At 41.4% G+C, this 121,896-nt stretch overlaps 2 protein-coding genes across 2 annotated transcripts; one reads left to right on the top strand and one right to left on the bottom strand.

Moving 5' to 3' along the window:
- The first annotated feature begins 4,825 nt into the window (after positions 1-4,825).
- On the top strand, positions 4,826-8,391 carry HEY1 (hes related family bHLH transcription factor with YRPW motif 1). The gene is made up of 5 exons (XM_030971229.1): positions 4,826-5,219; positions 5,326-5,401; positions 5,475-5,558; positions 5,674-5,755; positions 6,561-8,391. The coding sequence occupies exons 1-5, from the start codon at positions 5,002-5,004 to the stop codon at positions 7,142-7,144; spliced, it is 1,044 nt and encodes a 347-aa protein (XP_030827089.1). The 5' UTR covers positions 4,826-5,001; the 3' UTR covers positions 7,145-8,391.
- A 23,395-nt stretch (positions 8,392-31,786) lies between these two features.
- On the bottom strand, positions 31,787-70,871 carry STMN2 (stathmin 2). Its single transcript, XM_030969250.1, has 5 exons — positions 70,620-70,871; positions 46,231-46,326; positions 45,426-45,598; positions 35,509-35,700; positions 31,787-33,148 (listed from the first exon to the last, which is right to left on the bottom strand). Exons 1-5 carry the CDS (start codon positions 70,636-70,638, stop codon positions 33,089-33,091), a joined length of 540 nt encoding a protein of 179 aa, XP_030825110.1. The 5' UTR covers positions 70,639-70,871; the 3' UTR covers positions 31,787-33,088.
- Between the last annotated feature and the right edge of the window lie 51,025 nt (positions 70,872-121,896).

Below are 121,896 nucleotides of genomic sequence, written 5' to 3'. Positions count from 1 at the left end.
TTTCAACAGCATGAAACCAGAGCAAGTTTCTGCATTATTATTCCTCAGTCCATTAATGAGAAGCACTGTAGGAACAGAACAAAACTATTTTGGCAAACTCCAGAGAACTTGGTTATAAAAAGTGGGCAAAAGGAAAACCTGGTTTTACTCTGTGGTATTTGGTGCCAACTGTACTGTGATAGTGAGGAGTGATCACTGGTGTAAATGAACTATCCATTTACAGTGAAATTGTCACCATGGTGGGATGGTGTCAGTAGTTGACACAATTTTGGGGCCATTGTCCCCTCTGGATTTGGCAATGCTGACAGAGGCTGTCCTGCCAATAATATGTTGCTGACTTTTTGTGTGATTTTCCACAAGGTGCACTGTTATACATATGGACAGGGTGTCACTTTCCCGTGATTAAGATCAAAGGTGGTTGCAAGTCAAACCAGAATTTCCTACACTGTGCCGTGTCAAGTTTGCCTCCTTTTGCATCTATTCTGAGACAGCCATTAATTAACATGACCTGGCACTTTTTCACTCTCGTGAAAAAGTGGTGTCATTCTTCCTGTAGGGTCTTCCTGTGTCTTGTAGTGTCTTTCCACAGGACAGCCTGTGCTGTGGAAATGGAAGAAGGGATATTTATGGAAGAAGCTGACATCTGTAAGAGCCTTAGGTCAGAGGGAACCTTGCATAAAAAGAGAAAAGAGGCAAAATTTATTGGAAAGAAAATCAGGTAATAAAATAGCCAATCTGCCTCTTCCCTCCTCAATCACAGGGCCGATGAAATATGAGGTAGCTTTGCCTGTCAGCAGCTTGAATGTGGATTCACAGATTAGCCTTTTGCACAGGTCTGGTTTTGGAGATGAGCTGAAGCCTAAGCAGGAAAATGCAGAGAGTACCTGTTGGAGCCATCCAGAACAGATATCTGTTTGCACTGCTGCTCTTACTGTGCTGACAGTGCTAGTCTTGCTTATTCATAGCTATACACTGCTTCCAAAAGATGACACTTGAAACTCATCCTGCAGCAGAAGCACTGCAGCGGGAGCATTCTGCTTACAGTAAAGACTTTGATGTAAATATCATTTATCCCTGTCCTTGGCCAGCTTGGAGACAGCAATGTCCTAATGATCTGGCTATCACTACAGATGCATGGGAATGTGTGAGGGTTATGTCCTTCTGCTGCAGCAATGGCTCCAGCACAAAGACACTCAGTGCCTGCATGGCAGAAGCTGGGGCCAGTGTGCTTAGAGAGCAGCCCAGCCTAACTTCTGAGCTGCCTGTTTGGACCTCTGGCATGTGCAGACAGCAGTGTCAGAGTTCAGCTCCTGAGGAAACATATTTATAGTCACAGTACTGCTAACAGATCATGCAAGGAGTCTAAAACCCACCTCTGTCACTCCCATTCATGTCTCCAGCACTTCCATTTGACCTGTGATAACTAGTTTTGCCTTGTGTCAGTGGCACCAACAATCAACACTCAGCCAAAACTCCGTAAAGAAAAGAACAAGATTTGGAGCAACAACCTCTTGCTTGCAGAGCTGGTGCTGCAGCTGGATACACGCAGGGAGGAGAGGTCAGGGGGGAGCACTGATGTTTTTGCCTGGCTGCAATGTGAGTGCCAGAGCCACCAGTTGAATTGGGCACAGTTACCATAGCAACAGCGAGTTTCCGGGACTTGGGGTGACAGGTTGACGGGATTACTCTTCAAAGCACTTGCTCTCTTGGGAGAGAAAACCTAAAGGAAGGGGATGGGAGTTAATTTAGCACACACACACTGGAGCAAGGGTCAGCAGTGGCAGGTCTCTGCTGGAGGGAAGCCTGCAGCAGCAATAAACAGCACAATTTCAAGCACTTTGAGTAGCACCGAAATCACTACAGGGGGGCGTCCAACAAAGAAAAATGTGGGGTGCACACAAAAACTAGCACCACTCCCTTCCAAAGGACAGTTGCCACAAGAGTTCCTGCATGTCTTAAACCTGAGTCTCTGCTTTGGTGTGAGGGCTGTCCTGCCATTCCTGCTTCCAGCACTGGGGGCCAGATGTGGCTGTAGACCCTGGATCTGGAAATGCTGAGTTGTGCCAGACCTGGAAGCAATGGGGAAATTGGGGCAGGGGGGAGTAGCAAGATGGGGCAAGTCAAGTGTGGTGGTGTGTGTGATAGGAAGGAGTGTAAGATGAAATATTTGGGTGGTGGGGTGGCTGAGGCACAGCATGGCTGCAGTAGGAGGTGGGCATGTAGAAGGTAAGAGGGCACTGCAATGTGAAACGGAAAAGGGAGGCACAGTGACAGTGTAGGGGACAAGAGGGAAGGCTGTCATCTCCTAAGGTTCATAGCCTCATTGGTGCAAAGCTATCAGTGGGGGCTGAAATTCAGTTCTATTTATTATGTACTGTTTTAATTTCCTTGGGCTTTGCTGAGCAATGGGCTGCTCTCCTGTCTGCCCTTCTGGTGAGAGAGATGTATGACAGCGCTGTCTTGGTGTGATGGTAATTGTGAGCTAATAAAATTTCTCTTTGGGCCATGGTTAACAATTAGACCAATGCTATGGATCCATGCCCAGCACCAGAAAAGCACAAGAGCAATTTAAAGCTGGTTTTGCTGTCTGCTCCTCCTAGTGCTGGATGGGGAGATTGAAACCACACACAGGCAAATGTTTCCTATCTTCCCACAGCTGCTGATAGCCAGCTACTATTGCTCACACTGTTTGGAGGCACAGCTACACTCTACCTGCCTGGTCTTGTAAATCATTTGCAGAAGTCAGTGTCTACACAAGCTCAGAAAGCTTCTCTGGAGGCTGCCTGGCCCCAGTGGTTCACAGAGCTAAAGATGGGGGCAGTTCCAGGATCCAGCTGCTGGGAACCTGGGTGGCCACACCTCTACTCCCAAGCAATCGATGCTTAATCCCAAGGAACTTCTTCTACCATGTTTGTTTTCTCCACAGTAGGAGAAGATCTATATGTGCCTGGATGGGAGAACTCAGATGCATAGTCTGCAGGCCAGAAAGGCATAAATGTCACTGTACCTTTCACTGACCTGTAAAAGCAAGTGGTGCAGGCACACAAGTTTCACCACAAAAATATAGAGGCTGGGAAGGTGGATGTAATAAAAGTGCTGACACAAACTTAATTAAAGCACTGCAGAAAGGATAGCTTTGTGAAAAAATAATGTGGGAATAGGAGGTTTCTGTCATCTTCTGTTAGCTGCTTACAGGTGGCTACCGGACTGTTTCTATCTTCTTAACTGCAGGTCTTTTACTACTTTTAGCTTGGTCCCTGCTTCCATTTCCCTCCTACTTGAGATGCTTTGCAAAAATATGGGCATTTCCATGAAATCTGAGGCAACCCTGTGCTGGTAACCTAAACCAATGGGAAGCTGAAGGTAATTATCCCAGGGCCTTAGAATGGGAAAATCTGGGTTCATCAACTCTTTGCTCTCACACGATGCTCATCTTGGTTGTCCTCCAGTCCATCTGATTGTGAAACGTGGAAGAATCAGCTTAGAAGGGAGCCTGAGTTGAAAGGCTCCATGTAAATGAAAATTTAATTGTTATGAAACCACCTCAAAGAGTGCACCCTCATTTCGCCTGTCCTATTTTGCCTGTACCTCAGCCTGAGAAAGCTGGCAGAATGAAGAGGACTTGCTGGGGGAATGCAGCATTCAGGCTGAGGGCCCTGCTGAGTGCAAGGCAGCATGTACTCACAGTAAGTGTGCCAGCCAGACTGCCACACATCCTGTATCCAGTGCTGACCTTTCCTGTCATTCCTCCCTCCTTGCCAGCATAGGCCATGTGCTTTCAGCTTCTTAAAAGCTGTTCCTGCTTCTGCCCACTGCCACAATACATGGTGGGGGTAGTAAACAAGAAAAGGATGTGGCTGGCAGATTTGCAGTTTGGAAGGGTACAGGAAAGAGGGATGCCTTGATTTCCCTTGCATTGCCAACAAACTGAAAAACCCCAAGGTTTTTTTTTTTTTTTTTTTTTTTTTTTTTTTTTTTTTTTTGAAAGAGGGCAGGCTACCTTTGCCAAGGCTTTTTCCTTTTTCTTTTAGCCTGGAAAAGAGGATCGGGATGATCTTATCATTCTCTAGAACTCCCTGAAAGGAGCTGGTAGCCAGGTGGGGATCAGCCTCTCCTCCCAGGCAACCAGCAACAGGACATTAGGACACAGTCTTAAACTGTGCCACGTGAAGTTCAGGTTGGACATGAGGAGGTATTTCTTCACAGCAAAGGTGATACCTGGAATGGGCTGCCAGGGAGGTGGTGGAGTCACCATACCTGGAGGTGTTTAGGAAAAGAGTGGATGTGGCACTTAGTGTGGCACTAGCCATTGTCTGGTTGACCAGAGGTCTCTTCTAACCTCATTTATTCTGTGATTGTACTCACTCAGCTCTCCCAGGCCCTTAGGGAAGCCCCCAGAAGCTTCATCAGCCTCTACAGGGTGCAGTGACTCTTCTGAGCTCAGGCTGCTGAGGACCCCAGCAGAAGGGGCTGGCAGAAGGACTGGTGGGAGCCCGAGGGTGCTGCCCTGTCCTGTCCATCCGCACAGGATCCACAGCACCCACACCGGCTCCCCAGATGGGGACGTGCCCATTCCCACCCCTGCCCTAACACCATCCGTCCGTCCATCCGTCCATCCATCCATCCATCCGTCCATCCATCCATCCATCCATCCGTCCATCCCCCTCCCGCCCCGGCCTCGCCCCCCGCCGCGTTCCCACGGCCGCACCTCCCCCGCGGCGGGGGCGTGGCCCCGGCAGCGATCGCCGGCGATTGGCTGGGGCGGTGACGGCGGCGGCCAATGGGGGCGGGCGGGGCCCGCGCGTGGCGGTGCTGGGCGGCGGGCGGCGGCGGGCGTGCTCTGCCGGGCTGCGTCCGTGCCCGCCACCTCCGCATCCCTCCCTCCATCCCTCCATCCATCTGTCCATCCATCCATCCATCCATTCATCCATCCCTGCTTCCCTCCGTCCCTCTCTGCCTCTGCCCGCTGCCTCCTGCCCGCCCGCCAGGCGTGGGAACTCCATGGGAGAGACGGGCGCCGGCCGAGGCGCGGGACGCGCTCTGGGCGCGCTCCTCCCGCGCCCCGCCGCCCGCCGCCTCCCCGAGGGCCGCCCGCGCCCCGCCGCCCCCGGCCCCGCCGTCGGTGCCATGAAGCGGGCGCACCCCGAGTACAGCTCGTCGGACAGCGAGGAGCTGGATGAGGCCGTCGAGGTGGAGAAGGAGAGCGCAGACGAGAATGGGTGAGCTCCGGCGGGCTGCGCCGCGCCCCCCACCTCCCCTCCTCCCCGCGGAGCCCCCGGCACCCCCGAACCCCCCGCGGTGACCGTGTCCCGCTGCTCCCCGCAGGAACCTCAGCTCGACCGCGGGCTCCATGTCTCCCTCCACCACCTCGCAGATCCTGGCCAGGAAGCGGCGCCGAGGGGTGAGTGCCCGCCGGCCGGCCGCGGTTCCCCGCAGCCCGGCACGGCCCCGCTGACCCCCGCTCTCTGCCCTAGATCATCGAGAAGCGCCGCCGCGACCGCATCAACAACAGCCTGTCCGAGCTGAGGAGGCTGGTGCCCAGCGCCTTTGAGAAGCAGGTAGCGCCCAGCGACCCTCCGCGGTGCCCCCCATCCCTGTCCGGGAGGGAGCGTCACCCCTCGGAAACGTCTCTGGTGCTGCCTGAAACGTTTCGTGCCTTCCCTTCTCTCCTAGGGATCAGCCAAGCTGGAAAAAGCAGAGATTCTGCAGATGACTGTCGATCACCTGAAAATGCTGCATACAGCAGGAGGGAAAGGTAAAGTTTTGTGCGTGACAGAGTCAGCAGCCCTGCAGGGAGGCTGCTGGGAGAGCAGCACATTCCCGAGCATTGGCAATGCCTGCAAAAAGTGAACGGCAGCTCTCTTACGTTTCATCAGGAATTAGGGACTTTCTCTACTTCGCAAGATTTGTGGCATCACTAGCACTGAAAGGTTTTGCAGTGCTAGCTCTGAGGAGAGAGTTGTTCTAGAGGAGAGTGACTATGTCTCTCTAGCAGTGTGTCAGCACTGAGAAGTGAATCAGCTTTTGGCAACTTGGAAAGCAGTTATTATTGGTGTCTAATGCTTGTTTCTCTAATTTTCTGAAAGTTCAGAACAAAACTAGGAAAAAATACAGGATGAAATAAGTGGTGAAAAGATTTAGCAAAAATGCTGAAAGGCCCTTTTAAGAAAAAAGTACTTTACCTGCTCAAGTCTCCCCTGATAAGTTAGGACTTGTGTTTCTAATGAATTTCAGTGTGCTGTGGTTTAACTTGCACAAGGGAGACAAACAGAAGGAACAAAAATACTTTCCTCCAGTGTCAGTGGGCAATTCCAGTTTAAAAATGGCAGTTTGTGCCTGGTCTTGGGACTTGCAGCATCACAGCACAGATATAAAAGAAAAGCTTGTTAAACAAAAAAGGAAGAAAAAAAAAAGGAGCTTGGCAGCTAGTCTATGGTTGGGAATACTAACCACATCCAAGTGAAATATGCTTATAGGGGAGGGTGGAGTGCGGAGGCTACTTGTAGACAATGACTAGAAAACAACATCTTAAGACTTCCCTCTCTGTTCTTTTCTCTTAGGTTATTTTGATGCTCACGCTTTGGCTATGGACTACCGGAGTCTCGGGTTTCGAGAGTGCCTGGCTGAGGTTGCTCGATACCTGAGTATCATAGAGGGTCTGGATGCCTCTGACCCCCTGCGGGTGCGACTCGTGTCTCATCTCAACAACTACGCCTCTCAGCGGGAGGCAGCGAGCAGTGCACACGCTGGCATTGGACACATTCCTTGGGGCAGCGCCTTTGGACATCACCCTCACATACCTCACCCGTTGCTGCTGGCTCAAAATGGGCATGGTAACACCAGTACTACAGCATCTCCCACAGAACCACATCACCAGACCAGAATTGCTGCCCCACATGCTGAAACTCCCTCACTCAGAGTGCCCCCAAATGGCAGCGTCGGACCAGTGCTCCCTGTGGTCACATCTACCACCAAACTGTCTCCTCCTCTTCTCTCCTCCATGGCATCTTTGTCTGCGTTCCCCTTCTCGTTTGGCTCCTTTCATCTGCTGTCCCCCAACGTGCTGAGCCCATCGACACCAACGCAGTCAGCAGCGCTCAGCAAACCCTACAGACCCTGGGGGACTGAGATTGGCGCCTTCTGAGAACTGACTCTTGAGCAAGGGTGGGAAAGCCTATAAACCTAGCTGAGCTGGGTTATGCCACCCTTACAGTTGAAGTTCTTAGTAACTGGGACAAAGGTACAGCTTCACCTTAACTGAGTTTGTCTAAAAACTGTCTCATTGGATTTTTCTTTTTATTTTCTACATTTTTGTATTAACAGGTTGGTTTTTTTTTTGATAGTTGCTGAAGTTGTCCAAAAATAAAATTACAATAGTGGTTTGTTAACAGTTGTGTTAGAGCTCTGCTGAGCATTTAAGTCACTTTTGTAAACAGTTTGTTTCAAATGTTTCATTTTTCCTGAGTACATCAGACTGGCTTTTTATGAAGAGATACCACCTATTATTGTTAGCGATGGCTTAGTTTTGTTACTAATTTTTCCAAGACCATTCTTCTCAGCATTTACAAGCTGTGTTTTTGTTAGTATTTTGACACTGAGATGTTCTATAAAGAATTACTCTTTTTGTAAACGATATTTGAGTAGTATATTTCTGAGCAAAGCGTTGACAAATCAGATGGACCTGCTTGACCAGCTTTATCTACGAGCCCAATTCCTCTTTCTTCTGAAGCCATTTGGTATATTTGGCAATCTTATTCTAGTCCCTAGTAGATATTTACTCACTTAGAACCACTATGCTATTTCTTCCATCAAAAGGAGCAGTATGAGTGGGGAGGGTGCAAAAGTCAAATTGCATGCTGTATTGGTGGTGGGTTTAGTTGCTGGGGAAGTTACGGGAATTAAAGTTGTCACCTGCAGTAATCTCCCAGCCAGAGCTGGTCACATGCATCTTCATTCCATAGGGCCAGATCCTGCTTTGAGTTACAGTGGAGTAATTGTTCTGCTAGCCTGAATTCTTGGGTATCTGAGGTCAGACTGTTCTCTGTCAGCTTCAAATTTTCAGCTGAAACAGTTGATGCTGGTATTTAAATAGCCAGTGGAATGGTACAGTGGGAACCTGTTGAGTGCACAGCCTTGTTGTTTAACAGATGCATCCTAAGTCGGTGATGTTTCCATTGCGTTTTAGGTGCATTTCAGTGCCACTCCTCATTTTTTAAGGGTTCTGCTGTGTTCTTGTGTGCCTGAGAGTGTGTGCATGTACATATATTTTGCTTGATTTCATAAGAATCTTAATCTGAACAGGTTTATTGAGTGAGTTCCACTGGAAGGGGTTTGCCTGCTCTTGTATCTGTGTTGTGGCTAAATAAAGGAGAAAGAACCAAGTATTTTAAATGACATGCTTGTCTGATATATATCAGTGGAGAATTCTGTGCCTATGGGCGTCACAGGAGATGTTGAACCATTGCTACTTAGTCCTGCTGTGGCCATTTGTATTTGCTCTTTTCTCAGATATTACAGCATGTGTAGCTTTACTAGCTGAGTACTAGCTGTGAAGAACCACAGTGCCTTGGAGTAACAGTCAAGGGAAGGAAAATGTAGGATTTCTTTTGCATATCACTTTTATGCGCCTGGCAGTGCGTGGGCAGGCAGTGAAGATAGCAGGGTTTCTGCTAAAGAAGAGGTTAAAGCTGCACTGCACTTGAATATTCTTAGTGACTTGTATTAACATTAAAAAATGATCATCTTTACAAATATGAAGTCCTTTTCTGTCTAACTCATGAACTTGTTATCTGTCCTGTAGCTCTGGAACGAAGTTTTGCACATTAGAATGAGGTTCAGATCGCATTCAGTTCATTAGTACCGAATCTACCCCAGGTCTCTGACTGATCCTGTATTTGTTTCTGAGTGGTACCACCAGTGTCTAACACCTTTGCTTGAAGTAAAAACCTGGCAGGATTACAGGCAGATAGGTTTTCTCCTGATGCAGCCTGTCCTATCTGCAAATCTGTACCTGCAGAACTTTTGGAAGTACTTCTTTCCTGCACATTTGAATTTATAGTGCACTTGTTTTGGTAAATGGCACATCCTTGTCTGGATTTAGCTGTGCCAGAATAGCAGAAAGAACTCGGCCCTGTGGGAGACGAGAGCTTTGTTTAAAGAGGGGCTCTCAGGCCAATTAAGGAGTGGCATTGATGAGAGACTTTCTCGGAAGAAGGGTTGCTGTGAGGCTGGAAAGAGCGGGAGAGCATTCAAGTGCGTAACCTTGTTTTACCTTCCTTCTGGGGCTGTAAGAGACCACTGCTAGAAATGAAATGCAAAACACTGTGGGAGCTAGAAATACATAGGTGTTATTAAGGAGAGATTATAGAGCATATTATTTCATGTAGGAACCTGAAATAAGAGGCTGTAAAATTCCAAATCCAGTTTCCTTTCACAGTGTGTATTGTCTCCTGTTTAATTATGCTCTGCCCTGTCCCTAACAGGTTTTTATAGCAAATTAACAACTCCTACCTAGAAGATTGCTATAGTGCATGCAACTATTCTTTAGATCTTTTAATAAATGGCAATGCTTCTCAGCCTTTTAATGGTTATTTCATTGACATTCAAATGACTTTGCCTCCCACTAAATAGCTGGCTCTTTTGTGTAGAAAGACCCCTATAATTATTTTTGTCCCACTGTCCTACCCTTGAATGGACTTCAGAAGCAGACTGCAATAAAAGTTTCGCTGCTGGTGTTTGTCTTTACATCCCTATATCCACTGTCTTCTCTTTCTATTACCAATGACAAAGGTATTAATGAAAAGTACTAATTCAACTTTTGCAGTAATTCTATATTCATTTTTAGGGGTTCAAAAATCTACTGATTGTTATCATAGAAAGAAATGAATGAATTCTAGCAACTCACAAAAAGTAGTAATTCAAATGGGAAATGCATGGCCCTGAAGCTGAAACACCAGGAGTGTAAGTCCAGGGCTACTGCCAACTTTGCAAATCTGTCTTAGCAATCACTTAATCTTTTGCCAGCAGTGAAACAGGTATGGTAGTGTCTGGTCTCCTTTCCTCAAGAGGCAATTGCAGTTGGAAATTTTCTATATGAATGATAAATGCTGTTATTTCTTAAAAACTACAATTCTGAGACATTCTGGTATTTTTTCTTTCCTACAGGAGGGTAGGTTTCTAAAGGGAAACTGAGAAAAGCAAAATAAGCTTGGTTCTTTAGGCAATAGATATCTTCAGAGTCCAAAAGGTTTACTTGTTGCAAAAGAGAAATTCAGGAGCACAAGCTTAACCAGAAGGTTGCTGGAAAAGAAAGGAAATGCATATGTGCCTTGATCCTATGACCCCCCAACGGTCTTCAATTGCTTTGGATGAAATGTGTCCATCTGGAAATCCTCAGGCTAAAGCTTTGTGTAGGATGTAAGATGATGTGGTACTTCATATAGGCTAATACTGTCCTCCTTTATTAAGGAAGCTGGCTTGGAGTGCAGAATAAATTTAAAAGACTGGTAAATGCTGCACAAAACCAAATACAAACCTCTGGAAATCCATTCTGTGCTTTGGCGTAAAGGAATAGCTGATGAAAGTGACATTTTTTAGCTTTTGGAAAGAAGCTGTCAGTAGTTCTTAAGACACTTTCTGTTCAGCACTCCTGTCTTAACACTAGTAGCATGACAGAGTTTATTAGGATCCTGCTGAAAACCCCATGAATCCTGCCTATTGCTCTCTTCACTCACACATCAGCATGTGAGTCCCCAGGTGACAGGAGCCTTCCTAGACTATTGCATAGTGGTGGGAAGTCTGCCAGGCTTTTTTTATTTTTTTTTCCCAAGCAACAAATAAGCCCAAGTGAACACAGATAAACTGAAATCCTTCTTCCTGTTTTATATTGTGTGCACAGTCACAAATGTTTATTGCCAGAAACTCCCAGTTTGGATTGCAACATGCTCTACATGGCGCTGGAATTCTCTAGTGAATAATGTAGAAGCCATGGGCTTTGTGCTGGAAGGCAACAAAAATTATGTACAAATCCCTTTTCTGAGGCTTCACATGAAAGGATGAAGAGATGGATTGTGGTGTTTGTGACTCAATACACCAAGGCACGAATATGTTCATGTGTTAACCAGCGTACCTGACCTTGCAGGGTCTGTGTGTGCTTTGCCTGTAACCAAATTACTCTCTCTCCCCTCACCCAGCTTATAAATAAAAATTAGAACAGTTCCTTTCTTCTGGAGCCAGGAGATCTATCTGGGCATTGACTCATGCTTGCAATATAGTAGTGTGTCTGCAGTCATAAATGTTGAAATGCCAGTGCCTTGCAAGATACAGATCCTCGAAGGTGTCTTTTGGGAGTCTGAAATGTTCATTTGGTGGAGGCTTTTATTAAGGAAGTGCTTGGGTATTATATGTTGATCTCTCTTTTTCCACCTAGTCCTGTGAAATTTTTTGTCTAGCAAATTCTGCTGATTATTCATGTAGCTTGAAGGAGTGGACCAAACAAACTACTTTGCTCTGACCCATGCAGTGTGCAGTCTGCCCAAGCCTTCCCAGCAAAGTTCTTAGACATAGGTTCCCTTGCAGCTGTTTTTTATTTTTTATCTCAACAAATCATGTAACAAAGATGTATAATGCAGGAGGGGCTTATCTAAGTGCTCAGGACAGCTTAGCAGTGGGGGCATTCTGCCCTGCTTGTAGAGCCCTAACCACATTACATTGTTTGGACCCTTTCAGAGTCTTTTACAAGGCTGCTCATTTCAGGTGAAACCTTCTGGCAAGGAAGGGAAGGAACGGCTGGAACCAGTTCTGCACACCTCCTGCTCATTGGAGCAGCTCAGCACAGGGAGACCACACTTTTCTCTGCTCAGACATTGCAGACCACACTTTTCTCTCTGCACTGAAGAGACTTCCTGGAGCTTTCCTGGTGGCTTCTCAAGGTAAGCTGTAAAGTCCAGGCACAAACATTAGTAACAGGTTAAACAGGTACGTGCATTGCTCTGGTTTGCTCTGCTTTCACAGACGGAAGGATGTTGGGAGTAGGAAGGTTGGTGAAGCAGCTCTGCAAGAGAAAGGCAGGAGAAGGAAGGAAGGCTGATCTGTAGGATCAGAGGAAAATTGAAGCTGTGAACAGATGAATGAAGAGATGCATTGTTTGCATTGCCTGTGGCAAAGATACAGAAATACCTGACGTCAGAAGAAAAAATAAGGTGCATGCCAGTATGTAGAGAATTTAGAGAAGGTAGTACTCAGTATTCATAATTTTTCTCGGTATGAGCACCATACAAGCAGTGAGGCATGTTATCTAAAACCAATAAGGTGCTGAAATGATGCATGTGAATGTTTTCATTGAATTTGATGGGTCATCCCACTGGCTAAGGAGAAGCCAGGGCTAGATGGACATCAGTGGCTGTAAGAGTGCATCATAGCATGGTTTACTGATTGCATTTGTACAATCCAGTCAGGTAAGTGTAAGGAGCTCAGGGAATTAAAGCATGAGATGGGGCTTGACCCAAGCTGACAGAGAATTTGAGACATCAGAATAACTGATAAGAGCATCTAGTGACTGGCAGCCTCTTCCACAAGCCAATCAGCCTTCATCAGCAGCTACCACCTAGCTGTTAGTGCTGCCACTTAGGTCCTGGGTTTTGATATGGTGCTTCTCAGCATGGGTTAGCCATTTATGTAGATACGAGGTCTCCTTCACAATTACATATGTATGGCAGGTGCGTGTTCTGACCAGTAGTGGTAAATGAGCCCTTCTAGTGAAGGGGAGTATGGAGCCTCTTCCTGAGTCAAGGGACATCTGGTAGAGAGAACACAGAACTTCTTTCATGTTCTATATCTGCTATATAGTGCTGATAATGACTGGGTAATCCTCTCATTGTCACCAAGCCTGCCTTCTTTAACAGCAGAGGCCATTTCAGAGGCTGGATTTCAATAGCAAAAGAAGAAAAGAGAAAAAATGTCATTTGTTGCTGTTCAGGGATGATTATGTGAAAGTTAGTGGGATTGGATAGTGATTAAAAATGTAGCAAAGGGAACTGCAGTGTGTGCTGTAGGAACTCTTTTATATGCTGCACAGCAGGTATATCTGTTTTTTACTTCATCAGGAAAACATCAATGTGATTGAACAATGTTCCCTGTATGATGTAGATGCCTAACTGTCTGTAGATTGCCCCTTTGAATTTCTCTGGGATTCATTGCGTCTTCTGTTAGGAGGAAATTATCAACAACAAGAGGAAATCCTGTACTAGTACTGAATAGTCCTTATTTTAAAGGTACTTCCCTTCTTGTGGGAATTGTATATAATCAGAACAACACTCCATAAAACAGATGAATTATTTTAGAAGGAGACAGGTCAGCCTTTTATTTAAAAGGTCTGACGTTATTGTACATAAGAAAATCAATTGTTAGAGTGGATGACATTCTTCCACTAGCTGCCTGTGCTTCCCAAAGGTGGGGCAAAGTTTAAGGCATTGGTAACAGGAAGCCTGGGCTCCTTAGAGACTTTCATGTTTTCTGGAGCACGCAATGACAGAATGACTCTTTTTCTTCCCCAAAATAGCACCAGGAATAAGAATGAATAAACTTTACCCTGTTAAGAATTGGAATAGATAAAGATGCTAATGGTGCACATACCTGTGGGCCAAACCCAAATATCCACCAGGTTGGTGTGGGCAGGGGAAGGTGCATTAGTCACTGTTGTGCTGTAAATGCCATGCAAGAAGAAAGAGAAGCTCTTTTGAAGACAAACCCTTCCAACAGACATCCAAGGTCTGGCCCTCTGTACTTCAGTTCCAGCTGCACAGACCTTTCCCACCACATAAACCAGTATGGGCTGAGCAGGGCGCAGGTGCAGCTCCCACATGAAGCCAGGGGCTGAACTACCATGTGGCTACAAATATGTTCTGGGATGTGGGGCACCAAATTAGCCAAGCACACCAAGAAGTGTGATTGCAGTTGTGAAGCTAAGTGGTTGTCATTCCCTCACCTGTTAAATCTGTGCCTGCTTCAAAGGAGACAGCTGAAATCCCACGTACTCTCCTCAGCCAGCCTTCAAGCTGTGAGAGCCCTGAATGACTAAGATACTCCATCTTAGAAACTAAAGCAAAATATGTTATGGAACTCTAGAAGTCCTTGGGTTGTTGCTGGTTTAGACAAAGTTTGTCTAATTTTTCTCTCCTCCCTGGGAGGTAGAAGGCTCCCTGCTTCTTCCTGGTGCTGACAGAGGTTTGCAGGACCCCTCAGACCCGACCTCATCCTGCCAGGAAGCAGACTGAAGAGTTATTTTCTGCCCTTGCAGCACAGCAACATCCCAGGCTGAAAGCACAGCCTCAATGGCAGGGCTGGCTGAGAGCCACAGGGGCCCGGGACTGGGAATTCCCATGGTCTGCCACCAGGGACAAAGCTGAAGGAGTGACACAACAGGTTTCCGGGTAGAAAAGTCCCTGTGGTTTTTTGTTTGTTTGTTTTTAACTGCATCAATATCCTCATAATGTGCTAGTGAGACAGTCTGACTTTATGCTTTTTTTAAATAACGAGGGAGCAATAATGAAATTATTCTTTAGCTTTCATTTTGGCTGTGTACTTTTTAATGGGAAAAAAAAGAGGTACAAAATCCCCAACTTATTGCCAGGTCTTCTCCTAGGAACTGCAGCCTTCTCTCCATACTATTTTCATTGCCTTTCATGAGATAGATACCCAGTCTGTACTAAGCAGTTGCTGAGAAAGCTGTGATTCAAGCTTTATATAATGCAATACTTTTTATACCAGAGTCTGTTGGGAAACAGCCTGTTCAACTCAGCTATCTGCATTGCATTAACTTTTATAACCTAAAACTCCCATCAGAAAGGAGATTTTCATGAGATTGCATTTGACACATCCCCAAAAATGTTCCCTTAACAGCTATGTCTGACTGACTGAAAAAAGCTGGAGAAGACTTTGCCAGGGGCTAGTGCCACCTCAGATTTAATTTTTGGCGACAGTGTCTGCTCCTCACTCATTTGTACAGTTGCAACACTGCTGTTAATCCTGTGGGACAGGGAGAGAGGATGAAGGTAATTTTGTACACTGAGCTTCTGTGCAGCACCTAGCCTGACTTTGCTCCAAGATCACAGAAGTTGCAGAATGAAGCAGAGTCCAGCTGAGTGGGTAGGGCACCAGGGAAAAGTTAAGACCCTTTTATGTTGAAGTCTAATTCTAAGGAGTAGGTTTTTATTAATAAACTCCCTGTCCCCAGGGCCTTTTCAGTCTCAACACTGCTGCATCTCTCTGTCCCCAAACTCAGGAGGTGATATTTGCAGTGTACTGTGGAGGGGTAGCACTATATTTTGGGTAAGGAATTAGGACTCAGAAAGTTGAAAAATCAAATAGTTGAGCTTTTTGGCAGAGGTGTTTTAAACTGGGCTGATTTTTTTTCTTCAGGACTTCTGCAGCAGTTCTGGATTCAAAGCACAGCTGCTCTTGATTTTCCGGAAGCCCCAGAGGGTGAATAGTTCTTCACATCAGCCTGGGTTACCTCCCATGTCAGAGTTTCAGCATAGTGAATATTTAGGAAGCCTTTTCCTAGTCTTCTACAACACTTAAGCAAATGGAAGTAAAAAAAAAAAAAAAACAAAACAAAACAAAAAAAACCCCCAAACAATCCAGTTCCCACTTTACCCTCAACTTTAAGACTGTATTTTCCACTCTAGCCTCCTAACACATTCAGCTATTTCAGCAACAACCAGATTCCTTTACTACACCCTGAAGAAAGGAAATCCAGCCAGTGTTTGGAATGAAACAGGTTTTGTAGGCAAAATTAATACTTCCTTTAGATGTGTTTTTTTTTTGGTGTTTGACTTCAAACCTCAGCACTGTGTTTCTAACACAGTCTTTCGTGTGTAATATACTAGGTGTTAAATAAATTATTTGAAGTCACAGCTTCACTTACGATGTCTCAAATCATCATGTGCATGGTTTGTCAGTAGGGCTGAAGGTCTTCAATACTCAGACCCCTTCAACAGGGAGGGATAAGTGGTGACACATATAGGTGATCTTCATGTGGACCAGATCTGGGTAAGAATGGGTTTAAGGGGAGAAAAATACCCATGTGAGGGCTCTGTGTGATCATGGGGCATGCACAGCTGAAGACTCTGCTGAGATGGCACAGATTGCCGTTGTGGCACTGGCTCATGGTGGGGACATGGCGGGGTGCCAGCTGGGATCCCAGTGGAAAATGTGCAGTAATAAAAATGTCTAGGATGTGAAAATTGGCATTTAGAGTGCAGCCTTGAGCAGAGTTAAAGGCATGAAAGGAAACTTGTTGGGACTGTGGAAAAAGGCAAGGACTGAGAAAAGGGGCCCATGTGTGAAAGGAGGGGATATTCCCCTCAATCCTCCTCATTTGCGAGAAACATCATGGTGCTTTCCTACCCTGTGTGATGTATCAGTTGCTTGGACACAAGAGATGGGATCACCATCAGATAAGGCTGAACCTTTATTCTCACTGAAATTGCCTCTGCTCATGAAATGGATGTAATTACCTGGTTGAGAAGCTGACCATAAAACATCACTCCTTTTGCACAAGGTGCCCCAGATCCTGAATTTCTGCAGACACAGCTGTGCTCCTGCAGTCTTCCCTGGGCACAAACAATGCCACAGTTTATTTTCTCCCTAACCAATTGCTTGCTTCCCTCTGTTGCCTCTCTACTTGTACTGTCTGATACCAGGAACAATGACAAATGTGCAGCACTAACAAACAGCTAGATGCTTCTGCAAGGCATTTGTGCCTACACATGGCTCAGTTGCTCAAAATGGCCAGTCTCTGACTTGGAGCGATGTATTCAGGGAACACTGAACAAGGAGACCTTCTAACCCTGGGCAAGTGGTCGTCACATGATGATGTCAGAGAAAAAAAAAAGGCAATTAGGACTTGTGAGGACTTGTTTTGCAATCCTTTGTAAGGAGAGAAAGACAAAAACTTCTTAGAGTGGTTAGGAAAACTCTTTTCTGGAGGACATGTGAAAATAGGTCAGTTGTGTCTCTTCTTGGGGAGTGTACAGAAAACACAGATTAGTGTCTCTGGAACAATTTTGGTTTATGCTCTGGCTTTCACAAGAGGAGGAAGGCTGCGAGGCAGCAGAGTGATTGCAGTATTCAGTGGCACGGCCCATGGGAGCCAAGGAGCGCCGTTTGGGGCGGGGTGTGGGCTGCACAATAGCGACAGGGCTGTTTGGGAAATGCTTTCAAACAATTTTATGAGAGAGAGAAAATAGATGCCTATAGAAATAACTTTTACAACTCTGTTGATTTAAAAGAGAATGAGAGTGCAATGAGGGTGCTTTTGTTCCCCCAAAGAACTTTATAGTATGTATTGTGCCCTGACGTCTCTGTGGCTTTCTGCATGTTGGGGTGCAGTGGGCTGATTCTCCTGGGTTTTCCTTCTTCTCCCTCTGAGGCCAGCAACTGTCAGGGCTCAGTTCTAACATTTATGGCATAAGGGAAAGAAGATTTCTTTAAAACATAAAACAAACCAAAAACCTGTGCAGAGACTTGGTACCGTGGGTAATAATTAGACGTTTCACCCTGGGGATCTTCAGGGGGATGAGATCACAGCTGCAGTCATAGATTGCTGTTTCCCTCTGGAACCTGTGGGATAAAGTCTGACGTGGTCAGAATGGACAAATAATGAATTCAGTGCCACTGAACACTGAGATATCTCTTACAGTAAGTAATCTAGTGTCAGAAAATATCTTTCTGTTCTGGAGCTGTACTGGTATCTCTATGGACCCAAAGCATTTCACTGCTGCAAATGCCTATTCCAGATGACAGGTTATAGTTATGCTCTGCTGAAATAGTCACTATTCATAAGTTTGAATTATGTGTTATTAAAAAATGAGAAAAAGGTGGAAAGCATTGGGCACACTGAACTGCCAGAGTCGTGCAGACTCACAGACAAGCACACCTAAAAAAATAACAGCACTTTCAGGCACCACAGTAAATCCTCCCTCCTGGCTTCTGAACCTCCTCCTATATTCTTGGAGATAACCCAGCCTGCACATCACGTGCAAAGGATGACACAGTGTGACCTTAACAACATGCATGTCTTTATGGTGTCCAGATGAGCAGTAAACAATCAGTGTTAGCAGGTTTTTTCCCAGCAGATTATTTTTTTTTTTCTGGACAAGTTGTTGAAGAAGTGAGATAAGGTTCAAACCATGTACTCTGCTGGTCCCAAAATTAAACCAGATCACTTTGACTTTTAAAAGTCATTGATGCCTTGACAAGAGAGGAAACCTGATGGCAAAGCGCAGTGGTGCTGGCCAGAGGGTTTGCATCTGGGCAAGAGGTATCTGTGATACCTCTTATATCAGTAAGATGCCGGAAAGAAACCCCAGGCTTCTGGGAGGAAATGTTTGCCATCTGCTTCCCTCTGTTGACTGAGATAATGAAGTACACCAAACTTGGGTAGACCGAAGGCAAACTTCACAGACAATAAAGTGGGGTGGAAAGCAGACAATAGGGCAGATTCCTGGCATTTGTGAGCTGCTGGAGCTTTGCTCACAGTACTGCAATGGCTGAGGATTGGCCCACTTTGCTCGTAGTTTAAGCAGCCCCTTTTCTGTAAGACCATGCTCTCAAATTGAAGACAATCTTTATGTGTACACACTTTCAAAGGTGCATCACCTTTCTCGTGTCTAAATAATAACCCCCCAAACCTAAGCTTTTCTTGTTTGGCAGATCAAGCTGTCAGTCACTGCTGGCACTTGGCCTACAATCAGGGAGGAAAATGAAGTAGCTTTCTTGTTCTAATGCTGTTTTTAAAACAACAGCTTTGTATTAGTCACCACAGCTACCAAATGTGGGCAGTGGTTCAGGAGAGCTTTCCAAGAGTATTGCTTTCTGCCACTGAAATGTTGGTAAACTCTCACTGGCTGTAAGACAGTTTCCAGTCCTTCATTGGGTGCTATGGAAATGTAGTGTGCATTATAGAGAGACACTTCTATTAAACCCTAACAGCTCATTTGCACTGGAGTCAAACTGCCTAATATCTATCATCCTGTCCTGCTCTGCCTTGGCCACAGAGTATTTCCCTCGTCTGGGAGGGGAGAAATGGCAGCAGTGACTCATGCTTGACACTTATGTCATTTGACATGAATGCCATTTCCACTGGAGACTCTGGCTTGCAGTTTCTTTTGTTTTCTGACTACTTCTCTGGCATCTTCCTACATGACTTTGTGTTTGAAAATGCTAGAAAGGGATGCTCTCAGTTGGCATAAGATCCACACAATTTATTTTCTGCTGGCAGAAGCATGCCACTAAAAGGGGCTTCAGCTCTCCATAAAGCACCCCCCAGATTTGGACAGATTTATGTTTGCACTGTTTGCCTGAGATGCACTGCACAGCAGCATGTCTGTGCTCAGAAACAAACTTCACCTGTGGCAAAGGCACCTTCATGGGCTTGACACAATCCTCCTCTGGGTGTACAGGTAACTTTGAGAGCTCCCCTGAGCTGGTTGGAAGAACCCTGCAAGCTCTGCTTTATCCTCTGAGAAGTAAGCTGAAGTGACAAATCACCTGCTGGACACTTTTTCTCAGCTCACCCTGTACCGAGATGCTGCTGCTTGGGTCTGAGCTTAGAAATACTGTGGACCTCTCTAAGAGAATGAATCACTTAAAGATTTTTGGCAACAAGATGTGATCATCTGCCCATCTGCAGAATGTATTGGCTGGCCACCACCTGGTAGTTGTCAAAAATAGCCATGGAAAGTTGCCTGGCTGCGGAATGTGCCAAGGAATGCTGCTGCTCTTTCTTGGTGGCCTGCGATCAGAGGCACAGGCTGATGCTTTGCTTGGCTCTGCTCAGCAGATAGATGTTTTAGGACTCTGGTTTTAGCTGTCATCGCCAGGCATCATTTGTTGTTGTCTTTACTTCAGACCTGCTCTGGTACATAACAGCTATGAGTGGATTTGCTCAAAGGTCAGCCATCTCTCAACACTAGGATGAACCAGATTCTTTTCTCATTTGGCTCCTACATGGTGCTTTGCTCACTTGGAGTATCCTGCCAGAATCTTAAATAACCTTAAACTATGTGGGATTGCTACTGAGCTCCCCTACTCCTAACAGTTTCTTGTGGTTCCCTTAAATGTTCTGGGTGATGGAACACTGGGAGCATGTAGAGTTAAAACAAGTGAGCATAAGCATTCTATTGTTTGCATCTTTCTCCAGAAGGGCTGATAAAGAAACTCCTCTTTGGGATGGGTTAAAAAAAGATAGAGGTAATCTTTGCGATTATCTTCACAGATGCCTGACTACAACTTCTACAGCTTGTCCTTGACTTTGTGTTTAGCATTAAAAGTGAAGGGAGAATTATGTAGGCTGCACAGGGCTGAGGCCTGCCTTCCTGCTTTGGGGATAGGTTGGTTTGTGGCTGGGAGTGATGGTAAAGCAGGCAAACTTCTCCATGCAGTTTTTTTTTTTGCTGCCAACATGAGCCCAGTTCCCTGCATCCATCATATGAGGGCATGCTCTAAACACATGCCATGGCTCAGGTACTTGGTTGAAATGTAGAGTCTGCTACTGTTTTTATGCCTTGGACCAACCCTTCTATTCTGATGGCTTCATTAATAGCATAACAAGGATTGATAAACTCATGAGAGCTTCTCCTGGCAAACAGGAAAGTAGGAGGGAAGCAGCTCCCTCAGAAAGTTCATCCATGTCAGAGAATGGAGAGATGCAGTTCCTAAGCTGAGCCACGCCTGAAGTCGCAAGTATTTAACCAGATCACTTTTTCTTTTTTGTTTTTTCTTTTTTTTAGGCAGTCAAGGGCAGTATTTCATTTGCTGATACTGCTTCTATCTCTGTTTGCAGTCAGATACAGGTAATGCTTGGATACATGTGATGAATGAAAGAATGATTGCCACAGTTACAGATCAACAACAATGAACCTCCCATTTTAGGCACAATTATGCTGTGGTATCTAAAAAAAAAAGAGGATATAGGTCATGGTGTGTGAATTTTCTTATTTACTCAAGTGAGTCTAAATGTTTCCTTTTTGCAATGACTCAACTATTCAGCTATGGGATTTTGAATGACCTGATTTTGTTTAGTGTCTGATTCAACATTAAATAACTCAGTGGAACAAATTTCTGTTTTTATAAGGGAATATTCACATCAGATCCTTTATTAGCCATGCAAAGATCAAATGAACAGCCATCCCTTTAAAGTGCTATTTGTTATTCTTTTTTCTTTTATGAAGTGTACAGTTAATTTTAAACTTTGTGGTTTTTAAAGTGTGATCAAAATACAATCGCTTAAATTTATATCTGAAAAGATTTTACTTTGAGGATGCATTTATAGTGACTGTTATATCACCATCAATTTTTCTTTAGAATGAGAAAAACCAAGATATTGTTTCATCACCAAAAATTCATTAAATATTCTTTCAGGGATGAAAACATGAACGGCCAAAACAATTAAATGGCATAGTACCGAATAAAATAGAATAGACAATTTCAGCTGGAAGGGACCTACAGTGATCATCTCATGCTGATCACTCGGGGCTCACCAAAAGTTAAGGCATGATTTTAAGGGCATTGTCCAAATCCCTCTTATACCCTGACAAGTTTGGAGCATTGACCACCTCCCTGTGTAGTCTGTTTCAACAGACTGAGGCGTGGTTGACCACTTGGTAAAGAAATGCTTCCAGTGCCCAGTCTAAGTCTACCCTGTTGTCCACTCCCTTTTAAGAATCCATAAAAGAGGTCCTGGCTTAAGTAAATTAAGTAAATCAGATTGTGATTAATGGGAAAGAGAGGGAAATAAACTTATCCATAAGTAATTTTGCAGATCCACAGCTGGTTTTGAGAGGCAAAGTTAATTCTTCATAAAGTAGAACATTTCAGTTTGACAAGTACTGGATTCTGTGCAATTCCTTGTGTGTGACTTAAACAAGTTTCCACAGGTCACTGTTTCAAGAAGTGCACATAAATTGATGAGGTCCTAACACCAAAAATGATGTGTAACCTTGTTATTTGTTACTTTATTCCCTCTTCCAAATCCCAAAGAATGACCTGCATTTGCCGTGAAACACTTCTACCAGCATTTGTGATATCTTATGTCATGATGGACAAAATACATAACATGGGGTAAGCTAAAACATACTTTAGAAACTCTCTGCCTTCTCCTTTATGTATTTTTCTCTACCATGGCCTCTGAGAGTTTTTTTGCCAGAAAATATTAAGCAGTTTCTAGTAAGGAGGGAGTGTCCTTCCTGAAATAGTCAATAGCACTTGAGAATTTAATGGATTCCCATTCTCTCATTCTCATGTGACTGCTGTACCTAATGAAGCCCAGTGCCAAACTCAGAGGATGAGCAGCTTGTAAGGGTACCCAGGGCAGTGGTCTGGGGACTTGGGTCATGAGAGAAGCCCACTTAACTAAGGTAGGTAGCACGTGAGTCATCTGAACTGTGAGGGAGAAGGCAAAATTAGAGAAACTTTAATTTCTGCTTCAAGTGGCTTTGGGTTTAATAATATTTTTAGGAACATTATCTGTGCTTCCAGCAACTTTCCAGAGACAGCTTAAAATCTGTTACTGGTGGTCGAGTATTTGCAGCTGCCTGAATGCAGGACATTTTCACCAGAACCACCCACCCATCTGGCTGGCTTTTGATAAGTATGTGAAAATAATTTAGGATTCCATATGAAGTTGTTGATGCTTTGTAGATTGCATGACTTCAGGGGCATATCATAGCCAGCACCTATGAAGAGATGGAGATAATGATTTATCCAGTACCCTTCCTATGGAAAGTGCCATATTTTTAATGCCATAGTAGACTCCTCACATTTAAATTTAATAAAATATCTACAGTTACTGACAGGGCTACCTCTGTTGATGTGAGCAGCTACCCCATTCAATGCCATGACTACCATGAATATTTGTACTTTTACCCACATATCCACTTGATTTTGTCTTCTAAAACCCTCTTGCTTTATTTATGACCATCTCTAGGCTTTTTCTCAGACATACCCATCAGGATGGTAACATTCATGAGTCTTACCTAATTCTGTGAAAAACTGAAGTTGTTCTGACACTTCTCTAGGCATTTGAGTATGTCAAATGTATAGTCTTTCTTCAAGACCAGTTGCTGAATAAAACTGCAACTCTATCTACTTCCACCTCTTTTTTCAGCCAGTTCTTGTCTGCCTAAGTCTAATGGAGGTAATTTTGTATTTAATTTCTATTTGCTTTCTTTTAAAGACCATAGTGGTGTTTAAAACATAGTGAACATAGTGGTAATTCGGAGAACAATACAGTCTTAATAGTGATGCAAAGATGCAAAGTCCTATTTTGAACCTTTTTCTTAGTGAGATTATATGCATTGTGAAAAAGCTTTTCTGTGATTTCAGTCAACTATATCTTCTACTACAAGGCTAGCGAGAAGAAAATAAATCATTGTTCACACCAAAATAATGAATAAATCACTGAGCAGTATAAGAAGAAAGATAATTTTTCCCATGTTAGGCAAACCAAGAAAGATTAAGTTTATGGATATGGCTATGCCAGGATTCAATATCGAAGTATTTGTGGTTGATTTTCACTGCTGGAGAGAAAGTGCAATTCCCCTTTCCACAGAAATCAAGATGTTGTTTAGAAAATGGCAGTGTTTCTGTTTTAATAATTCATTTTTCTTACACCTCAGCCCTGCACATCATCCTATGCTGGGCACAGGACTTTAGAGCTCCAAAATGCAGACAGAGTTCTTCCAGTTTCTTCAGGAAACTGAAATAAATTTGGCTGACTTCTTGCTTTTGTCCTGCCTTTAAGCCTACTGGAAAGTAGTCTGAAATGTGATGGAAAGAAAAGGGGATATACAGGTTACACCTATGTGTTCCACAGACCTGGGAAGAAATTATCTTCAGTTTAAAAACCTCTTTCCCTTTTTTTTTTTGCCTGGAAAATCCATAGAAGACTGCAGGTAAAAGAGTATCTGAGTGCAGAGTGGTCCCCCTGTGCTGCAGTACATGAGAAAGGAGCAATTCTCTTTCAGTGCAGGGAATTTTTTCCTCTAAAGTAGGAAAGATCTAATTTCTCTCAGAAAGGAGAAAAATGGGGTGATGAAAAAGCAGTTCCTATATTTTATTGGTCCAAATAAGAAGAGGGGATTTTTTCCCAGTATCAAAGCATAGAAAATATCCAGGTTTTCCATAAAATCTGTGAGAGGGCTCCATGCTTGCAGCAGAAAGCAGTAGCCTCTCCGAGTGAGCTGGAGCCTGTGTGGCTGTGCTTCAGCAGCCAAGTCCTTGCTCCCATCATCCTGGGACTCCCAGCCTGGCTGGGGAAGATCCTGGTTTCAAGCTGGCTGAGCTCAGCAGGCTTTGAGCCCAGGCCAGGAGCGTGGGGCTGTCTGAACACACCCTCACACTGTGCTGCAGGTGCCTTGGGCAATGCAGGGACTCTGTGTAGCCAGGACCTCTTGGTGCCTCTGGGAGGATGGAACACGTGATGGCACTGAGGCCAGTTGGTGTGAGCACCCAGGAATGATCCCAGGCTGCCTGGCAGGAATGTGGGAGACTCCCCAGCCCTGCCTGGGATCTGCCAGGCACAGCAGCATCTTGCACAGGCCAAAAGAGAGCCTGTCAATACTGTAAACTCTGCATGGTCCAGAGCTCTGGAAGATGATGTCCAGTTTTGCCTTCAGCTTCGATGCGGAGAAATTCTACACCTTGGATAACCATAAAACTAATGGGAAACAATGAGGAGGAATCTCTCTAATGTCAACATTGTAAATTCCAGCTTGGTTTGCTGATGAGTTGTATCAAAGCTGTGGAGGTGCACTCCCTAGGGAACAGACATGTCTGCATGCCTTCAAAAACTCATCATGAATCCTTCCATAGGAAAAAAAAATACATTTTAAAAACCAGTTCAAGCACCTGATTATTGTGCAAAAGATGAGGGTAAAAATGCACTGCAAAATGCAGAAGTAGCCTCATTTCTACTGTCAGGTCTAACATGGAGCCAACAGCTGGCCAGAGGACAAGCAGATAATGCCCAGAGCTGGTGACCTGCTGTGAGCTGGGGAGCACAGGGCACACACCCCTGCAGTGGTGTCAGTGCTGGACTGCACCTTGGATGGGTTCAGACTGCAGTTCCCAGGATGCCCTGGGACCCTGCTGTCCTGGGTTGAGCTGGGATAGAATTAATTTTCTTCCTAGGAGCTGGTACCAAGCTGTGTTTTCGTGAGAACAGTGAGGTGTTCAGGGTGAGAACAGTGTTGACAATACACTGAAGTTTTGCTGAGCAGTGCTTACTCTAAGTCAAGGACTTTTCAGCTTCTCACACCACACCACTTTGAGGAGGCTGGGAGGCACAAGGAGATAGGGGGGACACAGATGGATCAGCTGACCCCAGCTGCTGACAGGGATATTCCATGCCTTATGACATCATGCTCATTGGTCAGTGCATGGTGAGCAATTGCATTGTGCATCCCTTTTTTGGTGTAGCATTATTGCTATTATTATTATTATTATTACTATTATTATTACCTTCCCATTTCTGTCCTATAAAACTGTCAACTCACAAATTTTACCTTTTTCTCCTCATTTTTCTCCTCCATCCCATGGTGGGGGGGAATGAGCCAGCAGCTATGTTGTGTTTAGCTGCCTGCTGGATTAAACCTTGACATCCGTGTGGATTGCCTTCTCACAGGACCCCTTCTGAGGTGCCAGGGATTGGGGAAATTCAGAGCAGAAGCAGCATCCCCCAACTTCACCTTTGTCTCCCCCAGCTTGGCTGCTGCTGCCAGTTTGCTGCTGTCTCTCAGTGGCAGCCATCAGCCTCCTCCTTCTCTGTGTTTCCCAGATGACATCTTTCCCTACAGCTCTGCCGCAGGCTCTGCCTGCATGGACAGGCACCCAGGGAGATGCTGGGTGAGTCAGGCTCCCTCCAGCACTGGTAGGGTGTCCTAGGAGCATAGCACAAGGCTGACTGGCCCTTCATGGGGACATCCAAGGTCTGACAGACACTGTTAATCTGAGCACAGGCTGTGTTTTGCAAGCAAGCAGCTGTGCTGCCTCCAGACTCATCCCTGGAGGCAGATGATGTGCGCTCATCCAGTGCTGCTCCCAGCTCATACCTGTATCAGGAAAACATGCACTCTGTGCAACCAGCTCATGGACAGCTCTTCATCTGCCACTGCACTCCACCATTTATTTCATCATTTAAGTGTAAAACACAGTGCAGGAAGGGATGTTCCACTTTCCTGTGCTGTGAGCATCACCATTTTTCAGCCTGCGTGAAATCTGACTGAGGAGCAGCGATGTTTTCCTGCTTCCATCCAGCACTCAGGAGAGCTGGTTCAGACTTGCTAGGAGCAGGAATCAGCCTCTAAGCTCCAGACTAAGGAATAGATAATCTTAACCTCTTTATTCATATGGCCACCTTATCCTTTAGTTTCTTTTAAATGTCTGCCAGTGCTGTATATTTAAGGAAATGTAACAAAAGCAATGAATTTTGCCCAAGGGAAAAGTGTTATCTTTTATGTTTTATATAAACCCAAGCCCATATTTTAGGGTAAATATAGAACATCAGACTCCACATAGCAGGATTTCAGGATTCTGCAGAGGCTGAAAGGCTCTTCAAAATAAAATTTACCATCTGTAGTTGCCTATTAAATAATAAGAGATTGCCATCTTCTGGTCAGAAGTAGTTGTGCATGGGGAAATTTGTCATATTTTGTGAATATGTAGAAATTATTATCTAAATAACTTACTGGAAAGCTGTGTCTGTTAAGAGCTAATGTTTTTAAAATGTATTTTGATAGGGTGAACGTATTTTACAAAGTTTGTTTAAAAATCCATTGCAACTATAATAGCTAAAATAAATTTAAGTTGTAGCTTGGCTGTTTCCCTATATCACACTTGTCTGGGCTGTATCTGGGATAATGCCTTTCATGTCTCCACCTTCAAGAGTAGCCCAGGATCTCCTTTTTCTGTGACCCATTTCACCAAAGCCAAACTGCTGCAGCAGGAAGACATTTTCCAGCAGCTACTTACTGCCTCCCAAAAGAAGGAGAGCATGGCATTATATTGTAGACTTGAAGCAGGCAAATGTTTCCCTAAGTAAATTATCAATTGTCTGCTTTCCTATGGTCTTGGAATAGTAAAAGGAATCTCCATGAATTTCCCAGGATGAAAGCTAAAAGATCAGATGGCATCAGAGCTTCAGCACAGTGCTGGAATTACGAATGGCTAGAGCACAGGCATTTTATTGTACACGGGAGAACCCTCTAATCCATGGCATAATCCAAGCATTTTCTGGTTCCTGTTCCTCACAGAACTATGGATAACACACACACACACATATATAATGTGGGCTGGATTTTGGGCTCCTCTGTCTTGTGCCCTAGTTCCAAGAATTGGTGTGCGGTTGGAGAAAAAGTTCAGTGTTTTTCAAGGGAGACAGCTTCAAGGATGAGCATGCTCTCTTCTTCACTGGGAGATGAAAACTACTTTTCAAATGTGAGATTTGCTTCACAGTTCATTTATCCCCTAATCTGCTGTTGGTTTCTGATGTAGCTTCTTTTGCCCTTCCTCATACTTCAGACATTGCTTTTATAATTGTCTCAGTCTTTTTTCTGAGCTGGCTTCTGCACACTGTGTTGCTTTCTAGACATATTTGAAGCTTCAGTAATGCAGGAATTATCATAGTCAGGAGTGCTTCTAATGGTGGAGTTGCAATAATTCTAATTCTGGCTGCTCCATGTTCCACACAAAAAGATCAGTCCTTTCTTTGGACTTAAAGGTATCTGTGATCATTCCTCTCCTGTTCCACAGGAGTTAAACCTGAAAATGTCTGGACTCAGGCTACAGATTTCAAAATCACCATCTACCTTATATAAAGTGTAAACTGTGCAGCAGATGGGATGGATATTCTTCAGAGGAAATCCTTGCAATCAATTTCTGGTGTATTCAGAGATGCTCCCCCTTGTAAACTCTGACCGCTGCATGGCAGTATTGCACCAATGTCACTGTGCTACCAGCCCTGAGGCACAGGGAAAGTTGCCTAAAGTGTCCCAATATTTCCCTGATAATATCCCCTCTGCTGAGTGAATGTCTCCTCTTCCCACCACTGGAATATGCTCAGGACAGGGCATGTGATGCAAGATGGATGTGGGGCCTGCCTGTTCCTGTGCAATCCTTGCTTCTCTCCATCAAAACCTGATGGGAGGGTTTGATTTGACATGATGGGATCTGGCAACAGTGGGATCAGAAAGGTGTTCATGCTGCCCTAATGAGTTACTCCTTCTGGGAGAAGGGTGAGGGGTTCCTCTCTTCTCTGCATAGTTTAGGTGCTGGGAGTAGAACGTTTTCCTGTGCTGATCACAGAGCCCATCTCTCTGACAGGGCTGCTGAATGGCAGTCAGGCAGGCAGCCCTGAGGGTGTGTACAATGCTGCTGTACATCAGCCACATGTTTGGGGATTCTGGAGTGAGGCAATGGGCAAACATTGCTATTTGGCTATAGAAGGGTTAGCATTTTCTTCCAGTATTCAATAACAAAGCAACAAAAAACCCCTCCATGTGACAAGAAGCATTGTGGTATTCACATACTCTTTGAACAGAGAGAGACATAATCCTCTCTCCCAGGATTTTTCCTGAGGAAGGCAGTGAGAAAGCTCAGAGGAGAGAAGAGAAAACAATTCCTATCTCTATTTGCTGCTCCTGTTGTTTGGCACATGTGGAATGTGTTATGGAGATTGTTTACTGAAAGGGATTTGTTAATTGGATTCTGCTGATGGCTGTTTGGATTGATTGACCAATTGGGTTAAAGCTGGGTCCTGACTGTCTGATAAGGGTCATGGGTTTTTCTTCAGTGTAGTATAGTTTAGTGTATAGTATATAATGTAATATAATATAGCTCAATAAAGCAAATTTTCAGCCTTCTGAATCATGGAGTCAGAGCATGTTATTCCCTGGCTGGGGGCACCCTGACCTGATAAAGCATGATAACAAAGGGGAAAGAAAATTGTTTTCAAGTTCTGAACTGGTGGTGGATTTAAACCATACATTCAAATCTCCTGACTCTGGAAATATTTGGAGGTTTTAGCAGGGTTGGTCTATTCTCCCAGCTAACAAGTGACTGTACAAGAGGAAACAGCCTAAAGTTGTGCCAAGGGAGGTTCAGATTGGATATCAGGAAGGAATTCTTCACAGAAGGGGTAATTAGATATTGGAATAGCCTACCCAGGGATGTGCTGGAGTCCCCATCCTTGGATGTGTTTAAGGAACGACTGGACATGGACTTAGTGCCATGGTCTAGTTGACATGGTGGTGTTTGGTCATAGGTTAGACTAAATTGTCTTTTCCTACATAAATGATTCTGTGACCCTGTGACTCTGATATTAGGAAAAATTTCTTCAGCAACAGGGTCATCAAGCATTGGAACAGAAGTGGCTGAGTTGCCATTCCTGAAGGTATTTAAAAGATGTGGAGACTTGACACTTTATGGATGTGGTTTAGTGGTGCATTTGGCAGTGCCAGGTTAATGATGCCAGGACCCAATAATCCAACCTAAATATTCTAGGATTCTTTGAATTGGTTTGACCATAAGTTTTGTGGCTTTGGTAGGACCATAAGAAGTGTGACAGGTTTGAGCCATTCCTGTTTGATTACTCGGCTGTCGCCTCGTGGCAGCTTTGACACAACTGATGAGTTAACCAAGAGGAGATCCCACCTTAACCAGCCTGGAGTGGCAGTCCTTGGATCTGCGGAGGTCAGAGGCCAGAAGTGCCTCTCTAGATGTGCTGCACAGCTCTGCCCTGTTTCTGAGCCATCATACAGCCCAGTGAAAGGAGGACACATCTGTGCAGTGCAATGCCAGTGCTCCAGCCTCCCTCCTGTCCTGTGGGAGGTCTCAGGCAGTCTGTGGAAAGTGTTCTGCAGCTCAGCAGCAGCTACTCCCAGCTCATGGCATGGGCTTGGGTATCTACAGTTAATCAAAGAAGCCTAATTTTTTTGATCTAAAAGCCCTGAACCCTCTGCTTGCTGTTGAATTAAAAAAGCCTTGTCTTACCCAAATGGTAATACTTTAAAAGCAGGTGTTTTATACTTATATTTTATAACTTTTCAAGGAAATTCTTTATCTGTAGCTACACATGAAGAGACACCCATGGCCACAATGCACTTTTGCTAGCACAATCAGGGAGGAGCTAGAAAGGCAGTAGTAAAGCAAAATATAAGGAAATGTAAAGAAACAGGAGTAAAAGAAGGAAATGGCTATGCTGCAGGTCTCCAGCTATTTCTTTTTGCTATTAGAGATTAAATAGGGAGTGTATTTGCAAACAGGCTTTCAAAGCATAGTTATACATTAATAAAATGAATTGTAAACCCTCCACTGTTCAAAGAGCCAAGTGAGCAGGAGCAGAGCATGATTTGTGACCTGGGGCAGCAGCGCTCCCACTGTCTGGTTCTTCACTCTTTTCCCTGGTGCAGCCTTGGTACCTGTTGAGAAGCACTCACCAGGCCAAGCCCAGTTCTGCGGTAGAGTGAGAGGTGCTGGGGACCATCCCAGTTGGCACTTTGGGTGTGGACACCCTTTTTTGGGGAGGAAGAAAGTTGAACCCCATGGAAGTGATGCAGGTTGCCCTGCTTGGCTCAGCAGCAGAGATTTGTTCTTGGCTTGTTCTCTGAGCAGCCATAGCCAGGAAGACAAACAGGAAAAGGGCTTGAAGTACTTCCAGAATTTGTGAAATCAATGGACAGGGAAAACTGGAAGTGGCTTGCCATTGGGAAATGAAAACAGAATCCACAATCCCTCAAGCTAAGATCATGGGCCTTAAATTTAATTACAATAATGTCCTTTTTTTTTTTTTTTTTTTTTTTTTTTTTTTTTACTGGGGCTTAAAGCAATATACAAACTTTATAGGCTTGGCAACATTGAAGCTCATGTCTTCCAGACTCAACATCTGCTATCTGGCTTCCATGCCAGGTTTACTTTGGTAATTTCATGAGAAAGATAAGTAATTTAGCTGCTGTAACAAGTTGGAGTACTCATTTCATTCTGTGGTACTGAGTTCACTGCATATAGAGCTGAGCTCACAGCCTTTCTCCACGTTCAACTTCTGCTGCTTTTTGACTGCAGGCCATCTCAGACAAAATAGTCTGCTAAAATAAAAAACTGACTGTTGCAGACCTGGAGCATAAAGTCCACCTCTCTGAAAGAGCAAGTAAATGATGCGACTTTGATGACTTCAAATAATTAGTTTTGTTTTCTACTAATTCTAGAGATAATTCTTTATCACTTGTCCAGTTCAAAATGGGGTCTTATTCAATTTTACATCTCAGCTCTGTAGCTCAGCGGAAACCCAAGTGATGTTCTTCAATAAATCCTATAAATTAATGTTTTCTACCCTGAAAACCAGTGTGTTAACACCCAGAATCTTGTTGTAATTATTGATGTACATACCCAGAGATAGATTATTTACTTTTCTTTCCCCAAATTCCATTTTTCCCCCAATGTTGAGTCAGGATTGAGAAATGCATGTGCATGTGTATATAGCTAGTTCTTTTTAAATAAACTCAGTGCTAGAGGTCACATTTATAGGCTCAGTTTATATGGTAATCTTTAAAAGCAGCCAGCCTAAGCACTGGAAAATGCATAGCAGGGATTAGTCCCATATTAGCAGAGAAATAGGCTTGGTCTATTAATAATTGTTTAAGTCTCATTTCCATGCTTTTATGACTACATTAGGTTTTTCCCCTTACATGGGCACATGCCAGAGACGTAATGGAGCGAGAGAAGAAACAAGCCCTTTTTCAGTTCACAGAACCCCAATTCTTTATTAATCACAGCTTGCTCACAATGACATACAGGAAAATAGCACTAATGAAGAGTAGAATATGCAGGCAGCAACCTCCAGGGGGGGTAGGGACAACTTCAAAACTGCAGCTATTTTGGGGATGATGTTTGGGTTTGGTGATATTGTACTTGGCACAAGCACCCTGTCTAGTCATTCCTCCTGCTTCAGCCCTCTTGGTCCTAGATGTCGGTCCCTAGGTAGGATTGGCTAACACTGAAGAGTAAAGGTCATGATGAATGGAAGTCAGCAGTGTCATAAAAAAACAATAACAACTGGCTCATGGGTTCCAGGTGAAATACTCGGTAGCCTCTTGTACTATTACGCATGTAATGTGGTAGCATCAGATAAGTATCATAGATCATGGCACCTACAGATAAAGCCACTTGATGCTATCTAGTAGTTGCTCCATCAATAAATTTTCAAGTGGTGAATTAAGCTCACTTTACAATTAGCATTTGTATGGCTGTTTGGCATCATCCAAAACTTGTCATAGCTTGATGGTTACAATGTGCCTCTTTTAAATTTGTCTCAAACTGATCTTGCTTGATTTCATTCTGTTGCACAGATGTTTTTGTTGCCTCTCACCTCAAAAAGCAGAAGCAACAAACACGCTACGTGGCAATTCAACCTCAATTGTACAGCACAGTACAGAGCCCTGCAGCATTAGCTGCATTTGAAAAACCATTTTAAGAGCCTTTTGTCTTGGACAGCTGAATGTGAAGTCACAATACCTGTGATCTAGTCACTGTTTCAAGAAAGCTTATAGATGGCAAAGCAGTCTAGGTTATTCGGCAATGATTGGCCTCTAGCACCATAGAACTACTACTGACCTCATGGTGGGTTGGAATGAGAAGTCGCAGGGAATGGAATTAGACACGAGGTGCTTCAAATGAACAGACCCAGCAAATTCAACCGAGTGGAAATAGACAACATCAGAAGCCTGTTACAGGACATGTAAGATTATGAAATAACTTGCATAATGCAATAATTGTATTTTTTAACAAAAATGTAAGTATTTACAAAATAAGATCCAAGTTTTTTAAACATCAAGCAAATCATTCTGCAAAGAGACCGTATTGATTTTGTTTTTATTTTTTTTTGTTTCTTTTTAAAGTTTTTTTATTGAGTTCTTGTTTTTACCTTTTTTTTAAACCACGTCATACATTTCCCATACTTATATCGCATGATCCATAATAATATAGGCAGGGGGAGTTTACTAATGGTGGGGATGGGTCACATCCACCATTGCTGTTTTCAGCCAGACAGTTCCACCTGGAGCTCCTTGTTTCTACGGACCTCTGCAGCATGCCTCTCCTGGAAAACATCAAGAAAAGAAAAATCAAATCTTTTTCTCATTCCACCTGCCCAGGAAGGCTCATGCTGACAACCCGTTTAGGTCTTGCATTTGTGCAAAACTTGCTTCACAGTATAACCATCTTTAAAAGAAGCAACACAGGAGAGGAGTCATCCACCAGACCAGCCTGAGACACGTTTTGTGTTTGCTTTCTACTCCTGCTCTGGAGCTCAGTCTTTTATCTGATATGGCCTTATAATCCTCAGTGCCTCACAGAGTTTCATTTAAAAGGGCCACATAGAGAGGTGCTGCTTGCAGCATAAAATGCGCCACATGCTCACATTTGCCCTTTGCATTCCTGGATATTAAACTAAATATAGGGAAGGATGAGTGAGGAATTAATTGCCTGCATATTGTATGTTAGTTACTCTGTTATCTGTAGCATTTAGGAACTGTAATAAAGATCCAAGAACTTAGTTTCAATAAGATAAGTCAGTTTGAACATCCCAATAATTTCATTAGTCTGAACACTGAAGCTACCTGTCCTCTTGAGTCATTCTCTGGCTATGATGAAGAATATCATCTATTGCACTAACTTAACCTGTAAATCAGTCCTTGAAAGATCTGTAATACTGAATACTAGATTTATAAGGGATTTGTTGCTTTGTGTTCCTATTAACTGCAGCATACAGAAGTTATCTCTGCAGTAGCTTCTAGACACCAATACCTTGGGGAACCCACATCTCTGTAATTTTAGAAGACTTGGAACAGATATCTCACTTCTTTTTCTGTATATTAAGAATTCACTTTTGATGTTGGCAAATTATGTTTGTTTTTGATGCTTTGGTGTTGGCAAAACTGTATTTTTTAATTACTGGTCAGTGCAAATGTTTTCAAGTAAGTTACTGTCATCTTTCCTCAGAAGCCTTTCTTGGGTTTTTCATGCATATATGCTATCACATTCAGGGTTTAAGAGTCTGTTAACATTGACCTAGGACAGAGAGGTGCATCAGCTGTCCTTCCCACATCCTTTTGGACCTTGAGGATAACTAATTTGCTTTTCCCTTTGTTTTCATAAGATCTTGGAATTTGTGCCTGCAAATGAAGCTAATGCAAAAATGTCAAGCAATTTGGATATAGTTCTTAAACTCAAGAATTATCCTGTTTGTGTAGTTACTTGTAACATCATCCTTTGGATTCTGTTGTTTCTTTCCTACTCTCAAAGACCTTTGTCTCTATCACAGATGTAGAGGTGCTTATGAAGATCGCCTTGAAAACCTCTGAGAGCTATTTTCTTTAGCCAAATTGCTATTGAAATAGTATATCAGAGTATATTAGAAAGTTCATTACTGGGAGAAACAAGTGATCACTCATGCAGAACTAATTAATTTTTTCTTAACACTTCTAAATCTTTATTTGCATGTCTCTCTCCCTTGCGTGGAAGGTCTTTTCTTTGGAGAAGGGCATACTTCATCCTGCATCTAGGGTTTGTGATTCCCTGTTTCCTCTGGCTGTACCAAAGATCTCCATAGGAAAATTTACTCTCTTCCTTGCAAGACTTGTGGAAAGACAGACCTCTTTTGCTGTATATGAAAGAATTTTTTCCCCATAATTTTTCATCTTTCTCCTCTGAGAAACCAAGAATTACAGAATAGGGCAGTTGTTTGATTTGATCAGTGACTTTTCTTAGAAGCTAAAATCTAAACACAAGTGACTTTTTATTTGTTCCCAGATCTTCTTAAAAGCTAGAAAACCAGCCTTTCTCTAGAGACAGTCCAGCAAAGGGCCATGAGGATTAAGGAACATCTCTCAGTCTCTGCTATGAGGAAAGGCTGACAGAGCTGGATTGTTCAGTTTGGAGACAGCTCAGGGGGATATTACAAATATCTATGAATACCTGAATGAAAGGAACACAGAGCCAGGATCTTTTCAGTGGTGCCCAGTGACATGATCAGGGGCAATGGGCAAAAACTAAAACCCATGAGGTTTCCTCTGAACATCAGGGAACACTTTCGCATTGTGAGGTGACTGAGCACTGGCACAGGTTGCCCAGAGTGGAATTGGAGTCTTCATTCTTGGAGATATTAAAAAGCCACCTGGACATGGCCCTGGGCAACTGGTTCTATGTGGCCCCCCTTGAGCCCAGAGTTGGATCAGATGCTCTCCAGAGGGCCCTTCCAACCTCAACCATCCTGTGATTGTGTGACTGTACACTTCAGTCCTTTTTCAGAGTGTGTGGGGGTTTAGACAGGCATCCGTAGCTCTGACTTAAAAATAGCTCAAGTGTAGCAGCTGAGATAAGGACTGTGCACACCATCTCTACAAAATATTGATCAGCTTTTCCTCTCTAGTCTAAGGTGAGGAGTGATGGTGTGGTTACCTTCTCTTGGAGGCGTTCAATAAGAGCAGCTAAATTAGCTTCACGGTTTTCTTTGATCTGTTCCATTTTCAGTATCAGCTTTTCCTCTGCCATTTTGCTGAAGTTATTGTTCTCCTCCAAAGCTTTTTGAAGCACTTCTCGCTCATGTTCTCTCTTCTCTGCCAGATGTTTCAGCACCTGGGCCTCCTGGGACTGGAAACAGAGACACAGGCTGAGAAGAAATACTCGTGTGGAGCAAAGCATGTTGCTGGGGAGCACAGTACCTTGCCATAGGGCAACAATTCCCTGTGTGTGGAAACTGTGTAAAGTTTGCTGCTTTGTTTAGAAAGGTCATTTGTGACTGAACCAGGTTAGCCTTAGGTTTAGAAGCACTGGCTGAATGTGGGGTACACGCCTGAGGCAGCAGCAGAGAAATGTCCAAAGTGCTTCTGTTAACAAGAAATGCTGCTGTGCTGCTGCCCTGGCTCGCCTGCATTGCTGCAGTGGTTGCTCAACCTCTGACAGCTGCAGTCTCTTAGCTACAGGCCTTTTATCTTTAGAGACAGGGACCTGGGGTTGAAGAAATGTAGAGTAAAAAGGAGATTACTGATGCAGGACAGGTGCAATTTTCACCCAGGTTGGACTCTTCTTTAATGTGCTTGAATAGTTAATAACAGGCTTGGAAGTTTATTGAACTGAAAGACAGGCAGTATCAATTCAGACAATGTTTCTTCCTATTACATTTATATTCAGATTAATCTCACTGATTAGGAAGAGAAAAAAAGTATTTTATTGCATAGAAAATATAAAAAAATTTTAGTTAAAAGTTTTTATTTTTCAAGGAAGATGAAAACTGCAAGTAGGAATTAAATAGATGCAGTCTGTGCTTAATATTGTATTCTTCCTTGTAAACTCACTTCTCAGAAGCATAAGCTTTGTTATGTATATTCAATCTAATTTCCAACCGGAAACCACTAATCCTAGGAAAGAAGCCAAAAAGTTTCAGCATTGGGCCCATTCTCCAGGCAAGTCTAGTTGAAAAGGCAATTATTTGGAAAAGGTGAACAACATCATATGCTTTTGGATAAAATATATGAGAGGCAGCATGAGGAGAAACAGAAAAACAGAGAATGAAATAGGGCACTGGGAGGCTAAATGTGTATTTCAGTGCTGATCCCAAGGCACTGGTACCATTGTGATCCATAAAAATGAGTTAGTTTATGGCCTAAATTAAGGGATTTAACCATTAATTACAATTCGTGGTAATGAAACCTTTTAAATTCTATCATGTGGCTTTAAATGGACTGAAAAAGGCTGCAATTTTATATGAGCAAGACTCAACTAGGAGAAAACAAATATTTTAATGAAAGTAAGATATGCATAGAACAAAATGCACTGACAGGGCAAATAAAAGGGATTCTAGAAAAGGCTGCAAAGGCAAGGCAGAACATCTTGCAGCAAGATGTTGCAGTAAAACACATCTGGATTTGAAAGGCTGTAATGGCTTGCTTGAGATGACAGGAGAGAGCCACTTCCATCCATCCTTATCACTTAATGAGTTTCACCTCTGGCCTGGCTGCAGGTACAGGCTCATGTCTCCATTTCCCAAACTGATCTCTGGAGCACCTGCTGGCAGGAATGGTCTCCTGGAAAGGCTGGTACCTCCCTGAGACTCTTCCTGGCTCCTCTCTCCCTTACAGCATATGCTGAAGTATACAGAGTAATAGAGCAAGCATTTTTCATGTCTCTGACTCTGCTGTGCCAGATGAAAGATGTTGCAAATGGGAACAAACCCCCTCAGATAGATGAAGCCAAAAGCAGAGGGAATTTCACTGGTGGAATATAGAAGAAGGATGAGCCAAAGACAAGTAGAGCTAGGCAAAGAAGGAATTTTGTAGAGCAAATAAAAAGCCATAAAAGCCCCATAAGTTTAATAAAAATATCAATATATTTAATAATAATATAATAAAAGTAGTTTGAAACAAGGTGTTTGATTTCAGATACTTAGCGTTTAACAGTTCTTAACTGTAGATTAATTTACTAAGTAAAAAAATTATTTTAAGAGATGTGATGCAATGTAAACCTGAAATAATTAAATATTTTCATCTCTCTTTCCCACTTGTGGACAAACCTGAGTGGCCCAGTTTGACTCGTGCTTCTAAAGTTATTCTGCATTTTCTGTTTAATTTACTACTCAACAGCAATCTCTCATCTCCTTCTGGAAAAGTTATGATCATTAAATTTTGTTTGCTGATATGAGCTTTGTGAACCCTTTGCTTAAATGATCTAAAAGTAATGGATAATCTGGGAATGCATTTCTCTTCCTATTGGGAGTCTGAATAGAAGAGACACCATTAGAGTAATTGTAATGTCCTTTCCCATGAAACATTGCAGAAGTGACTTGTTAATTGAAATGAAATATTGAAATAAATGAAAGGCTAACATTTCATAGTGTTTACATATGCATATATAATGTGTTATAAAATCTGACCTCTTCAGATTTGGAAAACAGTTTTCAAGGACAGCCATGCACTAATAAAAAGCAAGATTTGGACTATGCATGTAGGAAGCATTTTTTAAAAGAGCATTTGCTTTTAATGGAGGCAGCAAAATGCCTTTGAGATTTTGAGGCACTTGCCCATTTTTAAAGATTTATTTTCTTCATTCAAACCATTTGCCTTCTAGAAAGACTTTTTATCATAAATCCTGGAGAACAGTGAAAAATTAGGGCTTCATATCAAGGTACATGCATTTCTGGATGCTGTGCTGGCAGACAGTACATTCAAAAGTAATTTGTCCTATAATTCATGATAATGAAGAAAATCCTTATCCTCTAATTCAGTATTTACTGGATGCAAATTGGGTTGGCACCAGAAAGAGACTGCTTGAAAGCTGAACCAGGCCTCAGGAAGTGACTGCAAACCCCTAATGTGATTTTCCTGTACAATATGTCTTTAAGGGAACATTGTGACGAATTTTGAGACAGGAAAATCACTGGGACTGGTTCAAAATAAAGGAACCCCCCCCTCCTTGCCATGAAACATCCACAGGGTAGAATGCCATTCAGACTGATGTCCCTTCTCTAATGGCCTTGTACCCCAGCTGTCAGTCTGCTGTTTCCCTGGTGCTCAGAGCGTTCTGAAATCCCCTTATGACAATTCTGGAAGGCGCCTGCTATGTGTTTGTACTGGATTGTCACATTATTTTCTGTTTCCAGCCCATTTGGCAAAAGAACTTGGCCACCCTGTCTGTTCAAAGTCTACTACACATCCAGAAATGGGTAAATGAATGACCATGGATACCCAGGGGATCTGGGATTAATAGACTCCCTTTGTTGTTTGTCTTGGCTTTTAAATGGCTGTGTTTGGACTCACACAGCTCCACAATGATGCAGGATTCCAACATACATAGGAGGTTTTTATTTCAAGTTTATTTTCAACACTGTTTGAAGTGCTGGAAGGGATATTTTCAAATTTTTGATAGTTCTAACACAGTTGTATACTGCTTATGGTGTTTCTTACACAGATGTGGTGAGAAAATGAAAAACAAAAGGCTGTAAACAAGATAAAATATAAGGAAAACTAAAAAGGAGAGAGAAATATGAAATGGTGGAGCAAAAAAGCAATATTCAAGGGGGAATATTCAGAACACTTCTTAAATATAACAAGACATAACCAATGCAGCTCCAGCTGCAGCATCTAGTGTTACATCATAGAATCAAAGCATCGTAGACTGTCTTGGACTGGAATGGACCTTAAAGATCATCCAGTTCTAACCCCCTGCCATAGGCAGGTACATCTTCCTCTAGACCAGGTTGTGCAAAGCCCCATCCAACCTCATGTGGGGCACTTCGAGGGATGGGGCACCCACAGCTTCTCTGAGCAACCTGTGTCACTGCCTCACTCCCCCACATTAAAGAACTTTCTCCTACCATCTAATCTATATCTCCCCTCTTTTAGTTTAAAACCATTCTTCCTTGTTCTATCACTATCTGTGCTTGGAAAAAATCACTTCCCCTCCATTTTACAAGCCTCCTTAAGGTACTAAAAGGCCACACAATAATGTGGAGAAACAAAAATATTTACTTGTTTATAATTCAATATGGAGGAATAAAAATATTGGAGAATATTCCTGGCACAGATACCTTTGCTCCAAGAAACATACTGATGCGCTAAAAGTGCAGGCAAACTCCTGTGATGTTCATGTCATATTTATTTAATGGATCATGTGCATCTTCACTTTTCAGAGATGAGTGGTTCAAAAGAAAATCCACATCTGTTACCTAGCTGGCCAGAAATAGATGCAGACTACTAACCACTCACTTCATGAGCAAAATTAGTTATGGAAACTGGTTTTGGAGATACACTGTTAAACTATTACTCACATGAAGGAAATTCTCCTTATCTGAGTAAGAGCTGCTTTATCTTCTCACATCTATCTTTATTTGACAGATATATCCAAATATTGAAGTAATTGATACGCAGATAAAATTAATCCTTTATTGCTCTTAAATAAGAAATGGGTTCAGACAACTGCCTTTAAGCTGGAAATTTCAGCTGGAATGCATTCAACCTCAGATACCAGTACCTTTAGTTACTAGGGTGTCTGAGTGCTCCTCTTTCACAACACATTTGTTCACTGACTTTTTTTTTTTTTAATAATGCAGTTGTTCAGAAGAAGCTGCAGTAATGTTGGTGTTCCTCAATACACTGTGTATCTGAGAGATACTATTAATGGACAGATTGTGAAGGCAGGAGGAAAGGCTCCTACTGCAATGTAAATGCCAAGGTGAAGCCTTGGCATGGTGACTTGAAGTACTGATGTTTCCAGGGGAAGGAACAGAGGCTGGGATTTTTCCATGTAAAAGCATGGGAATGGTCTCAAATTAGACTTCGCTCAAGAAATACCCATTTGGCAGGAGAGTCAGAGACTCAGAGACATGTGATCTGTAACTATGGGTAAAGCTCTGCTTCTAGTGAAGCTAGATAATGAAAAATTTTGCTTAAATTTAGGTGGGGATTTCTTTTTTCAATTAATTTTTGTACAGTCTGCCAAACAACCATTGGGATGTGGAGTAAAAAAAAAAAAGCCCATCCATGTTGTGATTCAAGAAAACTTTCTCTTCCTCAGCTGGCACAAAATTGCTGCTCTCATGGTTTGACCTGTGGGGGTGAACAAGGCATGTTGGGGGCACGCAAGAAGTACCACCTGTGCCTCTGCCCTCATGGTCTGCTGCAGTTTGAGGCCTGGCATTATGAAGTTAATGAAGATCAATGTCAAACTGTTGTATTGTTGTTCATTAGTGGCAGAGCCCATGGCAGAGTGGGGAGAGAATGTTTGCCAGCATTGGGATGTATGCTCATGGCTCCATGTGCTCCGAGACAGACCCTGGTGCCTAACACCAAATCCTCTCCTTGTTGGTAGCAAACATCTTCCTACAGACCCACATTCCATTGGTTAATGTGCGGTTTTGGATGAGGAACTGTGAAGTTTCTTGGAATTTTTGCTATCTTTGGTTACTTAGGAGTGAACCACTGTGTATCGACCCACTATGGTGTAAATCAAAATGTGACAGAAACATCTGTTTCTGGTGCTGATTACACCTATTACTGGGACTTTTACATGGAAAAATGCTTCATGCTGTGTTACTTCTCCACAGAAGCACAGCTGAGGGCCAGCAGCAACAGAAAGGGAGATCAAGAGGTGGGAAAGACCGGAGACATATGTCTTGGGCATTGCCTATCTTCATTCCCATCCTTCTCACCTTACAATTTGGTGGAAAAGGGCAACAGAAATGAGATGGAAGAAGAAAGGTGGACTTTTGACAGGGAAGGAGCACATCCCTTCTCTGCCTGTCTCCTGGAGCAGCAGTTCCATAGGTGCCCTGCAATGTCCAGGGAGGAACATCTGTCTCCAGCTCTGCTGCCATTCCTGCCTTCCCCCAGCAGCCTCCAGAGCAGTAAACATGGGTGGAAAAGCACAGATGGGTTAAGAACACCAAGAGCCCCCTCTGGGCAGGTGTGGGGCTGGCTCAAAGGGGCAGTGGGTTGGATGCTGAAGCCCAGCACTGAGTGTGGTCCTGATGCTGGCAGAGGTGCCCTGGGCTGGCTGCTGCTGTGGGGAGCACAGTGAGCCTGGCCCAGACCAGGGATAGCAGGCTTGTCTTGTGGCATTTCATTGCAACAGCATTGAAAACCCAGGAAGCTGGAAGTCTATATCCAAAAGCATGAAAGTAAAAAAAAATATGACTGTTTTCCTGCATTCCTTGTCACACTAAGCTCTAGGGATAAGCTTGGTTCAGTTTCATCCCAATACAAAGCCATTAAAAGGATTTAATTACATACAATTTCTCGTCTATAATACAAAGTCTAGAAAAAATGCACATCCCTTTAGTGTTTCTTTTTTATGCTACTAAGTAAATTGAACATAGACAATAAAAACAAATAATTTGATATATGCCCCTTGAAGTCTGTACACCACTAATAATAACAGCTGAACATTCAAGGTCAATGGGTAAAAATTGATAAATGTTAAATATCTGTAAGGAAAACTTCTGCTGCACACAATGTCACAGTGCTCTAATTTCTTAACTGAGAAGGATGAAAAGATCTGTCTGATTATCCACCAAGGTAGAAAAATATAGCACACATATGCAAAAAAAAAAAAAGACATGCTGTAAAGAGGATTCTATAAATGGAAAGGACTAATCTGTAACTAGCCCAAATGGGCTTTGCTGTGTAATGCAAAAAATAAAAAATGCCTCAGGTGAAACTCTCTGAGAGTATGAGGTCATGGCTATCAGGTGAGGTAGAGAAAACAGGGGAGAAAAGGAAAGGAGCCTTGTAAAAGCTTACAAGGAAATAAACAAGAATGACAGACTGGAGAAAGCCTAAGCAGGAGACTGCTGAAGTGCGTGTATTGCTCTAGATGGTCTCATGAGTTCGAAAATTTATTAATGAACACTGCCTAATTAACAGAGCAGAACCTAATTCCTAAGCAGCGTAAAATTCGTTAGCAACTTGTTTTCCAAAAAGGCAATTCTCATCCATTAGTTATACTTGATTTGAGTTAAAATCGTGCTGGAAGGACATGCCTGACAGCTTTGTACATAGATTGAAAAGTATGATAACAACAGCCATGCTGGCTTTTGGAAAAGTCTGCCTGGTTTGTCTAGCAGCAGAAAGTGGAAGAAGATGCTGAGGGAAACTCTAGATGAAGTTGGGCAAGTATCTCTAGCTTTCATCAGTCAGCAAGTTCCATATTTCCTGAGTCACAAGTTCCATTCACATAATAATTTCCTACAAGGTAGTTCTCTATCAATTTTGCTATTATATTTTTGAACTAAATAACATTTTAATAACCTCTAAACAGTCTGTGATAACAAATATATCTTAAATAAACAATACATGAAAATAAAATTCCTTTTTGAAATTTCTGTCTGATGATTTCTTTGAATGCTTTGTCCCCTCTGGATTGTGTGAAATAGAATATAATTGTTCCTATTCATCTTCTCATTACCATTCATGACTTTGGAGACTCCTATTTTATCTTTCTTCTGTTGTCTCTTTCCAATCTGAAAAGTGGACTGTTTAATTTATCTTCTTATGGAAGATTTTCTGTTCCTCTAATTGCTTTTTTTATCCTCCTTTGCACTATGCTTTTTTTGGGGCAAAAATGAAGTCAATAGCTAATATGCAAGAACACCAGGGATTTTAACAGGGATGTAAAGAAACATTTTGCTCTGTTCTTTGTTCCTTTCCCAGACATTTCTGCTGCAATGCTAATATGGAGGATCTTGTCTATTAAAATAACTCAGTTATATGTTCATTCAAAATGAATATAGTATCAAGGGGAAGAAATGGCAGGTGTCTGTATTGCTATTACTGATTGCCAATCTATTGCATGATGAGTTTTTAGGAAGAAATGAACAGTAATGAAATCAATGGAATGAAATCTCTGAAACATTCAATTTGTAATTTCCACCAAGTATATGCATAATATCAGGCCTTTTATTGCTGTCACTTCATTCTGTGTCTGTATCTCTACTCGAGCATTTGTACTCAGCACACAGGAACTTCACAGACTGAATTTTTGGGGAATATCATAACTTGGATGAGTGAGAGCTCACCCCTCTCAGCAGGTGCTAGTGCAAATGGAAATTCCTTGGATACACAGTCATGTCCTCCTACTGAAATGAATGCTCTGGCAGAAATATTTGTTTGAAAAAGCGATAGTGCTAATGAGTGTGTGCTGGAACCACAGAGTCATTGTTAGCAAGCCAGCAAAAATGACAGAAGTAGCAACACTGCAGTTACCATCTAGATGAATTGTTCAAATTAGTGAGGTCCAGAATAGTCAGGTTTCACTGCAAATCCAAACTAAGTGGCAGGTTTTAAAGCCCTGTCAGTAATCCAGATCTACTGACTGCAGCAGACACGTAAAAAACCACATCCCAGAGTAATCATTCCCTTGAGGTTCTTGGCAGTGACCCTGATCTGTTCTGACAGGAATGAAAGAGAATGGAATTGCCTTTCCTGGTTATCTGTGGCACAGATGCTGTACCTGAACTTCTTTATACGTTTTTGATGACATCAGGAAAAGTTGTGTTAACAGCAGTTTTAGCAAGAAATCACATTGTTTAAAAGATAAAAAAAAAAGGCTTAAGAGACATATAAGCCTGTTTTATTTTCAGAAACCCTCTATGAGGGACTCCATGGGCAGGTAGAAGGGGTTTCTAATGCCTATTTAACTGTGCAAGCTGATTTGCCACAAAAGAACATTGATCTCCTGGGTGAAGGACACAGAATGCCCTAAGATCCTAAAGCTTCTGTGGCTCTCCTTTTGTTCATCATCAAAAAGAGACATTAATTAACCAGGACAATATAGTACCAATTTTAATTTTTCTGTGGTCATTGCAGCCAGTCGTGACTTTTCTGAAATGGTGCAACACAGCACAAATGCTGTGTGCATAAAGAACACTGAAAATTTCCAGACTGGCAATTCAGGCTGGTTATGGTAGGTGTCTCATTGTCATCTTCTGACTTGTCTGATCTGGAGTTTGTCTTTTTCTCTTTGTGAAAAGTAAAAAGAAAAAGCAGCCTGATTTAGCTCTGACTTAGAAAAAAGGAAGACCTCTTCAACACATCAGTCATGATGAAAGGCAAATAAGTGTTAATGGGTATTTTCAGCTGCCTTTGTGCCAACCTTTGTGAAAAAGGTGTATCAACTCTTCCAAATGCCATGTGACAAATGTAGTGATTATGAAACAGAGCTTTACCATTATGGGTAGGATCATAAAGAGGGGAAGACTTAGTCTGTGCAAAACCCTAGAAAGCCAATTTCCATCACTACTGAAACTGCTAGAAATGCCCCTTAGCATCTGTGCCATTCTAGTGTCTTCATTCAAGTTTGTGTGAATGATCCCAAACTCACTCTACTCAGGGTGTTTCTCTATATTGCATAAATAAGACATTTTAGCTGCCTTATGTAGACCCTGTGAATAATTTCCACAGACACTATGAGGAGTCAAGATTTGGTAGCACTGAGAGCATCTGCTTGAACTGCAGATCTATCTCTTAAACTCAGACACAATAACTGCACTGGTTTTGAGCAACTATTACAGATGCCCTGAATGAAGCATTAGTTATGCTCACATTGTAAGCAAGTGCATTTGAGCCCGCTTGGCCCCTGTCTGAAGCTAGCTCTATTTTGTGATGCATGCTTCCCCAGCATTGAAACCAGTGAGGCTTGCTTGCAAGCTGCTGAAAGACAATGAACTCATTCATTTCCATAAACATATTGATGGTTTTTGTCCATGCAGACTACCAGGAATCAGTGATGGCAATGGAAAAACACACAAACAGACAGGAAACTCGACTGCTATTCTGTACACTAAATCATGTCTAATTACTAGCATTTTTTTTTATAAGGAAAGATACCTTTCTCCTCTCCTCTGCAGCCTCCAGCTTTTTCTGGATCTCCTCAAGAGAGAGTTCTTTCTTCTTTGGAGAAGCTAAAGTCCGTGGTGCTTCTGAGACTGGAGATGGTGGCTTTAGGATCAGTTCAAAGGCCTGGCCTGAGGCACGTTTGTTGATTTGTTTCACTTCCATGTCTGCACAATAAGGCAGGAAATTATAAGTCCTTAATACACCAGCAGTATTCAGGAGAGAAGCAGCACTGATATCAGAGTAGGATCAGAAGCACAGACAAATGATTTAGCACCTTTGCCTTGGGCATTTTAAATGCAATGGCAGATTATGGGCTGAAAACTGTTTTCAGTAGTACATTCCATTTTATTTGTAATTGCTTAATTATACCTTAATCTCATAAAGATAAAAATTTACAGCAATTTTGGATGCTTATTGGGGTTCTGTGCCATTTCAAACCCCCTGCAAGCAATGCCCAAGCTGGTTAGTTTTTTAGGCATCCTTTCATCTTTTCTTCATTTTCTTGGGAATTATGCCAGCTATGAAGAACTGTAATTCTCAAATGGGGAGTAGGGAAAGAACAGCTCAGTATGAGAGGGCTAATGTTAAAAGTTTAGTTAGCTCCTATTAGGAACAATATCCACCCTCATGGCTACTGCACACTCCACAGAAAGTAATAGCCCAAACCATCAATTAAATTGTTAAATTAGCAAAATATTCACCAACTAACACTATGGACTAGGAGGAGAGCTGAGTAGTTTTCCAGAAGTAGCACATTTTCTGACCTGCAGGATGATTTCCAGTAAACATCACTCACCATCATATTTGTAGATGTTCATGTTGCGAGGTTCCGGGTAAAAACAGGAGCAGATCAGCGAGAGCATGGACAGCTCCTTCATCTTTTCCTTGTAAGCTGAAAGGAGAGATCTTGTTAGCATGCTTCACTTCCCCAGCTCCTCCTCTGAGAATCCTGACCTGGGATGAGTGGCTGGGGACCAGAAAGCCTACTCCATCACCCACCTGGCAGATTTCTCTAGAATATTAACATTCAACTATTTCTTCTCAACCTTGAACCTTTATCAAATCACAAATGAGATCCTCAGAACTGGCTTCTGGTCCTCTACATGACCTCAGCCTTGGGCATAATGCAGGCAGTCCTCTCTGATTTATAGAAAGTGATTTTGGCTACCAGGAAATGCATTTAGCATTGGAAGAGTGCCATGACTCCACTCTCCCCTGGCAGGTGGAGAGACATGAAGCTCTTACAGTTCCTCTGACGTATCCAAATGCAATTGAGAACAGCTATGAAAAGCTGGCCATATATCACCATAGGCTAAAGACATTATTTTACAAATGAAAATGTCATCCAGAAAATTAAAAATAAAACCAGAAATGAGGATACATTTATCAAACCATTTGCATAATGTCCTTAATATGCTTAACTACCTGAAACAAAGCTTTTCATTCCCCACTTACTGGCCAAAATATGTGGCTTTCATACTCAGGTCTAGTCTATATTAGCTGATGCCATTAATACCCTTGTAATTTACCTTTATGGTGCTATGTCTGCTGACTTTATAATGCCTGTAGGCCCCAGTCATGAACTGAGGAGGCACTGGTCTAAAAATGGTCATACCAATACATAAACATTATGCAGTGAGCATTGTGCTCACCCTTTCTAATTGCCTGTAAGTAGGAAAACAGTCTCATACTTTGTCACTTGGCAAGCCAAGGGCAGAGCCCAGACTGGAGCTGGCTCTCCTGGGTCCTGGGGCAGCACCCTGCCCACTGCCCACACTCCATAATGCATGGATGTTAAGGCAGGGTGCTCCAAAATTCATCTTGGCACACACAAATCCCTGCTATAATCAAGATCATATCTACAGAGGGAGACACTCATTTGCTGCCAGCATGTGAAAACATGGCTTAAAATACATGTGACTCAAAGTATTGTATTTAACAGATTAGACCAAATTAGCCCTTGTTGTTGCTAAAGGAAAATCAGATGGTCCTTGGATCTTTAAACTGTGGATTCAAATGAAATTCTCTATCAGCCGTTCTCACCGATGCTCTTGTGGTTTTTGATTTTGCTTTTCATACTCAGAAAGAAACCTGAGATTGATGATGAGGACTTGAGAGCCTTTGGGTGCTGCTCAATATGATGGTATTTGAATAATCCACGGTTCAAGAAAAAATTTCTAGCTGCCAGTAAAGGATTAGATAATTTAATTAAGCTTTGCACAAGGGCCTCTTGTGCAATCATGTACCTTGAATAAATCACCTAAAGGAGATAGAGCTTTTCAGAAACCATTGGTAAAGGACAGAATTTGAGGTTAAGCATGTACTGAAGAGTTTGCTTTCAGTGAACTTAGGCTGTCATGGAAGCTTGGTCTTGACATGATTTTGGTTTGAAAACTAAGTACCAGCTTGCAAGGAATAACTCAAAAATCATCTGAGGAGAAAAATCTTGTCTGTCGGATGTATGCTGAATTATGAATAATGATAAACATAATAAATTGTTCACTTAGACTTCCACCCAACAAACACGGAATTGCTTGGAATTGCATTCTTCCCAGCAAGCAAGGTTGTGGAGTGGCTGCACATCAAACCCTGGCAGATTGCTAAACACAGAGAAAATGGGCACTGGACTGTGTGTTAAAGACATGGCCATTGATGATACAAGTGGAATCTTGTACAAGAGCTGCTGAATCACTGCTAAAATGTATATCTTGAAATATCTTTGTAGAAAAAGACATGCAAAGCAGCATCTTAGGAATCTTGCCTTTTGGGGTCTTTGTTAATATTTTTTATCTTTGCTTGACATTGAATATGTTTTGCTTCCTAACAGCATTTTAATGATTAGAGAAAGGTGTTGGTTTTTTTTTTTTCCCAGTTTGCCATCTGCAAAATACAGCAGGAGAAAGATAAGAACATGCCCAGTACTCTTTCCTTCACTGCAATAGCTGCACTGAAAGCATGCTGGCAAAATAATTGTCTTAGTTCTTTCTGGTCAATGGCAGAATTAAGATGACTTTCCACCCTTCACAAGAATTACTTTTTGGTTTTTTGTGGTATTGATTTAGTCTGCACTTGCCCTAGAGACTCCTTCAACTGTAGCAGGAACTTGGCTTGAATACTCACAGAGGTTCTGGAGGCTTCTGCAGCCCTGGAACCAAACAACCTTCTATGGTGGCAAACACTGGTTTCCCTGTTGTAGACTTAAGGGCTGAGGGTGTCAAAGGACCTGAAGAGGCACACACCTCCTCTGGTGTCCAGCATCAACACTGTGATGACCTGTCCCCCTTGATCAGGCTCAGCTCTGAGTAGCAGGGACCCTGCTTTGTTCAGCTCTCCTTTCCTTAAACATTTCCTTAAAACACATTAAAAAATCTGAAAGCAGTAATGTTAGCCCAGTTGGTGGTCAGTTAAAAATAGCTGAATTAAAATGGTCGGATTAAGAAACCCATGTCACACAGGTTAGACAGGGAGACAACTGTACTTTCCCAAATCCCAAGGGTTAGTGTTTTAGCAATGGAAGCCTGTTATCTCAAGAGGTTTTTCTGTTAAGAAAGCAGCACACACAGACCACACAACCAAGGGCAGAGCATTTGTGCAATCTTCACAGGACCTCTTGTGCAACATGAAAGAGGCACGAAAATTACCTGCCTCATAGTGGAGCTCTTCAAAACCCTTGAAGACCAGCAGTGATTGCAATGAAGTTTGTTTTCCAAATGTGTTTCCAATGGCTTTCTAATTATATCCCTCCTTGTGCAGTCATGTAGGCTACATATCATTCCATTAACTGTGCAAGTTAAATGAAGGAGAGTAAATGATGGCAATCGTAATACTACAAAAGCTTTGATAGGGAAATTGCTAGGCAAGAACAATGTTGACAAAAGATGGCAACAGAACCTTTTTAGTTATATGCAGCATGATCTAACTGTTTATATGCATTAAGAACACTGATTTTTGCAAAGATGAGAAGAGAATCCAGTATTAGCATTTCTTGTAGTTTTGCTGTGAATATACTAGTATTCATAGGTCTTAAATTCTGAAACAGTGTGATTATTCCAGAACTTCATCTACTCTTTAAGAATAAACTCCTCATATTCAGAGCTGCAGAGAAAACCTTAGAAATACTATCAAATGCCCCTAAATGTTTGACAGCTTCAGAAGAGAATGAACTCAGATGGCTTTGAAAATCAAAAATCATTATTTTCTTTTTTTTTTTCCTGAAAAAGTCTCAAATGTACCTTGATATTATTGTTTCAAGCCAACCTCACCCTTTTCTCAAACTTGTGGAATTATTTCCAACAGCTGTATTTAGAAACTGTGAAACTGCTCCCTCTGTGGGGTGAACATCCACGCTAAGGGCTCCAGTCCTGCAACTCCCTGAGCAAGAAGGGAAGGACAGCAGGAAACAATTCTAATGATTTCATGCCCATTTTGTATAATTTTGGAGACTTTCCTTGAGGCTAGTCTGGTCCCATGGTCTGAACAACCATTAGAGCCTGGGGCACAGTGGATATACTGCTAATACACACCTCCCAGTTTCAATGAACTTGTTTGTGCTCCAAGATTCCTCTGATGTGTGAACCAAAGCATGGTCAGCTGGGGTGTTTTGATGATCCTCTTTGAAAATGCTCTACTGATCTCAAATAATATGTTTATTCAGATATATTATATATTTTTCTGCTAATAACAGAAAAGTGCTGCAGCCATCGCTAGTCCTGCAGCTCACTTGCCCAATGAATGAAGCTGCTAAGGTGGAATGCTATGGCTGCCATTAGAAGCCAGAAACCACTTATTTACATTTACTGCTGGGAGAAATAGGAAGGTTAAGGAAAGCACTGCTAAACCCTTACTGTCTGTCCTCATCTGCTATCCCATAGCTATAAGGAATTTTTTACAGTTTACACTGTAAAATGAAAATCTGTCCTGACTGACAGGCCATGGGCAATTTGGGTCACATTTTGTTCCTTGGCAAAGCACAGCTCAGACAGATTGCTGTGTCACAGCAGAGACCATTATTCATAAGCAAGGCTATTTTTAACACATGAAGGGAAAAAGAAAAGTGTTAATGTTACTTATAATTAACATCTGATACAGGAAAATGTGTTGATTTTTGCCTTACTGAATCTGGTCCACATATAAGAAATGTATTTTATACACACATCAATATGTATAAATATTAATAACATACATTATATGTATACCTCATGTACATTAATTTGTAATGTTACTGTATTTTGACATTTCAAGTACCACTTGCCAACTCGTTCTTGATGTTCTGCACACCTGTAAGGAAAAGGAAACTGGAACATTGCCCATGGTCAGAGCATGGAACCCATAACACAGCTCAGCCCTGTGCTCCCTTGGCAGGAACCTGTGTGATAGTTGCTCTTCTGAGACTGAACTGAAATTCTGGTTAGTGTTCTCCTCTGGCAGACACTGAAGCATTAAGATGTAGGATTAACATGACATACAGATAGAGAAGACCTATCACCCCAATCCTTCATATGGACTTCTGATGGATGTTATTGACAATGTGGTTTGTTACAAATGTCATTTTGGTAATCCTCTCTCTGGGGTGCTAGACCTTTTGGTTTGCCAGGCAACGCTTTAAGTCATATGATTTTGTGAACACCAACATCCACAATCTGTTGACCAGTAATTCACAATTTTATTTTTACTAATCCATTTTAGTGATGTGCTCCATCCTTTTCTGCCAAACAAGGGGACATTATACAACCCCAGATGTGTTGTTTCCCATAGCTGGTGGGGTATTTGAAGAAAGTTACATGAGGAGTGCTGCTAAAGTGGTGGCTAGTACTGGGACAAACACATGGGACTGGGAGAATTAGAATTTAAGATGAGGCATGACTAGTACGGATTCTAGATATCATTTAGCTTTTGTCTGAGATCTATTAGCCTGGGATTCACTAGTTAATGCTGGCCATTATTTAAGAGAGCTACTTTGCAGAAATCATGAAAGCTTATTTTTCAGTCAAGGGAGAGATTAGCACTACCAGAGAATGATGGCCCCATTCAGACATCTGAAGTTAAACAAATTAGGTTGTCTCAAGACCAGCAAATCCATCTTCAGTGTCAGGAAGCCTAAGGATGTTTATAGGCTTATGGAGTCACCAGTGATGGAGAGAATGAAAGCAAAAGCCCCTGCAGTAAGTAAATCTTAACCACCCCTTATGCTCAGCCATGAGTGACATCTCATTTTGGTGGTTCACATAGGTGGGGCTCATTTTGTTACTCTCTGAATGCAAAACACTGCCCACCAGAGTACTAGATTGAGTCCATCTCACAATCTTATGTATATCTGTACTTTTCCAGTTTCCCCAACAAAAATAAAGCTGCTTTACAGCTGAGGGCCTCTAATCCCTACAGTGCTCACTCCTTCACTGTAGGGAAAGGTGGCACAGGACTCCCACTCACATGGGGCCATTCTTTGGGGACCAAGTCTTTAAAATTGTAGTCTTTATATACTGCAAGGCAGGTTAAGCTGGAGATGAGAATAGAGTTTTGGTTTTGTCCTCTGTCCCTGATTTTTTTGATATTTCTATATCTAGGCAATAGAATAAACAGATATGATGAAAAAGTGACGAGAAACAGAAATCAAGGAAAAAAGAGCTAACCAGTGACCTTCCTCTGTCAACTGTGACTCTAGAATTTCCTAAAATATGCCCAGAAAATGAGAAAGGAAAAGCTTGGGACAGCTCTTATCTGCCTTTGTGGCAACTGGGAGTTTGAAAAAATAGTTTTAAACATTAATTTTTGTAACCCTCATTAATATTCCTGGGTTTTGGCAGAAATGTCATCCATTTTATTCTCTCCAACATGAGATCCTTTTAACAAAAGTCTTTAAAATGGTTTGGGAGGGAATAGAGCATTTGTGTCATCCATAAAAGCACAGAGTGGCTGTGAAATCAGGGATCACTGTAGCATCAGTTCTTCAGAATACACAAAAAAAAATGCAAGCAACAGATCTGACCTTTAGCTTCTTATTGAGACTGTGTCAGATTGTACCAATGAACCCTGTCCTCGAGTGCAAGGCCTGGCATACCATTTCCACAGCATAATTTAGGTTACAGCATGGGATCTGTCTGGAAAACCCATCCTTTGGAGTACACAAGAAGCTGTTTGCTTACGGAGAGACTGTCCAGTAATGGTTTTCTTGAACCTCTAGCGCAGGGATACAAATGCATGCAAACATGCAGATTGGAGAGTGGCACAAGTCATATTAAAAACTGCTCCAAATTTTACAGCCTAATCTATCATTGATCATGACTATGGCTTTTTGGACTACTTCAGGTACCATGTCTTTAGTTGTTACTGCGCATGGTGAGAGTCAAATGTCTTTGCTCACTTTATGATGTCAGAATGTTAAGATGTAAAGTTACCATTTTGTCTTATTTCAATGTATGCAATTTTCACTGCTGAAACAATGAGAAAGCCCATTTACTGAACCCTGACTATTACAGTCATCTGTGACATGAGTTAATGGGATTTCTTTTTTGAGCTAATGCAAACCCATTTCCAAAATGAGATTTTGATGTAAGGGGTTTTTTGAATTTGAAAAAAAACAACAACTTTGTCATGATTACGCAAAACAAACACTGATGCAGACTCTTTGTTGTAGTCACATTGTGCTTTCCAGTCACTGAAATGAAAACACACACATTTCCTCCTCGTGTGGAAGGACCACAGCAGACATGTGCCTGTCCAGAGCCTGTTGGTGCACCTGGGGCCCCACAGCCTCACCACACAGCCTGCGGGAGGAAACATGGGCAGACAGGACAAGCAGCCATGGGCTAGCTCCTCCTTCTTCAACTCTGCAGAAACTGGTCCATGGCAGTGGCAGAGCCAGGTGCTGCAGTCTCTTCTGAGCCAGCCCTTTGCAGAGCCCATGAATCACGTTGGCAAGGAGAAGCCCTTGGCAGCTCAGTTCCAGAAAGTCCTCTGGGACTGAGGGGAAGGCCAAGGAGCCAGTACTAATATAGAGGACTGTGGCTCTCTTGAAATTTGTTTGAACTTAGGAGAACTTCAACCAAGGTGGAAACAAAAAATTCCAGAGATATTTTTTTTTTCACAGGGGGAAAGCACAACCTTCTTTAAGGCCTGCTTTGCCTTTACAAGGCATCCCTTCACCATATTTCCCTCTGTACCTTTACATCCCACCTGTCTTCTCCCAGTTTTCTTCCCACAGAGCTTTCTGTGTAGGAAAGGATGCAAGTTACTAAAACAGACTTTGAAAACAATGAGGTGGATGAAGAGTGAAGAATGAACTTAAAGGCTATAGTAGTCCTAAGACAGCTTTATTTCTTGCTGGTTAATGGAACATGACTCTTTAATTTTTGTGCAGTCAGAAGTTCAAACCCTGTTATTCAGATGATTTGGCAGGATACTGATGTTTGAGATGCTGATCTTACACCTACCTTCATAAGAGGCCATCAGAGACACAGATAATTTCTGATTATCACTTAAGTGTGAAAGTCATGCAGACATCAAAATTTGAAAATTATTAAGGCAGCCCCAGCTGGGAACCATTCTGCTATCCACTGTCTCCTGTATTCATCGGAAACAAAAAAGTCTGTGGGAATTCAGCTATGGGATGATTTGAGCCAAAGTAATTTTCCTGGATGTGGACAGGATGGAAAAAGTGAACAGGCTTTCAGCAAGAACCAGGAGGAAAGCAGCAAGACCAGGAGGAAATAACCTTCCTTATCTGGGTCACATTACTGCCTCAAGAACTGTTGTTGGTTTTGTTACATACCTGCACCTGGGGCAAACAGCTTCTTTTGACTGGCATTGTAGCAAATTTGGCTCTGTCATGCCTTACAGAAAAATCTCTTTTACTTTTAGCTGAGGACTCCTGCTACAGTAGTAGTAAGGATTCTCCATGTATTGTTCTGGGTTTGATTCTATCAATAATTTTCCTGTTCTCAAGAAAAATCCCTCTCTCCTGATCTATCACTTAGAGTCTTATATGAATGATTTAAGAAACAAAACCTTGAGCTCTGGAGTTTTTGAGTGGGTGGATTTGCCTGCCATGATTTAGTGCTCATGATGTGTAATGCATTTCCTTTGCATTGTATGCCCAAAGGGTTGTGACACACCCTTTCACTAGGACACAGACATTTATTTCTTTCACACTTCTGAGACAGGTCACATATAAAAAGGCTTAAAAAGCCAGATATTTCACTCCAAAGTTCCCAATTACATGGCTCTAAAGATCCCTTCTGGTAGGCACCACCGAACCATGATGTCCATCTACACGTAGGCTAAAAGGCAGTGTTTTCAGGAGTCCTGATGTACATGTCTGAAGGCCAGGCAAGCAGAAGGATTTTCAAAGACTCTTCTCAACAAGCCAGCCTTGCTGTATGCAGGTTATTTTGTCTCAGCATTCCTGGCACGGGGGCTACCAACTGTACTTGCCTTCCATAACATCAGCATAGTGGAGTTTGCTTCAGGACTTCCCTGCAATAGGACAACCCCAGGTTGCTGATCCCCCCTCAGAAGTGGACATGCAGTGCCCAGGAGCTCCCTGAGCCCAGCTGCTCCCTGTGGTGCTTGGCTTGGTTCTGGGGCCATGCTGGTGGCTGAAGCACAAGGAAGGACGTGCAAAGGAGCTGGAACTTCTCCAGTGACTTTCTAAGCGTGGGGTGGGGAGAAGTGAGTTACACATTGGAAGCTGCCAAGCCTGCAAGCAGCCCACATTCCCTCAGCAGCACGCAGGCTTCAGCCACCACAGCAGCACCATGTCTGCAGCTTGGTGCTGAACCCAGCACTGGTGGGAAGCGAAATTTGGAGTCCTTGTGTTGGGCACTCCAATCTCCTCTGCTGTCTCAAGCAGAGAACCCAGCAGAACATCCAGGACTGGGCTATCAGGGATGGCTGCTGCCTCCCAGTATGCCCTTAAGGTCATCTCATCATCACTTTGTGGGAGTATGCGGGGGCCCAGCTGAGATCTGCGCTACTTTCTGTAAAAATGTGTCAGATGCAAACACCCTGTGCCAAAGAGCTTATGGAGTGAAAAGGAGAGGCAAGGGATGCTGGGGGATAAAATGTCACAGACATGAAAAAAGAAATGCCTTGGGTCACAGACCTATTCTGTAGGAAAGCCCCATGGGGAACAGAGCTCTCCTGAATTCTGTATAAGTGACACCTCTTTGCAAGTGCTGCAGGCAATACAGGTGCTGTCTGCAGCCTTGAGGGAGGATGAAAATCCAATATGATGAAATAGAATGGCAATGGTTTAGTCACGCAGCCACTGTGATCAAACAGCATCCTCCCAAGGTATGAATCACAAATGGGTTCTGCTCCAGCACAGTAAGACTGGGTTACTAGAGCAGGTGTGAGAGCGCTGGCTGCCAGTATTACTTTTATTTATCTGAATGTCACTGTCATCCATGTGTGTATTTAGAACAGAGGCATTTATTTAGTTTCCCCCCGTGATGTCTTCAGAGGCTTCCACTGACTTAAATTTGCATCACCCTTATTCCTTTATGTTGGCTGGACAACACTTGCTGGTCGTGCATCACCTGGCCATGCACCACCCACTGACACTTGACACTGAGTGTCATTTTACTCCAAGCTGTCTAGTTTTTTATCATCCTTGAAGACTAATGACATCACCTTGCATACTGCCTATCTTGGCAATGGAAATCGGAGTTCTGCCACTGTTTCTTTTCATCTGGACACAGATCCTTCCTGGACTTGTACCTGGCATTACATGATGAAATCCCTCCCCTCACCTCTGTGCTGAGATTACAGTCAAATTTTGTTCATACTGAGCTTCTCCAGAAAGGAAGTTTTAGCAGAACTGCCCACATGTTTTGAAAGCAAGCCAGCATCAAGGAAAGGAATGGCCCAAAATGGTTCAGGAAAAGCAAGCAATTAGGAAAGAATGGGCAAGGAATGCAACTTTTTCTGTTTTCATCGTTCAGCTGTTGTGGATACCTCAATCAAGGGACCAGAGATAGATTAGCACAGTGACAGTTTCCATTATTGGACAGGCTGGTTCTTGCCATTTTTCTGGCTCAGATATGCACATGCTTTTAATAGAACTGTAGCTCTGATATAAAATATGACATTTTTATAACTCATATACATTTTTAAACACATCATTAAACTGTGCCATTCCAAAGTGCAGATACCTTTAATGTCTTCCAGTATTTTCAAAATTTTGCTTTGAACTGATGAAGGCCAAAATATTATTTAGCTGTGTCTTGCGGCTCAGAACAATAAGCCAAATAAATTGCAAGGTGCTTTTTTGCTCTTTTTTTTCTCTAGACAAAAAGAAAAAAAAAAGAAGCAGGGCAATCAGCTAAGTAGAAATTTTTGTTTTGTACAATATGATATAATAATTTTTGTTTTGTACAATATGATATAAATGCAATTACAACTTCTTGTAGGGTTGACTCTCAATCTTTGCATTCCAGTAACTAAATGTGTTCCTTGCTTGTTGAGTCATTGCACTGAGTGCAAAAGCTATCACAGTTATTTTCACACCACAAATAACGGAAGAATCCATTTAAGAGAAAATATACTGCTGTGAGTGCTGTAGATAATATCTTTCCAAACTAATCATTCCATATAGGCTAGAAAACACATTTTATAGGGTCTGAAAGCCAAACATATAGAATCACTAATTAGTTAGTTTATATATATGTCTCTATACATAAAAAGTATGTATGTGTGTATATGTATGTATATATGTATGCATATAAAGCTTGATTTGTGTAAGTTTATTGGTTGATTTTGAGCAATTCCCATGTATTTAATGTACTTAACCCAAAGCCAAACATGTGTAACTGCATTTTTATGCTCCACAATCATTCTTACCGGCTGCCATGGCTACCGACTAAATGTCAAAATGCAAAAGACAATGAAAGGAGGCAGTCTGGAAAATCCAATTTACTTCTGGGTTTTGAATGGAATTTTAATTTTGTGGAACATTTTAAAATAAGAATGTCTCATCAGTTTGAATGAAGGCATTTTCTTTACAGAGTTTGCTTTCTGCACGCAATTGCAAATGACATATGTAAGTAGATTACTTACAAAGGAAGAATCCCAATCTTTGCAATTACACAATGGGACACACATTATAATTGTATTAATTAACAGTAGTATTATAAATTTGAATGCCAGGACAAAATAAGCTCCTAGTAAATAACTCCTGAGTTTCCATATAAAAGTGTTTGATATTAGATTTGCCTGTTGACATACCTCATAATTATGGAAGATTTTGCTTTAAACCCAAGGAGGTGTGATAATGGAAACTGTGTTATTCTGATGCTTTATGTTGTATGACTTAGATCCCCTTTTTCATAACAAAGACTATTGGAATGTAAATGTTTTTATACAATTTTAAGTCTACTCAGTGGGGTATATGTGGGTGTAAGGGGCTGTATTTAATTATGAGATATTACAAAGGATGAAATTTCTGGGTTTAGAGAAATGTAATCCCTAATTTAAAACAGTCTCCCTGTGTAGGAAGCCTATCAAAGATATGTGTATCTTCGGAGAAATCCTTTGATTCAAAAAATAATGTCTTCAGGTTTTGAAGGACTTTGAAAGCACTGCACAGATTAAGCACAAATGACAGCAATTCCCTCACCGACCATGTTGATACAAAGAAGATTCTGTAAAATTCATCTTTCCACTTGGTGTTTTCTGCTAACAAGTGGGCAGCAGAATGACTAGAAGAAGTATCTTTTGGCAGGTCACCAAATCTAGAAACTGGGGCTAGCGTGGAAAACTATTTTTACAGCATTGAAAGGATAAGATAATTTTCTGTTAGTCTTCTCCACAGTCCAAAAAAAGTACAAATGCCCAAGTGAGGTTTCAGATTATGGGTTCCTAAACCCATAACTGTCAATGCTGAAGAATGAAGTGTAAGAACCAAAACAGGAATGGATACTGGGGAAGTGACTTTTTAAAAAAATAAGTTTGTAGAAATAAATTCAGCATGTGTAGGTTGGCATAAAAAATCTCACAAGGGAGAGTTTGTGGTTTTTGGGTTTTTTTTCTTTTTTCTTCTATTTCCTCAATCTCTTTTAAACATCCAAGTTTGGAAGACAGAGGGAAGCAGCAGAGGTGTGTGTGAATCAGCAGGAGGGGCTGGTTGGGTTCACCTTTGATTGAAGGTGTTTGGTGCTGTGGAGCTGCACCTGAGGTTCTACATCCAGTCTTGGATCCCCTAATTTCAGAGTGACACGGAGGAACACCTGAAAGTCCAGTGGAGGGCTAGCAGGGAGGTGGGGGATAACTGGGAAAATAGGTGGCTTAAGGTAGTGAGCACACCAAATGAGGTGCTCAAATTCATGAAATGACAGAAACAAACCCTTCCATATGACACACTTCTGTCACTCTGTGGCTTTCAGAGTTTTCTATGTGACCTCTACCTAAACAATCTATGCAGTTATTACTACTAATTATCAGATTTATATTTCTACTATTGTATCCTGCCATGACTTTATGCATACATGCAAACATTTGATTGCTTCCATAATGAAAATAATGATACCTCTCAACAGCATATAAACTCTATCATGGTTGGGCATAAATTATAAATATTATTGACTATGCTAACCAGAAGATGAATAAAATTAACAAGAAAATAAAAAGAAAGATAAAGAATGATGCCTCTTCTTGGAAATGACACTGATGGCGCAAAGAAATTAGTATATTATTCAGAATTGATTAAATTGGCTGAAAGGGAACATTAGCTGGTACGATATTTTTATCACAATTGATGCTGCAATAAAACTAGAACAAGAGCTACTGCTTGCAGTGAAGTGACCTTTGTTTTAAGTAGCTTTGTTCTGATTTGCATAAAAGAAGCACTTTGATTTTTGAAGACGTAAAATTAATGCATAAATGTCTATGCTACAGCAATTTATATGGACTTTTGGGAATGTGACTGCTCCCAATTATTTCTCAGTCTTTCATGACCCACCTCTCTTTTTCATCTTTCTCTTCTCCTTCCTTCTTTTTACTGTTTTTCAATTTAGTGGTATTTTTCTCATCCCAAAATATAACTGAAAATTTCTAGAGTACCTTTGCTCTGTCAGTCTATCTCTCTCTGCAGCTATCTGTCTCTGTCTGTGCCTCTCTATTTTTTCTGCAATACCAGCCTCCACTTAGAAGAAAATCTTGATGAATTCAGAGACGCTGCTGCTGCTCTGCTATTAAACTAACCACATGAGGAGCTGATCCCTGCAGAGATGCTCCACTGATTGTTGGTGTAAGGGTGTTTGTCTCATTTAGAATAAAAAAAAAAGGATCCTGCAGTAGTGAAATTTTCAAGGCACTGTGCACCAGCATCAGCAATCTGCCATTAACAGCAAATCAGAACTTTGTTTTTCAGCCTGTCCTTTACAACAGATTTATCAAACTTCCAGAACTGCATTGTCCATTGAATTTTTAATATGTTCTAAAAGCAGCAGGAGTTAGAGATCCCCAAATGTTAATTTGTAACAGCCTATTCCATCTTTTTCATTATACGATCAAGTTCTTTTTCCAGTATAAAAAGAAGTTTCTTTTTCTGAATAATAAAATTCTCCTGGTTTTTTAGTGTAGCTGGCTCTTACATGATTTTAAAAAATAATAAAGGAGATGTTTCCTCCTAAATTTATGCTTTGAGAGTTTTAAAGGGGGAAAAATAGGTTCATCAGATGTAAATCAATATGAGTCTACTTTACCCACAGACTTCCACTGGTTTAGTATTTAATTCTGTCAAAGTTGGTGCTCCCGGCCTTTGCACATCTTAGCCATTTAAACATGCAACACTGTCAGCCATTGCCATTTCCCACCTTGTACTGCTTTGTTTCTCCCACTGCATCAGAAAATATGTCCTTCCACTGAACATCACATCCTTAAACTACAATTTGGCCTACAGTTTTCTTGGCTGGAAGGCTGCTTCTTCCTGAATTCTGGAGAAGGTTTTAGCTGAAAACATTTCACTATTTCCATGATGATGACTAGGGAAAAATACATGCGTGTGAGTAAGCTAAGCTAGTGGTTACTGAAATTTGAAAGGTTCTATTGCTTTGTGCCAGGGAATCATTCTTCATTCGAAAAATTTGTCCAGGCCTGGCCTGGGAATAAGTCAGTGAAATATCAGATTTCAGCCTTCAGCTTTGTCTGAGAGACACAAATCCAACTTTACAGCCAGCTTCTCTCAAGCCACTTTGCGCTGGATTCTGATTCCATGTGGGCTAAGAGTGATGTCATGGACCAGAGGAGCACTGGAAACTGGAAAAAAAAAAGAGGATACAACTATCCTGTGGTCTCAATTCCTCCCCTTCTGACCTCATGGAAGTGTGAAGGACTACAAGAATGAAGTGGCTGTGTGAAGAGACAAGAACTGAATCTGCATTGTGGGAGTAATTGCCAAGAGCAGGCAAATAAAAAAAAAGAAAAGAAGAAGGAAAAAAAAAGAAGGAAAAAAAAAAAGAAACTGGATCAAGAATGAGGGTAACACTTGACTGACTGGATAATGAAACTAGATTGAGAAAATCAGGGAAAGGGTACCAAGGAAATGGATGAGACCGGAAATCAGTAGGTCATGGGGATGGAGTAGATGGGAAATGGATTAGGATGGTAGATTGTTCACAAGAACATTGAGAGTTTTATCAAATAGAAATTTTCCTAACTGCTATCTTAGACTCTCCCCTACATACAAATTACATTAAAAGACTATAAAAATAGTAGTCACAGTTCAGGGACAGACTGGGTTCCATCTGATAAAATGTTCTGTTTCCATGATACTTTTTCTTAATTTTTTTTTTATCTTAGAAATTTAGTTTGTGTAACTACATAGAAGTGCACTAAATATAATTTTGCAACCTTCATAGTGTAGATTACCTGTTTGCTTATCTAAATGCCTTCATTTTGCTGCATGGGTTCAGAATTTGTTCTTATTGCAATTTTTATCCTTGACAGAATTGTTACATCTTTGTGCAGAAACCAGGATGCCAGCAGAGATGAGACCTCTAGAATAGCACCGGCAAACGATGCAAACTGATAATTACAATTTTGCAGAGGACTTGAAAGTACTTCTGTCATGTTTATTCCTGTTTTTCAAGCCTCTCACGACAAGAAGATGAAATACTTTACACTGTTAATCAAATGCAGAATGGTTCCCTAAGTAAGATATTTCCCTTCTTAATATTTCACTGTGAAAAAAATAGAGTAACTTGAATTGTCAATGCAGCTTAAAAAATAACTTACTATTACTTTTCTTAAGTCATTATTGATATTTTACTTGGAAAATGATATTTAGACTTAAAACATCATTTCCCAGTAAAAGTTATTTGCCTTGAGAACAAGTGGTTTGTTGACAAATATGAAACATTTAGGTTTTTAAATCAGGAATCAGGGTTTCATTCCTACCTACAACATATAATATTGAAAGTTCCCTAACTGCAGTCTCGACAGCACCAAAAAATATCTGAGCACATAGAAGAAAATATCACCTCAGAAATAGCTTTTTGTTTTACAGCTATGTAAAAACCACCAGCGTCTGGAAACAACAAGGTATATTCAAGTGATTGATACAAACATGACTTACTTGGGTGACATAAGATACCCTTTCTTTTCACATGAATAAAGTAAGCAACAAATACATCAAAATAGTTAACAGACTAATGAAATGGGTTACAGAAATGAATTTCACTTCCAAAAATGTCTTTGAAAAATTATGGATATTGATGCATTTGCTTTAAGATTTCCTAGATATGTCCAACTTTTCTTACAGCTCCATTCAGGTAACTGGAGGATTTACAGTACAAAAATACTTGTAAACCAAAAAAGGTAATTTCTGCTGCAATTCCATATAGCAATGTTGCTAAAAACATTTTGTGCATCTTTGACATGGCTGTGGTCTCCACAATCTTTTGAAAAAGAAAAATAATAGACGTGATGATATTAGTCACTTCAGGGAACTCTACCAAATGACATCCAGAGTGATTCTACTGGAAACCAGAGGATGAATTTGAACATGTATATATCAGAAATCTTCGTCCAAAAGGACAATTTGTGCTTTTAGCAATTTTGAAAGCATCAAAAATAGCATCAAGATCAAAAGTTTTATCTACTTAGAGATAAGTGAATATATTTAAATGTAGATACTTCATCTACCTTCCAGTAGCGTATACCTTAGCTTAGGGTAAATTCTGAATTTGTAGAATTCTGTGCCTTCAGTAGCATAAAATACACACATCATTATTTTTTCTTTCCCTAAGAAATTCCCTAAGGATTATAGAAAAGTACCTCAATAGCACAGAATGCTAATACAGCTTTAGCAGGTAAGTTGCTCTGCTTCTTAATCTGATCAGTATGGATTTTGGCACTTCTATAATATCAGAGCATGGTTACACATTTTCATGCAGTATGGAACACAACCTCACATCCCAGCTCTGAGGCAAGTACCCAAGATTATCCCCATCTTAAAGAGGAGAAAGTCAGGTCATAAATGATTAACCTACAAATCCAATAAAGGAACTAGGTGCCTAAAATGATGCTTAAGAAAACTCAGGTTTCTAAATCAAGAATCTGGATCCTAGAGATTCCTACACAGATGAGGAGACGTCATGAGAATACAGAAAATCACAATCTGTGCTCTTTAAATTGGCGTGCATTGTAGGGTGCTAAAGTTTGGACAAGCAAGGATAGCTCAGACTTGAAATGTTTAAGCCACTAACATTGGGAATTGTGTGTTCCTCCAGCTCACAGCCAGTCCTCTGAAGAAATCTGCATAGCCTGTTTCCTGGGAGTGTGGGGCACACACAGGTAGCACAGGGCTCTTCATGAACACAGGAGCAAGCCACAGTTTTCTTTTAAAATGTAGCTGAGGAGAAATGCTGCTGGCTGGCTTACTCCTGCCCATTGGAGCAACTGCCTACAGTGACAACTTTGACTGGAAAATGCCAAAGCTGGGGTCAAACTCTCAAAATTTCCACTCAAGCCAAAGCATCCTGGCGCCCAAAGGAACTCAGGTTCTATTTGCGGCTTCCACAATTGTTTCTATTTTGCTATATATGCAAAATCCAGCGATGCTCCTGGGATCCCAGCTCCTAGGTGTAGGTCATCCTCCCTCCTGTGTGCTCTCTTTTCCTCTCTCTTGGGCATGATGTTCTTCCCATGGGAGAGTGGAAAGAAGACACAGCTGGTGGCTCGGGTATTCTGTGGGAAGGAGGACACACAGGGACAAGGGCCACCACACCCCAGCAGCACACCTGGAGGCCTCCCACCAGCTGTTTGGCTCAGGAGCAGGAGGGCACACATTGCCACATCTTCTCCACCCACCACAATGGAAGAGAACAAGCCAGGGCTTCCCTAAGGCTGTGTGTGAGGAGTCCAAGGGACAGTGGAAGTCTCACCATTCCTCCTGGCATTTTCCTCTGGGTCACCAAATTATGAGTACATTCACTCTGGGCAGACCTTGACCATATCCAGAGGTGCTGACCTCTCCCTGTTGCTGCAGTGGTACAGCCATGCCTGTATCTCACCACAGGTGATTTACTAACCCTATCCTCAGTCACCTCTCCTAACTACTGCTTGGGGCAAAATTGGTGAAAAACTCCCAATAATCCTGTTTTGTAGTAGTGTCTGTGAAGGATCACAATTTCACACAATAACTGCTACAACAGTGATAGGTTTTGTGCTTCAGAATGAACACATAAATCATAATTTATTTATGAACTGCTTGGATTGAAAGCTATAACTAGAAAAATAACATTTCTGAATATATTCAGCAAAGCCTAATATTTTGTGCAGATGCTGTGCACCAATTTAACTGCACATCCTGGCAGAAATAGCTTAAATTTACTTCAGTGGTTAAATTATGTATTAGAAGGCAGGAAAAAGAAAAACATAAGTGGAAGAGAAAATGAAATAATTTCAGATCAGCTTCGTATGCTGGTATTTGTCAGACAGATGATGTCATAAGTATTTAGTTCCCAGGAGCCAGCATTTATGCACCAGTCCATTTTATTTTTGACTCAGGATTCAGGTCCACGTGGATTGAGGTCTCCAAAGCCATTTTTGTCCATGTTTGAAAATTCTGAGCAACTAGAGGAACAGGAACTGTCTCCACTGTAGTCATGGGTGCCCACCACCTTGCAGGACTGAGATATCTTTTCCTGGTAGAATTGGGGACCCACCCTTCCAAGTGGGAGCAACAATCCTTTTAAAGGGAATGAAAACCAACACCACCTCAGACTGTATCCATGGAATAGTGTGAGGGTTGTGTGCAGCCTAGAAATGATTGTGAATAGCAGCCATTCCTCCAAATCAGCTGCCAGTCTCTGTGTCCCCATGGACTAAAGACCAGCTGGTTGTGCTGAGGGCAGTGGCTGTACTGCATTCCACTGGCTCCAGTGAGGCAAGACTCATTTCAAAGTTGGTTCATCTATCATCCATTTCATGGATAAATGCTGAAGAGGGCATGTTCTCTACAAGCCACCTGAGGATGGCAATAATTTTTTGTGTTTAAAGGTGACTTGCATGGAGAACTGAGAGTGGATTTTTTGAAGATAGTTACTGCAGAGGTAAGCAAGCACTGCTGCTTCATGATGTACCATTTGCTCCTCCTCTTGTGCAGAGATACTGAGAGTGCCAGGATAAAGGGTTTTGAAGCCTGATCTCTAAGCTGAAAGGCAAATTTACACTCCCTCTCTTTGCCCACTGGTCACAGGCCCAGATGCCACCCTCAGCCCCTTATTTTCAGCTTTTTTTGCTGTACTTGCTTTAGCAAAGCTTTTAGTGAGTCACTGTACCATTTATGTGGTGTGCCACCCTTTTTGGATGCCTACTTTAGGCCTCCTAATGTTTATTATTTTTCAGGAGTGCTGAGCATCTCTTTGCCTGTTTTGTCTATGAACTATTAAGGTAGTTAAATTAGACCTACATGAAAATGCTGCACAGGTGAAGTATTGCCCAGACTGATCTCTCATGGGAACCTTCTGCTCTCTGTGTTTTAGACTACAAAATAAGCTGACTTCTCACTGCAAGCAATTAGGAGAATCAATATAGTATTTGATGGCTAAAACACTACCTAAATATACTGCTGGATGTGAGTGCCCCATCTCTTTTTTGCAACGAGTGTTTTTTTTTTCTCAAATGAATGCTATTAATTTGAAAATGGAGAGTTCTTTTCTAAAGAAATTAATATGTCACCTGAGATAAATCTTACCATAAGGTTAGATTACACAATATATATAATAAAAAATCGGTGTGCAAAATGTGATCTAGAGAATTGTACTATTGTTGAACAAATACCAATAGTAAAAAAATTCCAATCTTAAATAATAAATTAAAGAAAATTCAAATTCACAACATTTATGTGAATGAATTACAGGATTACATTATTAAACAGGGAAGTTGTTTTTAGCCTAACTAGAGCTTGTATTGGGACAAAGAGGTGATGGTAATGGAGGTGGAGGTGAGAGAACATTTTGGAAGTGTTCAAGCTGCTGAAGTTTATTTTTATTTCCTCAGTGTGTTATGGGATATCTTCCATAAGAAAATGGAATAGATGATGTTCCATCCCTCCTGCCTGTACACCTCAGGGTAAGTAAAGAACTGCTATGGACTGTTTTTAAAATTATTCCTGTCTTAATTCTCAATAGTAGGAAGAGTAATCAAGTCTTTAAAAACCAAGAAAAGAATGTGAAGAGGTGTTAACCTCAGTTGTTTAGTGAATTTTACTTACCAACATTTTTATATTAGCTCAGTAATAAAAGTTCACAGAAAAAATAAACTAACTGAAACGCTACCACTTCAGTTTCCTTATCACGCCAAAATTATATTAGGAAAAGGTTTTTTTCACCCAGAGGGTGGCTGGGCACTGGAACAGGCTCCCCAGGGAAGTGGTCACAGCACCAGCCTGACAGAGTTCAAGAAATGTTTGGACAATGCTCTCAGGCACATGGTGTGACTTGGGGATGGTTCTGTGCAGGGCCAGGAGTTGGACTCAGTGACCCTGATGGGTCTCTTCCAACCCAGCATATTCTGTGATTTCTTCTCCTAGTTCTTAAAAAAATTTGGAATAGTGGTATCTCAGTCAAATCACATCTCTGCCAATATTATGCTATAATAAATAACTTTCTGATTCTTGCCTATGTTCATTCTTCTCTTAAAGTAACTTCCTATTTACAGACGTGATTTTGAGACAGTTGGAAATATTTCAGAGCTGACATATATCCATTTATTTATAAAAGAGGAAGGTTAAAACCTTCAGCTAAAAACTCAAAAATATGGAAAGAAGCGTGTTCAGTCCAAATTCAGCCTGGCACTTAGCCATATGTTGTTTAACTTGAAGCTTGTCATTGCCATTGATATTCAGATGACTACTCATGTGCAATTGTTGACAGTCAAGCAATTGTTTAAGTGTAGTGGCAGACCAGAGGCAGAACTCTTACCCCTTTGCAGTAAATAAAGGCTACTTATTAAAATAATGGAACCAGTCAACAACCATACACTTATTTATTACTTCATATGTATGTTACATACCAGATAAAACAATAATGCAGCACTCAGTTAACAGAAAAACTCAGCAGTGGCCTTGCATCCATCAAGATAAGTACTGAGGTCTGAGCTTATAACTAAAATGCAAATGACAAAGCAGAAGAGCAACTCTGAAGCACTTCTACAATGATTCAATCAGTCTCACTCAGATATGTTATATCTGAGAATATATTATTTGTTGTATCTGAGAAAGAGGGAGCATGGCACTGCCTCAATTCCTGTATCCTCATAATCCCACCCATTCATCACCTTACAGGGTTCCTGACTGTCTCAAAAGGAGTTGACATTAAAACACTTTCATAACACACTATTAACACATATCCCATGTATTTCTGTTAAACAATCTCCTATAAAATAAACCAGAACTATAATCAGGACTGAGATTTTCTATATGATGGTTGTCTGAAGATGTTAGAACAATAAATATTCTTTAAATAAAACATCACAACAAAAGAATGAAATAATGCTTTCAAACACTTTTTTAGTTCCAATGGCATCACACACTGCTTCACCTCCACACTGCCATCTATGTACCTTACACTAATAAGTTTATCAAACCAGATACATGGCCTTATTGGTGTGTAGTGACCCTGATTGAGGGCCATAAATCAGGGCAAAGACCCTGATTTATGTAACACACGTCCTGTTTGCTTGGGAGCTTAAGATGTGAAGGAGTTCCTCTATCCAATACATAATCCATATAGAAGATGGTGTCAGAGGGAGGATGAAGTTTAAAAGCCTCCAGAATTTTTGTACAGTCGTGTTACATAGAATTTCAAAAAAAGACACACTTAAGAAAAAACCCAGACAATTATGCTTGTGTGGCATGCATCATTCATATACTATGTAAACTAAACAGAAAGAAGAATCTTGTGGGCATTCAGAGTGTAATGATCTCCAGAAGTTCTTGCAGCTGTTGAAACTCCTACGTAAGTAAAATGAGCTTTCCCTGAAAACCTTTTATTTTACACAGCTTAATAGAAAAATTAGCTTAATTTTGCTTTCTATTGCAGAATATAAACACAGGCTTGTTCAAGGTGTTTAGCATCTGCCTAACCTGAGTTATGTGAAGAGTTCTGTCCAAAGGCAGTAGGACTATTCACATGCTCAGACACCTGATTAAGTGCCTTGCTGGACCAGGGCCAGAAACATAATAGTGGGCTGGGTTAAGCTGATTAGAAATGTTTTGCTGGCTCCAGTGGTGGCAGGACCCAACCTTTACTGCCACTTTGCAAAATCTGATGCTCAACGGGAAAAAAAATCAGGCACTCTGTAGTTCTTTCAGTGTTCTACAGGGTAAAGTTTGAGCACAGAACAATGCAGCTCATTTAGCCCTAACTGGAAATGTGCATTACTGAGAATGCATCTATTTTCCCACATGAAAATAAAATTTGTTGCTTTGTTGTAACTCTTGAAATAAAGTGGTTTACTATAATAGGCTGTCTAGATAAAAATGTTGTCTATTTATAATTATAACAAAGAAGAATATAGGTTAAAGAAATGGTGGGGAGAATCCTTTAAGCTTTGTGGGTTTAAAGATGGAAGATGCTTTTAATAAAGTAACTTTAATTTTCTAATTGAATGTTGTTGTAATTAGTATTTTTGGAAACTGGACCTAGGTGGCTGCACGGCTTTTTATACCTGGTAGAGGTGGCTCGTTAACTAGGGATTAACAGACAAACTGGCGCCACACAATCCCTCTGTCTCTGGCTAAACCTAATGATTCCTGGCATCACTCTTGCCGCAGAAATCTTTATATTTGTGTGATGAGAGATCATTAACACCAGGCTGAGGAACCCTTCCTTCCCTTGTGACAGAATTCCCAACAGGCCCTCTGCAGCGCTAAATCCCCGACCGAGTACAAATTATCAATACTGATTACGGGATTGCTGCAGTGGGGAGGGGACGGCGTGCTCGGCACTGCAGGGCTGGCCAGGCTCCCGCAGCCCTCACGTCCCTCCTCTGCTTGCATCTACAGCTGTCTCATGCCTTGCTCCCAAGGGTGCCACAGCCGGGTTAGAATGCTTTCAATGCACACCAATTGTTCCCTGGGAGCGGAACATCAGCATCCAGATAAACGCTCTGGTGTAATGCATCGGTTTCAGCCGGCGCCAGGAGGGTTTGGTGTAACTTCGTGCAATGCGATGAACAGTGGTAACAAGAATCTGCACAAATGGGAATGTGAACAGGATTTGCTTTTTGGGCCGGACACTAATCGTGTTGGGAGCACTTCATCCTTATTTTGCGGGATTTGCGTGTGCATGACATTAATGGTGAATGATTGCGAAAACTTGAATTTGAATGCGTCAAATGCAGGTCCAGCCTCTTTCCTCTTCAAAAAGGAAAAAAAAAAACCAACCCAAAAAACCAAATCCAAAAAACCCCCAAACCAACAAAAACCGACCCTAAGGAGCGTTAGGGTCTGCACGCTTTCAGCAGCCCGACCCCACGCCTGTTCTCCCTCTCCTTCTTCCACACCCTCACTGGGATTTTTTCTCCCACCCTACCCAGCAGCCTCCCTCGAACAAAGGGGCCAGTGCGGGGCTACCGCCCTTCGCTCCCGCCAGGAGCAGCAGGACCAGCACGGACGCGGCGGGCAGGCGCTCCCCGAGACCCGGGAGCCCCGCGGCGAGGGCGGAGGGGCCGCGCCCCGCGGGGCCGCTCCCGGGGCGGGCAGGGGCGGGGGCGCCGCGGCGGCGGCAGGGCGCGGCTCCTGCGGGGAGGGGAAGGGGATGCTCTCCGTGCCGCTGCAAAACGCGAGATAACAACAGCCCCGCCGGCTGCCCCCGGGAGAGCGCGCAGGGCGGGCGCTGCTGGCGCACACCAGCTCTCCGTGATGCAGTGACCTACTTCACCGGCCCCCGGCCCCCCGGCGGACTGCAGGTGCGGGCAGCGCCGGGGCAGCGCCGAGCGGCGGCTCCCTCTCGCCCCCTCCCGCAGCCCCGCGGTGCCGTGCAGGGCCGGGCCGGGCTGGGCGCGGCCGGCCGCAGTGCGCGCCTGGCGGGGTCCGCTCCGCCGCAGCCCCCCCGCCCGCACCGCGGGCCCGCCGGCCCGGCCCGGCCCCGCCCGCAGCCCCCGAGCCGCGCCGAGCCCCCTTCGGGCGGCCGTGCCGCTCCCCCGTTCCTCTTTTCTTCTCCCCACGCGGTTTCTGAGGCAGAGGGGAGCGCTGACTCCGGCCGGCGGGGATGGGTGGAGGCACACTGACTACAGGGATAACTTTACCGTTCGTTTTTCGTTTTATTTATTTTTTCTTTCTTTTATATATTTTTATATATATACACATATATACAGACACACACATATATAATATCTATCTATATCTGTATAATATATATGCATATATATATATAATATCTATTCACCTTTAAAATAATGAAAACTGTTTCAAAATTATGCTGTGCTCATATGCCGACCTCACCCATTATTGGTATATAATTAATCCGATCTCTGGTTAGATACTAAAACATCCCCATGTCCCACCCACCCACCCTCTCCTTTTTTCTCTGATCAATGAAATAAAAAGTACGTTCAGTGTTCTCTTGATTTGTTTTTTTCCCTAAACTTTTGGGAGAGCGAAAAGAACACCCTGGGTAGGTAGCGGACCTAGGAGACAGTGGCCGTAGTGCTGGCTGAAGGAAAAGAGAGGCATTTTCTTACCCATTGCTGTTTTAGCCATGCTGGGATGTGCAGCTCTCAGAGGCGGTGAAGGCAAAGGGGTCCAGCTACAGCAGTGGAGAGAGGGAGAGAAGACTGAATAAGGCACTGAGTCAGCAGAGTGGGGCTGTGCAAGAGAAGGAGCAAGAGGCAGGAGCCCATGAATAATTATCACTCCTCCACCCAAGCAGATTGGCTCGAGAGGTCCCCTGACATGACTCCTGCAGAGCCAGAATCTCCGGGCATTAAATATTGATCCACCAATGGTGCTGGAGTACAAAGTGCCAGAATGCAGTTTGAAATGGAAATCAGTCCTTGGATGCTTCTCCCCCCTCGGTCTGGTGTTAATAGTACATTCCATGTCAAATGTTTTATGTCTTACATGAAAAAAGCCTATTGGTGTTGAGGGCTCTGCTGTTGCTACCTGTAAAACATGCACAAATTCATTTTAACATATTTCATTCCAATGATACAAAAAGAAGAGGGACCATTGCAAGGGATTTCCTAGACCATTTCAGTAAAACAGCTGCTCAGATTATTTTTGCCTCCTGCAAGGGTAGCAGATATCCTATGCAATTGTTTTATACTGAATGTTTCTGCATTTTAGTACCTGTTTTACTGTTTTACTGTCCCCAGACCTAACCTTGGTCAGCTCAAACTTTTCTTAACCTTGGAAAATGCCAGCTGGACCTGCTTACAGTCTCAAAGGGCTCTGAAAATCCCAGAACAGGATAAATGTGTAGTAGTACAGTAGAAGTCAGTAACAACTTCACTGATGCTCTATGGTAAGAGTCACTGGGAAGATGTGAGCTTGATTCCCTTGATAAGGTGTGCAGGATGGGATCTGATGTGGTTATTACATGAAGGGGGATGGACACGTTCTAAGAATTCCCTACACTAATTTTAAGAATTCTCTATCCCTGGCAAGAGGAAAGCCAGTGGCATAACTGGCAGTCACTAAACAAATGTGGTAGAGGTTGATTGAAACATTGCTAGAAACAGGGCGGTGATGGGACCTGTTTGTACATCTCGTAGGCCTGGAAGCAGTTGCTGGCCTAGAGGAGCCAGTATCCAAGACCTTGGCACAAAGAGAAGGATGCTCCACCTTTACCTTCTCATCTCACTGTCCAGCTGGGGCTCATTTGCCTCTCCCAGGGGATAACCAGCCTTATTGTTAAGAGCTTTCAGGGATACCAGACTCCTACACTGCTTCCAGACAGACAGGGCACTGGGCAAATTTTCAGCTTGCAATTTGGAGGATGCTACTTGTAGATGTGTTTCCTGGCGTGTGTATGGGTGGGTGGGAAAAGCAGGGCATTGGCACCATTGTTCTTCCTTGTGTGAGGCTGTTTGCAGCTGCACAGCCCACACTGCATGCCATCCCTGACTGTGGTGCTCTCACTCTGTGTGTGCTTCCCTAGACCTGGTCACTCACAATTATGCTTCTCAAGCTTTCTTGAAGTCAGTGAAGAGCATCTTTGAGTGAAGCATCACCCAGAGCCTGGGCATAAGGCTAGCTTCCTCTTTGAGACAGTAATGACGACGCTAAAAACTAAACTAGGTTTTTTCTTTAAATGAGAATAGTAAAGTCTAGAAGTGAGTCTGGGGAGAGAAACATCCCCATTCACAGACACCAGCATGTGCACTGAGGCGGGGCAGACGCCGTGACGGCTCCCTGCTGAGGTGCAGGCAGAGGGGATGAGAACAGGTGTATTGGGATGCAAGGCACAGGGGATGAGAACGTGTATTCAGGTGCAAGGCACAGGGGATGAGAACAGGTGTATTGGGATGCAAGGCACAGGGGATGAGAACAGGTGTATCGGGATGCAAGGCACAGGGGGTGAGAACGGGTGTATCGGGATGCAAGGCCGACCCACCCTCCAGAGCGGCCCTGCCCTCGGGGAAAGCAGGAAGGCGGCCCCGGGACCCGGTGGCTTTCTCGGGTGTGTCACTTCTGGGCCCTCGGTTCTGTGGCTGCGTCGGGGCGTTGGTGAGCAGGGGACAGGATTGCGACTGGATGTCTGCAGTGAAGGAGCTTATTCCCGAGAGGAAACGGTGAGCACCGGCGCAGTGCTACGCATACAAGGGCGGCCTCGCCCCAGCCGCGGGACCCGCCGAAGCTCCAGGGCCCGGGCAGGGGTGGTCTGTGCCCGGGCAGGGGCGGTCCAGTGCCAGGGCAGGGGTGATCCGTGCCGGGTAGGGGTGGTCCGGGCCGGGGCAGGGGTGGTCCGTGGCCGGGGGGGGTGGTCAGTGCCCGGGCAGGGGCGGTCCAGTGCCAGGGCAGGGGTGATCCGTGCCGGGCAGGGGTGGTCCGTGCCCGGGTAGGGGTGGTCCGGGCCGGGGCGGGGTGGTCCGTGCCCGGGCAGGGGTGGTCCGTGGCCGGGCGCTCTCCGTGGTGCTGGAGGCGGCGGCGCTCCCGAGCCGGGCGCTGGGCGGGATGGGGCACGGGAGGGCACGGTGGGGCCGGGAGGGTCGGACGGGGGTGGGAAACAGGCCGGGGGCAGGGACGGACGAGGAGGGGGCAGGCAGGGATCGGTGCGGCTGACCCCGGCCCCGGGGAGCGCTGAGGCTGCCGGCCCCGCCGCTCCTCGTCGCCCTGATGCCTTCCCGGCACGGGGCGGCACCGGCGCTCGGTTCGGCTCGGCTTGGTTCGGCTCGGCTCGACTGCCCGGGGAGGGACGTGACAGGGGCGCTGCGCTGGCACAGAGCATCTCTGCTCCGCGGCTCCCCATCCCCCGCCCGGCACGCCCAGTAGGCAGCGGACCCGCCCCGGCGTCTGTCTCTTCTATTCGGTTGCTTTTCCTGTTCTCCGAGCTCAAGCAGCGGCACGGGCGGCCGGCGGAGCGGGAAGGTTCCCCCGCCCTGGCGGGAGGGAGGGATCTCGCTCCCCGCTTACCGGCTGCCGCCGCAGCCCCAGCAGCGCTGCCCCGCTCCCTTCCCCCGCCGCCGGGAACGGCGCCGCTGCCCCATCCCCAGGCCGGGGCCGGGACTCCCCGCGGTCCTGTGCGAGGGAGCAGACGCGGATTGTCAGCCCTGGGGGACGCGGGACGCCGACGATGACAGTTCGGGTGTCCCGCAGGAAGCAGCTCCTGGGGCGGAGAGTGCCGAGAAAGCGGTGCTAGAAATTGCTTGGCAATCACTGTCGTGTCAAATCTTGGCGTGTACAGGAGCAGTTATCAGACGCCTCATACATCATTTCTGTTCCACTGACTGCCACTTTTTGATGTTTTGTTCCACATAAATTTTACGGGAGCATGAATTAAACTCCAGCCTGTCCTACCAAGGCTAGGACTTATTTTCTTCCACAGTTTGTGCCTTTTCTTGACTGACATTAAAATGTGTTTGCAGGCCAGGCTACCTCCAGGTCTGTGACTCTACAGTCTGTAAGGAAGGATGTGCTACTGAACAAAACACCCCTGAATTGCTTCTAAATAGCAGTGGGGTGTAACTGTGGCTTTCATCCATTTTTTGTTGGACGTTTATCTGGCCCTGGCCGTAACACTGAAAACCTTTTGTTCATTTTTCCCAATTGTTCTTTTCTCCATTTGTTAGGAAAGATTTTACTTTTTACCCCATTGCAGACAAGGGAGAAGTGGAGGTGGTACTGGAAAGAAAAATGTTTGCACAGCACTTTGAAGACAATTGCTGCTAAGTAAATGATCTGCATTGGCACTGAAATGTGAATCACAGAGATGGGAATAGGCCATGAATCTCTTTTTCTGTGACTGCGTTATGTGGCTGACTGTGGCTTTGCCACCTTGTTTAGTTTTCTTAAATAACCTGAAAAGTCAGCTGTTTTCCTACTGAATTTTGGGAGAATTGTTTACACTTAGCCTTTGTCATTAGGAAATGTAATAGACCTTATTTAGAGGAGCTGATTTTTTTCCTATTTGTTCACTTCTACTCCTTCTTTAGGCCTTCAAGAGTGATTTCTCTTTGTGTGTATGAAATTTTAGAAAATTAGTTAGTAATTAGTTCATTATTAGTTCATTTGCATCTCTCTTACTTTCACATCCTCACCAGAACTTATGATAAAAGATATTTTTCAGATGGTATGATGAAGTCTTCAAAACTCAAAGAATGGTGCCTATACAACCTTAATTACTCTTCCAGTGCATTTATATAATGATGGAGTTTTAGATTATACACTCACACGCTATGTTTTTCTCTCTATATACATAACAAGATGGTGGTACTCCCTTTTTGAGCACCATTTGATATTTTCTTTTCATTTTGTTCTCATAAAAAAGAACCTTCACACGGTCCTCTGTGCCCTTGAAAGCATGAGTACAATAAAGATTTTCTTGCAGGAATGTTTGTCAGAATACTTTCCTACCATGGGTGAAAAAAATCTTTTGTTTTGCCTTACTCTTCACAGCAGGTTAACCACAGATTAGAAGGTGTTAGCAAAGTTCGTGTTTTAGTAAGTAGATAAGCAAGCATATTTTAGTGTGAAATTTAGAGAGAGAAGACTCCAAATATATGCATGTGTGATTTTCGTAATCTTTGTAACATTTGGGATTTTTTGGTAACTTTTTCTGAAATTTTTTTTTTCTGTAGAACTGTATAAATATATCAAGCAGATGAAAAGATTAGCTGTGTACTGAAAACATGGGGAGAAAGAAAGAGCATATATATATATGTATGTATGACTGCCTTGTATCTGAAGCATGGTGACCATTTTCTTCTTGAACTGTATCTTTCTTATCCTTTCATTTCCCTGTGTAACACTCGTGCTATGACGAATGACGCAGTGGAGTACGGTTACGTTCCCATTAGCATTTCTCTGCCTCTGAAATTGTGCTTTTTTTTGCTGAGCATAGCCTATCTAAAAATCATCTTGCAAAGAAGCTTGGTAGCAGCTTGATAAGCCAGCTGCAAACAATGTCACCATTAGTGATTTCAGTTGCTGCTTGTTCCACACACATGCTGGAGAAAGGCAGCTTTAGTGCTCGCCTGGTTTCATGCAGGCTTTTATTCTTGCATGGCTGCACGTGGTGCTCCTTTCAGCAGCATTCAGGATCACCGTGGGGAAGCTGAATAATGATATTATGGCATTTGTGGATTTTTTTTTTAATTTTCATAGAAATCTGCTGTAAGCAATGGCCTAATGCTAGCACGGGTATTGTACATAATGTGATCTCCCTCAACAGCCTTGCTCATGAGCTGTGAGCTAGAGCTGTGCAAGGCCACGTGATGGGAGTGACTTGGTTGCAGGTAGATCTGTGCTGTGCCAAAAATACATAAACCATAGACCTGGTGGGTGAAGACTGGGCAGATTGAGGTGGAAGGAAACCAGTTATGTCATTCTGAACAAGGGTAGCATGTGCACGACACCCTGAGAACTCTTGTGTGGAATTAAACCAAGGAGCCATCTATCCAGTAACCTGTAAATTGCATATCCTCCCCTTCCAAGGCCCCACCAGACAGCAGAATTTTCCAGTTAGTGACATTCTCAACTTGGATGAACCCCTCATGACCACCTCTTGGACAGGGCAGCTTGGAGGGGAATCCCAGTGCCTGTGGAACAGTTTTGGTTTTCTCATCCTGACCCATCTTTGTGTTAGCCACCACTGGGCAACCTCCCCACATCCTTGCATGCATTCAGTGTGCTCACAGAAGTGCTGTTAGAGATGCTCAACCTGATGTCTCCATGTGAATCCTTACATTTGTAATTCTTTGACTCTCCCCTGCCTTCTTGCTTCCACATCCATATTCCCTTGATTGAAAAAAATATTTATCCCCAGTTTCTTTCTTCTTCAGTTCACTCTTCACAGATAAAGTCTTATTTTTTATTTTGTAGTAGGATGAGGTTGTCTTTGAAATGGGAAAATGTGTAGGAAGAGCAGCTACAAGCACATGCCAAGGAGCAGCAGCAAAGGGCAAGCTCCTGTTATTCTCCCAGTATATGCACTTTGAGGCCCTCCTGTATTCTCTGCACATTTAGTTGCCTACCCTCCAGTAGTGCAGCTTCTCTTTATCATCACTGGCTGCAGATGAACTCTGGGGGAAGGCTGACAGTAGGAAAAGTACATGAAAAACTTCCCTAGGGATCATTCCAGCCACTGACTGCCCTCAGGAATACCTGAGCTTAATGCAATTTTCATACTCAGTAACCCTTGACTGATCTTTTTCCTTCTGTGGTATCCACAGTGTCTCATGGAAATCTGTTCCACAGGGCAGCTCCTTGCTGTGTGAAGAAGCATATTATTTTGTTTATATTGAGCATGTGTCCTACCAAGATCTGTTATGTTTACTTTGATATGGATAGTAACTATTCTTTCAGCCCTGGAATCAGAGCGTCATTATCTCGTTAAAGTAAAAGTTAAAGGAGGGAGGAATAGCAGATCCAACTATACTTTTAAAATGGGAGAAATAGATGATACAGAAGGAGTTCTATTAGGCTGATGGGGAACAACACCATCTGCTGCACCTCAGAGGTTCACAGTGAAATTTTCCTGGAAAAACAGAAGTACTGTTGTCAATGTTCAGCAGACCTAAATCACAAGTCATTCCAGGACTGGGAGGCCTAGCTGGAAAGTGTCCTCCCGGTGCTCTATCCAAATGAGGTGTATCCTGACATGGTTCTGATTTGCTTTCTTGACTGTAATTTTCTGAACAGCAAAATGCCTCATGTTACATGAAGTCAGCACCAAAATCCTGCTGGCAAGTGCCTAATTCACTTTGCTCTGTCTTCCTTACTGCTTGCTGTAAGAAAGGACTGGGCTATTTCAACTTTCTTTTGCTCTTCTTTGAATTGATTAAATTTCTTGTTACCGTAGCCTGGTTATCAGCTCTTTCATCATGGCTTTTTCTCACATGCCTTGGAGAAGACCAACAGACCTTTTGCTGCTCCAAGTGTATTTCAGACCATTTTTCTCTATGTAGTCAGGCATATTCACAGAAATATTTGTTTTAGGGGAATAAGTGTTAGTTATGTTGTTGGTTGTCAAATAATGATAAGGTTCTTGATACCAGGCACATAATCTATTCTTTCTGCAACTAAAATTTATTTTGACTGAGTGATTTAGCGTGCAAAACAACAGATGATGGTAAAGTAAAAATATGCTGAGGTTAGATAAAACAGACTTTGAAGATATTAGCTGAAATCTTAGTGTGAAATTCACACTTAAAAAGAAACAGTAGCAGAAAATCACTTTGAGAATGAAGTGTAAGAGAACTTTTTTAGTTATAGTCTTGTTCTTAGTACATTAAAATGTTTACAGGAAATTTCATTTCACAACTGTTTTTGCTTATGGCTTTGCCAGACTTCATGATCTTAATCTGATATTTTTAGTGTTGTTTGCCCCTTATTTTTTTAGCAATGTCAGCAGACTGAGAGCTGGTCAAGGAAATAGGAAAATGGGATGAACAAAATGCTAATTATGAAGAGCAGAAAGACAGGGTAACAACTGGAATAATGAGAGAAAATGGGCACTGGTGGACAAAGAAACTGCAATGAAGAAGCCTTTGGGAGAATGGGTAATTAGGGTCACAGAAGCAGACAAGGGAGAGTCAGGTTGTGAGACAGGCCTGGCGTGTGTTTGCTGAAGAGATGAAGAACAGGGATTTGTGGCATAATGTGGGGAGGTGGTTGCTTGGCAACCTTAATTTGGTCCCCTTATTATACATGGGTGATCACATACTGGTTTTATGCAGGATTTCTGTCTCTGTGCAGGATGGACCTGCTCTGGGGATGTGCTGGGGCTGTGCAGGAGAGACGAGCGAAGCCCGTGTGGCTCCTGCTTCATTTATTGCTTGAGCTGGAAAGTCAATAATGAACAATGGGAGGGGAAGGAAAGGTCATGCAACTGTAATAATGCACTGTTGCACAAAGGATACTTTTCCTATGTAGTGCTAAAAACCAGTTCTGTGTGGAACCTCTAATGGTGTAATAGTTTCTAATTATCTAATTTTTAATGACCCCTTTTAGAGCCCTAAATCCAATTTCCTCAGCAATCACACCTGCAAGTGATGTTGCAATGTGTGTTTGAAGTATTTTTAAATAATTTTAAATTATGTCTGTAATGCCTCAGAAATAAGATCTAAAATCATTGAATACCTCTGCATTTAATTATTTTGTGCCTCCTTGCCCTGTGTTTTGAACAGCAGTAGTACCTTTTCTTTGCTGCTGTGAATTTTTGTGAATTAATTTGAATTTGTGCAGCACTCAGATGTTGAAATGATGAGCAGCACTGAGAAGCTCTGGAGGAAATTAATATTTCTGGCATCATAAGGCAGTTGAATAATGAGAAGTGAACAAAGCACAGGTCACACAGTGAGTTACGAGGTGAAAGCAAAGTATTGATTAACTGTTTGGTGAATATAGCATTGTGGTCATATGCAAAAATAGCAGTTAAAGACTGTGACATTGATACAGGAAGTTATTATTACCCTTCTACTGGGTAGATTTCCAGGAGGGGGATTAAAGGTGTGCTGATGAGCCATGTGCTTCTTTCTGTCTCTACGCAGGGCTGCTTGTTTGGATAGCATGGAGCTTCAGGTTTGTGATGGGTACTTTATTGGCAATACTCCTGTTTTAAATGTGTAGGGATCATGAGTGCACTTTGTGCTGAGGGTAGAAGGTGGTGGATTTTTGAATTTTTTTTTTTTTTTGAGTTCCTGTCTCTTGTGGAAATTTATCTCACCAGAGTTGCTGCCTCTGAGTAGTGGGGTTAGGTACACTAAGAATGAAGAGTACTTAGGTAGATATTTGATTTGTGTCATGGAAAATAGTGACAATGCACTAATAGCTTGTGACTGGTCAGAGATGACCTAAACATCTTTAATGCTACTGTTTGCAAGGAAAATGGGGTTTTAGGAAGAGTTTATGCAGGTAGGGAGTTACAGGCTTAGTAACTCACGATAGACAATAAAGAATGGTTTTCTTTACGGATATTTTGTTTTGATTATTTTTCACACAAGGTGGCTTTTGTTAGGGCACTGTGGGTATGGGGGACTCAATAGGAATTTAGTTTTTGACTGGCATAAAATTTCTCCTATGTTTGTTAGTTCAGCTCTGAACTTAGAGAAGCCAGTGTACTGCCTGAGTTCCAGCTGTGTGACATGGGTGATGGTTCTGCTGTCTAGTGCATATCTGTCTGTCCCCTTTTGTCCTTTCTTATTTTTATATGCAGCCTTGCAAAGCCTGTCTGGTGCAATCCCATGTCACAATGTGCCCTGCCAGTTTTTGTCCTGTAGCAGACATGTCAAAGGTGGTAAAAAGCCTGTGTTCCCAGCAGCTTATGCTACTTGTGTTTTTTGGTTTGCGTAGTTTTCTATTTTTTCATGTCTGAAGTTGGAATATAATCACTAAGTTCAGAAGAAATGAATATTTTCCAGTAAATCTTCAGATAAAGAAATAAAAGGGAGTCTTATTAAGCCACAGAACTTGAAAAGACTGAGCTATTATTCATATGAGCTAATTCAATGGCCAATTAAAGCTGTAACTCACTTTTATCTTTTCTAGAGCTGAAAAATTCCTGACTTACATCTGATTTCCTGTTCAATCAAACGTTATTAGATTCAAGTCATGTAAGAACTTTAGACACAAAAAGAAAAAAAAAGGCAAAAAAGCTGTCCATCTTTGTCAGTGGCTCCATGGTACATGGCCATTGTAATAACCAAGCATGGAAAAACGCATAAGATGAAAACTTCCAGTTCAGCAGCTGAATTTCTCTGCCTTCTAAGTCTGCCTTCTGATTTTCTTTTTCTGTTTTAGTTTTCGGTCTCTTTTCAGTTGTTTTTCTGAAAAACCAAGATGTCTTGGTCCCTGGAGTTTCTTGCTTTAAGGCATTATCTTAAGTCTTAGCTTTGTGGTTCTTCTTATTCCATTTCTGTCCTTATTTTGTCCATTCTTAAAAAAAAAAGTGTAGTAGAAACATATTATTCCAAAATGATGTCATCAACAGACAAAAACTGCCTCTCTGTTTTTGCTCATTTCTTTTAACATGTTCAAAAATTGTATTAGCTTATCTTGTCATAATATAGATGCTTTTAAGAGTTCATGCCATTTCTCCACTGGGATCTGCAGATCCCTTTCAGACTCTGCTTTCCAGGCTGTTGTTCTCTGCTGTGTTAGACTGCCTGTTGCTGGATCTATACATTAATATGTGCATTGGCACATATTAATATTGAAATTGATATTATTTGAAAAAAAAGTATTTCCCCGCATATTCAGTGCTATAGTAATGATTTAAAGTTAAGTGATAGAGGAAACAAACCAAGTATTCTTTTACATCTGATTGTTAGCAGTGTTGTTTCATCAAGGGTCAGACCCTGCAATTTACATATCTTCTAGGTAGCTTTATATTCATGTGTAGGTGAGCACAAGGTAATTGGAGTTAAGGAGAAACACTCTGGCTTCACTAGGGCAAGCAGTCAGCTCCTCCTTAGGCCCCTCCATGAGGATGAAAGTGTTTCACTGTGGAGATGTTTGCAAAGAGCTGGGCCAGAGTGTCATCCTGCTAAGTACTGTGTTTAATTTTCTCGGCAGTTTTGTTAATTAGCCCTATGGAAAGTGCAGTAAATGCTCCAATCAATAGAGTGCCATCAGTTCATAAATTTTTAAGTCTGGAAAGGACTATTACTTTCTCTGAGTCATTCTGCAAATAATTATTTATGAAATCACAATTTTTTTTTAGTAGTTTTGTATCTACTAGCATCAGTTTAATAGTCCCACTTAGATTACTAAGAAGTGCTGCTTCAATGTGATTTAAAGAAGATTCTGCCTAGAAAATACCTGTTTGGAAAAAGTTGCTAAGCCTACTATTGCTTTCTTCAGTCTCTCTGGTTAATCAACCTTTAAACATTTAATGTACTTGTATTTATTTAGTGCATTCCAAAAATCAAGGGATCAAATTGATCCAAGTTGAAGTGTATTTTACAGAAATATACTGCATGAATATAATGAATTCTTATCCCTTGTGAGTTTTTTCATGGGATTGCTTGAATTCTAATTTCTAAGTCTAAGTAAATACCATTTAAATATTTTTTTTAAATAGGGGATTCCTGGGTACTGATATGGAACAGTGAAGTACTCATTCATTGTATTGCCAAAGCTGTTCTGATTCCAGTCATTGGTTTTTACTTGCAGTCTTTCTGCTGGTAATAGATTTTACAAATGGAAGAAATTCAATTGTCTGAAGGGATGATAAGAATCCTGAACAGCAAAAGGAATGCAGCATCCATCACTTCTGAGAAACCATGTATCCCTATCACTAAAAAGGAATAATTTCTAAAGTAAATAATGTATATTTAGAGAGCTCTTTTTTCAATTTGGTAATGCATTTAAATTGGCATTATTAAGCATCTGTTATTGCAGCAGTGTTCTAAAATGAGAATTATCAGCTAAAGTTTGCAAAATTCAGTAGGTTTGAACTAACACAATACAGCCCATGCCTTTTTTTTTTTTGTACCTCAATAAGCATCTATCTCGCCATTGTAGCACTAGGATAAAACAGATATAGGGGTTTCTTACAGATATAGGGGTTTTACAGGCTAAGAAAGTTGCTTTGAATGCCCATGGAGAAGAAAGAACTGTTTCATAAAATTATTTTTTCAAAGAATCATAGAATGGTTTGGGCTGCAATGTACCTGAAAGATGATCTAGTTCCAACCTCCCTCTTCTGGACAGGGATACCTTCCACCAGACCAGGTTGCCCAGAGCTCCATCCAGCCTGGCCTTGGATACTTCCAGCGGTGGGACATCCATTACTTCTCTGAGCACCCTCAGCACCCTCACAGTCAAGAATTTCTTCCAAAAACCGAATCTAAGTCTACCTTTCTTCAGTTTTAAGCCATTCCCCCTTGTCCTGTCATGTCATGTCATGTCCTTTTAAAAAGTCCCTCTCCTGTTCTTTTGTAGGTACTGGAAGGCTGCTGTAATGTTCCCCTGGAGAATTCTTTTCTCCAGTTTGAACAATCCCATTAATGTGGCATAATTCTTTGAAAATTTTGGTAGTGGTGAAGAACAGAATTGCTATGACAGTATTACAGCAAGCATTTTTTTCCTCTTGTGCCAGGCTTAACAAGATTTTGTTCCAATTTTATAGTTATGAAAACTGAGATCAGGTGGTAATCTGACTTTTGAAAGGCCAGGGCTTGACAGCCAACAAGTTTCACTAGGAAATTTGCTATCTCTACTCAGGAATTTCGATGCTTAACTAAACCTTTGAATATAAGAAAGTTCACTCATATAGTAACTGTCAGTCTTCTAAAATAACTTTATTTCATCCAAACAAATTCAATTTGTATGCTGCAGTCAGTGGCAGGATGCCCATTAAAAAACAGATTCCTGATAGGAGTGTGGAGATGTCTTACTTCTCTGCTGAGAAATGGAATATTGTATCCCGTTCATATTCATATTTTTAAAATGGTTCAAAGGTTTATAAGAGCAAGGGAAAGAACTACTGAAATGATTCATGAGCTGTAAGAAATACCTCATCCCATGAGAAAGAAAGAAATTGGCATGTCAGTGAATTAAAAACAAGACTCAGAGAAGACCTCATTAAAATGTGTGAGCATATTCACTATAAGAAAATTCCAAATACTACAGAAGCAATGGCTGGAAGCTGTCACCAGCCAAATTAAAATTAGAAATTCTGTGCTCGTTTTTAACAGAAAGAGTGATTAATCATTGAAAAATATGATGAAAGGAAGAGATGGGCTCCCCATCTCTCATTTTCAAATTAAGACAAGATGTCATGCTGAAAGATGTATTCAAGTCAAACACAAAGTTACTGAGCTCAGTACAAAGGTAATGGCCTGTGAAACGTAGTCCAGATTAGGCGATCACAAGTGGCAACTCTGGATTTAATCTCTGTGACTCCATGGGATCAGGTCTTTGCCAAGAGCTGGGTGAGCAGCTGGGTGGTTCTTGCATGGATCAGAAATTGTATCAATTGTAAAATGCAGGTTGCTCAGCCCCATGCAATTATTATTCAGCTGTGTAGAGTATGCTGAATTTCTTTATGATAATTAAGAATAATTTCTTTATGATAATCCTGGCAAAGTCAACTAGACCAGTTCAATGACTAGAGAAGTTACTGAAGACTGCTGATTTTAATGTATCTTGGATCAGGTAACACCATTTTTTTTTAAATTTACACAGCATAAAGTCTTCCACACCAGTTCAAATCAAATATCCATGTAACCCTCATATTTTGTGATCCCAGCCAGGATGTTAACAGTGTAAGCCAAGGGCATGGACAGAGGGATGTACCATAATTCACGTTGGAAGACTTCCCCAGGAGGTCTGTGGTCCAACCTGCTTCCCACCGTGAGGCCAAATTCTGAAGAAAGGATAGTCCATGCTGCTCAGGGCTTCCCAGCTTCCAGTGATCACTGGGCAAGAGGTTTCCTAGGCAGCACCTGGAATGCTGTGTGTAATTTCCTGTTCTCCAAGTCTGTCCAGTGCTGGTTTTGTGTTGGCTGTTGGCTGTCCTTAGGTTCAATGATAATGATTTCCATAGTGGTACATTGTACAAAAAGGTGCTGCTTCACTTTACCTTGAACCTGCTCTTTACCCACAGTTCATCCTGTGAGAAACAATGCATAATCATTTTCCTTTTCCAACAGCCCACATTTTACTAAAGATCTTGCACAGTCCCCTTTGACCCTGGTAATAAAATTCAAATACATCTTTGAGTTCTTTCCACTTTAATACATGATATTAAAATGTGATGTTGATGACATTAGAAATAATGGTGCAAACACGCACTTTTACTAATGGTTTAAGCTATAATGAGTTTTGGCTCCACTCAATAAAAATTTTTTTACAAAGCAGTGTCTATTCAAGACTGAGTAAGCTGGGGAAAATCAATTTTCCATGGCTGCTTTGGCCTTGTGCAAAACCTTAGTGTATTTTTTAGTGAACCAAGCCTTTTGTTTTATTATTTGTTCTGCTTATAAATTATGAGGGTTGAGTTACTAATTTATAAAGGCCAAACAAATCTTGTGTGACAGTTTAATCACCTAATTAATATCTTAAGTCAGAAGTTTTATTGTATGTTTTTGCATTTATGAGATTTTGCACATTAACACCTGAGTAGGAACATGTAATAAAAAGTATCATGAATTTATCAAATGTCAAAACCCATGACACAGCTTAAATCTGTAATTTTTACAATGAAGTGATATTTGAATAATTGTCACATTGTAAAACTGCCGCCCTGTGGAGGCTAATGGAAAATTACATTTCAGCATAGTTCCTGAGGACTATTCCTAATGCATTAATTACAAAAATCACCACTAGCTTTGCTGGGATGAGACTGGTCCAATTTCTCGGAATAGCAGCCTGATTCTGCCATGCACACTCTCATGTGCCAGAAATCCTCTGCACATTGGGGTGCCAACTTGCAAGCCAAAGTCTTGCACACCATGAACAAGCTTGGGCTCAGTCCTGCCAGCTGTAGACGTTGGTGGGAAGAGCCAAGGCCTGGGCAGGGAATGTGGATTATTTGCTTGGCTGGAGGAAAGCAGCTTTCTGGGCTCTCCTGAGGAGCTGGAAACAGACCTGGCCCCAACAGGAGTTCAGGCAAGGAGTAATGGGGCCAGGGAGGAGGGAGAGGCCTGGCTACCCCACAGTTCTTGCACTGCACCTGATGAGCAGAGCTGCCAACCCTCAGGACTCGATCTGATCCCCAGCAGGAGGTAGAGGAAAGAACCTCCTTGGCCAAGGCTTGCAGAGCTCATCTCTGAAGAGTTTTGTGTCAGATGGATTTTGGCAGCAGCATTCCAAAAAGCTATCTGCTGGACTTCCCAGGATGGATGCTAAGCTTATCTTTCATGGGTCTCCTGTGTTTGTTTCTCTCATCTCATTGAAGTGGAAACAATTAATTGTCATGCTCAGCAGCTCCACTGCTTTCTCAGTAGTTTTTTAAAGGCAGTTTGTTGCCTCACTAAATATCATAAAATTTATGATTTATGACAGCTCTGACCAGCTGCAGTTAGCAGATGTATTTCCATGGGTTTAGCCTGGATTTGTAAGAAAGATTGCACTTTACAGTGCTGTTTTACTTTTATGTTAGAGCATTGTCATATCTCTGTTTTAAACTGCTTTCAGTGGTTTCTGAAAGCTTCACTCAGGCTTAGGAAACTCTGGGGTTCATGCCTGAAGGTCTTTGCTTCAAAGCAAACCCTAATGAATTCAGTGCAATACCCCCTGGATATCCCTTTGAAATTTGGAGTTAATTTGAAACCTTCTGCAGATACTTCATAAATTCTATAATGTGGAAGCATTGGGAATTACACACATTCAAGTAATAGCAATCAGAGCCATCCAGGATCCTTGTAGCCTTGGGTGGGGAGTTATTACACCTTTCAGAAGTGTTGGGAGCAATCCATATTTTTCAAAATGAGGCTTTCAGGTGCCAGTCCCACTCTCACTACCACAATGGTGCATTGATTCCCTTAGTAGCATATCTCTGAGCAGCACTTGTGTGTGACTGAGAGAGACAAAGAAAAATGAGTACTGTTTAGGGGTGAAGATGTCTGCTTTTACACTACTGTAGCCCTAGACTTCTTGTGCATCACTCTTGTTACAGGATAAAACCAGATTACTTCTTTATGTGTGCATATAACCATAGCAGTGAAGCAAACAACAAGCACTTTGTTCAGTTAGTGTCTTGAATAGTTTTGAATTTTGGATGGAAGACCATGATGTGTGTTTGTACAATCATTTGCAGGTTTCTCCCTGAGATTTCCAGTAAATGTGTTCATCCCATTCACATAGTAGGGGCTGTTGCAGCACTGTCAGAGACCACAGAGGTAATTGTGGGCTGGTTTCCATGGTGTGCCTTCACCTGCTGGACTAATAAGCACAATTCAAGAGAGCTGCTATGTAAATGTCCTTGAGGAAATAGGCAGTGGTGAAAACACCAACAGCTGTAAGGACAGGACCCATTCATTAAAAAAAAAATAAGGCAAATTAATCCATTGGGTTCCCTGAGGAGGAAAAAAAAGTGACTTCAGGGTAGTTTTACATGAAGAACAGAAGTTTGACAAAAGGACCATCATTTTAGCAGATCCAGGTGTAAAAACATATTGGGACTGGAAGTTGAAAGACTCCTGTATTTCAGCCAATAAAAGGGTTGGCTTGTTTAACCGTGGAGGTTACTAATCATGTCAATTTTTTCTTAAAGTCTGTAATGTTTTTACCGTCAGTGGCATTTTTACAGGTCAGTGTAAGTTAATTTAGGGAGCATCTATAGTTATAGAGCCAGAAGTAATTACAGTCATAGAAAAAGGTTGTGTTACTTAATCCCAGCACTATTGGCTTGCTTGGCAGTTGGCAAATCCCTCACAGTTTTTGGACAACAAGAGGCACAATGGAATTTTGTGCACTGACTTGTGCAGTGTTGGCCTGAGTACTATTGTGATTTGAGTGTGGGTAGTTTGCTTAGTTAAAACCAGTCACAGAGAGAAGGGCATTTCTATATATCCACAACAGTTATTGGTTGCTGTGTAGCACTTTCTCATGCCAGGGCTGTCTCTGCTCTATCATCTATTTTGTTCTCCACCAGTGGCATCTGGCTCTGAGATCCCCACAGTTCCAGCTTGGGTGGCAGGGGAGGAGGAGGGAAAGGTGATCACAGTGTGTGTGAGCTGAGGGACTCCTTTTTCTCTGTGCTGCTGTAGTGTGGGACAAGGAGACATACCATGCTGCAGTCTTCATTCCCTCTGCTGCAGGTCTCTACCCAGTGCAGCTGGACTGGGACTTGGAAAGACCAAGTCAGAGAGAGAAGTCAGGAGGTGAAGATTTGAGCTCCTCTTTCCTACTGTTTTCTGTCTTGACCAGTCCATGCTTATGAGGGTTCTATTGCAGGTATTGTTTAAATTTAACAGAAACCCTTCTGCTGTTGTATGCTGCATAGCCCATAGCAGAACTGTGTCTTTTAAGACACTAAGATGCATACAAAAGTACCTATAACTTTATTAATTTCTTATAAATTACCTGACTCTACTTCAGTTTGTTTATTCCAGTAAACATCAGTTCACTGATGAAGTCTGGTGTGTGTCCTACGTGTACTAGTGTGCACTATGTGGAGATAGAGCTGCATCAAAGTCCTCCTCTTGGAAGAATCTAAAAAAAAGTTTTGTGTGTTGTTTTCTTCTTTTTTTTTTCATTTATTTAGTTTAAAAAGGAGAATAGAAAGCTAAGATATCTCTGTTTCCATTTTTCAATTTGAGGGAGTAATAACTCAGAAATCCTGAGTCCTTGAATTTTTTGCCCTTTTATTTTTTGCAAGGCATATGGTATTGAAAATGTATTATTGTATTTCAGGTTACACTAAAGGGTCTAGTAATGAGCTGGGCATTTGTTTGTTTAAATATCTTTATTTGGCATGCTGAAAAGACCAGAGTTAGCATTTTTTTACTTTCAGTACAGAAATGTTAAACCTTCCTGATAGATAGAAGGAAAGTATTCCTGCACAATGGGGATGTGAAACACTGTAATATTTATCTAGCAAGGTTGGTGAGTTGCTGTCCTTGTACATACTTGAAACTTTCTTGGACACAGAAGCAACTTGAACAACTTCATTCAACTGGAAGCTGGCCCTGCTCTTGGAGCTCCACCTAGATGGCCTAAATTCTTTCCAACCTAAATTATTGTACGACCCTTTAAGAAAATTAGAGGACAGAGACCGCTCTTGTTTTGGAGATATAGAATTATCACTAAGTTGCCTGTTAATAGCTCTGCTTTGTAAATTTTTTTTTCTCCAATATCTGCATCATGGACTGCATAAATAAAGGAGAAGCCCTGTAAAGATGTGTTGGTTTTCACATACAGTTCTATGAGAAATAACCATAATACCCACAATAACAAGAATGGTTATTGTGGTTCTGTTATGAAACCACAGCCCTGGCCCAGCATCCCAAATCTGTGTGTTCATACTGGGAAAGTCTGTGAGAAGGGAGAATGCCTTTCCTCACCTGGCTGATCCCTGTCCCTACTCATTGGATAGGGATTGCCGCCAGAGCATTTCCTGCTTGCTTTTTCTCAGATATGTCCTTCAATTCTACTTAAAAGAAGCAGAATTCTAGCTACAAAATGCAATGTCACATACCAAATGTAGGCACAAAGATTTTTTTCCATGTACAGGAGAAGTCATAAGGTTTCAATGCCCATTTGTTCGACCTTCAGCTAAAAAGATAACACAATAATAGTGATTGAATGTTCAGCCTGTTTAAATTAGTGACAGCAATGAGAGATGTGCATTAGTCCACAATTGGCTTGACAGGACACAGCAGAATATTCTCCCCTTACAAGTTCTCTTTCATCTGACATGATTGCTTTCCCTTTCTATTCTGCAAGGCCTCAGCTCCTGACCTGCTGGGTTTAGAATTAGTCCCATTAGTCTATTATTTTTCTTTTCAGCAATGACAACCTCTTTAAAACAGGCCCCTTTTATAGGGATTTTAAAGGTTTTCTGTGGCTTTCACCAGAGCCTGACAATTACTAAACCATCAGTAAATTAGCCCTGTTCCTCCTAAAGTCATTGTGGCATTTTCAGGATATTGCCTTCCATCCAAGGTCTTTCAGGGATAAATTCTCCCTCTCCTTTCCTCCCCAGAGCCCCTGTCCAAACCCCTTCAGGCATACCAATCATTCCTCTCCACTGACAACATATTCATATTTTCAGTGTAAATGCTTCCCATGCCCTCACAGACTCAGAGGATGTCTCCTCTCACCTCTGAGACCATTGTGGTGAGGGATCTTTATCTGCAAGTCACAAACTGCAATGTAGATATATGTTGTTATATGGGGTTTTATAGCAATAAGCCCATAAATACTAAATAAAATGGTATTGGTAAGGCAGGGATTGAGTAAAAGCTGAGTTCTCATCATGTGAGCTGGATGTTTTTATTTTGGTTTCTGCTGCACTTTTCTGTTTATTAAATATTTTATTGATTCTGCTCGTGTTCTTAGTACTTTTCATTATTTTACATGTATTATTGGAACGTTTTCCCTGTGTAATCTATGCAAATGGCTTTCAGGATTGCTTTCAAGCTTCTTATGAAACCTTTTCAAGGGCTTATCAATACTTTTGATTTTCTGGTTTTTTTTCTCCCCATTTGATGTCAATAACATTATAATTTCATATGGCTTATCTTTTTACAGGTTCAGCTTCCATCTGTCTTCAGGCTTTCTCTTACTGTTGCTACTGGATCTTGATTTTCATAGTTCTATAGAGCAACCCAGGTTCTTCTGCTTTTTGAATTTCCCTTTGCAGGGGAAGGCTGTTCTTGTGCTTCCAGGGGGCTGTTGAATCATTTTGCAGAATGGGAACATGTGGTGCTGCCAGATAGTAGGAGGTCAGGAAGCTTCTTGCTGACATAAAATTAATTTCCCTTCCTGATTTATATCCATGTATTTTAGTCAAAAATGTCTCTGTAGAAGGACTTAGGGAGTAGTCTTCATGTTTACTTGTGTAGCAATGAGTGCAGTTTCATAGCTAGGCAGGAAATCAAGGAAAAATGCTTACTTGGAAAACAACAGAGAAAATTTCTCATTTTATAGGTCATCCTTGATTTTTCATGGGATATTTCACAAGAAGGGAGGTAATAGCCCTTGGCCCTCTCTTGGACATTGGAAGAAATTTATATGGTGAATGTCAGGAAGGTGTAGCTTACAACTGAAGATTCACTAATGAATGTTTTGAAATCTTGATCCATTCATTCTCTTTTTTCTATCTTGGATTAATTTTTGATGATAAGATGAAATAAACAAAACCTCAGAGAAATGTTGTGAATATTAATTAGGGGCTGTTGATTGAACACTGACTGTTTACCATGTGGACTGATACGTAGGCGGGCACTTTTTCCACATCAACAGTAGAAGTAAACGAACAACCCAGAGGAGAAATCTGTAGTAATTTTCATGTATCAGTAAATAGGAGCAATGGATTACCAGAAAATCTTGAATGCATTTCTCCAGAACTGTTAATAACAAAGCAAAGACTTTATCTGGAGTGAAAATCTTTAATTTTAGAAAGTTTAATTTTTATTTTAGAATCAATAACTCTTGTTACTGCTGGTGGACTGAGGGATGTTATTCAGTTTATTTAGTCATTATCACTGATGGAGAAATAGAAAACAGATACAAAAATAGTCTTCTTTATCATATCCAATATAAATTTTTCCAATGAATCTGTCAGATAGAATTGGTATTTGTAGAAAATTCTGTCTTAGCATTTCCAGGGAACCAATTCCCTATTCAAGAGGAGAGAGGGGATATACGCAGCTGCTTTAATTTTACTACCAAAAATTATAAAATTATTGTATAAATTAAAACAAAGAGATATTTCTTTTTCTGCCAGTTGCAATGACATTTTTATGGTTTATGTGTTTCCACTGAGGATGATGACCCTTTGCTAAAATACAGTATGATAGGCTCTTATCTTTTTGTTCTGTAAGGCATATTTATACTTTTTCTGCAGGCTGTCTTCTGATTCAGAATAATTTGTACTGAATCATCATTTGAACTCCAATTTCATGCCAGTGCAGGGTACAAGGTGCATCTTGTAAGCATTGGTGCATCTCTGGAACATTGCCACAGCAGAACCACATGTTTTTTAATTTTGGCATGTGCTTGAAAAGCATTCTCATTTGGAGGGACAAAATGTTTCATTATTTAGATCACAGGCATCAGATCAGTGAATGCTCCAGAATCACTCTGCCTAATCAACTAATTATGTTGCCAGCTGTAGCCTAAACTAACACCCTTTGTGAGTGACATTAGAAAGCAAAAGGACATTGTGTTAGGAATTCTTTCAAAAATTATGTTTCAGAGAGCAGAACAATCGTTAGTTTGGTCATCTGATAGATAAACTGTGTGTTTTCAACTCTAGTTTGATGAAGTCTTGTATAGAGAAGTCTTTGGATATCTCCCTTTGGTGTCTCCTGAAGTTCTACAGAACCCTATTAAAAAATAAGTCTTCTCTCTAATTAAATTTTTTTTGGTGTTTTAAGTCTCAACTTTAAGGAAAAAAAAGTGGGTAAATCTCATTAGAAGTAATTCATCTTCCTCTGCATCCTCTTTGTAAAATAATCTTGTTACACCCTTTCTGCTAATTTTTGACATGGCAACTGTTTGGAAATAGGATCCAATTCCTAAATAATTTTATATGGCTCATCCCATCTGTGCTATGCTGTCCTCAGTACTTCAAGACAGAAAACATACTTCATGATAACAGCTCAAGTGGGAGACTGCTATGAAAAGATTAAGAACAAGTTTCTATTTGTAGTTGTAATGGAAACTGCAATAAAAATTGCTTTCAGAAATTGCCTGTGGAATGTTTTGCAATTGCACTCCTGTACACCATTGATTGATTGAAGTCATTGGGATGAATATTTAGTGCTTTGAAATCCGATTGCAAGATGGCTCAGACACTTAGGTGAAGCACCTGAGGGACTGCAAGGCTTTTTCTTTCTCCTGATGTGCTTTGCTAGCATGTCTACACCAGCCAGGACTGTGGTCCAGAGGGAGCAGGGTCTGCCTGGGAAACGCCACCTGATGTCCACACTGAATGTATTCCATGAGCTTTTACTTTGGACTCATTCTTATCCGGCTGGGAAATGCCCAAGGCTGGGCAAAGTGTGCCAGAGAGGGTGCAGGACTGGTGAATTTGCTGTTTTGCATGCAGCCTGAGCTGCCCTCCACACTGCTACATAACCAGGAGAGCAGTAGCAGGAAATAGGTATGGTGGTATTAGTAAAGCTCATCCTTAACATATCCATGTCTCTTGTAATAATTTTTTCTAAGTCTACTAAATGTCAAGATGTCAAATCATATACAGTGCAGTTCACAATATTGACATCTGTTTCTTGGCCAAGCCATCTGGGCTGAAATTCCAATCTCAATGAGAGTTTTGCACTCTGGTCAGGGCAAAAAGTTAATTTCTGGCATATTATTATCTTTTTTTCTGCTTATATTTTCATTTAAGCTAAGATAAAAAAAAAGGATTCTTGTACAGAGATTTTCTTACCAGATTTCAGGTCACCCCTGATTGACAGCATTTTAGGATGTTTTGTTTGTTTTTAAATAAACATAAAGCAGATCAAGTAAATCAAACAGAACACTTCAGCAAGGGATTTAGTTGTTAGCTCTTTTAAACAGAAAAAGTCTAAATGATTTCTTTTGGAAAGATTGATCAAAATACCTTAGGGAATATAAAATTATTAAATAAATTCTTAATGTGTAAATAATTCAAATGTCACTTATAAAAATCTGTATTAGTTTTCTCTTTCTTTATTCTACAGTTTTTTTTTTATATTTGGCATCTGTCATTATTGTCTTAGCCTTTGTTGGAGACTATCATAACTACAGGCTTAAAACTCATGAAAATATATTAGTCACATTTGGCTAATACAGCTTGTTCAGCATGTCACAACATTGGTATCTAAATGTATTGAGAATTAAATAAGAGAATAAGTTTGCAAAGGCTAAGGTGGCTTCTAAAGGGCACTGAAAATCTTCCAGTAAGGCTGCATTTAAACAGTTTTGGTCTAACTCAAAATATTTGAATGTTTTTCTTTATCTGCTCAGATCTGCTCCAGTAGGTAAATACCAAAGGAAATGTATTGGAAATAGCTGCAATGGTGGAACTGAGCACAGTGTCTGAATTATACTAAGAGATGAGCAGGTATAAAGGTTGGGTATTAAATAATTCAATATTACTGACACATAGGCGTTCCTAGGCAGAGACAGCCAGACAACGGGAGGATTTTTCTGTTAGAAAAATAAGCACCCAAAGCACCCTGGGGAATCCCTGCATTATACTCAGAATCTTAAGGCAAGCTGACAGTGGCCAAGTCACACAGTCATTTTTATGACATTAACTGAAAAATGTCTTGGGTTCCACAAAAAGAAAAAATAAAAATAAAACATCTTGCAGAAGGAAATTTGGATGCCTCTCTACCTAGGTGATAGCTAAGGGCAGTTCAGGTCCCCTTCAATTTCCATTTTGCAGGGGTTAATAGGAGAATGTGAGATTTTGTCCAAAACAAGGTAGGCAGCAGTGTCCTATTCTGAGGCTTTATTACACCAATCTTAATTTGTAAAACAGAGATAATAATCTCCAGTGTAAATCTTGGTTCTATTTGCTTTGAAATGAAAGGTGAGCATTGTCTTTGGGTTCAGAGTGGAAGGATCAGACTTAATAGCACTTCTGCAAGCAGTCAGCAACTACAGGGTCAGGTTGTCTCAAGGACTGACCATATGCCTGGTAAGACCTGAAACACAAATTACCACCATTCTCTAAATAGAACAACTTTCTAAGACCTTGCCCAAATAGCGCCATGAATTTTTGGCATGTGTGAGGTTTTTTGAGGAGGAGGAAGGAGGTGTGCAAACTAGTGGGAAAAAAGACAAAAACAAGCAATATTTAAATAGTGATATGAGCTTAGTAGTCCTCCCCAGAGAGTCCTCCTTTTACTTTACATATGAATGACTCTAATCACCTCTGGGATGGCTTCTTAATGCATATTTCTGTTTTGCATCAGGAAGGGAAAAACGTATAAATAAAAGGTGGAGAAAAGGCTTATTGTTTGAACTAAATAATGAAGGAAGGAGCACTGTGAACAAGAAAGAAAAAAATACACCAAAAAGAATATTAAATCAGAGATGATGACATGATAAAAACATAAAACTTGGAGGTTTTATTATTCATCACTTACTGTTATGGAAATGTATGCAGTGGCTCCAGTATGATGCATGCAAATCCTCAACCCATTCTTCTGACATTCAATGTCTGCATGATTTTCATTAACCCCGCCTTTTTAGGTCAGCTTCAAGTGCTTCTATAGTCATATTTAAACTAAAAAACAAAGAGAGGGAATGAGACTGAAGTGCTCCTACTGTAATATGGCATGATGGGAGCTGTTACCAGAAACCATGGATGCAGGAGCTGAGATCTGCTGTTGTGTGCCCAAGTCTCCTGGTGATAAGCTGAGAAGATATGAGGCTGGTGCCATGTGTAATCAGCTTGAAATTAATTTCTTTGGTATATTGTCACCCAATTCTCTGCTCACATAGCTCCTTATCCTTGGAGGGCCGTAGTGGGAAGGTAGCTGGGAAGTGCTATCAGTTTCCATCTACACAAATTTTGTGAATGTCTCTGTTAGAGGGCCAGAACTCCCTCCAGTGCCATATTTCATGCAGCAGGGAGTTTAACTGATTAGCTCCAGGGGCATTACCCAGAGGCAGGATTCATAGTCATTTCTGCTCAGGTCCTAGCAATGTGTTTCTGTCCTGAATTCAAGCATTTTGGATTCCTATATGGTTAAGGTTTATGCTTGATTTTGAATGGAATTCACATTCATACCTCTGTGCTGAAAAGCATTATTGACCCAGGACAATGGAAAGGGTCACTGCATTGATGTGAATCACAGCACTACAAAGAACCTTCCTGAAAGAATTTATCCTTGAGCTTGTTCTGTGGTTTTGTTACTAATCTGTTATTACAATTCTTGGATAGAAGACCCCACATACTGTCATTCTCTCCAACCTCTAATACACAGCGTCACTTACCTGCTTGTAGAAATACTTAATTTTGACAAAAACATTCTAAATTTTGACAAAAACATAAAAAAACGTTCCATTCTTGAGGAGCAATGGCATTTCCTGAATACTTTTCAAATGCTCATGGCCTTTAGTCTCAATGCATACTATAATACAGTGCTGGAGCTGTAGTTTCTGGGAAATGTCAAGTCAATAGCATGGCCAAAGCACTGAAATCCTGCCCTACAGGAGATGCTGAAATTTTAGGAATTTGCTCCCACCCACCTTGAATTAGGATGAAACCATTTTAAGACTCTTCACAAATCTGAAAATTCTGCAAATATTGCTCAGATTAACCACATCCTTTTGATGATCTATAGATTACTGGAAGGTTATATTGATAAAGTTGATAGCATTTTCAAGACAAATGTCTCAATTTTGCACAGATTCCTACAGACTGCTTTACCTGAGATCCAGAAACTTGTTGTAAATGTTAAAATTGGTTCTAAAAAATTGTTTAATTAAAATTGAATCTTTTTTGTTAACTGCATGATGATTTTTGGTGCTTAAGAGCAGCATACTGCTAGTGCTAGAAAGCTTAGCAGTCTGAAGTGTGCCTGAGTACTTATTATTAATTTATGAATACAGAAATTACATAGGCACTTGTTTCTGTAAAAATGCCTGTGAGAACATAATATACCTGTATTTCTTATCCTTTCCACCACTGAAAAAGAATGTGGAAGAATTGAATCCTATAATCAGGGAAAAAACATAATCAAAATTTATTGTGGTGTGTGGAAACAGAAGTTTGGTGTTTTACAGCTATCCATGAGTGGCTGTAAGCCAGGGAAAGTTGAGAGAAGCTGAAGAATCCACGGTGTCCTCCATAGGCTGCAGTGGGAATATCTGCTCCATCGTGGTCCTCTATGGGCTGCAGGGGAGCAACCTGCTCCAGCATGGTCTTCTCCATGGGCTGCAGGAGAGTTCCTGCTCTGCTGCTTGGAGCACCTCCTCCCTTTCCACCTCTGAGCCTGGGTTCAGCAGGATGGATTCTCTTGCATTTCAATGTGAACATTTAGAATTAAACCGAGACAAGGACATTCCACTTTGCTGTCAACATCTCTCAGAAATGGCTTTAGGAGCCTGTGAATACCAGCTATGTCTCAGTCCCTGTGAGAAACATTAGATATAATTTAACATTTAAAACACTAGATCAGTGGAGTGGAAAAATTGTAATTTTCCTTTGGAGGAAAAAAAAAAACAAAGAGCCAGAATTCTTTCAAGAATGTTTCTGGTTGTCTGCACATAAGATTAGCTAATGAGTCAGTTTATGGAGCAACATATTAAAACAGGCAATGCACTGTGTAACACTGTGCATCTGTAAGTGGCATGAGAAGAAAATAGTACAGTTAGCACTGACACAGCAACACAAACACATAATGTAGGTCACTTGACCCATTTTAAGAATAATAATCTTTTTACTAACTATGTAGATCTCGGCTTTTTTTTCTTATTATTTCCTATTTTCCTCAAATAATCAGAATATGGTTCATAAATTCAGCACCTACATCCAAATTTCTTGGTGGTTCTCATAAAACCACTGGACTGTTTCTGAGTTTCCAGAATAAATCAGATTCTTTGACCATAATTAGGAGACTTGGCTGGTTAAAAGCAGACTGGAATTCCAGTGCTATCTTCTGTAATGACTTTTGCATTTTATATAATGGCTATTTAACTTTAAACCCATAAATAATGATTTTTGCCTTGATCTTGGAGAAAAGCTACCTGAAGACAATGTAGGTTTGAGAACCTTGAATGAAAGGATTCACCTCCTCATAGCACTTCCCATATTTTGCAGTCCCTGGGGTGTGGTAGAATTTGGAAGTCAGTCAACACTGCCTGCTGGTTAGGCTTTTGTAGCTCTTGCCAGCCTTCACAGATACCAACATTTAGCTGTCATCACCCTTCACACAGAACAGGTGACTGCTGAGGGCTGCCAATGCCCCTGCAGGGAGCGAGTCCCTGTCACAGTGCACAAACAACCTGACTAAAGCAGCATTTGGAAGAATCACTAAGATCTGGACAAGGAGGTGGGATCACTGATGTGCCTTTTTTGTCTCAAACACACAAGCATTTTTACTTCTTTTAAAAATAATACATTCTTAATGTTTTTGCTTTGCTTTAGCTATAAATAATTAAATTAAGAGATATTTTACCTCTTACCTCTAGCTGTCTTCTGATACATGGAATGATTCCAAGTGTCTTGACAAATCGTTGCAAGAGCAACATTTATATCACAGAAAATTTTAGAATGATTAGGACGTGACAATTAAGCATTTTTAGTTCCTAAACTAGGAAAATACATTTTGACTAGGGAATGTATTTTAATGAGAAGAGTCTTTCCAAATGCATGTGAAAATGAGCAAGACAAAATTTTGGTCCATGTGGGACTGACTTCATGCTGTCCTGTGTGCAGGTGCAAAAATATGAGTCATGAAGGCAGCTCACTGACAGCCACACTCAGACTCTCACTATGGCAGTGTAAGAATAAAGGGAATGAAATGTGAATACTAAGGCAAAGCTAGCCCAAGATAGCTATTATGAGCAAAGAATATAAACATCTTGGTTAAAAACAAACTGGTTCTGTGAGTTTGGGAATGTAACAACAATATAACTGTAAGACCATCTGCCATTTTGGCTTCACACAATGCTGCAGACCATTACAAAAATGGAAATTTGTCTCCTGAAAAAGCCAACTTGTTGAACAATATAGAATGGTGTCCTTTGAAACTGGTAATATGACTGACATTCCCACTAAGAGTCTTGAAGAAAGAGAATGAATTTGAACAGAAGTGGACAGTGACTTCCTGACCCACCTGTATTGCTCCAATGTTTAGTAATGCTAAAGACTCTATTTCTTCATCCTGAATGTTTAGCAAAACAAGACAGATCAAAACAGTGGGTATTTAATGAGAATATTAAATCTGCCTGTAGTCTTCACTCTAAAGTGAGTTGTAACATCTATGCTGGTAGGGGTGCTGTCAGTCTTATTGGTTTGGTCAGACTAAAGGACAAATGCCCTTTAGTTCACTGAAAAAGCCTTTTAGAAACTCAGTTTTTTTGTACCAGTGAGAGTTGTCCAGCTACTCTTAGCATCTTGTGATATTTTCAGGTGGATTGGCTGAATCTCCCTGTCTGTGAAACTGAGAAGTGATGGGAATTGCTTACAGTTTTCATCAGATTTAAAGAGAAAGTTATGCATTTATTCCTTCTGTGGATTCTCTTCTGGGGTCCAGTTTTAGAGGTTTTGGCTTTTTACTCTGAGATTATTTAAGGAGAACTATTTTTGCCTCTGAAGCTGATCCTTGGCAAAGTTTAATGTCTAAGGTGTCTCAATACCTGTGTAACTTCTGCTGCTACCAGAAAAAATGTTCTTGCAGATGGAGACTACTGATACAGAAAGATCCACTGAATTTGTGCTGGACGGGTCCACAGACATTCATGGAACCTTAGAATAGTTTTGGTTGGAAGGGACCTGAAGATTGTCTGCTCCAGCAGGTTCCAACCTTCCACCAGACCAGATTGCTCAGAAGCCCCATCCAGCCTGGCCTTGGACACTTCCAGGAGTGGATTGCTCGTTTGTACAGCATAACCACCAACAAGTTAGGCTAGCGGGTTTGGTCATCAAATACATCAAAAAAGCTCCTGGCAAAGTTTTGAAAAGTTTGTCTTAGTTAGACACTCAAAAATGGCTTCTTAGCAAAGGGAAATACAACACAATGGGGTCTTTATATTTAAATCTTATATTCAGCTAATAGGTTACAAGGCCACAATTTACACCTGTCTGGACATGATGGACATTTTTCTATAGATTCTTTGTGTTGTGTACAGTGAATGTATGGTCTCAGGGACAGAGAAGATTTGCAGGTAGAGTCTTTTTATACAGTATATCATAAATGTTATACAGGATTAAATTTCCTTTCACCAGTAGCTTTGTTGCTGTGCTGTGCAGTTGAAGGGCACTGTAGGTCTGTGTGAAAGAGACTTTGCTGAAAATTTTTGTGTACTACTATACACAGGCAAATTGGGTACCCAGACATGTGTGTTACTCGCCAGCAGGATCTCAACTCTATATTCTGAGGGTACTATTGATAAAGATACTATAGATCAAAGCATGCCTAATTCTGCTTACTCATGTACTCATTACTCAGTCTTCTTGTGTCATGGTTGGTTTCCCAATCGATTGAATTTATCTTTGCTGTGATATGTGGACTTGTAATTAATTTTGTAGAATGATGAAACATTTTGCACACTGCTTGTAAATTCATTAATTTCCATCTGATTTACTGGTTAAAATAGAGGAAATAATTGTGCTTTAGATATGAAATCACTATGCTAATATTGATTAAGCAGATATAAGACTTGTCTCTGAAACTATCTCTGCATTTTTCCACTGTTAAATCTTCCCAAAAAATTACATATTGAAATGCATGAATGAATTTTGTCCTTCTTTCTTTCCTTCTGCCTATGACAGAGACAAAGGTTAAAGATGCAATTTGAACCCAAATGTGTGATTGGAGGCTTGCATCAGTCTCCCCGGCATCTCAGCACTTTGGGTGCTTCTGCTGTGACCAGTTCCAGTGCTGCATCAGGTGTCCTGTATTTCTAAAAATGATGGAACGGAAAACATCACACCAGTACTAATGGCATTTTAACATGAAATGTCTGTCTTTGCTGTAAGAGCAAGGAGCAGCAGAGGATTAGCAACTTCAGCTTTTGACTGCAGTGAAGTAAAAGTGAGAAACTGTGAAACAGATTATGGCACGAAGCTAATGGAAAGTATGTTGAAAGGGTGAAAGCACAGATGAGGACTGGAGGGCCAAAGAGCCAAAGTTCTACAGATGTGTTTGAAATACCAAAGTCATGAAGCATGGCACAAAAACAGGGTCCTAGAGAGCTGCTCTTCTGTAGCAATGTGATGGCTTTTTGTCTCCAGCACATAAAATAAATGACAGCTCTAGACAGTGACTTTAGTTTTGATCAAAGCTCAGTGATGATGGGTGGCAATACAAATGGTTATTTTATAATGACAGTGGGAAATAGAGGTGAAGACACAGACTCAGATCTAGTGACTTGAGAGCAGGGCCAAAGTGATGGGAAGACAGCCAGAGGCCCATGAATAAACATCCTTGACATGCAAGAGAACAATAACAAGACAGTTACTGGTGATTATCTTTAGGTGTATATTGAGGGTTCAGAGCTGCAAATCGCTTGTCATATACACGGCCATGAATGCAAATCCTAATAAATTATGCTGCGTGCTATCCCAAAATATAATAGCGAAACTAAGCTCTTTTCTCAGTTTGATTGCATAAAGAAATGTTTACTGATTGATGCACTAACTGTATCATGCCTAAAAAAAGAGGTCTCTGCTGTTTTTAAAGAACATCCAACTCTTTATGTGCCAAGGATGCCAACCTATCATGCATAAGTGGTAAGAGGGTAGAATGTTTCAGACATACATCAGAGGATGTAATAGATCACTTCTTAACTAAAACATGACCACTGTCTCATTTATTGACACCCTACTCCTTGTAGAGGAGGCAGCAGCAAGGTTTAACATCTGTAGCCAATAAGAATATTTGGGTTTGTATTAGGCTTGTGTGGCCAGGTTTTGATAGCAAGGGGGATACAGGGGTGGCTTCTGGGAGAAGCTGCCAGAAGCTTCCCCTATTTGGCCAAGCGACTGCCAGCCAGCTCCAAGACCCACCACTGACCATGGCCAAGCCAGCTGGGAATCATAGTCATGCCTCTGTGATAACACATTTAAGAAAGGAAAAAAATATTGTGCAGCTATAATTGTGCTCAGAGAAGAGAGGATTTACAATCTGTGAGAGGAACAGCTCTGCAGAAACCAAGGTCAGTGGAGAGGGAGTGGGAGGAGGTGCTCCGGGCCCCTAAGCTGAGATTCCCCTGCAGGCTGTGGTGCAGACCACGGTGAAGCAGCTGGGCCCCTGCAGCCATGCAGGTCAGTGGGGATAAAGAGATCCACCTGCAAAGGAGGAGATCCAGGAGCCAGTGGAAAGCAAGCTGTGGCCCTATGGGAAGCATATGCTGAAATGGGCTCCTGGGTTGGACCTGCAGACCTGTGGAGTCAGGAGCCCAGGCTGGACCAGGTTTTCTAGCAGCACTTGCAACCCCATGGGGGACTCCCCCTGGAGCAGCCTGTTTTTGAAGAACTGCACCCCATGGAAGGGGACCCCCTCTGGAACAGTTTGTGAAGAACTGTAACCCATATAAAAGACTCTGGAGGAGTTCATGGAGAGCTATCTCCCTTGGGAAGGACCTCATGCTGGAGCAGGGGAAGGACTCCTCTTCCTGAGGAACAGTCTGTGATGAACTGACCATAACTCCCATGCCCATCTCCCTCTGCCTCCTACAAGGCACAGGAAGGAAGAAGGAGGGGGAGAGAAGGTATTTTAATAATTTTATTTAACTTTTCATTATCTTGCTCTGATTTTGGTTGTTTATAATTTCAATTGATTTCCACAAGTCAAGTCTGTAATGCCCATGACAGTAATTGGTGAGGGATCTCTCCCTGCCTTTATCTCAATTCATGAACCTTTGGTTATGTTTTCTCTCCCCTGTCCCTTTGTGGAGGACAATGACAGAGTGGAGTATCTCTGGTGGGTGTCTGGCATCCATCCAGGGCCAAGCCACCGCAGTCTTTTCCAGTGTAGGACTGGGGTGAGAAGGAAGAAGGGAAACTTCTTGGGAGTATAGACAGAGGCTGGGGACAGAATTACAGTAAAGTTCAAGTATCTCTGGGAAGTACGAGCTGTTTAGAGTACAAGCTGTTTGAAAAATGGCAAGGATCCATCTGAAATACTTTGAAACAGAGGCCACAGGTGCAAGAATTACTTTTGCATTGAGAGGGAAGAAAAGCAAGTCTTTTCTCTGAACCCAGGTTGAGCCTAATCACACAAGCTATCAGAGGAAGTGCAAATAGGAAATCAGAGGACAACACAACACTGTAAACCTTTAGATTATGTGGTGCAGAAGTTAAGGATGTATTCTCTCAAGGATGAAGCAAAGGTATCTGTCCTCACACCTAGACACTTCCATAAAAATCCCCAAAACTTTCTTGAATTAAGGTCAAATCCCAGAGAAGCAGCTAGTGAAAAACAAGAGCAGAGTGAGATGTAAAAATAGGAAATGATGAAGGAATCCCATATTCTGAGGGGAAGACAGGCAGGGGTGTCTTAACCCAGATAGCTTTCTGGCAGGTAAATATGAATCCAATTCTATGACATATTTGATGAAGTGTTAAATCTTCTAATTTTCCATGTCTCTATCTACACTTTTTAATCAGGGCACCTTAGTGTGTCCCTCTGACAAGAAGGGTGATGTAAAGCAGCAGGAAATTTAGCCTTTCAACACCTGGAGTTCAGACTAATGCCAGCTGGTCTGTGGCTGTAGTTGTTTTTCAGCACTCAGTTTCTTTGGCCCCATCAGCAGTGTATGAGGACAAATGACACTGTGATTTTCAGTGGACAATGGGAAGATCAACTAGGTGTGGTCAGGATGTTTTTTCTGATTTTAGAATTTGGTTAGGATGAAAGATTGAGATCAATCCCTGAGTAATGTGTGCGGAATATAGGTGAGTTTTGTCGCTTGTCACTTGGGTTTCTAGGAAAATGGCATAGAAAGTACAAGATGGAATAATATCCAGAGGCAATGGAGACTTTATTTCAAGTGGAGAAAGAAGAGAGGCATTCTTTTTTCTTTTTCTTTTGCTTGGCTAGCTATATTGGGTGGTTTGTATATAGGTTCTTGGAAGTGGTATCACCACTTCCAGAATAAAGACAGAAAATGTCATCACTGCTGATGGTACCAGATTTTCAAAGCTATATATACTCTGGACAGATGTCTCCAGCAAGGTGAAGGGACTGCATTATATTCATAGAATGTTAAGTATACTTTTAAATGTAATATTAGCTTTAAGCACAAAGCTATCAGCATGGGAGAAAGCATATTCAGCCATTGAAAGGGTGTCCTTGCCAGCTGGTTGGGAAATTACAAGCCTGACTCAGTATATACTAAGCACTTACTTGTCTTTGATGGATGCTTATGTACCCCATCATCCTGGGTAAGGGGTTGTAATTATAAATTAGAGCTGTTGTCCTTCACTCCACGGCTTTTTTCCTTTTCATTGCAAGGTGGCCTTGGGAAGGTATAAATACAGATTTATTTTATAGATTGGTGAGAGTGGCATGAAGTATCACCTGATTTCCACAGAGATGGCCCCAGAGATGCAAACTCAGGTGTTCTCAGAGCCTCCTTTAATGGGCAATCTACAGTGCTGATGTTTTTGAGGTGAAAGAGGGCAACAATCTCTCTGTCCACTCTGTTTGCTCTAAAGTAGATGCCCAAATATTGTCACAGAGAATTTGTATGAACCTGGGTGGGCCTGACTTTCAAACAAACTTATTCACCCACAGTTGTGACTAAGATGACAGGAAAGAGCAACTGAAAATTTGGCCTCAGTGTGTATTATATTTACAAAGAGAAAAAAAAGTCTTTGCCTGGAGCACAGGGATAACCAGGCATTTGTCATAGCTGATATTAATGTCTGTGAGAAAGGTAAGAGTGTAGATGGAAAGGGAATGTTTGGTGCCTTGAGAAATGAAAATGCAACAAATTGGACATTAAGCAAAGATCACATTTTCCCTAAAACTTGGTGGAAGGTGAGAAGAGGTCATATAATTACGAGTAATAGCAAAGGGCAATAACATGCTGCTACAAAGCAACACATCTATTATACCTTTAGAAATAATCTCATGCCATATCTCCTAGACTCCATGCATGTTTGCGGGGCTATTTACAGGTTAGAGTTTGCAGTGGATACCCACGATTCAATATTGCCAGACTTAATATTAACAAAACTATATGGCACATCTCTGTAATGCTCCTGGGAGCAATAGGTACAGGTGCTGGTCACCGCAGAGTTAAAGCTGCTTTGGCATCTACCCATACTTTTTTGCTAATGAATAATGAACCATCTGGCTCAGTATGAGAAGTTGCTCAGCCACAAATCAGCAGTTTTCTTGCAGATGTTTGCTATTCACTGCTTCTTAATTCCCTTACTCCCAGTTCTTCCTCCTGCCTTGCACTGCTCTCACTTTGCCATTTATCTCAATTCTTTCTTCAGAGGTAGCTTTGATTGCAAATACTCTGGTGTCTGGGACTCTCATTATAATTATGTCTTTCTACATTCAAAACACTAAGTTTCAGGATTTTGAAAGTAAAGATTTTCCCTCTTAAAGGAAGGAATGTCATTTTCTGCAGACTGTGCTGGGTTACATTTCTGTCCTGGATGCACCAAGTTGAAAAAGATAAATATCACAACCTACTTTCCTCCTCTTTGAATTGCACCTCAAAAGCTAAGTATTTTAGGTCCTGGACACGATGGTTTTCATTATAACAATCATGTCATCATTTTGCTGAAGAAGGAGCAGAAAATGTGCTACATTCTACGGTACTTTCATAAGTTATGTAGCAACCCGTTCACAAACATGTACAGAGAAATCAAAATATGCTCAGGAAATTGGGCTTTCCTCTTGGAAACAGGTAAATTATGGGGACTGAAATCTGGACCTTGATGTTGATGTAGAAGAGAAATTCTGCAAGGGAGAGATAAGTCTGGTGGTCTGTACAGCATTTTTATGAACTAGAACACCCTACTTCAGTTCTGCCGTTTATTTTCTCTCGGGTGATTCCATTCATCTGCATTTTCTTTTACTTACCTCTTCCTTAGCTCTGGGGGTGACATTCCATTTCCTGGGTAATTTATATGAAAATTAACCTTTCACATTGGTGAAAATCCATGTGGGTGGAAATAATGTCATCTGTGAATTACCCGGTAACCAGAGGCTTTTGAACAGACCCTGGAAGGCATTCAGTAAAAACTAATTTACCATGCTTTCTGTAATAGCAGATCCTTTCCTAAAGATGTTCTCCTGCAAGATATTGCTGTACTGACTCAGCATGGATTTTAAGGTTTTACAAAAGCATGTTTATCTAGAAAACTTTAATTTGAAACAAAAAACATAAGAATGAAAAAACAACAAATCCTGTTTGAAAATTAGGAAAATATGGAAGTAAACCTCGGGCTTTAATCAATATCTGTGTGGGAGACAGCAGTGTTTGCAGAAGGTAGCAGCTTCACGAGGGGTTGCTTTTACCTATTTGCTTTCTTCTAGTGAGTAGTGAGTTTAATGGATAGAGTCCCTCCAGGTGGGCAATCACAAAACTAACATTTTTGTTCTCCTGACAGAAAATTGCATGTCGTTTTCCTAGCATAAAATGACATTTCCCCTAGAAAATTCTGATGCTTTTGCATAAGTGGTTTTCCTTGTTAGAATATTTCTCTGAAGAAGCATTTCCCACTGGTTTTAACAGTCTAGGAAAATTCTTGAGCAAATTCTTCTTTTTAGTCACTTATTTTTAGTTAGCATGCTGCTCTGACAGCACACTCTCTCCCTGGGCAGCTTGGGGAACAGGTGGAGACCATAGTTCTTCTGTCTTCAATGCTACCAGGTTAATGTGAGGATAAGAGAGATGATTTACAGGTACTTTTGATCTGGTTTTGACTTTGAAAGTTTTTCCAACAATTCATTGTGAAGAATAAACCCTTCCTTTGCTCACAGTAGTGGCTGAAGGTGCTGGAAGGGTCTGGCCCTAATTTCTACAGGTAGAACTACCTGTTCTGACTGGTGTAAAAAGAAATTAACTGAACAAATCGAGATCATTGTGTTCTAACTGTCTTTTCATGCTACAACTACAAGAACTGTGGATCTCTTATCATTAGACTTTGTACTGTCCAGCTAGCAAAGTCCATCCATGTTCTCTAAAATGCTCTACCTATTGTTAACAACTTTCCTCCCTTAAAATTGTGTGTATCAGCAGCATTTACTCAGTGCATTTTAAGACTCCACTTCAATTTGTTATATTGGACATTTCTGAGGTGCTTATTGATGGATATTTCTTTAGAAAGAGCTGTTGGAAAAAGGTTTCTCCCCTTCTTAGAGTGCTGCAGCCTTGTTATTAACAGCCATGTGCTGGCCATTGTTCCTCATCATTCTCGTGGACAGTAATTCATCCTCTGAGCAGAGGCTGACAGATGGCTATAATTTCTGTAACGAGAGGGAAGCTTTGAAAAAAGCCAGTGTGTTAGAACCTGAAAACTACAATGAAAGAAAGCATGAGGATTGGTTTATGCTACTGAAAATGATGAAAATCATAAGTATAGCTAGAATCCTAACTCTGTTCTTAGAAAAGTTCTCAAATTTTGGTTTTAAATTCCCAAAGATAAACCACAGCATAATTGAATGTGGATGTCAGAAAGGAACAGAACCAAGGTCCTAAATCTGATATTATTTATTTTTCACATTTATATTTGTATCAGATTGACAGTATTGCTTCAGTAGATATTTTAAAAATGTTTGTAGTTTTCTGCATGGGTTTTGTATTTATCAGACCTATACTCAAAGGACCTTGAACTCAATTAAAGAATGTTACTCATATAAATTACTTCAGACAACCTCTTTTGCTACTTGCTGTCTTTGAATCTTTAAATGTTATCCTTATGTCAAGACAATATGTTGTGAAGTCTGAATTCATTAATGAGGAAGGGCCTATCAACCATCTGTGAAATATTTGAAGGTAAGTATTTGTTGTGGTTTAGGAAAGGTGCTCCCACGGAAACACTCCAAACCATGTGGTGCTTGCTCACTGCCCCTGCTCCCTTCCTCTCCTCCTGTGGAGGGCTGGAGAGCAGAATTGGAGGCACAAAAGGTAAAATCATGAGCTAAGAATAATTTACTAGAAACAACAATGAAATATGAAATTAACAGTGACAGCAACAATATTGATAAAAGGGTGTACGAGAAAGGCAAACCATTCACACGTGAAAGGCTCACCGTGGGGAAACTGGCAACACACAAACTACCACCATGCTACCCTGACCTGGAAGGGACCCCTTCTCCTGTCCCCAGAAAATGAGGTGAGGTGGTACAGAGTAACCTCTGTGTTTACAAAAATTACCCCATCCTGCCTAGAACCAGGGCAAATTTCACTGTCCTCTAGAAAATCTGAGCTGTGTGATGCCTTGGGGTACACAGGAGTTCCCAATGCCCTGTTAAACAATCCCATCAGGTTGCAGCTGATAGGTGACCCCATTAGGTTTCAAATTGAATTGCTCCTGGATTTCCCCTGGGTTTAGCAGGGAAAGCATCTCTGATAAGGATTCCTGGGAAGAATAAAGTTTGCATGCTGGTATCAGCCCTTCTGCTAGAAGAGAGAAGGAGAAAGGGGAATTAGGCAGTGAAGACATGAGTGTTACCCTGTATGGCCCTGGTTAAAGGGATGGATGGTGCCACACAGAGCTTTATTTTCTGTACCCGAACTGAAATCCAACTCAGGCTTCCCTGACATCTTTCTTTCTATAAATTAGTCTTTCTTTGGGGACTAAACCCATTCTTTTCTCCATGCATAGCACACCTACTCTGTCAAATGAGTGGGGATGGCTCTATTAAAAATACACAGGCCAGTGTCCCTTTGTAGATGGTGACAGGAAAGTTTAGAGAAGAGTTTCACAGGATTTGTGAGAAATCCTGAATTTGAACTGGAAACAGAGCCTTGAGCCAGTCAGGCTGTGCAGTGCTAGGAGTATTGTCATCAGGAATGCTGCTAGTGATTCAGTCAAATACTTGTGGCTGCTGTGAAACCAGAGGACAGACTTGCCTTGTCTAACTTTGGTTTCTGGGATATTCGTTTTAGGAATACAGGCATCTCTTTCTGTTCACAGTGAGAGAAATGCGCTTGCAAAGGCTGATTCTACAGCACTCTCTAATCACTGCCTGTGGCAGAAACTTAATGTTACCAAAATCCTAATTAAATTTTAAGTGAGCCTGGGATGAACATGGACTGTATTTGAAAGCATGGTAAGGAGTAGAGCTGACTTTCCAGACATTTCTGAACTAGAAAATACAAATACAGACCTGATATACTCTAGTTTCCCAGAAAGCAAGACTTGCTACAATGAGAGCATCAGCTACTGGGAACACATCCACAGTTGTCCTGCAGCACTTGATGTAGATCAATACACCATTACTGATTCCCTGTGACAGCCATACAGGAGGTCTCAGATACCTTCTCCTGCCACAGATCTGAGCTTTCTCATCACTTACATTCCTCAGGAGTTATGAGATTTCTACTAAAAGGTGATTTCAGTAGAAAGGGAGATTTACTACTGACTGGCTCAGGGCTGTGGAGACTAAGATGGAGTATTTTGCTGGCACTTCCAATGAAAGGGAGATAAAATTCTCATTTGTGTTGGTTTTCACATAATTTCAACCCAATAAACAATAGCTGAGAAAAAGGAGTCAGAGAGGGATTAAATCTCAGTTTCAGAAAGGTATTAAATCTCAGCTTGTTTCAGTTGACAAAGAGAAGGCAGGATGACAGATAAAAACTGTTATTCTCATACTCTACTGTCTAGTAAAAAGTGGAGTTAAAGATTTTTAGGTCTTTAGGAAATCACAGAGTGGTTTCTTCATATACATCGAGCAAAGTCTGTGTTTAACTGTTATGCTTAACATTGTTTTAACACATTTTGATTTTTTCTTTGACTGCTTTGTCTCATTTGCCTCCTGCTATTGCAATCATTCTCCTACAGACTGAAGAAGCAAAAGTTGCTGGTGAGTGGAAGGCTGAACATGAGTGACACAGATATGCTCTCTGTACAGATAGGCTGCTGAAGAAGGAAGTATGTTTGCTGTTGCTGACATTTTGTCAAAGGCTAAAGGCAGCTGCTCATACTATTTATAAGAATACAGAATTCTTCAAAGACGTTCCTTTAAAATCTTCAGTTGCATTCCTGAGTATTTGAAACAGAGATAAGAGTTCTTCATCTTTGTACTGAGTTTCTTCTCCCCATTAAGCAAGTTCTTGCACAAAGATGTGCTGCAACTGAGATCTGTCATTTAGAAAAATCTGATGGTTTTAGCTAGCTGAGTTTATCAGTTGTCTTGTGTCAAGTCAGACAAACTGTATAAATGTTTTTCCTCTTGTATGGTTTGATCAGGCAGGTGGACTCTTGCTTCAGCTGCTGCTGGTGAGGTTTAGGCAGCTCCCTGAAGTGATGGATGTGTCTGTTCAGGTTTTTCTTGTGCTGTCCATGTCTAGTTCTGCTATTGAAAACAGACTCACCACTTCTACTCACTCAGATCTGCCTTCTTTCTGACTTTAGTAAGTCTGTACCTGCTCTCAGGACCTGGACATACTTCAGCTGAGATCATACCAAATAGAAATGAAAAAACTCCCAACTGAAAACTCCCTACCTCATCCAATTATTTTGTGGTTAGTTTCTAGGAGAGGTTTGCATGTGCTCACAGTGCATGTCAAACTGACAAAGTTTCCCTTTTATGCTACTGAAAGATACCCAGCCAGTCTGAGGAAGCACACGCCTGCTCAGCCAAAAGGTTTGGGGCTTGCACATTTTTACACTTAACAACACAGAGGTAACTAACTGGATAGCAATAGCTGGCATTTATCAAGGTTCTCAAACTATGGTTCAGCCAGTGCATGAAATGAGTAAACAGAATCCCAGAGAGGAAAAATCAGATGTGGAGTAGATGAGAGAGACATGGCTGGCCTCACCCAGATGAATACCCATGCTTGCACATAATCCAATTTGAATTTTGAATTAATTTTCCCTAGATTATGAAGGGTATGAAATTTGTCTTGGTTCTGCTGAATACACATATTCTTGATTACTCCTTCTTTGCAAGATGCTCATCTTTTAATCCTATAAATCTTTGTTTTTTCCTTCCCAGTTTAGTAACTGGATTCTCAGAAGAGCTGGAAAATTGTTTCCTGCATTATTGGAAGCTTTTAATTGCATTATTTCTTCTGATGCTCTTTGAGGTTTTAGGAAAACAGGTATGCTTTAAGGAACCTGGATGCCTCTGTCCTATAGATATAAGACTGCTTTTAAAAGAAACACTCTGCATTTTAAGGTTGTCCCCACTAGAAATACTTGATTTTTAAAGATTGCCAAGAGTGGGATTGATGAAAGACCTGCTTAGAGTGTGCTGGGAAGTCAGAGAGTCAAAACTATCAAACACTGGAAATTCTGAGAAATGTAAGAATTAGAGGGGTTTTATTGCTAGATTAAGTGGCACTTATAGCAATCTGTCCTTTTTTGTGGCAAATATTCTGGAAAATAATATACTGAGGAGAAGCCTTCTATGCTTCTGAGCACAGTGCACAATTACAATAATAGGGAGAGTAGAGTTGCTGATTCTGTGAGTTACTGGTTTGGAGTTTTGTTTCAAGGCACCAGAGACAGTGCAGCCTTTTCTGGGTCCCAGGGGATATGCAGAAGTTCAACTTCTTTATAGCCCTCTGTCCCACTGAAGTCACCATTGCACAGGGAGAGTTAATCTTATGGGTAATTTTACACATTTTGTTACATCAGCCCAACAGCTCAGAATCATGCAACCTTTCAGACAGGGGACTGGAATTTTTCTAATCTCACATTTAATGGCATCTGTCAACCCCCTGGCACTTGCTTAAGATCAGCTTTAGGCATTCCAATAACCTCAAAAAACATTTCTTTTCACAGGTTTAAAGATATTGATGAGAGATAAGACAAAGTATATTCTGTGTTTTCCTTTTGGAAGTGTATCCCCACCATTTGTCCATGTTTTAAATGACTGCATGTAATGACTGGGTCTTGCTTTGAGGCTGAAGGTTTGCTGGAGAGATTTTGGGGCTCTTTATTCTATGATATTTCTGTCTTTCTTGGTAGGCAACCCCATATTTTCCTTAACCGGCCTAAACTTTAAAGAGGACATTTCACCTCTTGTTACATTTTATTCTCCCAATACATTTTGGACTTTCTTCTTTAAGTGTACTTATATCTCTTTAACCCAAACTGGTTGATTCTTTAAAAATTTATCTCATATTTCATGTTTTTTATCCATGGATCTTTCTTCCACTCCAACTGTCTTTACAATTCTGGTTTCCAAAACCATGTCAATAAAATCGCTGACCTGGAAAGCTTTCAGGGAATCCATGCCAAAAGTCACCTTTAGTGAAGGACTAAGTACAAGGTTTAGTAAGGTGCCATAGACCTGCTAATATTTTTTTTATTATTAGCCGATAATATTAGTTCTTTTGAATGAACCAGAAGTCAGATGGGAAACAATTCCTACCAATGAGGTCTGTGGGACAGTGGGCAACAACCATTCCTTTTGGGTGACTCTACTTCTTTATCAAATAGGTAAGATATATATAGGCAAGAAGAACACAGAAAATAGCAGTTGTAGGCTATGTGTGAAACCCATTGAGAAGCCATGTAGATCCATTTGAAAAGATTTAGCTCAGTTCAGGCCTTTACAATAAACATTTAAAGACAAGGACTAATGTCTGCAAGTGGTGTAACTCATGCATTTTCATTAGCCTAAGTGCAAATATGGAAACATACATCAGAGTAGGTCTGACCCTCAGTGTTACCCAGAGCATACTCCTTATTCATAGAATGCCCTCCAAAGGACAAATGTAATGTGTAATCTTATTTGATAATGTATGTTCACGTCTCAGAAGATGCTGGGGAATTATGAGCCTTTGACAGACTTCTTTTTGGCTTTAGCAATTAACAGAAATTAAACTCTGCAAGATTAAATTTCTCCTTTGGACCACATATAGTTTTACGACTTTTTCTAAAAACTCCATAAAGTAACAAAAAAAAAGAGATAAGCACTGAATTTTCAAATAATTGTGCAGTGATTTAGCCAACTCCTATTGAAGTTTGGACTTTGAAAATTACTTGTATGAAAATGATATTCTTGGCCTTTAGGACTCCTTTGAGAAGCGTGTCCTCTTAACATGTGACCATAGGGAGTTGTTGAAGATGGAGCTGGAGAGCAGGGTTTTTGGCAATTTTTAAACTATTGAGCACAGATGTTTTAAGTTAGATGGAACATATCCTCAACATTAAGAAAATGGGATTCTTTCAGTGTTGGGGAAGCGAAATTGCTGTATAAAGCAGTGCTGAGGCCCTCCAGAGGCATGGCAGGGATCTGTGCCTTAATAACCAAACTTATTGATGCAGGAAAATGAAATGAAAGTCAGTAAATTGCTGATGAAATGGAGTTCAGTGGGTTGTTTAGTCCATTCCATGCTGAATTGGTCTCTACCATACATTATTCTCTACCTTGCCCAGCTCAGGTGTAAATAATGGAACTGACACTTTTCTTGTTACATTTACAAAACTAATGGCTTCCTCTTTCTGTTCACTTGACAGGCTAAAACGTATTTAAGTGGATAAAAGTGATGGTAGACCAGAATTTGTCTGAATTGCATGTAGAGTTCGTTAAAGCAGCAGCCTCTGGTGGAAGTTTATTCATGTGTGAAAGTACCTGCAGGTTGGTCTGGATCCCTGCTGGAGGCTGAGCAGAAGTAGCTGCTAAGGGAGAAATTTGATGAAGCTGCAACCTGTCACAGTTACAGCACTGGATGTAGCAGGCATAAAAAAATACTTGTCCTTACTTGTGGACTATCTATCTATCACACAAGAGGAGGAAAGTTCAAAAAGATTAAGCAGAGCAGAAGATCTATTTTGGAAATGGTTATCTGAAATTTACTGAGTCTAGGAAATCCTTATGGAAAAATCAACGGATCACATAAATTTGTATACACATATACATACTGTAAGATTTTGTAGGTTGATTAAAGGAGATCAGAAGAGGAATTTTCTGTTCCATAAAAATATCTTGAGTAAGTAAACAAAATTCCTGTTGCTATTGAATACCAATAGTTCTTTCAAAAATCTGTTTCTATGGCTGAGCAAGGCTGTGGGATCTGGAGCCTGGCCCTATTGCAGCATAACTGGGGCAGGGCCTGATGTTTTACCAGCTGCCAGTGACACTGGGTTGGATGGGGCATATGGGCTGTGCCTTCCCTGCTCCAGCCTGAATCTGCCTGCATCTCAGCAAGAAGTGCAGCAGCAGGGGGCGTGTAGAAGTCTATGTTAAAACCGTGCAGCCCTATGGTTTCAGTCTGGCCTGGTGAATTACCACAGGTGGGGCCCAAACCCACCTGGTAGCTGCATAATATTAGAAATAAAGGCCTGAGTGTATTTTATTGTTTTGGTGAGCACTGGCAACATTTAGGATGTTCTTCTGTCCTCAAGAAGTCTAGCCACTCACTAATACATGGGGAGGCATTGGAAGCATGAGGTGACTTGTACTGTCTCACATTAGCTATTAATTGCCAGGCAATCAGAAGGTATAATCAGAGGTATTTTAAGTACTTCTGACTATTTATTATTTCTGTGAGTGGCTATCAAAGCCTAAGTAGCAGAGGTGACAGGCTTTTAACATGAAGTAGCAAGCTACCGAGAGAGAGGCGCATTTCACTCTCCCGGGTAGGTTTGGAGTATTTTTGTTTCAGGCCAGCTGGCAAAGCCTTTTACTGATACTGTAACATCCAGAGGACTATCTAAAATCTTAAATGCTCTGGGACAGGGCCAGAGGATAAAGAACCTTCTATAAGGAAAGGCTCTTGGGGTCTGCACAGTCTGGCCACTGGGTTGTCACTAAAGGCTGGACTTCATCCACAGAATGGGGAAAGCTCAGCACAATCCAGCAGTTATCCCCTAGCTTTTGGAATGTACCCTGGGAGCAGAATCCCCCCTTCCAGAGCCATTCCCAACACTGTGTTTTGCCAGCCCTTCCCCTGCCCTGAGAAAGGCTCTCTGAGTCAGTCTCTGGGTTAGTCAAATGAAGCCATTCTTCCTTTTCTGCTTTCCCCTCTTGTGTCTGGGATTCCCAGCACTGGGACCTTGTGTTGTCAGAGAAGGAAGGGACAGAGTGAGTGAGCAAGCAGGCCTGCCTGTGGGGCATGCCAAGGCATGCTCATGCTGAAGACAAGCAATCTAAGAGCTTTGGGAAGCGCATTATCTCAGAAAGCCAGGGAGACCATGGTTACTTAGACATCACAGCGAAGAAGGCCAGGAAATTTGGGTTACCATTTTTCTAATTAATGTTTTTATCACTTTTTTTTTTTAATGGTCAGAGTAAATCTATTTAAGGTTCCCCACTGGTTTTAAAGAGGAAGAGAAAAAGGTTTTTAATTAGAGCTGCACAGTTTATGTACCTAATGAATCAATAGTAATTGAATATAATGGAAACTTCTTCAAAGCACACTTATGGAGTATAGTAAAACCTCCTTTAACAGGTTTAATTCCATGCCAGTGACCTTTTAAAAGGATTCTCCATCATATACTGGCTCTACTGTATGTGTTTTTCCCATGTATTCTCTGGAGTTCATCCAGGTATTATATGCTTGGATATACAGTGGTATATACTGTAGTTGTGGGTATTAGGTACAGTCACAGACATACTTGTTAATTAATAGACTTCCTAAAATTGTTATTCTCTGTATGTGGTTTTATGAAAGGCTAAATGGGTTATATTATCCCTACAGACTATAAAGATAGCCAATATATTTTCATTTCAATTGTTTTAACCATTACTTTAATCTAAAAGTTAAGGCTACAAAATATCTTCAATCAACAAACTAGAACAAGAAAATACATTAGATGAGAAGCCATACTGAATTAATGGTGCCTTACCATCACATTAATCACATTTCCTTAGTAAAAAAGAGAGATTCATAATGAAACACACTTCTCCAGATCAAGAAATCATTGTACAATACAAAGTTTCTGGAGAAGATCCTTCTCTAAGGAAATCCCCACAACTACTCCTTCAAAGAAAAGCCTTCAGGTATGGATGCAGATTTGAACCTTCAGAACTTTCTTACACATTTTTGGAGAACATAACCCTAGCAGGCTTAGGATACAACAGTTGAATTGATATTGCCTTACTGATGAGGATGACTTCTGAATCTCACACAAAGGTGCCTTTACAGAGTCTAGCCCATTTAGGTATGGTTGCAGATATAATCTGTGCTGGCTTAGCTCTCTTTATCCTGCTGTGACTTCATCTGCACTGGCAGCTTGCGGTGCTGTACCTGCAGGGCTCACAGGGCAAAGCACTCGAGCAGATCTGGGCTGGGGGCTCAGCCCCCTCCTGCTGGAGCCCAGGCTGGAGGGGACTGGGCAGGAAGAGCCCAGCAGGCGATGAGATATTGCTTTGATTTCCCCTGGAATTCAACTCCTTCAAGAATTGCACTGATGCCCAAAGGGTTTCTGCCTTGTGCAATCCCAGGGATTGTTCAGTCTTGTTTTGTGGGGGTCTTTTATTTACAGAGGAAGGTGCAAGCCTTTCAACTGAAGAGCAAAGACACTTGACTGGAACAGAGGGAAGGAAGCTCAAATACACACACACCAAAACAACAGTGCTTTAGACCTGCATATCTTAATGTTTGTCATCCACATTGCACTGGATCAGCTTTCATCACACAGGGTAAAAAGTCCTTACCCTGAGAAAAGCCAAGCATGAGGGCATTAGCCTGCTTTACAAGACCTAAATCAGAGTTTAGGAGCTTAAACTTTCATTTTCAAAAAGCTCTCCATGTTTCATTTTTATGAAGAATATGCAACCTGCGGGAATGCCAACACTATAAAGCCAGAAGGCATCAATAAGATGTGTATATATTAAATATATTTAAATTATACAATAAATAAGTTTTATATAATAGAATGCATTAAGTATATCTAATCTCGTGATTTTCAGATTAATATCTTTCTTCTCAAGGGTCTTTGTTCTAATTCTGGAATATTCATATATCTCAATCTTTCCTTAAGAGAGAAAAAAAAGCTACAATGCAAGTTTTTGAACCAAGTAATTGAAAATCTGAAATTAAAATGTGAGGTTTTTTTTTTTAGTTGAGCAGTCCCATAAAAAGCCTGATGTATTGGCTGACTAAGATGTCTGTTATGTCCTGCCAGAATATAGATCTGAGCTGAAATGTCTCTTTTTATATGTTTTCGGTTTTCAAGAATTCTTCCTAGAGCCGATCATCTGGTGTTATGCATTAAAATTCTTAAAATTCAGCAGCTTTGTAATAAATTTAGAAATCTTTAATATCTCAATATGAAAAAGAGGGAGCTAGGCTGTGCTTATTTGAACTTGAGTTACTATTACCAGAGAATGCTGCTGTCTGGAACACCTGAATGTCCTTCCTAAGGTTGCTTCTGGCAAGTGGTGAGGAACAGCCAGGCAATTCAAAAGCATAATTAACTTTTGGATGCTCTTTTCTGACATGATAGCCCAAGGTTATAATGTGTTATTTAGGTGATACTAGTGGTCACAAATTGCATATTGACTGGAGGATCTCTGCTGGAAGTAGGTCTACCAGAAGGGTTTTCCAGGATTCCTTTCTAGTTGTGGCGAGTTTTTAATCTACTAAAATGGGAGAAATTTAGGGGAATACATTGCTCCACTGATAAAAAGCTCCCCCCTTTTCTGAGTTTGCTTTTCCAAATGGGTTTATCTCTGGAAAAATTGATATAACAATATTTAAGTGGACGTAATAATGCTTACATACCTCAAAAGAACATTGTGGGACATAACTGGCTGATTAATTGACATTTGTGCTATGCAAGATGTTTCTATCAATTCTTAGATTTCACTTGTGTGTCAAAAATTAGATATATGGGTAAATGTATAGCAATACATACAGGGAAAAGCAATTTGAACTTAACATGTAAAATGTTGTGTTTTGATAGACTATTACAACTCAGGAATGAGACCTTGAGGACCATGATATTGTCAGTTTAGTGTTCAGCAGTAGTATGAATAGAAAACTTATATAAATATTGAGAAAGAAATAAAGGAGAAAACAGAAGACATCATTATGAAAGCAAATACCTTAATGGTTTTCCCACACTTTCATGGCTGTGTGCAATTCTGGTCCTCCCATCTTCAAGAAGTATGTCCTTAAAGGGGAAAAGGTTCAAGGCATAGTGACAAGGACAATTCACTGTTATGGAGCAACTTCTGTGTAAGAAAAAACAAGGTAAATCTAACAGTTTTAGTCCAGATCAGGCATGTGGTTTTGAAATATATCTTCAAATCATCATCACTTACTGCACTTTGGCTCGAACTGAGGACAGTCTTGGAGCACTTGAACTGAATTCCATTTGGAAAAAAAAACCAGCCTATGCTGGAACATGTGCGATTCTGGAACAAGCCCAGTGCAATCCAGCTGCTAATGACTATACAATCTGCAGGACCATTTTTATACTAATTGGAAGAAAAAGCCTGCTGAGGGTCCTGGAGACTCTACATCAATAATTTTGTTTTACAAATGCTCTCCTATTATCTATTGTACAATGTGAATAGTGAAGGTGAACGCTTCAACCTGGAATATAAATGATTTGGAAGTTTGGGAGAGGTCCACACAATTCTGAGTGGCATAGTGAGGAATACTGGTCATTGTATTTTTCAGATGCAGATCCCATAGAATTAGGTTAATTTGAGTCAGGTTTAAAACAAAGGAAAGGATGTGGTTCTTTGTGTGGCATGCAGTGAACCTGTGGAGCTCCTTGTTAAAGGATGTTTCATATAGGTGGGTGTGAAAGCAGACTGGACAAATGCTTGGGAGAGAGACATGTTGAAGTTTACTGAAAATCTCTGGCTGAAAGTGGGTAGATCCCCTATGTTACCTTTTCTTTCTCTTCCCTACATGTCCCCTCATGATCACGGCTGAAAGCACAACGTAGTAAGCCCTCGTTCTGAGGGTGTTCTTTCTTGTATTATATTTTGTTTCTATATACCTTCTTAAAAAAAATATTAGGTATGAGAAGTGCTGTGAAAAGGAGCTTGGAATAGACACATCTGAATTTTACCTTTGTGACTGATGCTGGTGATTTCTGCACTAGAAATGCTTCTCAAAAACCTGTGCATGTTAAATTAAAGTGTGTTTTTCTAAGGAAGTTTTAAATTAGTCTTTTAGATGATTTTCAAAATCACAGGTTACCTGAACTCTAAATAACTGCAATAATAAAGGATAATAATTTAAAGCAGACACAATTTCTTATTGATATTTTATGCTCATTTTGAATTAAGCTTTATTGGTGCAACATTGCATAACTTCACAGATGTAAAAAAAACCTGGGTGTGTCATATGTGCAGCTGGAATAAAGGAAGAGAGTTGAGGGACATCTCAAGTTTCTTAGTCTTGATGTTTATGTCATTTTTTGGCATGAAGAATAGGTTTTATTTCTTATATATATATGAATGCTTTTGTAGAGTAGTAAAATAAATCTAGCTTTGGGTTGAACATGATGATTTCTAGCAATAAACAGTAACACTATATTTGACATTTGTGACATGAGGAATGAAATGTCTTATTGCAATAGTAGGAGATTTGAAACATTGTCCTTAGAGAGCTGGTATAGTCAGGTGATACTGAGCCAAGACCACAAGAGGATTGTCAAACTCAGAGTCAAATGAAGATCAGGTGGTTTAAGAGTGATGAATTAAAGTTTTGTGCTTTGGGAGAAGGCATCTTCCTTGATCTAATAGTCAGGAATGGCCTGAATGTTTTTTTAGTTTCCCTCAGCATGCCATGCTTTCAGCTGCACCTTTTCCTAACTGCTTCTTCTGGGTGAGGTGATGGTCATGGAATGGCAGCTGTTCCCATGAATATATAGAAGTAGAGATGGTTTTTACACAGCTGTCCTTGCCACATTGCTTTGGTGATGGCAGGAGACAGCATTTGCTGGCTTGCTGACACAACCTTGGGTGTGGAGCTTGGCTGGATCATAGCCTGGGGTTGGTGTGGCTGCAGGGAATACTTTTTATTACAGCTCAATGATTAAAGTAGCTAATAACAATAAATATTTAATGTGAGTCAGACAAACCTTGTGAGTCAACACTTCTCACAGTACTATAAGATGCTGTTTCCTACCAGTTGAGTACCTTGAATTCCTGTAACTGCACTTTGCTGGCAAGAACCTCAGGCTGTGGGATGGCAAGGTGTGACCATGTAGCTCTGTCATGCAGCAGGTCATCCTCATGCCGGGCAGGGCTCTGACTCCCAAGTGCTTGGTGAGGAGTGAGACAGAAAAGTTGCCAAAAAAAACATACCTCTACTCTGACTTCTGGCTTAGTTCAGTGAAAAGACTTGTCATTTAAGAGATATGTAATCATTAAGAGATACGTAATATGCTTTTTAAAGATAGATGATCTGTAGCTTATTTTTAGCGACATAATTTAACATATAGTGGGAAAAGCATTTTTACAGATATTGGTTATCAGCACCATGCAGTCGTCAGTTTTAGAACTTGCAGAGGGGAGAAAGATTCATAGAACCTTCTGGGGGGTGATTTAGAGACAGCTGAACCTCAAGAGATGGAGATATTCCTACTGTTCAAGTTATCCTTTGATTGTGATAAGAATGACTTCATCACCAGCATTCTGCTGTAGCTGTAAATACTTGCTTTGCTCTAGAAAAATCTATGCCAGAATAATTATCAATGATCATGATGCTGTCCACCAGGTGTTTTCAGTATAAAAATATGTTCAATAAATGTGTACAATAAATCACTAGGAACATAATTTCAGAGGTTATTTGGTTTATTCTCACTGTACTGAAGCATATGCAAGAGGGAGTGCACATGCACTTTCATGTAGGCAACCAGAAATATGACAACTGCTAAAACACAAGAAATGTCATGGTACAGCACCTGAGGAAAGACAGGTCAGAGAAATTAAGATTAGGGAACACATTTCTATTTCAGGGGTTTTTAGGTAAATATGGAGAAATCTAATCTTTGACTCCACTTTCATTCAGAGGTTTGATTTTCTTTTTACTTATCCTTCTGATAAGATTATTATTTGATTGTGGGATATTTCAGTCTCTGAAGGTAGAGGAAAGGGTTAAGGCTCTACCCAATATGCCACCAATTCCTTCTTTCAAAGGCTGTGGTAATGTATGGAAAGGTCTGTAAGCATGGCATTTTTTTATTTTAATCCTCTTCCATTAAGTTCTAATGACTGGTTGCTAAACGATGTCATGCATTTCCTGCTCCTTTTATGGGGAGCTGTTTTATAAAGCAGCAGCTTGGAAGCGTGCAGGAAGCAGTCATCTCTGGAATTGATTGCATTTCTGATAGACCACTTTTGTACTGTATCCCTGGAGAAATGCTGCAGGTCATAATGGCTTATGTTCTCCTTGTAGCTGCAGCATGATAATTTACAGAAGTAGAACAAAGGCAGAAACAAGCTCTACCATCTCTAAACCTCTCACTAGACTCAGTTCACTCTGTTTCTATTTATTTATTATTTATTTAAAGAAAGCAGACATTATTATTACTGGAGGGGAGTAAAGGGCTATGTACAATGCTAAGAAAACCTCTTGGTCTGAAACAACTGATGTTTATAAATTGGTTGGGCATATGATCCACGAGAAACATGTCCAATTTGATCAAGTGATGTGGAAAGGGCGGTTGAACAAAAGCAATGTTTGCATATATTGGGATGGCAGTAATGATCCTGTCCCTTCTGTCTGTCACACTGATTCATTAAAAATGGGTGTCAGCCATTAAGCTTTGATTTTCAGCGCAGATAAGTAATAAAGGAAGCACATAAAGGAAACAAAGGCTGGCCACACTGCAGAGCAGTACCTGATCTGATTATGCTGAGACTGACACTTTCTTGGGTGGGTGGTAAGAATTAGAGAATGACTCCCATTGTTTCTCTTTCTGCAGCTCTGTCCTCAGTGAAATATTGGTAAGAAATGTGTGGGTTTTTTCATGCATCTTCTCTGGAAAATTGCTTTCCTTGGTTCCTGATAGAAATCAACAAGACAGTCCCTCAAGTAAATTTTTCCTGATGGGCCAGATTTAGTGAATGCCTTGGTGTGCAGAAAGCACATAGAAAAAAAAGCTTTTGAGGTTTATAAAACACGTGGCATTTGCTGTGGTTTCTTTTTTTTTTCTTTTTTTTTTTTTCCTGTTTGCAGGTATGCTGATCTTAAGAATATATAGAAGTGTAGATGGTTTTTACTCTTTATTTCTGCAAATGCCTCAAATTATAGCGTGGAAATAAAGGCCTCTGCCAAATAGTAACTGGTACTGAATATCAGTCTTTCTACTAGTACCAGGCTGTCATGAGCAACTTTTTTATGACTGGACTGGTGTTAGTCTGAACAGGTTTCCCAAGATAGATTTAAAAAGTATCTCAGGGCCATTTTTTATTTAGTACTCTGGTAATTTGGATGTTCATTGAACCATGAACAATCTTGCAAAACTGCAGGTGGGCTAAGAAAATGTACTGCTCTTATCAGAGGACAGCAAGGATGTTTAAAATATACCTCTGGTTTCTACTACAACTTTAGGAAGGTCACTTACTTACCTTCTCCTTATTTCAACCTGCCTGTTTCTGGATAATATAATGTCACTGACTGCAATGGAATTTAGTGAATACGTATTTGCAAGGCATTTGGGCATTTCACATAAAAGATTTTGCAGTAATTCTTTAGAAGACTGTGAATTCTTGCTGGTGAAGTCCATAATAGTCACCCTGAGATGAGACTGCTCTTGAAAATGATGATAGAGAGTGGAGGAGGGTGACAGAGTTTAGACCTTTTTCTCTTCCTTTTTTTTTTTTTTTTTTTTTTTTTTTGTTTGTTTGTTTTGTTTGGGTGCTGAGGAACACTTACCATTGTGTGTAAATCCATTGGTTTCAAAGCTTCTCATGCTGGAGAATTTAGCATGTTCTTTTTCCTGGAATTATA

The sequence above is a fragment of the Camarhynchus parvulus genome, chromosome 2 (genome assembly GCF_901933205.1).
Source record: "Camarhynchus parvulus chromosome 2, STF_HiC, whole genome shotgun sequence".
Lineage (NCBI taxonomy): Eukaryota > Metazoa > Chordata > Aves > Passeriformes > Thraupidae > Camarhynchus > Camarhynchus parvulus.
The sequence above is the reverse complement of the archived record's forward strand: the minus strand, read 5'-3'. Positions and strand labels throughout refer to the sequence as shown.

Excerpts from the sequence above, each read along its gene's own strand:
- HEY1 (XM_030971229.1), top strand. The coding sequence starts at position 5,002 with ATGGGAGAGACGGGCGCCGGCCGAGGCGCGGGACGCGCTCTGGGCGCG. Across the intron at positions 5,402-5,474 it reads CCAGGAAGCGGCGCCGAGGG|ATCATCGAGAAGCGCCGCCG; the intron begins GTGAGTGCCCGC and ends TCTCTGCCCTAG. Across the intron at positions 5,559-5,673 it reads CCAGCGCCTTTGAGAAGCAG|GGATCAGCCAAGCTGGAAAA; the intron begins GTAGCGCCCAGC and ends CTTCTCTCCTAG.
- STMN2 (XM_030969250.1), bottom strand. Across the intron at positions 45,599-46,230 it reads GAACATCTACAAATATGATG|ACATGGAAGTGAAACAAATC; the intron begins GTGAGTGATGTT and ends CTTATTGTGCAG. Across the intron at positions 35,701-45,425 it reads CTGCAGAGGAGAGGAGAAAG|TCCCAGGAGGCCCAGGTGCT; the intron begins GTATCTTTCCTT and ends CTCTGTTTCCAG.